Source organism: Emydura macquarii, unplaced genomic scaffold, assembly GCF_026122565.2.
Source record: "Emydura macquarii macquarii isolate MOO-44397 ecotype Brisbane River unplaced genomic scaffold, CSIRO-AGI_Emac_v2 contig_2768, whole genome shotgun sequence".
Lineage (NCBI taxonomy): Eukaryota > Metazoa > Chordata > Testudines > Chelidae > Emydura > Emydura macquarii.
Window position 1 is genome coordinate 41,475,540 of NW_027132905.1, and position 144,179 is coordinate 41,619,718.

The following is a 144,179-nucleotide window of genomic DNA, read 5'->3' on the forward strand; positions in this document are numbered from 1 at the left end:
GCTCACTCGTGGGGGAGGTGCTGCAGCAGTTTGCTCCCTGCATACAGCTCTGACCAGCTGCTGGCTGCAGGATGCTTTAGAACTTTCTTTTTCTATTCAAGCCAAATACTTGCTCAGAAATCAGCTTAACAGCCAGGCCAAGACAAATCTCAGTTACTATGGCAGTGAGCGCAGGGCCTGAAGGGTCAACTGAGGAAAGTTCTTATGCTGGTCTATTCACAGGTTTTATTTGGATGCTCCCACAGCAGTAAGGGATGCATACTCTTACCTCTGTGAGCGTTTACTACCCCTGAGAAACTCACCATCATGTCTGGGTCCTTTAGTGGACTCCTGAAAGATGCAGCCTTTCCAAGCAGTTAGCCCATTCGCTAAAGCTCTGCTTACAATTCATCTAGAGCAGTACTGCTCTTCTGTAAATACTCCCGGGATAGTTAAGACTACACAGGGCACAGATCCATTGGAACCTCACACCTTTGTTCCCAAAGCCCTTTACAAAACAATGCGAAGGGGTTCCCCACACAGTACTTGCTCTGCCTCAGTGGCTTCTTACATGCAGCCCTCAATGGAATCAGACCTTTCCCATAGCCTGCCACTTGCTCTTTGCTCTCATGTCCTGCTGCCGAGCTCTCGAGATTCCTTCCTGGGAGGCAGTGCAGACTTCAAGACTCCTAAGTTTTATTCCTGGCTCTTCCAATGGCTCACCGTGACCCCTCGGACAAGATACTCAGCCTCTCTGACTCTGCATCCCCACTTGCAGAGTAGAGATGATAATACTTCCCTAGTGTTGTCAGGTTTCTTTGAAATCCTGAGATGAAAGGGGTTACACAAGCGCAGAGCGCTGCTGTTATTAATCTACCATTCTGTCCAACATAGATATTAAATTCTCCAGTCTGGGTGCTTGGCTTGGATTACATGCCAGAATCGTCAGTCCAGCTATATTTGGACAGAAAATATTCCTAACAACACTGGCTTGCATCTCAGCACACAGTTATAATGAGTGGAAACACATCACAGTTAAGGGAAGCCATATGGGATGAGGAGGGAGAGAGAATCAACTTAAGTGCATCTGTTAACTATGCAGTGCTCTCCTCCCTGCACTTAGCAGCGCTGACTGGGAAGTGGATCTCATTTCAGGGGGCTGGTTCTTCCCAGCAAACAATCGGGGATGCATTTCCTAAGACCCTTTGTGTGGTTAACATAACATGGGGAAAGCTGCTTCCAAGTGACTTTGACCAAGAGACTGACCTCTTCAGAAGAACTAAAATTGTCACAGAGACCCCAAAACGTCAAGAATTGGGTCACTTGCCTGTGTTTTCTTTGTTAAAGGAGTAAGGTTTCTATATTTGCTCTATTTTTTTCATCCCCAGCTGCTGGTATATTTGTCTTGGAGCATTGCATTGTTCCATATCTAATGCACAGTATATGGCCACATTCCCACGTCCAGCTTTTAGCTCATAAAATAAACACTTGCGTTCATGTGGATTATTGTTTGTATTTCCCTCCTCCCCTGTACTTAGAGCTGTTACGTCGTCATAACATGGCCTCCTTCTGGACAATTTCCAAACAGATCTGCCTTTTAAGGGTTGAATTCACCCCTGTACAACAGGCTAGAACAAGGGTTATGCACCACACCAGTCCCATCTCAGTCCTCAACAGAGGGCTAAGGAACAGTCTCATGTATGTACAGCACCTAACACAATGGGAACCTGATCATGATGGGGGCCTATAAGAGCTAGCGGCCCTCTGCACAGGAGTGAATTACACCCTAAATTGAACAGTGCCATGGGACAGAACAAGAGCCTGGAACTCCTTTTATTTACCTATAGCACAATTACAGCCTGTGCAGTAGCAGGGCAAGCTTCCTCCACCTCACCCCATTTCTGGTCTTCAACTCTGTAGTGGAAGGCCCACCTTGGAGGTGAAAGGATAGGTCAGTTCTTGTCCTCAATTCAAGTCACCTTGGATGGCTCAGGGGATCAGCAGTGGCCTTTCACCTCCAGTACACCGGTCCAAATCCAGCCCAGGATGTTAGCAGCTGAATGGTATTTTCCTTGCATTGGCTGCTTGGTGGCCCAGCTGAAAAGAGTTAGTGGCTCTCAGTGAAGCTCTTAGTCTGCAGATCAAAAGCCACCTTTACATTTGGGTAGCCACGGAGGCATTCCTGCATGGCTACTTCACTGCCTCCGATGGGAATGGCAGAAAGAGCTTCTGTCTTGTAAACTGGCTACACCGTGTTATTAATCTGCTGTAGCACTAGGGAACATCACAGTCCAGTAGGAGAGAGAAAGAATATCTGACACCCCAGAGCTCCATCTCTGTGAACATCACGTTATTCCTCATCAGCTTCAGCTTATTCCTAGAAAAGGAAAAAAAAAAAAAGAGAGAGAGGTCTGCTGTTTAGAAAATGAGCTGAAAACAAGGTCTTCCTCCAGCTGGCAAAGGAGGTGGAATATTTTGCTTAAGGGTTGATTTGGAATGGCAGCTCAGAAGCATCCACTGTGGCCTGGCCCTACTTCACCAAAGGGATGAGGCCTTGATCCATGTCAGAAGCTCAGCAGTTGGTCATAGGCATGGTGTGACCAGCACTATGGGATTGAGAGGAGGCAGCAACATTCACCAGAGCATGAGGGAACCAAGTGTTGAAAAAGGGGCAGAAAACTGCTCGTCTGACTCACCCACTAGGATATAGTATTGCTGCTGTATTTTGGCATGCTACATTAATACTTTATCTGTAATTCTATACATGTACCAATCCAAAGTTACATTCACATGGAGGGAAGCTGCGTGGTCCAGCAAGCACAGAACTGGCAATAAAGGAGACCGGGGTTCTGTTCTGAGCTCTGGCTTTGGATGATTTTGGGCAAGTCACTTGGCCACACTGGACCTCAGCTTTGCTTATCTGTAAAATGGGGAGAATGGGCCAGATTTCCAAGGGGAATGGTTGGCTGTTGAGCACTTTGGAAACGCTGGCCCAATGACACACTGCCACATTTGGGATAGAGCAGCATGAATGGAGGGGAGGAAGGGGATAGAGGAAAATTCCCAACACCTCTAGAACCGCCATGGAATCTCAGAGGTAATGCCATTGAAAGCCCAAAGTTCTCAATGGGAAAGTAAACTATAAACAGACAACAGGCATGAAAATCCCAGTCAGCAACAAATTCCTAGGATTTTCTTGGGTTGTTTCTTTTTGGAGTTGGAAAGGGGAGAGGTAATGTAGGACAATTTGTACCAGAATAAAAATAAACATTCTTTCCCAGATAGTGGAAGATTCTGAAAAGACAGAAGAACAAACATTGCTAATCAGCACTGAAGTTGGAAATTCAGATGGAGAAGAAAAAACACAATGAAGCAGCTGCCCTGAAAAGAGCTACTCCACAATATCATCCTTTCGTTCACAGCATAAAAGCAATGAACAGCTAAGCCATCTGGCTGAGGGGGATGCATAATAGGCTACATAGTGACTTTCAACTCCTGGTCACTGGATAGGGTCAAATCTGGCCAATGTGCAATATCTGTGTATGTTTACTTGTATATTATTCAGCCACTCAGTGTCTGTGTGCCACATAGGCTTCTAGACAGGGTGTCGTCTCTGGTAAACAAGAGACACAAAACTGGAACTCAAGCTCTGTGGCAGACCAATTTGTGTGTTGAGGCCATTTTCTTTAATAAATGCCCCATTTAAGGAGGATGGTGACAAGCATGGGTGGAATCACAAAGAGTCATTTGCCCTCTGATGGCTGGCTCATGGCCTGACATGAGTTTGGTATTTCTTAATTTCAGTTATTACTGGACAAGGGTCCTCATTGTTATATCAGGGGACATGGAATCCAGGGGTTACAGCAATAGACCGGCTTGCAAATCTTTCCATCCTTCACTTTCCCCAGCTGTGAAGTGAAACGTATCTGCTTCACACTGGTGTTATATGGAGCTTATTTTTAAGGTGCAAATTGCTTGGAGATCAGGACTCCCATATCTCTGTGGCGGGTGAAGGGCCAGATCCAAAGCACAACAACGTCAGTGGAAAGACTCACTTTAACCAACTTCAATGAGCTTTGGCCCTGGCCCTCCAGAGGCCTCCAGTTTCCAGGGCTGCTTCTTTCGCCAGCACTGAATTCACGTATTAAAAGCCAAAGGCAGAGCTGAGCTTGAAGAACATGTGCCTGTCACGATATCAGCATGTTCTGATGAGTGGGGCGGGGAGAAAGGTCGAGAAGTAAAGCAGGCTTTATACTCAACTGGAAATAATGATGCTGTTTGAGGAGCTCTTACAGACATTTGTAATCCAGCTGTTAGCCCAGGAGACAGCTGAATCCAAAAGGCATCAGTGGCTGTTCTCATTTAGAGAGATTCCATCCAGTGATTTTTCCTCTACAGGAAGCCAGGGGAAGGGAGGAGATCATGTGCATGAGGGCAGATGGGCAAATGATGTTCAATCACTTCCATTACCACCAGGACTCTTGTACAGAATGGATTGGGTCTGCTGGTTAAAAGACATGAACAAATATAAGGTGGGTAAGGTGACCGGAAGAAGAGCTCTGAGTAAGCTCGAAAACTTGTCTCTCTCACCAACAGAAGTTGGTCCAATAAAAGATATTACTTCACCGACCTTGTCTTTCTAATATCCTGGGATGAACATGGCTACAGCAACAGGGGACAAACAGGAACAAAAGATAAACAAGAGTGTTTGTGGCGATCACACTGCAGTGAAGGAGAGGTGAATTCACAAATGTACCATATTGAGCAGGGCGTTGGCCAAGCTCATGCCTGGTTAGTGTCACCCCTGTTAATTCTTCAAGTAGCTAAATGGCTTCAGCTCAGGCGCTCAGTGTATGTCTACACTTCAATCGGTGCAGCTGCGCCGCTGTAGTGCATCCATGTAGACATTCAGTACAGTGCTCAGAGGGGTTCTATCGGCGTAGATAATCCACTTCCCTGGGAGGTGGTAGCCAAGAAATCTTCCTTCAACCAAGCACTGTCTGCATCCAGAGTCAGGTCAGTATACGGATTTTTCACACCCCCAAGAGACATAGCTATGCCAAAGTCAGTCCCCATTGTAGACCAGTCTTGAGTGTCACTTCTGTCTGGGCTACATGGAATAACTGAGCCTATATATTTGTATTTATTCCTGGTTCAGGTTTGATTAGTTAAATGCATCTTCTAAGTTCTGAGCTGCTTCTAAAACAAAGTCCTTCATGCAAAGGATTAAAGCCGTATAGTATAGACATGCTCAATGGATGCAGCAGGCTGCCTGTGGGAGGACACAGCACTAGTTCCATAAACAACAATCCCACTCTAGCCTCTGCCCATCAGTTCTGAGATGCTGCCTGAAACAGGCATGCCTAGAAATACCTTAACTGGAGAGAGCTCCCTGCACCTCCTTTCCTGAATGAGCTCTGCAGTACCCCCAGAGGGTTTACACAGTCAGGTGCTGGCAGAACAAAGGAGGAGTGCAGATACCAAAGCAGAGGGCTCTTTAGAGAAGACACCCTGCCAGCAGTCCCCTTTGCTTACAAGGGGGGAGCACTCCAGCCAAAGTGCCTTCACTCAAGGCATTTCGGGAGCAGCAACTGCAGTCTGCAGAGTGGCAGTGGGAGGGCTGGCCTACAAGAGGACATTCAGGAAAGTTGAGATGAAATTACCAAATGGTGGGAAGGTAAAGCACATGAAGCCACATATAGGCACTCTCATTCAGAAGGGGCCTTAGTTTGCTGTAGCTTCACCCGATTAATCCTGATTAAGACAGGAGAGCTGCTAGGTGTGCTGGCCAAAATGGGCAATCAAGAAAAAGCATTTAAAAAATACACAGAAGCTTTAAAGGGGTGGGGGGGGAGGGGGGAGAGGACAGATGGGATGGCTTCTGGTCTCCATAACCCCCGGGCAATGGAGTTCACAACTGTGACTAGAGCAGTCACTGTCTGGCATTGGAGGATAGTTGCTGGAGGACTGCTAGGGTTGACGTAGGTCACGCAGGGTCTACACTCGCACTGTGTCAACCAAGTATGTTGGCCATAGCTCAGTGTTGTTCAGGGAGGCGATGTCACTGCATCTGCTTATGTTGGCAGGAGACAAAGTTGAGTGTAGATACATGCACAAATAGGTTGATACAAGATGACTGACATCGACCTAGCTTTGTAGTGCAGACCAGGTCTGAGAGGAGCAGCATGTCAGGCAGCCAGATCCCTTGCAGGATTAAAGAAGAGAAATTACTGTGGGATATAATGGCGTCCCCAAAACCCAGCCATGCAGGGTAAGAGAGACAACCCACAACACAGGCCTTAAAGGGAGCTGCTGGGCTCTCGATTTGCCCCCCGTTTACTGACATTTGCATGCCAGCTCAGAACCACACGGAGACCCTCGATGCCTAGAATCAGGACCCAGTTCCTCAGGACAACGTGAATTTATATCCACACTGATATAGGTCATTACGCCTGACACTCCTGATGCCTTTAATAGGCATCTTTGTGTTGGCTTTTCCCGAGTCTTTGTGGGAAGTTTGTGCCATTGTAGCTAACCCAGTGCAAACCCTCAGTGTAGCTGTGCTGGTGTAAAACAGGGTTTGCTCTGGCACTATCTACCCTGGTGAATTAGCAGTGCAAGCCTCAGTCCTGCTTTATACTGTGGCAGGGGGTCAGTGGTGGGGAATCGCACCGATGTCATTGTAGTCACGTTGGCTTGAGTTCTCTTAGTCTGTTCTTGACAAGTCCCAAGGAGCAGGTATTCCCAGCGTCAGGGTAAGGAAGCCAACTCTATTTTACATGTGCTCCTGCAGGTTTTAATGGTGTTTCCAGAGGAGGAATCTCTTGACCATGCTGCAGGTTTTTCCATTCTATAAAACCGGAATTTCTCACAGTCCCTTTAACAATGCCATGACCATTGCAGAGCACCTCCACTGCCATTAAATGCCCTTCACAGCTGGAAAAGGAAACCAAGGATCTCCTTGTAGGTCTATGAATGTGCTCTTTTTCTCAGCAGACTGCAAACCTCATTATTCATCTTGATAGGATAACACTGGGGCAATTCATTTTAATCCAAAGAGTAGAAAGAAGATAGAGGGGGGACAGAGGAAGATCTAGGTACATTCCTTGCTGTAAAAAGGACAATTTTAAACAATTTCAGAGGATGAGGAGAAGCCTTGTCCCCACTGGGTTTTTTCTCCCAATTTCAGTGGTCAGCACTGAGCTGCGCTAGAGTAAATCTCTCCTGGAGACTGGGTAAGGTAACATCAGTTGCTATTTGCATTGTTTCAGGTTGCCCTGCATTCATGCCAGAGTAAACTCCACCAGTGCAGATTAACTTGCTTGTCTGCACTAGGGCTTTGCTTGGGGGCAGCAACACTGTCTCCAGGGCAGATCCCCCGCGTCGAGAAGGAGAAGGCCCAAGAAGAGGCAGAAGGAATCAGAATGAGTGTGTCCCCCCTTGGCTGTCCAGCATAGAGGCAAGTTTGCAAAAATGACTTTCTGTGCAAGTCCAGATGCACAAAAGCAGCTAACAAAATCAGTTGCCAATTCAAATACCAGGCTCCCAGCTGGATGAGAATAGGATTTGCCAGGAAAAACAGGAGAAAGCACGCACAAAAAACCCTAACTCAGCCACTTTCCTTATGAAGCGCTTCTTGAGGCACTTCCTCTTAGAGCAAGAACTGGGGAGGCTAGATCAACAGCAGGGGCTGTTTTAAGGACTCTTCTGTGGTTTAAAAAGCCCTGCCACGGGGTTCTCAACTCGCTGCTCAGTGGCGCCTCCTTCTGCCAATTCTGAGGATTAGTTCCACCTGGTTCAGCATCCTCTTTCTCCTCTTCCACCGTTGTGGCTCTCCTCCCACTCACTGAGTCGCAGCAGGGCTGCTTTGTGACCGGGCCCTCCAGCCAGGTCACACAGATTCCCCCTTCAGGCTGGAGGGGAATGACAGGGGACTTTTAAAGTCTCTGTGCACCAGCAGTGTCAGGCAGGCCTCATGTCCACTGCCCCTGACCACATCAGCAGCGACAGAGGCCGCCGCCCCATTCACTGCCCCAAGCAATGCCACCAGGAAACCCAGGCCCACCCTCTTCGCAGGATTCCAGTCCTGGGCCTCATTGCAAACAGTTACGGTCTGGGCTTTCATGACCCCTACAGCTTTCTTCACTGGCCTGCCTCCCATCAGCTTCTTTTCCCCCCAGCCTTCCTACTCAGACCCTTCTCTCTCAGGCTTATGAGGTAAACCCTTCCTCATGGGTTCCTCTCCCTTATCTCAGGGTCAGAGACTGCAGGCTTCCTCCTTGTCACTCCTGGCTTTACAGAAGCACAGCCTGTCCCCTCACAGATGAGCTACCTTCTAATTAGTGCCTCCCACACAGCCTACATCTCCTGCTTTGCAGCTGAAATGGCTGATTGGGCCCACCTGGCCTAATTCAGCTGTGTCACTGCCAGGGCCAGCATGGGGAGTATGCCTCATCAGAGCCCTAGCAAAGATTCCTAAAAACAAAGTGAAAACCGAGCATTTCTTCCTCCCACTAAGTCAAACTGACAACGGAGGGAGGCGGTGCTTCCTTCAGCGAGTAGTTGGAAGAAATCAACAGGCAAAACCAACATCAACTTATAAACTGCACCTGAAATTTTCAAGTGACTAGAGATCCTTGGGTGTCCAACTTGGGACACCTTACGAAGGCCCAGTTCTCAAAAGGCAGAGTGTTCTGCACGGTCTGAAAAATCAGGTCCCTTTTAAGAGGTCTCAGGCTTAGCGCCCAGCAACTGAAGTATCCAAAAATCACTAGTTACATCTGACAAGCTTGGCCTGGATTTTGTAAGCCAACATGCTCCTTTACCTGTGGCAGAGAAAGACCCCTTAGATCATTAAAATGGTCCATTTTTAAAATTCCATTATTTCCCCTTCTTTACGCTGTTAGTTTATAGTGGGCATTTCTCTCAGCTTGGGCAAATGAAAATAAAAAAAGAAGTCAGCTTCACTCTGGTTTATAATCATTTTCATGCCCAGGATTTCAGAGCCGTCATATTTGGGTGGCAATTACCGCAGGGGAATGCGTATTCATTAAGGCCACGAACCTGCAAATGGTTAAGAGAAAAGATGGCACTTGGGAGTTCTTGGTTCAGTTCCATATTCTGCCCCAAACTCTCTGTGCCTTAGTTTCCAGTCTTTAAAAAGGGGGTATGAGCATTTCCCCATTGAGGACAAAATTATTAAACATCATGAGATGCACCGATACTACTATGAACAAGGCCATACAAGTAGTTAAGCTTATTCTTAACTTTACACATGTGAGGAGACCCGTTGATTACACTGCGTAACTACTGCAGGATCAAAGGCTTCTACAACATAATTTAAATTCCAATAAAGACACAACATTCATGGGAGCATTTTTACCGGGTTTTGCTTTGATAAGAGCTTGCTTTCACAAACTCTAAATGTTGGGGATAAATTGGAATCAGCAGGGCCACTGTAATGCAACAAAAACATTTGTTTTCTGGACTAGAGACTGGAAACATGACCTGAAATTTTGGTTAAAGGGGATTATGTAAAGCTTACTAGGCTATAGCATTAATCTGTCTCAGCTGCTGTCTCGTATTTTAAGCCTTATATCGTAAAGATCCCAGCAGGGGATGTAATCTTTGCTGCCACTGCTGGAAGGCACAAAACAGCATTTCAAGGGAAGATAGAGTCAACTGCAGAGAAAGCTGGGAACTCTTTAATCCATTCATCAGAGTGCCTGCAGGTCTTGCCTTGAGGCAGATAGACGGTAATAAACAGCATCTAGCCAAGAGTTCGCCAGAATCTGGAGCCTTTGACTGAATAAAAAGCCGGTGTGTATTTTGTGTTTAAAGGAATGCTGTCCTGCTGGCTGAGGCCATTTAACTGGCTCTTCTCAGCCTGTTGCCACTTGTATGACCAGCAGCCAAGTGGAAGATGCAGCTTTGGGCCTAAATTGGCTCGTCAAATCAAGCCCCATCTGAACTGGATGTGGGTGGGGTAGGAGGTTTGAATGCCAATTCCCTGCCTCCCACCCAGCACCCTGTATTCAAATTGGAAAGGCCTGTCTGGTTTCAGCATCTTCTTCAGACGTGGCTCAAGTGGTCTGATGCTTCATGTGATTGATTTAGCACCACTGATCCCACCATGACCTGACCCCAACCTGGGGTTCATCCTCAGACCGGCACCTTGGTGATCTCTAGCTAAACTGAACACAGATCCCAATGGGGGCATCAATCGTGTCTCCTCTCGGCCTAGCAGGAGGGGTTCTCTTTGCATACGGTAGCGCCTGATCCAGCCCCCACTGGACAGCAGGAAGGTTTCCACCGTCTCTCTCACAGGCTGGCTTGGACCCCTAGAAAGGAAATAGTCTTGCAGGCAGCCCAAACGACTCCAACCCGGCAGGTACTCTGGGCCCACACCACCTCCGCATGATGGAGGCCAGCCAGCCTAACCCACCCAGTGACAAGACCAAATAAAATCAACTCACAGCCAAGTCTCCCCCGAGTCAAAAGGGGAGGCAAATCAGTGCTGGATACCCCCTGTCCTCGAGCCACCTGGGGCCTCAGAAACCCACAGGGCCTCCCTGCAAGGGGCAGAGAGATCATGACTCTTACCTGGTTCATCTCTTAGCCTCCTTTCTCCGAGAAGTGCCTCAGTCCTCCAGCTCCAATGGTCACTACTTCTCCCTTTTGTGAAGGAGCCTCACAGGTAGAGCATCTCTTGTCCCTGCTTCTCTTCGGGATAACTTACATTACAGCAGGGCAGGGACTCGACAGCTGCCCTGCTCCTCAGACACAGAGCTGGCCACGGATGCCACCAGCTGATGCAGAGGTCAAAGGGGTCGTCTCCACTTCAGCAGGCTGGGACCATTTGCTGCTCTTTTATGCTGGGTGATGTCTGCCTAAGTGCACCTTCCATACACCTCTGCACGTGCTCGTCGACCATCTCACCAGTGCAACCTCCAGGCTAAGGCAGTGAGCTCAGCAGAAATGCACGATGGCATTCAAAAGGAGTCCTGTGCTCAGGAAATTGATTCTGGGGGGTCGACAGCTCAGACTCTGAGCTGATAAGAAAAACCAGGACAGCAATTCCAAAAAGCAAACCTCCATTTCACTCGCAGCCTGAATTAACCCCCTGCTTGCCAGTGCAGGTGAATGCGAAAGGTTTCTTCTACCAACCCCATGCATGTGAGCATCTGGGGATCTGATATTAATGAGACAATGTAATGATGTTGGTGACACAGGAGGAGGATAGAGGCTCTCTGAGTTAGAGTCAGAAATAGACAATGCTTACCTTTTATGTAGCACTTCAAATCTTCTGAAGTGCTTTATAAGCCTTAATCAATTCTCACAACCCCCATCATGCATTTAGAGATGGGGAAATGGAGGCAAAGAGGTTAAGGGATTTGCCCAAGGGTCTGGAAGGAATCAGCATCAGAGTTAGGAATATACATCTCAGGGATTTCTCAGTTCCAATCCTGTGCTTAGCTTCCTAGGCCCAAACCCTCTTGTCCATCTGAATCAGAATCCTTCCTGCACCAAGAAACATCGCCTAGGGAATCTGCCTTTTCCAAATCAAACCCTGGCCTTTGATAATCAGTCTTTCTTCCTAATGGAATGACAATCTTGGTTTCTGGCAAAATATGAATACATTCATTATTTTTTCTGACTGGCAGGAAAGGTTGGTTTAATTCATTTCCTTAAGCCACTGAGAAGATCTGCCAAGAGGGGGCAATGAGTGAAAGTTGTACTAAATGCTGTCTGGTTCAAACTTTCAATAGAAGCCTACCAAAAGTAGTAAGTAGACTGGAAAGGGGTAAAATCTCAGCTCAGGTTTCTTATTTAAGACTGAACCAATGGCAGGAACAAGGAAATTAATTTTATTGATATCCGGAACTCTCCTATAAAAAGACATCCATAGTTTCAAAGCAGGGGCCATACCAAATTCCCCCTCCAGTCTGGCAACATGCAGGGTTTCAGATCTATGCACAAGATCTGAAGAGCGTGGAAGGAAATTTTCACTGAGAATCAATTAAAATTGAAGGAAAACAAATAAAAAACGAAAAGAGGAAAAAGAAAATCTTTTTATTTGCTGCAAAGCGGAAAGACATTTTCTGCAGCAGCTGTGCACCTTGAAGGTTGAAGACAGTATCCTCACTGCAAACAGGTCCCCATTTTCACAGGCTTAGACGTGATCCAAAATACCTTCATCTAGAGCACAAAGAACTTCTTTAAAAAAACCCAACAAGTCAAACATCTGCTGTATCCTTTTCTGTGCACACTGACTTTCTGTAGTCATAGGTGCTGGAACTAGAGGTGCTGCCGCACCCTGTCTTGAAGCGGTTTCCATCATATACAGCAGGGTTTACAGTTGGGCTCAATGGCTCTCAGCACCCCCACTACAAAACTGCTCCAGCACCCCTCACTGTAGTCCAGTGTTGAAGTGTTCGAGATAAGAATGACAGAAGTTGCATGATATGCTGTCCCCAAAACAGCACAAACATACGTTTGACATACAGGACAGTGCATTGGTTTGTTTTTCTTTTATAAAATGCATTTGTTGTTGTTGCAGCAGAGGCAGACTTCTGAAAATGTCCCTTTTAACGTTTAGTACAATACCGGACTTAAATAGAGTCTGTAAAATAATGGATTTACAGCAGAAAGTAGTAAGTGCATCTGTCACAATACTTGGATTGGAAAGACACAGAGAGTATTGTACTTCGGGGATTGTAAAGCTTATTCTGATTACAAAGGAGATGCCTAGCATTCAATGTGATTTTTTCCCTTCGCTCTTCAGACAGATTTGGGACCAGCATTCTGATTTAGGGCCTGATTCAAAGTCCATTGAAATTAATGGAAAGATTTCTCTTGGCGTTCTTTGGCTTTGGATCAGGCCCTGAAAGGGACAGTGTCAGGTTCAAAGAAATCACATTTTTTTATTTAAAGAAAGACGTTTCTTTGGCCATCTTAATCAGACCGTAGATTATTAAAGAATTTGAAAGTCCAGGGTGGAGTTTTCAAATTTTCTTAGCACTAGACCAACTGTTCCCACTGAACTCCACAGCAGAACTCCCATTGAGCTCAATGGGAACAGAGCTAAGCTCACAGCAAGCCCTTCTGAAAATCCAGCCGGAAATGTACTTTATGCTGTTACATGCTGATTGTTTGCTCGCTGCACTCATCCAAGCCTGGACAATAAAAACAAGGCTCACCAGTGTCTCTCTTCTTTATACTGGAGTCCCATTTGGCCATATTCTGCCACTTTCACCGTGAGCAGCGATTTACTTCAGAAGCACAGCTCCGCTGCACTGAATGGGATTATTTGAGGCATAAAGAACCAATTCGGGGGGGTGGGAGTTTATTTTAAAAATTGTTTTCTTGGGAATTAATTACAATCCTTGAAACCTATGTCTTAGTTTTGTCAAATCTTATTTTTACAAATAATCTACCTTTGGGGGTTAAATGTGATCCAAGATTGTACCTTTGCCTAGGAAAGGTCACCAAAATTGTAATCAACTCAACTGAGAATGCCTTCTGAGAGATCATCCGTAGCAAGTGGGGACCATGATGTAAGAATTTCCTGGACACTAGGGAGTCACTACTAGGCAATACATATTTCTGTAACCACAACACACGTACAAGGATTCAAAACTAATTTAAATCCTTTGCCATCTCTTTTCTGATGAACAAATTTACGAAAGAAACCTGGTGTTTTGGTTGATTTTAAACATTGTTTTCTAGGTGTAACAAAAGATGATACTGGTTTGCAGCGTAACTGTGTAGAACAAAGCTACATACACACACAGATGAGCTCCTCAGGGCGCCACCATTAGAACACAGCCCCAGTTAAGGGTGAGAGTTCATTGGACAATACTTCTTCCCAAATCAATTGGTTGGAAAACACCATCCAGTTGGAACCAAGTTGACTCCAGGATTTACACTATTGTTCGCACATTCGTATCAATGTTCAATGGAATATAAATGTTCTCTTTTAATTCATTTTGCTGCCAAACAAACAGAAAGAGAAAAAATGAATCTTCCCTCCTCCACCTTATTAATCGTATTTTAATTTTATTTTTTTTTACATTTCAGTTGGTATATTTGACACCTGCTTTTGGCGGCATGGGTAAAAAGCTCAAGAGTCTCTCGACATATGGCTGCAGAGAGGAAAAAAAAGGTAGATCGATGGCTGAAGAGTGTCACTTAGAGGTCAAAAATACGTGCTGCAACAATATTTTCTCCAATAAATGTTCACTACTTATCTCTAAGGCACACACTCCGTCTCTCTCTGGGAACACATCAGCTTCAGACTCGTCCTCCCATGCCCAAATCCAAATACCTTGTCAAACCCAAAAAGCTTGGGTCGAAAGCATGTGGTGTAACTAGAGTCCACCACAAGTGACAACCCTTCAGGAGAGCCAAGGGCAGTGCTTGACCCCACTGGATACCTCCTTGCGTAAGGTGCGAAAGTATTGCTTTGCCCCAGCCTGCTGGTGAACGAGGACTGTGCCACAGCGTTTCCTTCCAGAGCAGAGTAAGGCTGCGAATCGGACACTGCAGGAACTAGGCAAGAGTGGGATGTTCTTTGAAATGTCTGCACATGAAAACACTCTGCCCCATCGCTGGTCTCCTAGCCCCGTCTGTCTTCAGCAAGAAGCACAGTGCCGTCCTGTCAGTATTCCGCCCTGTGCCTTCCATGCTGGGAACAGAGCACAGGGCCGGAGGGCTGTTTCCCCCCCAGGCTGGGCAGCTTGCTGTTATGGAGGGAGCATTCCCCCCACCCCCCCCCATGAGTTATGCTTGCGATTCACTTTCCCCCTTTCATGATGGCTTCACAGTTGGACAAACACACTTTCATCGCGATTCTCAACTCAACAGACACAAAGGGGGAGGAGGGAGGAACATAAGAGGGGGATGAAAGGGAGGGGAGAGCGCCTGTCCTCAGACGAAGATCTGAATCCTGTCCCGGATTGTCTGCCTGCAGATGGGGCAGACTGTCAGGGCTGTGCTGCACTCGTGGCAGGAACCATGTCCGCACTGAAAAACCAGTTTGATTTGGTTGTCGATACAGATGGGGCAGGTGATGCGCTCCTCCATCTGGCGGTAGCGGCTCTGCAGCTCCTCCATGAGCTTCCGCTGGTCCGTGGACTCAGCACCGGGGCTGCATTCCACCTCTGTGCTGTCTGCGGGAACAGGAAGCATGTTAGTGGCTGGGTACTCTGCCTATTTCCTCTGCAAGTCCCTCCAAATTCACTCCCTATCCCGCAGAATGCTAATTAGCTCTGTCTAGACTGTTTTTATTGAACCCAATCCAAGAAGTAAGAGATAAGTGTTTTGTTAAAAGGTGGCCGTGCTTCTCTCTCCTCTGGTTTGTTGCTGAGCTGGTAAACGGCAGCAGCCTTGAGGGACGTATAAATCATATTCTCTGGGATGCGCATCCTCCCCCATCATTCCAGAAGAAGCTGCCACTGCATGGAAGTGAAGAAAAGTGCAGTGGTAGCAAAGAGCTGGGGGCGATGCTCCTCAGTAACTGGCTTGCGACTTGTTCTGGCGCTGTTTGCCATTGCTACATTGACTTTAAATTCCTGTCTGCAGTACTGTTCCAGCTCTCTGCTCTAGCTTTTCAGGTTATAGATACAGAGCAGTCAAAGCTGATAGAAAGCATTATGATCTCCTGCACAGCACAAGCCATAGAACTAAAGAGGGTAACTGAACCCTCTTTAAGTGCAAAGTTCAACAGAGAGGAGAACTTGCAGACACTTCGTTCTAATTCAAATGAGATGAAAGAGCTCCATGTACTGGTCACATTCCAGATGGGGTAAATAAATTCCCCCTGAAAACAACACAATTCACATTCTGTTCCTGAACAACAGCTGCTGTGTGCTTTTAAACAGATGCCCGGTTTCACCCCAGAGATGGCTGCATTGCAGTGGTGGGTGAATGTCAATGAAGTTTGTAAGGAATTTTGGGATGAAGTTTGGGATAAATGATGATGGCATGGCCCGGAAGCCAGCTGACATGTCCTGGCACTATGCTCAAAAGCCTGACAGCTTCCATAATCCTCTCTGCTGCAATGGACTGGAATCTTCCGGCAGGGATTCCAACCCGGGGGCAGAATCGTTACATTTTCCTGTATTCTATACGCCTGAAGAGTGCAGCAATAACAGGGCATTCCTAGGGAGGATTTCTGCCCTGGCCAGCTGTGTACATGTATACCACGTGACAGGGGCTTGGCTCCTTTATACTTCCATCTAGGCAGCCTGTTGGCACCTGGCCCATTGGGGCAATCACAGCAGCAGTGTGTTTGCCCTCAACAGCCTCTGCCACAGGGATGGAGAAACACTCACTCCCACTGACCAGCACTGCAGCAGGTGAGGGGGTGAACTCTGTGGCTAGTAGGAGCCTGCTGGCTCCATGGCATGGAACCAGCATTACAGTATTCCCTGTGCGGGAGATTGAGTGATGAGGATGGAAGGCACTCCCTGTATAAAACTGCAGCGATCCAGGCTAAGGCAGGAGAGGAACTCCACCAAAAGCAATCAAACCCAACTGCCCTGGGACAGCTGGCTAACCCCAACCCTGCTCACTTGGCTCCCCCAAGTTGACTTAGGTTAAAATGCCGTCAAAGTACAAGGGCAAAACCAGGCTCCTGCATGTTGCAAGCTTTCGTTGATCACAAGTTTCCACTGTGAAGTCACTGCTGGTGCAAGGGGCTGGAAGGACAGACCCGGAGACAGACATCTGCTGTCAATTCACAGAACAAGCACGGCACAGGCAGTGGCAAGGCAAACACACGCTGCTCTGCCAAAGTGGCCCCTGGGCTGGCTTGTAGCAGCTGCCTCTAAAGACAGTCCACCTGCGGCCTGTCCGCCGAGGCTAGCTGTGTGGTGATCGCTGTGACGAGCACTGGAACGCACTCCTTGTGCTAACCGCACTGAGATCAAGCCGCCAGCTATCGTGATGTAGCCTAAGCAAACATTCAGAGGGACCTTTTCTATTCAAAGCCGTGAACTACGAGAGCAAACATACCTTGCTTGAGTTTTTTGGTTATTGTCACTTGACATTTGATGCACTTCTTCATCCTCCTGGAGCATTCTACCAAGAGTGGGAGAAGGAGAGAGATTTCAGCTAAACCCAGCGGTGCTTGAACAAGCCCAAAAGCGAAAAGAACACACAAGCGCATCCCATTTTTAAACAATCGGAGAATCGCCTGGACTGTAAGAGACTGTCTGCATGAAGCAGAGAAGACTGACTTCTTCCTGAGCTATGTGCTGGTCCTGTCGCTTCATCTGCCCCTTCCCTAGAGCGTCACATGCCACAGTCCTAATGCCTGAACAGCAGCATTACCACAATGCCCATCGCTGCATAGCAGCTGTGAAACAATCCTGTATTCTGACCGGAACGGCGGGGGCTCTTGCACTTCTTCCTAACCAAACTGCAGCCATATGGAGGGACAGTGGTGAGATAAGGGACTTGATTAGACTGTTAATATAATTCAAAGGGAAACAGAAGATGGAAACCAGAGGGGCAGGGAGAGGGGAATCCCTTTGAAGGGGTTTCGTTGGAGAAAGCATCGCTGGTTGGAGCTGGAACGTCCGCCCTTCCTTCTAGACCACACAGGGTAGCTGCCTGGGGTCCCAATCCAGCAGGACAGTGGGAGATTCCACGACCAGACCCGAGGGCGTCCCATCTGAAGGGCCATTTCAGGAATAGCACTGGGGTTGCTCTGGTGAGCACCCAGCAGTCTTGTCCATGATGCTCCCCAGACCAGGGACATGAGGAGGTAGGGCGAGCACCAAAAAAAAACCAGAGGCAACTTACCTTCACACACGATGCTGTGCTGACACGGGATGAAGTGAATGAGCAGTGCCAGCTCAGAACAGACCAGGCACTCGGAAGGGGCTGCCACGCTGGCCACGCTGAGGTTGGTCATGGTGTTGGGGGTGGTGTGAACTCTGCGCAGGCTGCAGGTCACTGTGGAGCTGTCTGAAGAAACCTGTTCTTCCCTGCAACCATCACAGCGAATTAGCGTCCACACGGATTGCAACGGCACCCTGCATGCAGAAGGCAGCTCTCCCACTGCCCTTATCACACCAGGCCAGTTAGGGACGGGTGCAGAGCCAGGCAACGGGCCAGATCTACGGCCGGCGTAAGTCTGTGAAGCGCCCTTGACTTTGACAGAGCTCCCTCTGTTTACGCCAGCTGAGGATCTAGCCCAAATGTATCAGAGTGAGGGGAAGTGAGAGGAAGGTATCTGTGCCGGGCGTAACAGTTCTTCTGGATGAGGACAGTGAGCCCTGGCCAATCCCGTGCAAAGTCAGCAGGCTGGGATGTTTAGAAAAGGCAGCCCTTGGATTGCACTGCCTTCATAAGCGCCCGGGATGGGCCTGAACTCAATGCCTACATCTGAGCCCTGAGCCCAGAGAGTCTGAGTTCTGAGCTGGACCCTGATCTCAACTTCGTGAACCCTGGCGTTCCCAGTACCTTTCGGGAAGTTTGGATTCAACTCCGCCTCCAAACTGCTCAGACCCCCCTAAAGCTTTAGATTCCTGCCTGGAGTCTCATCTCCATTTTGTGGATCCCAGATCAAGATGCCCTTGAACTTTGAGGGAGATCCTGAGGCAAGAATCACCAGTACGGCCACCTCAGCTCTGTGTGGGCAGAGAAAACAAAGGCAAGCTGGTTTCGATAGGGATGAAGCCTGCCCTTAATTAGATCCGCCCCTCCATCATTCTGGAGCAGCTGCCTGCGTATAAAGAACTTGTGTAAATCAGAGGATTTACTGAACTGGTAAACACCATCCATCTTTTTCACATGGCATTATTTAAACTTGACAGGTCTAAGATGGCATCTGTCACATGATGATCCACTGCCAAGCTAAATCCTATTCACGTCCCCAAGCAGAGGATGTCTGCAAATCTCTCCCAGAGCAGAATGGTTCTCTTAACTCCTTGATGTCTGATTCTTTCTGTGCTTTTCCAATAGCCAGCTACCATTCTAGCAGAGACTATAATGGCATAGATGCTCTTTTCTAGTATCGTGTATATCAGCAGTGTTTGAATGGAAGGAGCAAGGGGAGGAACGATCATGTTGCTAACGGAGTCTATCCTTGTCTTGGGATACTGCTAACTCATCCCCTCTGAAGAGGGCTTCCCACCCCACCTTTTGAATACACCAAAATTAAAGAATTTTCATGAGGTGAAATGCTCCCTAACCTCTGACAAGGTTTTTATTGCCCACAAACATGCCTCCTCTGTCCTCCATTTGAGCCAAGTTAATCAAGCCGAAGAAAGAAAGTGGATAACACTAAATCAGAAAACCCAGGAACTTCACAGATTCTTCTAAGGTGATCCCCAAACCCAGAACGTTTACCCACCCCTTGCTCCTCCTGCAGCTGTTGGGGGTGCAGATAAGAGAGAATTCTGATGCCCACCACTTCTGGTTTCAGGTCTGAAGCTCCAAAACCCAAAACAATGAGGCTTTGCAAAACGGGACCCAAAGGCCAAGCCATTTTTGATGCTGTTCTCCCTATGAGCATATCAAATAGAATTGCTCATCTGTTTCACTTATCAATTTAAAGATGGACATTGTCCAGCTATAGGAGCTTCCAGAACCCAACCTTTACATGACATTTGGGGTTCATCTCCTTCTCTACTTTGTTTGAATCCTGCAATGAATAGATTAAGAGCAAAACCAAACCCAGAACTGCACTGCAATATGAAGGTCATCTCCAGGGATTAGATGTTCAAGGACCAATAGGGTGAAATTCACCTCTGAGCAGAGCCCACATAAGCAGTTTATAGGCCCTATTACAGGGCCAAATGACTCCCATCATGCAGTAAGAGGCTGGCCTGCTAACATGCAATCAACTCTTCATTCAGACAGTCAGGCTGCTATGTTTATCCAAGTATCCCTAGTCTGCTACATCATACGCCTCTGTGAGCTGCAGAAGACATCCTGGAACCCAACAAGAAACCAGAAACACATTGCCAGTAGCCCGCTCCACACCGAAGAGGAGGGGCTTAGACTTTGTATACATGGCAAAAGAGTTCTTTTGCTGGTCTTGCTTATGCCAGTTCCCCAAATGAAACAGAACCACACCAACAAAGGGACTTTTTTGCCAGCATAAATGCTTCTATAGCCAGGGCTGTTGGCAGCATAGCTATATGGGTTAGGGACATGACATAGTTATACCAGCGAAACTTTTAAGCATAGACCACGCCTCAGACTGACAACAGGGAGATGTCAAAAGTGGATGGGTCATGAAAGAAACCACCAGCCAGTTCTCTCAGAAGACACTGATTCTGCAAGGCATTCATCAGATGATCACCCATCAGTTCCCACTGAAGTCAATGGCAGCTGAAGGTGTTCCACACCCAGAAGAACAGGCTAAGAGCATCTGGCACGGCTACAGGGCTGGGGGTAGGAAGTGGTCACACTCTGTAGCCTACCTGAATTTCTGGGAGAAGTTCTTAATGATCTGGACTATCCTTCCATCTGCAATGAGGTCCAGGGGAGACTTTCCCCTATGGTTGGCGTAATTAATATCTGCGCCTTCCTGTGCTAGGTAACATGCAATCGCAGCTCCGACATTCAGCTCTACGTTTCCAAGGAAACCTGAAGCCTGTAGCTAAGAGAGGGGGAGAAAGTCTCTGTAAGCCACTCAGAAACCTGGTTATGGGTCAGACCCTAGAAGCCAGCCTCAGTTCTCATGCTTGCAATGTAAGTGAAAGATCTGCAAGTTCCATTTTGCATCCCTTATTTGTGAACACAGTTACTTAGACATCTAAGTCACATACTTATTTTTACTACAGTAGCGCTTAGAGGTATCAGCCAAGATCGGGCCCCATTGTGCCAGGTGCTGCATATTCTTGTAGCAAGAGACAGTCCCTGCTCCAGAGAGTGATCTAAATAGAAAAGGCAGACAAAAGGTGCGAGAAAGGAAGGATTATCATCCTCAGGTTATGGGTGGGGAACTGAGGCACAGAGAGATTATGTGACTCAACTGAGTTCACACAAGGAGTCTGGGAACTGAATCCTGATCTCCTGAGTTCCAGTCCAGTGGGTTAACCACAAAGCCTTCCATTCTCTCACAGTTACCCTGCCAATAACTTACACATGCAATTTTTTCAGGCATAAAAACAGTGACCCATTTAGTGTCAGGCTGAAGAGCAAGGTCTAAACTGTTGGTATTTGCAATGTCCATCACAGTAAAAGAGGAGGGGGAGAGAGTGTGTGCATTACAGGGAGAAAACCACAGCAGATGGATCATTAGTTTGGCAATAGCTTATAAAAACAGACGCACAGCAAGGCACCTTAGATCTGCACTGCTCTAACAAGATGTGAGGTTAAGGGGAGGAAGCAACATGGTCAAATCCATCCATGTCAAGAGGAGAGTAAAAATAGGGATGACAGTGTTGTGGTTAAGGCACAGAACGGAGACTCGGGTTGTTTTCCTGGCTCTGCCACCAGTTTACCTTTTGATCTTGGGAAAGCCCCTTCCCTCACTGGGCCTCACTTTCCCCATCTACAAAATGGGCATAAAAGCGAGTGTGAGAAGGCTCCATTTGTTAGGCTTGTTTAGACGCTGATTGGTTTTAAAAAAAAATAAAACAAACTGCCAATTTCACACCCACCCACCCACATTTTAAACTCTGCTGACACAGCCCGACTTTGCTTGGCCTTTCTACGCTGCACTGAAGTTAAAGTGCTAAATCCAGAGCGTGTCTGAGTGACACCACATTAACCTGGCAGGTTATCTACCCGTTAGTTGAGCTCGAAGGTTCGCTAAAGATGAGGCTGAGGATACAAGCCTGATCTGCTAGACTGAGAGGCTTAAAATACGTAGATGTAATTCAGCTCCGGGGATTCACCGAGGTTTGGCAGTGGACGCCTATCGGAGCAGCCTGATAAGAGAGGGAGACTGTGCTGTATCCCATCCCCTGCCCCACCTCTTCCACTCGACCCTTGCTCTTGTCACCGTTTCTTTTTGTGCTTGGGCTGAGAATGGGGAATATCACTGTTCAGAGTAGGAGGTCCGGACACAGCGAGTCCCAGTGCAAGCAAGCCAGATGTCCCCCTCCCACCCGCTGCTCTGATGGCCATGCTCTCAGCTGCGAGCCTGCTGAGATTAAAATCCTGGCCTCCTGTGAGCAGACACAGGCGGTGGAGCCACATTGCATAGAGGCAGTGCAAACCCATTTCCATTGCCAGGCACGTTCAGGAGACTACGCTAAAGCTTAAGGGATGAATAGTTAGTGGAAGAAGTCCCAAGTGGCAGCTATTTGCAGGGAGGGGGCAGGGAAGGTCCCAGCCTTCTTAGATTATTGGATGCAACGCTGTGTACAATGGGGATATCCCCTGGTTGGCTCATTAGGTCGTGTGGCTGCTGCAGCACGGACTGGGCTATCTGAATCTCCGCACACCTTTGCCTCCAGCTGGTAATGCCATCCGCTGGCCTGCTTGAAATGAATGCAGTGGTCTCAGGCCAGGTCCCAGCAGAAAGGTGTCCACACCAACGAAACCACCCCCGCTATTTGCGCCCTACTTGCCAGTCACAGCACAAAGGCCAGGACTGAATGGGTCACAGAGACTGAATTGTCCCCCATGCCTGGGCGGTGGTTCCCCCTCCACGCTAGAGCGGGGCACATTAATAACTGGGAAGCTTGGCCCCACTGGGAGGTTTGTACCTCTTCTGAGACTAGACAAGGCTGCATATTGGGGTGAGGAGCAATAGCTGGCTTTAAAAAGGAGTGTTATAGGCCTAAACCAGAGCTCATGGAAGTCAATGGAAAAACTCTCTTTAATTTAAAGGGTTTTACACCAGGCCCTACACGATTCAAGTGAGGGAGTTGTACATTTAGGCTGAGACTGGCAAAGCACCTGCAGGAATCTGACGACACAATCCTATTAATAGGAATGGGAACTGGGCATCCAAAGCCCTTAAAGCAGCTTTGAAAACCTCTGCCTGCCGTATTAGCTGCTAGGGTCCATAGCATGACAACCCCAAAAGCTAATCAGTCCCTGTAAAAAGAGCTCAGTGAGTTCCTAAAACCCCACCCCCTGCCGCAGCCACCTTCGCTTAAGTTCCCAGATTGGTAGAGTAAAGAGTGAGAAATGACTGACAGACCGTGCGCGTCTAGCAAATGGTGGCAACGCTGACAAAAGGCACTGATTACAGAACTGGCAGTCAGCCCCTGCCCTGAAAGGGGGATGTATTTGGGCAGCCGGCACCGCCAACTGGAGTCATCTGCTCTTGCAATGCAGGCTGGTGCCGTGGGATACAGCACAATAACAAACGGATGGAAAGAGGTGCAGGGAGGTGGACTTTTCGGAGCAGATCCAGGTAAGGGTGTTTGGTGCGCAGTGTGTAGAGCTGCGCTGTGTTGGTTTTCTAATCGTTTTAAATTACATTTAAGCGTGATGTCAGATTTTTTAATGTGTTAAATTGCCTTTGCCCTGGAACAATTCTCACCTCACCCAGATTGCGTACAACTGGTATTTGCACACGCCACTTACGTTGTAAATTGGCACACGAGTGTAGAGGTACTTAAATAGGTGATGGAACAGTCAGAAGGGCTAATTTTATTTAGAAAGCCTTTGCAGGAGAGCTGGGCTAAGCTTCCAAGGGCTGACAGGCCCTCAATTCTAGGCCTAAGGAACGAGTTTTTCGGAGTACAGATTGAGTGTGAAATTCAGCCCTGGAGTAACTGCAATGAAGTCAGCCATGTTACACCAGGGACAGGTTTGGCCCAGAGAGCGAACCAGCATGCTGAAAAGCAGCTTTGCTGCTGCTTACGTGGCTTCGCAGGTTGGGTTGGTGGGGCCTGCAACATTCCCTTCTAGCAGGTGTTTGTTGTGCAGGAGGGAACTGTCAAGGGGAAGCCTCCAGGCCTTTAGCGCATGTGCTGACAAGACCCATAGCAGGAGGTGGCATGCTGGGAGGCAGTTACTTCAGCCTCAGGCTCCTCCTCACGGAGGAGAAGCGGAGACGGGGGAAGATGTGAAACAGCGACACTCCTCTGCTCAAGATCACTGGGAAATCTGTGACTAGGTGGGAGGCGGGGGAAGGATTCTGGCTCCACTGACAGTGATGAGAGTTTTGCCTGACTGACTTCAACAGGGTCAGGATTTTACCCTTTATAGAGTTCAACCACGACTGATATTCTCATGCCCCTGGGCAGAGCTAAGGTGACAGGCATGAAAACTACCCCTTCCTTGGACATGATGCAGTCCCTGTCACACGCACACAGTGCCTACCCACCTACGTTCACACATGGCTGGTGTAGTGTCCAGATGTTCTTGGTACCATCCAACAGGGAAGGGGAGTCACTGCAGCGCAACCTCTGGACTAAGGCCAGGACTCCTGGCTCTGCTACTGGTTGGATTTGTGACCAAGCCCCGGCCCCTTTCTTTGCCCCCATCTCTAAAATGGAGGGAGTGGTACTGATGCAGCAACTTGGGGCACTGGGGAGGGAGGGGAGTTAGGGAAGGGGTGTTCACATCTGAGAGCCAAGTCTCCCCATACCCATCACTGAATCGTAGGACTTAGAGATAGGAAAAGGCCTCGTAGGTCACATCCAGCTCTCGTAGGTCACATCCCCTTGAGCAAGGCAGGGTCATTCCCTACAAGCACATTTCCGAGGGCTTAGTACATGCTAGTTTTAAATGACTCCACTTAAATGATTTCCCTTTGGAGACTGTCCCCCACCCTAACAGACCATCCATGGATATTCCGCCGCCGTACGGCACACCCCTGGAGCAACCCAGTCCAAGGACATCCCTTTCTCTCCCTCACCTTGGAAAAGAGGGATGATCTGTCCCCCCCTTCCTGTTCCTCCACCATGATTGACATCAACTGCTGCCGTTCCAAGACAATGTGCATGGCCGTGTCTCCATCCTCATCCTCGGCGTTGACATCACTGCCTTCACGTACCAGCAGCTGCACTAAATCCATGTGCCCCTGGGTGACTGCCAGGTGCAGGGGAGTCTGGTTCCGGTTGTTCCTGAGGTTTACATCACAGCGACCCTTAGAGAAGAGAAAAACACGAAGCTGAGAAATAACTGCAGAGTCACAGGAAAGCCCCTGTTGAACACAAGCTGCATATCACAGGGAGAAGACCTGGATTATCAATTCCACCCCCATGTGAGTGCAGTGGGGGGGGGGACCCTAAAGGGGGCAGCAAACTGCTCCTACACTCCACCCTGGCCCCAAGGTCCAGTAGCCTCAACAGTCAGGTGATGCAGTGGTTATTGCAAGCGAACAAGTGCATGGGACCATCCAAAGCTAACTTTCCTCCCGGCTGGTAAGGATTTGCAGGTGACAGCTAGTAAATTACTTGACATCTGCAAACTGAAGGCCTGGAACAAGTCCAGACAGTCACAGACCAGTTCCTGAACTTTACAAAGGAAGACTAGTTCCTTGTTGTGTCTTCTACTTCGGCTTCCCTTGAGCACTCAGACTGCTGAAGGAGTAATAGAAAAACTTCTCTAATGCCAGGAAACAGGATGCAGCAAACACGCGACTAGCCTCTCCTGAAAGGGTTCCCTGTTCCAAGGCCCAACAGTCATTTTGCCAGCACTGAGTCTGCAGACAACCGTGTTGCTGGGCAATTAGAGTGCACTTTAAACTGAAGCTGGGTTAGCATTGGGGATTACACCAGAAACAATAAAGTTATCCTAATACCTTGCATTACACAGTGCCCCCTTAGGGATCTCTCTGGTAACAAGTGTTGATCCATAAGGCCACTGCATCCCTGTGAGGCACAGGTTCCCACCATTGTAGAGGTGGGGAAACAGAGGCACAAGCACAACATGCAACATCAGAGTCTGAAACAAAGCCCAGGAGTCCTGAACTCTAGCCACCACTTTCTCCAAACCTAGAAATAGATGAAATCTTGAAAGCTAGAAATAGGTTGAAATCTTGGCCCCACCAAAGTCAATGGCAAAACTCCAATTACTTCCTGACGTCCAGTCCCCTATATTAACCACTAGAGAATACGGCCCCAAGGGGCAGGAATAGCACTGTGGATTCAAGGCTCCTAGACCCCTTGTCCCAAGCTACAACACCTCACTCCTAGCCAGAACCTGGAGCCATCACACTAGTGATTTCCAGTCCCTCTGCTCTAAGCCCTGGACATGCTCCCTTCCTTTCACACCCAGAGAACCGGTGATGACCTGAAACAAACTCGCCCCTCCTTATGAAAGTTATTTACCTCTTTGATTAAAATTTCTGCTACTTCCATGTGGTTATTGAGGGCAGCAAGATGCAGGGCGGTGAAGCCATCTTCCTTTTTAGCGTCAACCAACTGCCGGGCTCTTGCCAGAATCTTCTTGATGGCTCTGGGAGGTGAAAGAGATTAAAGGAGAGATCAGAGAGTTACTTGTCAGCAGGACAAGAGACAGGCCTGGCTCCTCTGCTGAGCTGTGAGAAATGTTCTGAATGTTATAATGGGCAGTATCATGAGCTGGTGACAGTGATCCAGAGAGCTCCATGCGTCTTGCAGATTAGGAAAGTGAAACAAAGCCCTCGGTTTTCCTTTAATAAAGTGGGATAAACTCAGAGTGTCAATGAAAGTAATGAGCCAGATTCATCCCCAGAGCAGTTTGACTGAGTTAGGTACACAGGGAGGATTTGACCCAGTCTTTTCAATCATTGTTTGCAATGCCCCACCCTTAACAGCTGAAAGGAACAGGCCCAGGATGGGAGCAGACAGTGGCAGAAGATCAATGATAGGAAGACTGGGGGAGAGGGAGTGTCTGAGACTGAGTCGGGAAGGAAGGCAGCTGCTCCAAGTGAAGGCACAATGTGAGGAGAGGGGCAAAGGAAGCAAATCTCCCTCCCACTCCAAATGGAAAACAGAGTTTTTGACAAAACAGGAATTTTCCCAGGAAGCGTTTGTTTCCCACCAACATTTTAGATGTTCCTCAGAAAACCCAAAACATGGAAATCTTCAGCCAAAAAACAAACAAACAAACAAACAAGGCTACATTTTTTTGAAAAAGTGAAAAAATAATAAAAAAAAAATTCCGCTGAAAAATTTCTTCACATTTGTAAAAATTGTCCATGGGGGAAACCCCCAACACTATTTTCTGACCAGCTCTAGGAACCTCAGTGAAAGGGGGGGAGAGAGAGAGAGAGACTCGGGCAAAGTTGAAGAGATATTAGGAAGAAACAAAGGCAGAGATGCCCTTTTAAGGTGTGGCTTGAAGCCCTGGCTGGGATGGTTTAGTTGCTCTGAGCAGGGGGTGGGACTCGATGACCTCCTGAAGCCCCTTCCAACCCTCATCTTCTATGATTCTATGAGAGATGCAGGCCAGGTTGAGGGCAGCAGGACCACAGACAAAGGGAGAGCCACAGGATGAGTCGAGGAAGCTGGAGGCAGTGGGCAATCAGGCTGGGGTAACGGGAGTGAAGGATGATTTTCAGCTGCAGATTTCTGGATGGGCTGGAGAGGGAAGGGGCAGTAGGTCACCATCAGGATTGGCAAGGCGTTCTTGAACCCAGCTGGAAACACATTTGCCTCAAACTTAACGGCTTGTCTACATGGAGAAACTGACCCCAAGAGCTATAGTGGACAGCATTAGATATGATCAACTGGTTATGGAGAAGCACCTAGTTCATACCCAAGGAGAGGGGATTTCCTCTGGGAATTGGCAGAGGTGGTCTGGGGGAGGGGTGTCGCAAGCAGAGGTAGCCAGGAGCAGAGTTCTGTTGGGAGGGGCATTTCTGCTCTGTACATTTCCACATCCTCAGCCTCACTCCCTCTGCCTTGGGAAACCAGCAAGCTCTTTACACGTCCCTTTCACCAACCACAGCCACCGTGTCCAATTCATCACCAGCAGAGCAGGGAATTCACATCTCAGACCCATGCGCCACTCCCTGTCAGGATTACACAGCATCTTCTCAGCCCGTCTCCGGGGGCCACCCGTCCCCTGTGGACTTCCCAGCCACGCGCACCACAGCGTGCTCAATAGAGCGACACGCTAAGCACGCCCCTTTACTTACAGCTTGTTGCCCTTCAGAGCAGCATGGTGAAGCAGGTTGAAGCCCTGGCGATTTTGGACCGTGAAATCTATGTTTGGTACATCGGTGAGGATCTCGATGATGCTTTTCAAGTCGGCGGTGATGGCATAGTGCAGGGGGGTGTCATTAAACGAATCCTACAGGGAGCCACAGCAAAGCACAGGTGACTTCGGAGACTCTCCCCTCAAACCAACCATCCCTGAGGGACTGGCTGAGACAAGGACACAGGGCCTCTGGTTTGAATCCAGCCCTGGCCAAACAAATAGGAGTCATCACCAGCCGATGGCCATTCAGTGGCCTGCGTGAAATGAATTTGCTGGGCCTCAGGCCAGCTTCCAGGAGACAGGCATCTGTGTTACAGAAAGAGCCACCCCGGCCATTGGCCAACCTTGAGACTGGCGCCCTTGACAGCCTCAGCAGGAAAGCCATGGTCTCAATGGACCTGCTGGAGAGCGGTCTCTCCTTTCACGCCAAGGAGGAGTCCTCGCGAGTCAAGATGGAGGCACATTGACAGGGCAGATGGACATTCTTATGTCGCCAGAGCCTAGACCATGGCTGAGCTGGGAACAGACGGAAGCCTTCAGTCTGTAGGGCTGCCAATCCAGCACTAATTTTACACCCCCCCACAAAAAACCCCACCTCATCAGTCTCTAAAGGCTAGTTAGAGACCAGTCCGGTGGCCCTAGAAAAAGGACAGGCCCAGTGACTTCACTGCTGCTCTCCCAAGTTGCTTTATACCAGATTGAAAAATAAAATCTCACCAGCCCTGCTATCAGAAACAGGAAGAGGCATAGTTGGAGTGTTCAAATATCACACAGTTAATGGGTCACCCCTTGCTGGAAGGCAAGTACTGGAATAGCAGAAGGTGCTACTGGACTGGATTAAGGGGCACTGGCAGAGCTGTGGGGAGTGTGTGTATCTGAGGTATGGGGAGGGAGGGAGGGACCCAGGACTGGAACATCAGGGTGGCTGCGAGTTCCAGGAGAAGCCCACGCAGCAACTTGCCTGCACAATGCTCTGAGCAGGCTGACAAGCTTTCAGGATCAGCTCCCCCCCCCAAAAAAAACCCAGTTAGGCAGCAAAAATATCTTCAATGATATGAGGTGTGAAAATAACTTACTGGGAGGCTGACATCACAGTTGTGCTCACAAAGGATCCGCACGATCTCGGTGAATCCTTTGTTGACTGCAACATATAAGGCTGTGCACTTTGCATTGTTCAACAGGTCTGTGTTGGCTCCTTGACTCACAAGCACACGGGCTACCTCAGCTTGATTTCTGGGTTATAAAAATAAAGATTTGACGCCATGAGCTAAGGACGTAGATTCTCTCCCCGTTTACAACTATTAAGAAATGCAACATCATAAGTATCTTGGTTCCTGCATCCCCTTTTCTTTTCACATGAAAAAATCCTTCTAACTGGAGCACCAGACTTTGCTCTCTGTTAGCTCAGTGTAAATCTGGAGTAACCCCTGTTGACTTTGATGGAGTTCCTCTGGATTGACACCAGGGAAATAGAAGGCAGAATTCAGCCTCCTCTATCTCTAGACTGTACACACCCATTTAAAAAAGGGACTCAAATTCAGTCTCCTTCTTCCTTTCACATACCCAAATCATGTTAACCCCCCTTTTCTCCCAAGATGTTTGTACTATGGAAAATTCACCTTCCCGTGGAGATCAGGGCTTCATGAAAACCAATCACTGGAGTTTGAGGGCAACCTCCTTAGCTAGTGTATCAGTGCAGCCCCCATGGTTGGGGGCCTTTCCCCTCTCTGGGGTGCGGTTTCAAATCCAGCTATGCTGATTTGCACCAGCTGAGCATCTGGCCCTTAGCACAGAGCTTCAGTGAAGTCACACTTGTACTTAGAGAGAAAAAAACAGTTCCTACCCAAAAGCAGCATAATGCAGCGCTGCGTCCCCCTCTTCATCCCTCAGGTCGATGCTGGCATTAGCCTGGAGTAAGATCTTCACAACTTCCACCTGGCCTAGGTGGGCAGCAACTTGTAGCGCGGTTCTGCCCTGATTCTTTATATCTACCTGCAGTAATGGAAGGACCCAGGCACACAACTGTTTAGGAAAGGTCTCAATGTGCGCTCAGGCACTGTCCCTGCTCTGTCCATTATACTGGGCATAGGCACGGAGCTGAGAGCATGCGGGGAGGCACCTGGCCCATAGCCCGAGCACTTTTAAGCAGGCAAGGGCAGCTTTAGCTATAGGCAACTTAGGCAGCTGCCTAAGAAGGCACGCTCAAATGTACATGCTTGGCCCCAGCACTTCTACTATAACTGCTGAACTATCACATATAACAACATAGAAACAAATGGAAGAAAGGGGAAGTTGTTAGTAATGAATACAAACCAGAAGTTAGGAATTGCAGAAAATTGATAAGGGAAGCAAAGGAACACAAGGAGAGGACAATAAAGTATTTTAAAAATATATTAGGAAAAAAGCATCCTAACAATGGTATTGGTCCATTACTAAATGGAAATGATAGAATTATCAATAATACACAAAAGATGGAAGTGTTCAATAAATATAGTGTTCTATATCCCGGGGGGGCGGGGCGGAGGGAGGGAGGGGAACAGATAATATAGTCTAATCGTATGGTGATAACACTCTTTCTATTCCATTAGTATTTCTGGAGAATGTTAAACAGAAGCTACTAAAGTTAGATATTTTTAAATCAGCAGGTTCAGATAACTTGCATCCAAGAGTTTTAAAAGAGCTGGCTGAGGAGCTTGCTGGACCATAAATGTAGATTTTCAATACGTTTTGGAGCACTGGGGAAGTTCTAGAAGATTGGAAGAAAGTGAACGTTGTGCCAATTTTTAAAAAGGGTAAATGGGATGACCTGGATAATTATAGGCCTGTCAACTTGACACTGATTCTCGGTGCACAACTCAGTTAATATGAATTAAATCAACATGGGTTTATGGAAAACTGATCCTGTAAAACTAAGTTGGAATCTTTTTTTGATGAGATTACAAGTTTGGCTGATAAAGGTAATAGTGTTGATGTAATATTTGGACTTCTGTAAGGCATTCAAATTGGTACTACATGACATTTTGATTAGAAAATTAGAACACTTTAAAATTAACATGGGGCACATTAAATTAATTAAAAATTGGCTAGCTCATAGGTCCCAAAATGTAATTGTAAACAGAAAATTGTCATCAAGTGGGTATGTTTAAAGTGGGGTCCCACAAGGATCAGTTTTTTGCCCTACACTATTTATCATTTTTATCAATGACCTGGAAAAAACCCCAAAATTATCACTAAAAGTTTGCAGATGAACCAAAAATTGGGGGTGTGGTAAATAATGAAGACAACAGGTCACTGCTACAGAGTGATCTGGAATGCTTGGTCAGCTGGTAGCAAGCAAACAATACACATTTTAATATGGCTAAATATAAACGAATGCCTCAACGAACAAAGAACGTAGGCCATACTTACAGGATGGGGGACTCTACCCTGGGAAGCAGGGACTTTGAAAAAGATTTAGGGGGGGGTCGTGGTGGATAAGTAGCTGAACATAAGCTCCTAGCATGCATGATGCTGTGGCCAAAAGAGCAAATGTGAACCTGGGATGCATAAATGAGGTAATCCCACATAGGAGCAGAGAGGTTATTTCACCTCTGTAGTTGGCACTGGTGCAATTGCTTCTGGAATACAGTAACCAGTTCTGGGGCCCACAATTCAAGAAGGATATTGAAAAATTGAAGAGGATTTGGAGAAGAGCTACAAGAATGATTAAAGGATTAGAAAACATTCCTTATAGTGATAGACTCAAAGAGCTCAATCCATTTAGTCTGTAGGTATCTACATGGGTAACAAATATTTAATAATGGGCTCTTCAGTCTAACAGAGAAAGGTCTATCATGATCCAAGGGCTAGAAGTTGAAGCTAGACAAATTCAGACTGGAAATAAGACATACATTTTTGATAGCGAGGGTAATTAACCATTGGAACAATTTCCCAAGGGTCGTGTAGGTTCTTTACCACTGACAGTTTTTAAATCAAGATTGGAAACAAAGGGTAGGAATAAAAGGTCAGTTTTCAGCATGGAGAGAGGTTAATAGTGGTGTACCCCAGGGCTCTGTACTGGGACCAGTACTGTTCAACATATTCATAAATGAGCTGGAAAAGGGGGTAAACAGTAAGGTGGCAAAATTTGCAGATGATACAAAACTACTCGATATAGTAAGTCCAAAGCAGACTGTGAAGAGTTACAAAAGGATCTCTTAAACTTGGGTGACTGGGCAACAAAATGGCAGATGAAATTCAATGTTGACAAATGCAAAGTAATGCACATTGGAAAACATAATCCCAACTATACATATAAAATGATGGGGTCTAAGTTAGCTGTTACCACACAAGAAAGATCTTGGAGTCATTGTGGATAGTTCTCTGGAAACATCCACTCAATGTGCAGCAGCAGTCAAAAAAGCTAACAATGTTGGGAATCATTAGGAAAGGGGTAGATAATAAAACAGAAAATATAGTATTGCATCATGGTACACCTACATCTTGAATACTGCCTGCAGATCTGGTCACCCCATCTCAAAAAAGATGTATTGGAATTGGAAAAGGTATAGAAAAGGGCAACTAAAACAATTAGGGGTATGGAAAAGCTTCCATATAAGGAGAGATTAATAAGACTGGGACTTTTCAGCTTGGGAAAAAAGATGACTAAGGAGGATAGGATAGAGGTCTATAAAATAATGACTGGTGTGGAGAAAGTAAATAAGGAAAACACAAAAACTAGGGCTCATCAAATTAAATTAATAGTCAGAAGGTTTAAAATGAACAAAAGGAAGTATTTCTTCACACAATGCAGAGTCAAACCTGCAGAATTCCTTGCCAGAGGATGTTGTGAAGGCCAAGACTATAACGGGGTTCAAAAAAGAAGTAGATAAGTTCATGGAGGATAGGTCCATCAATAGCTATTAGCCAGGATGAGCAGGGATGCAAAACCATGCTCTGAAGTGTCCCTAGCATCTGTTTGCCAGAAGCTGGGAATGGGCAAGAGGGGATGGGTCATTTGTTCTATTCATTCCCTCTGAAGCATCTGGCACTGGCCACTGTCAGAAGACGGATACTGGGCTGCATGTACCATTGGTCTGACCCAGTATGGCTGTTCTTACGTTCTTATGGAATGTTTTTCTAAAAGATCTGCTCCAGGAATTATTTTGGCAAGTTCTATGGCCTGTGTCACATTGGAGGTCAGACTAGATGATCTCAATGATCCCTCCTGGCCTTGGAAATCTATGAGTCAGAAGTCTCGCTGAGCCCCCTCAACAGTCTGATTTGCACCCCCCTACCCATTGAGAGAGACTGTTCTAGAGTTTAGGAGGTGTGTGGCACACTGAAGTTTACTGTATGCAGCAAATCTATGCCCCCCTCCCCTCCCTGCACAGGGCACTGCACAGCCCTGGTGCGGGGCTCTGTATAAGCCTAAAATAAAAGGCAATTCCTGCCCTAACCAGCATCTTAACTCAGTCCGGACCCCAACGGAAAAAAAACCAGCACTTCCTGCCAAAGAGGGAGTGGTGTGAGCACAGACCTGGATGCCAAGTCAGGAACTCCTGGGTGTCTAATCCAGATCTCATGCCAACTCCCACTGTGACCAGGGGTGATTCTTAACTTCTCTGCCAATAGCTACAGTAGCTAACAATACCTCCCTCCCTGGCAGGGGTGTGTGAGGAGATCAGTTAATGTTCACACTGGGCTTTCAAGGAAGCGAGCCCTATATAAGAGCGAAATATTCTCAGTCACTTAAGACTTACTTACTGGGCAGCTTGGGGGACTAATCATAGCGCTGACCTGCTGCTGTGAGATTTAAGGATAAAGGAGTTGAAGAACAAAGATCCTGTACAAGGCCAAGACAGGCAGGCAGGGACACTAATGAAATCCACGAACAGTTAAAGGGGAAGAAATGAGGGATCTGGCAAAGCGTTCATAACTTGGCAGGTAACACTGAGTTTTTCTACAGCTGATCCCATGCAATGGCTCAAAGCAGCAGTTTGTGCAGGGTTTTCTTCTTGGGCTCAAACAGGATGGTGTTGCTAGTAACGATGCACTAAAGGCCAATGTGTCCCCCTTACATAAGGGGCGTAACATTGGTATCTGCCCTATTTGGAGTCTCTTGGCAGGCAATTCGTCTCACCCCACTGAGCGAGCCCTTGAATCCACCTGCCTCTCGCTATTTATAACTGTCTAGTAAAAAGAACAAATTCCTCTCAGAGGTCAGGATACAGCGGGACTATTCCTCACTTTATCCTAACACTGGTCCTTTTCCATTTCAGATTAGACCCAGTCATTGGTGCCTAGCTATTTCTTTTAGCCTGTTACAGACCCTCCCTCCCCGCATCTACTAACTTTGCATGTAACGAACTGGAACAATTATCTGGCAGCAATCCATTAAGTCAGACCTTGGATCCCAGCTTCATTATAGTCCTTTCAAGTTGGATCCTGGTCTTTGCTAATGTCCCATCCATCTGCTCCCGCTTGCCACAGGGTCATGGCCTGAAAAGGATTTATGTTCCTTTCCCAGCTGCTTCCAAGGACGCCACGCGAAGGCATTCTGTGCTCTACTTCTCTCGCTTGTGCCGCTCCCCCCTTCGCTAAGGAAGCTGGGACCTCTGCGCTGTGCGCAGGGGCAGGAATGGGGTAGAGGAGACCTTGACAGCTTGGTGTAACAGAATGGTGTGCATTGTTCAGAAACACCCCTCACACGATACCTCCACCCCAATCCAAGCGCATATAGATAGTTCATATACAGCACTGGGGCTCAGCACAGCCTTCCCCCTCCTCCAGCTCTCTACTCCCAGTTCTGGTTTGCACAATCATTGGAGGACAGATGCATTTACTCACTCACAGACCTGCAGCTTTTAAGGCAGACCTTAAGGCTTTTAAGGATCTTGGGCAACCTGCCAGTGTCTGAATAGGTGGCTATAAAGACCACCCAGCCCCCAAAGTCTATGCAAGGCATCCCTATACAATCTCTTTTTTTTTATCATCAATGCACTGGGACGAGGGCCACATTTTCACATGTGCCTAGTACACTGTGGGCCCTGACAGAATGCAAACAGGTACATAGTATGGGTTAACAGTAAGCAAAGCAGGCCCATCACTGAAATACACACTGGTTACCCTTAGAAAGTGGGCAGCCAGGTGGCCTAAGTGAGTTCTCAAGGTTGGAGAGAGGAAAGGAGTGGGTAATATGCAAGCTGGTGAGTCTGTTAGGATCAAGTCTGCATGTACTTCTGTGCATAAGGGAGACTTCCCAGGCTACATCAGTGGGATCTGCTGCCCACACCTAACCCAGGCAAAAGTGCCCTGCTATGACATGGCGATTATATCCTAATACGTTCCTGGGAGAATGCCACTGCCTCAGTGCCTTCCGCTGGAGGAGGATCTCAAAAGCAACTTACACACATCAGCAAATTCAGCCTCCCAACCCTGCTGTGAAGGATCCCCCATTTGGCAGGGGAGGAAATTTAGGCACAGAAAGATGACTAAGATCGCACAGCAACCCAGCTCTTGATTCCTAGTCCCCTGCTCTAACCACGGGACAACACTTCCTCTCCAGCTGCAATGGCACAGGGAAATTCTGCAAGCTGGAGTCACAGCTGTGCAAGGGGAGCAGAGGATCTCTTGATGCAGAGTCAGGCTCTATGGATCCCAAGCCCTTGGCTCCCAGGGAAGCTTTGGGACTCAGCTGCTATGAAGTGGAGTTTTTACTGAGCTGTGGGTTTTACTGAGCCAGGGGGAGAGGGGTGCAGGAGGGGGGAGACAGCCAGCTCTGCAAAACTGTTCTAAGGACTTAACCCCAGCACAGATTTAAAGCCATTAGTTGGAGGCTACAGAAATATGCAAATTTAATCTTCAGTCTTAATGATCAGTTAAAGCAAAAAACAAAAACAAAAACAAAAAAAAACAAAACAAAGTCACCAGCTCTTAATTCCTTGCAGTAGCTTTCAGCTGCCCCCATCTGCTTTACACACTGACAACAAAAGATGCATCGACCTTGGAGGGTTTTTTCCAAGACTTGCCTTGTCTGGGTATTTCTGAACCAGGTCCTGGACTTTAGCAGCATTGCCATGCGCCGCCTCAATGACCAGGCGCCCTGGATGATCCGACTCGGTCTTCTGGGACAGCAGCTTCTCTAGGATGGAGATCAGAGTGCCTGTGTGGGGATGAGAAAAAGCCCCAGGTTACACAGTGGCCATGAGCACCTGTGTGTGTAACCACATTGACTCAGTACGGGCCTTAGTCCCTCTCTAGTGACTGATCCATATAAAGAGCTTTATGAATCAGTTACTTTACTGCCTCCAGCTAACAGGCACAGTCCTTTAGCTGAAACAACAGAAGCCAATACTTCCAAGTCCAGAGATCCCAGGTTCAAGGCCTGCAGAAGACCCATCCTGTGGGTCATTACACATGTACAAGCAACAACATGAATGTGAATTCCCAGCTGTAGGGAAGGAGGGAGTTGGAAGACAATAAAAGGCTCATATCGTGAAGGAGAATGGAAACCAAACCCGAAACCCTGTGATCAGGATTTCCCTCTCATTGCACTTCTCTCTTCCCTGGTGTCTAATGGAGGTTACGTTCGTTATTTTCCATCAGGGAAAGGGCTGAGTTGGAGTTGGGATCCAGACCTGAACTTCCCCCAAAATCCAACAGGATTTAAACCACATTCTTAATGGAGCAAAATCTTTGTTCTCCAGCAGTTTCTCAAAGGTCCTTTTTAATGCTAACTTTGTTTGGGTAAGTGACTTACAGGCAGTCTCTACAGCAAAACAAGCCAATAAACCTTCCCCTTTCCCACCCAACCCTCTTGCTCCCTCAAACATAAGGCCAGGCTACAGAATTTTTTTTAACAGATTCGAAAAACAAAAAAAACAAAGCCAAACTCCAGTTTCATTGCCAGCACAGGCTGAGGAAAGTAATCCTCTGTACCCCTTCCTCCCCTCCCACCCCCGGCACCTTGCATGGAAGGCTCTGATGGCACATTACAAACATTAACAAATTAAACCTTCCCATCCCCTGCAAAGCAGGGAAGCATCACTATACCCATGCTATGGACTGGAAAACTGAGGCACGAGGTTGCGCCATTTACCCACTGTTGAAACTTGAGCTTACGGCAGAGCCAGGAAAGGAACTCAGGAGTCCTAAATCCTAGTCCTGTCACTTAACCTTGAGGGCATGATTGCTCTCCTGATTTGGTTAAAATGGATTTTTGGTACTCTGCTTGGAGAGGGGAGAGGTAGTGATTGACTGGTCAGTTAACGTTCAACGTGTTCTGAAGAAAAATACTATTGTTACACTAGGGAGCTACAACGGTTATTTCTCAACCCTGGCCAGAACTGGATCCCATCTCCCTTCCTGCTCTCTCACTTTTGGATTCCTTGGTGTTTTCCGTTGTCATGAGGTTTGCATCCTCGTCTCTCTGGTAGGCCGTGAGACAAGCTGGGTTAAAGGTCCAGGACTGCCCTCCGACAGACACTCTCAAGTCTCCATCCCCAAACACCTTGATCACTTTGCCGATGTGCCCGAGTGTCTGTAAAGGGAAGAGGATTTTTTTTAAAAAACGAAAGCAACGTATTTCCTGCTTTTCAAAACCAAGGTAATGCTTCTAAAGGTGGATTCCCAGGCAGCATTCCTTCCTAGCATGTGAAGAGAAGCATTTGGTGAGAAACTACAAATGACAACTCCCACTTCAAGGATACTTAAGTGCTCTCAACAGCTTCTTATTGGGTTGTATAGAAAATTCCTCCCTGTTCACATACAAGGGGAAGAAGGTCTCCAAGATGCAATACAAAAGTCTGGAGAGGAAGCCAGTGAAACAACAAAGCATGGTTTACAAAACCCTAAGAGGCAGACAAAGCTGGTGGTTTCCACTGTGCATTTTCTGTTTATGGAGCACGCTATATTCTGCCCTGTAGCCCCATTAGTCTGGTCAGAGAAGAGTTTTCCATTTGCAATGGTTCATCCCTCACCCTTGAGAATTAGGGAAGAAACAGAGGGAGGCATCACCTATGTTTGCTTAAAATGTGTCTTTTGAGCAGAATTTCATTTTAAACTCACATAGCCATCTCCTTCGGCGGGTGCCCCCCACTCACCCTTATCTTCTGAATAATGCTATGGGGCCACGTGACTGATGAGCAGACACATCAAGCAACAATCTTTCTGAAAGCCATTAGCACACCCATGTGCCTCCTTACACTGACCCCAATAGAGGGCGCTGAAAAGCAAGAAAACTGGCAAATTCAGCTGCTAACTTTTTTTTTTTTTTAAATGGATTAGAAATTGCAAGTTACTGGACTGTCTTGGAACTGGAGCGCACTCACAGGTGCCATTTCATCTGTCCACTCCCCATGACCAGCTTGGAATCGCTTCACTGTTTCCATATCATCTATCACACGGACAACATCATCAACCCAAAAGGTGTTGAGCTAAAAAGAAAAAGAAAGTCATATGCTTTTAGGGGATGAAACAAACAAAAACCAAGGCATTAAAAAAAAGAAAGCAAAAAAAAAAAAAAACCCACCCCATAAACAATTCCAAAACGTACTAAACTTTGTAAAAACATCAGTCATGTTATTTAAAAAAAAAGCCATATGCAGGTTTAAGCAGAGCAAATGGTTTGAGGGCAGCACAATTTTCTTTTGCAGCCACTTTTGTGTGTGTGTATGACTATCAGCTGGGATTGCACGGGGAATGCCACAGGTCTTTCCCCTTTCTATACCAGATGCAGCACTCATGGTTCAACAACAGTTAACTCCATTACTGACGTTAAATTTGTTTGCTATTTCCACCAGAAATGGGAAGTCGGAAATTATCCACTTCCTTCCTTTGCCAGACGCTCCTGCTGTGGGAAGCGAGCCGTGTGCCCCACATCCACATTCCAAGACACAGTTCACTTCAGGGAAAGCTGGCACGCTCAACTTTATAAACAGGACCCCAAGACTAGAGTGGTTGGACAAAAAAGACTTGTATCTGTTCAGGCAGAGATGGGGGAGGGAAGCCAGAAGTGACCGAAGAATGCGGCAAGGAAACATGAGAAGCCAATAGAGCAAAAAGAAAGAAAAGGTTAGTCACAGCTTGTCAGGTGATTGAGGATGACAGGTGCTGCATAAGGGCTAAGTATTATTGTTGGAAGCCAGGAAGAGCTAAAGATCAGCAGCACAGACAGGACACAAGGACACAGCAAAGGTGTGGGGAAGAGAGAAGCAGCTGAAGATGACTAGAAAGAACGGTCAAAGATGAGAGAGAGGTTAAAATGCCTTTGGGTCATTCAGATCGGTGCAAGAAAGGAGGAGCCCCATTGTGGCGGACCTGTTCATACAGGTCCTCCCCTGGAGGGTTAGGATCATCAGCTTCGCCTGGGCTCTGTGCGTCTGGCAGGGGCGGGAGGTTCATTTTAATTAAAGAGAAAAACTCCAATAGCTTCCAGAACGGTGATTACTGGGACTTGTCCGCTGAAAGCCACCTCCCTGCATTCAGGCCCGCAAATGGCCCTTGGATTTCCGGCAAGCCGAGTGCTACTTGGGGCAAACACAGAGTTAAGTAACTGCCCCAGGCAGCACCCCCAAAAACGGAGATGCAATTTTAAAGGTGCCTGACCCCTGAGGTTGAAAATTCTTGGTCTGGAGGAATTTATTCTAATGCCTTTTTCCCGTGAGTAAAGCTGCTGTGACACGACGCACAGGCAAAATTGTGGACGAGGCCAGCATGCCATGCCAGCAGCATAGGCCATGGTATGGCCCAGGAAGGGCAACACAGAGATACTTTCCACAGGAACCAGGGAACATGCAAACATTTCGTACTAGATATCAGAATCATTGATTAGTCGCAACTCGTTGGATAAACCATATGGTGATGCTCCTGTTCCCTGACTGGAAGAGCGCAGAAGCAGTACCAGCACAAGCACACAGACAACTATAAAATCTGGTTAGCGCGAATACTCACATGTGTGACTTTGAAACTCACTTCTGGCATCAATCTATGCCTGTAAATCTCAGGCACAAAGAGGCTCAGAGAAAGCGACCCCAAAAGAGGCATCAGTGCAGCGGACGCAAGTCAGTTTTAATAACCTAACATCTGCAGGGAATTTTTTGCACTGCTCAGTCAAATCTCAATTCAAGAAAGCACTTCAGCATGTGATTAACTGCCTTCCTGAATTGGGGCCCCAGATCTCATTATCAGAAATAAGGAACAAACACAGATAGTCCGGTACATCTACACTTTACATATGTCGATAAAGAATATCTACTGGCCCCCAAACCATAGACGCTAATCAGCAGCTTCTGGTACTCTACTAACAAGTATCAGGCATGTCATATCTGGTCTTCCCTGATGCTGTTGGTTTTCCTAGAGTATGGTTTATTTTTGTGAATATGTCTTAACTGAAAGGGCCAGGAGGAAAGACATCCTCTCTTTAAAACGTTAACTGGGCATTGGAGTTAAATATTAACTAACCACAAACCAACAATTGCACCCCCTCACCCCACTCAGGACTTTAAGTATTCTAACTAAAGATTCCCTTACCTTCCCAATGGCTCAGCTTGCACTCTTTCATATCATTTCACTAATTGGCCAGTTGCCAAGGAGTCATCCAAGGGCAAACAAGGCTTGAAATTCTAATGCAGACACAAGCAGCAATAAAACCAGGCAAAAACTCTTCTAGGCCTTTTAAAACAAAAGACATCCCACCATGCTCAAACCCAATTCCCCACCCAGTTTTTGCAGGTCAGCTTTAAGGACAAATCTGAAGGAGCAAAGAGAAGGTGTCTGCCAGATGAGACAGGGAGAGCATTTAATTTCCACGCAGCACACCAACTTTTAACCCGTTAAAGGCCTGGTCTTGCACCAGAGAAGTCAGAAGAAGTTTGGTCATTAGCTCCTGCAGGAGCAGAAGCAGGCCCTAGTTGTTATGAGATTTTGTCTGTCAAAAAATTTTCAGCTTAATTACTGACGCAGCCCAAATTATTTAGGTAAATACAAACCCCACATTATTTTTGCCTTTTACCGACAACCTTTTTGTTGGAGAAATCTGTGCAGGTGGCTCAAAGGGCCACACTGCAAACGAGGGGAAACCACCCCTAACCTGCCTATGCCTCCCCCATTCGTATTAGCATCCTTCTATAAGTGATAGGCATTAAAAATCACACCCTTCTGATTACCAGTTTCCCCTCCTTTTGAACTTCAACCTCTTCTCAGCACATGCTCTCAAGAGCTCCTAGAGTTAGAAATCAAGGATTTAGCCCACTGCACAGTCCCAGTCCCATGGTCTGCAACATTTATTTTTAGCTTTGATGGCTGGAAAGTAATTAAGCCTGTCCCCACTCTCTCTAGTCTTGCGACATTTTCTTTGGCACTTGTCCAAGACGCATTATGTCACATCCTAGGGGACCAGTCATTGTCATTCCCCACACAACTGCTATGATGCCCAGTTTCACACATCAGCACCCACCTTAGTCAGAGCTCCTGGGTGGAAAGTCCAGCGGGTTTCGCTGTTGAATTGAACTCTCACGTCCCCTCTGTCAGTAATTCGGTGCACAGTCCCTGTCTGGCCAATGAACTTTAAATATAAAAAAAGAGAAAGGAATAAATTCCATTGCTTTAGGGTGGGGCAAGCAGGCTCTCCAGGGAATGGAAAACTGCCTAAAATTAGCCAATGCCTCCATCCCAATTCTCAAGCTAACAGTGATTCCAATGCATCTGCAAGGAGATGCAGTCATTTGCTTCTCCATCAAAGAAAGAAAAGTTCCTTTATGAAGTTCCTTTAAATGGAAAAGTAGCGTTTACTTATTGATGGAAGACATGAAAGCACTTCAGGTAGAGAGGGCAGAGACCACCACCATCCTCACAGCCAGCAAGGGTAAGCAGCAAGCACTACGAAGCGTGGCGGTTCAATATCTGAGAGCGGATGTACTGGGAGAGAGAGGGGCAGAACAGGGGAGTTCATACCTGGCACTACCAAGAAGATCTTTTCCATCTCTACGTATCACCATAAAATACAGCACTGCAGAGCCTGTGGCTTAAAGCATTAATCAGACAGCTGATTGCTCTGAGGTAGTTATGCAAACGGACTAAAGCAAACCGGATTTATAATCTGCCAGTTCAACGTATGCAGGGGGACAGCGGGACAAGTGACAAAAGACATCCAACACAGGCAAATTCAGAGAAGTGAAGCAAGTGTTGCTATGTGGCTAACACAGCCCAGCCTACCCTTTCTGGGGCAGAACCTCAGCTGGCATCAATGTCTCAGGGCTCCAGTGACGGAGTGAAGATCATTTACACCAGCCAAGGATCCGCCACTCTCTGTCTAGACTAACTATTATTATTAATAATTATTTGTGTTACCAAAGCACCTAGAAGCCCCTAGTCATGGATCAGAACCGCAGTGCCCCAGTGCTGAACAAACTAAGATACTGTTCGCTAAACAACAGCTCTTGTCGAGTTGCACAGCACTGGCTGAGGCAGTGCCAGGGTCTGGGTTAGCATCTGATGGTGCTCGTTAGAAAAAATTGTTCACCCAGATGTCTTCTGATTTCAAGGTTGCGACTTTTATTTACATACATTAAAAAAAAACAAACAACCCAGACAAAAATACTGTTTCAGACTCAAAACCTTGAATGGAATTGCATCTGCTCTCCTGAGGCTTGCATTTAATGCATGTTACTGACTCAGACTGAGCAGACATTAGACAGACTGCGAATGTGTATGCTTGCAACCGGTTTCATGCTGATTCTCGCCCCTCCCCTAAAGAGCTCTTTTTATTCTGTTTTGTAACAGGTGTATGGATAGAGGGTTCTAGCAGTCAGGACTCCAAGTGAACTTAATTTATGCAGCAGCGGTCACCAAAATGTGTTATGGCCCCACAGCAAATTTACTGCTCAGAGACCTGCATTATCTTCTTTGTGGTTGGATGGTAAATCTACTGAAAGATGACTGCCTATTTTTGGGAACCTCAGCTATATATTAAATCCCAAGTGAATGGATTTGTGGGGGCAGGGAAAAGATGGATCTCTCCGTTACTAAATGACAATTAATTTAGCATTCATCATTTGTGTCAGGGCCTTAAAGTTGAATATTAAAGCTTATAGCTGAATGATCTTTCAGCTCTGTGACTTGTAAATCAGAGCACCTTACACTGGGCACCCAGTCCCACATTCAGACCTTAATGGCTCTATCCAACCTTCACGGAACTCAACAAAAAGACTGTCATTGGCTTTAACGTCTGTAGTGTTGTAGCCAAGTTGGTCCCTAGTTATGAATCTGATAGAACTTTTTCAGAAGTGCTGACCAGCCCACTGAAGTCAATGGAAAATACAGGCACTCAGCGCCTTTGAAGAACATGACAGCTCATTTAAGGTGGCTAGCTTAAGCATGCAGGCTGGAAAATTTTGGTCAGTGATCCAAGCCTCTAAATCCACAATTCAAGTTAATAGTTTTTGCACATTTAGTCACAGTGACTTTGAGACTACCCTGGTGAGAAAGGATTTACTAATGAGAGTTAAGGGTTTGCAAGATCAGGCATCTAAAACCATTTTTTTTTTTAAATGATTGCCCATTCCCCCGGCAATGACATTTCCCATAGCATTTGCTATTTTTTGCAGCTTTCTTGTTCCTTCCACTATGGAGAAAAGTCTCTTGAATTATTCTAATTGTTCCACTCACGGGCCTTATTTACATTTGCATCCCTCTACAGCTTTGGACCTATTGTCTGAACTTCTTTACAACACAACAGATGACAGTAGACTGGCTGCTGCTTCAGAACCAAGATTAAAAGAACCAGCTCAGCTCCAGGAGGAACATATGGACAGGGAAGTCTCAACCACATATAGGGATACTGCTTCACGTGGGGGACTTTGCGTAACTGCCTTTAGCACTAATGCACGTTGCAGCACTGCTGAGAAGGGATGGGAGGCCAAGCCTCAAAGACCTGACCAACACTCACTGCAAATCAACAGGCGTTTTTGCATGGACTTGCAGGGCTTTAGATCAAGCTCTTATAATCTGCAGGACTAGGTATGGCCAAGACCTTACAATACAGATTAATATGCACCTAAAAATAATTATCTGACTCCAGTGTTCTGGCACTAAAGACTATGTGTGTGCTATAATATATATTTAGAACAGAAGGCAATACGTTATACACACACGCAGTTTCAGGTAATTTCTTAGCCAAAATGACCAATAATTTCTCTAAAGGCAGCAGTGAGTGGAGACAAACACCTATTGTACGTACCTCGGCCATTTTAGGGTTCCAGCCACCATGGCCCTCTTGCATCTCTCGTAAGATGTCAATGTCCAGCAGGCATTTCACTTTGTCCCCATGCTGGAAGGGGTGTCTCTCTGTGCTCTCTTTCCTCTGCAGTTCGGCAGGCTTTCCTGAACAGAAGAACGACACCCACCCCACCCCCAGAGTAAAGCATCTTTATTTGTTGCTCCTTTCTCACATCCCAATGAATGATCCCCCCAGTGGGGGGATAGTGGGGCATTAAGGCCAAAACTCCTGCTCACTTTCCTCAGGCGGTCATTGACAGGCACACAATGGGACAGCAGCCTATGGGATTACTTGTGCGAACAAGGTAAGCAGGATTTGACCCTACTGGGATCATCCTACAAGTCAAGAAGTGGGTAGCTCTCGCAAAGGCATTCTGGTCCCTAATGGAAAGGAATCTATTTGAAAGATGCCCCCCTGGTGACACCAAACTCCCATATCTCCCCCACACCTATTCCTTGGCAGATACCTGCTCGTTGTTGAAGACAAGCAAACTCCACAGGCAAGTGCAGATCTTGCTTTATGAAAGGTCTTACTAGTGTTCTCTGCCCAGATGTATTCCCTGCCTAACCTGATCTGCCCAGCCTGTGTGGGCCTGATTTTACCCCCAGCAAAGCCGTGGCAATCCTTCCATCACTTCAAGGGGAGCAGGACTGGGCCCTGAACACCTGGATTAAATATACCTCAGTGGGCCTTGAAGGAAAACCTTGAGGCTTCAGAACTGATGCTCTGTTGATTCCATCATTCACTCCCGGAGAGCCTTGGATGCAGAGATAGTGTTGAACTAGACATCAGTCTATGTATCATCTGTTGCCATGGCTACGTTCTTATCTTTCCAGTTAGGGCAGGTATTTGGGTGCTGAATTCTCAAAACCTCCCTCAAGTCACAGTCCCCCCGAATGCCAGTCCAGCAGGCCTCTGCAGCTGAGACGCTCCAAACACAGAAGCACTGGCTGCCTCATTATATTAGGATGAGAAGCCTTGGGTTAGCAATGCATCCATTGGGCTAAACTCTCTGCCAAGGTAATGGACACTCCCCACGTTCAAGCCAACAACGAATTGGTTTCTACATACCTTTCCTACCAATGGGACTTGCCTGTGGACGTTGGGTTTGGACATCAAATACTCTCATACCACTGGAGGATAAAACCAACTGAGCAAATTTTTTACCTCTAAGGAACACATACCCATAGTCTATCAAGACTGAAGGATGCCTACTACTTCTGGAGGATCAGGCTACCTGACTAACCCCCGTTTTTTTACTCCTGTTATTGTTTAAATAGCATGCATTGCATGGAAACTTTATGCATCCAGCTGTTCAATCTTCTCCACCACATCAGGATGGGCTTTAGTGAGAGATGCTCAGGCCAATGACTGTGTGTTACGACAGTCCCGTATTCTAAAATCAACATGCCACGTACCTAGTCTTGGGAGATGCTCTTTGTAGTAAAAGCCTCCAGGTGCTTCCACAATGCATTTCAGGTCCACCTTCCCCTTGTGCCCAACTCGGTAAACATTTGTGGTGCCATCGGACCACGTGACGCTGGCCACGCTGCGGCCAGTCTCCACATCCCAGCCACGAATATCCACCACTCTTCCTGTTTTACCTTCACCACCTGATTTAAAAGAGAAATAAGAACTAACTAACTTACACTCCCACAGAGCCTTTATACACAGTCATTTGCCCGCCTCTGAGGTGATCATTGTGTGTTGATGGGGTGGGGAAGAACTCAGCTGTGTAACACCAGAGCAACACTGACTAATAATGGTTGGCGTTCCTATGGTCCTCTAGAGATGTTAATTAACTGATTCCCTGTGAAGGACAATAGCTAATATTATCTCTATTTTATGGATAAGGAAAGAGGCAAAGTGCTTCTGTGATCTGCTTATGGCTACAAAGAGAGTCAATTTCACAGCAATAATTAGACATTTCTGGCTCCCAGTCCCATATTCAGACCACATCTCTCCCTACTCAGTAGTTTAGGACAGGAAGGGAAGATGAAACACCATCTAAATCATCCATCACCATGGCATGGAAGCAAATCACAAGAATCTCTTTTGTCTAGCCCACCAAGAATGGACTGGAAGTTAGTACTGGGTTGTCGCTTTTAAAATTTCTATGAAGTGATGTGGCTGAGATGGCTTTTGCATGACAGCTCATCTTAAGAGTGGGTTGTATGTTTAGTTCTAAATCTGTACAGGAATTTATGTCAGTAAAATGTAATTAGCTAGGCCAGAATTTAGCCTGGACATGGGGGTCAAGACCTCTAAATTAGGCAAAGGGCACCATGGGACATTGTTAAATGATTCCAAATGACCAGGGCTTTGGTTTTTAGCTTCATTTTTTTTAAAAAAGAGTAAGTTTTCTGTGGCATTTTAATATTAAATAAATAAATAAGAGAAAAGAAAGTGGGGCCAAAGCAAATGAACACGCTTGTCAGTTCACCAAAAAATACCGCAGAGCAGTGGGCACAAAGCCACCATCTGGGAATGGAAAGGAGGGAGAGACTGTGGCAGGGAGATTTCTTTACGGTCCTTTCTGAAAACCCACAAATTGACTCCACAAAACCAGTGCAAGCATGTACACCTTGCTCACCGGACAGCATGCTGGTTGGGTACAACAGAGTTCCCCAGTCATCTATCCCGTTTGGGGGGTGTGGGGATGTGAGGGGAGGGAAGGAGGAGGGAAAAAGGAAATCAGGAGAATTTGCAATTATCCTACCACCTTATGTTTTTCCATCTTGAGCTTTGCAATCTCATTTCATGCTGCCAAGGACACCATGTGAGTGCAGTTATTTTTAACTAGGGAAACGGAGCTGTTACAGACCTTGCTCTCACCTGACTCAGACAGAATCATTACATAAGGCTCTATGAATGCTGGTCAACCCTTCAGCTTGCAAGCATGGATAGGCAAAAGCCACATCTACAAGAGGATCCTTTAAAAAGCCACTTTCCCTGTCCCCTAGAAATACTATCCAGACAGGCAATGGGGGGTGTGAGGGCACCACACTGTGGCCAGGTAGAAACATGACCATTCTTTCAATTCCTACCCAGTTCTCTAGCTCTCTTCTGTCATTGGTGAGGCAAGCAAACAATGGCAAGCGTTTCAGTGTCTTCTTCCCTATCGGTGTAGATACTGACGCTTATGAACTTCTGAACTCCCGGATTAGGGGAGTATTTCTGGCAGGACAAATGCTGGCTCTGCTTACAGGAAACATCAAGAAGCAGTGTGGTGTAGCGGTTGTAGCAAGGAATGGGGAGTCGTGGTGGTGCCCATGTGCTGGGGTGGGGTGGGGACTGCCCAATGGTATTGTTTGTTGTTCATGAATACAGAACCACAGGTGTGCTTGGCCCCTGAGCAACTGCCAATGTGAATGTGGCAGCAAGTGACAAATAGCATTCAGCATTTCTTAATGTCAGCAGGGATCTAGATAAAACAAAAACAAAAAAATCACCAGCCCTGGTTCCCTCCTGCCATCTGTCTGCAGATCCTTCACTATAAAGCAGGAAGGCAGCAGTGGTCTAGATTTCATTTCAGGGGCATTTAGGCTCAGACTGAGGTAGAAAGAAATACAATCAACAACCGACATAGCTGCCAGAGCCCAGATCAATTCCAAGGAGCTCAGCCGTGCATAAGAGGAGCATTTGGTTACTCAAAGTTCTGTGGCAGTCAATGCTAATTTCCTTAGAGGGTTTCATACAGTGAGGGGCAGAGGGAGGGGAACCACAAAGCAAAATTAAAAGTGAGATCATAACATTAGAAAATTTCACACTTTAGCTGCTAATGTCCTAATAAGACACACTGGGCTGTGAGATTAATTAACCCGGCTCACCAGTGTCCTCCTAGAGTGTTTACAAGATTTATTACCTTTATTTACACTTTTAACCTGCCTTGAACAGCAAAATATGTAGTAGTTGTGGTGTTAGGAAACAAAAAGCAGCAGCTCAGCTGGTATAAATGTGTGCAACTCCATTCAAGATCTGGCCCAGATCTGCTCCCCCATACCCCCCCAAAAAAGTTACAATCAACCAGAATATTTTACAACTGATTCATGCAGAGAAAAACAAGCTGTAAATACTCCAATACGTGCCGGGCTTTGGGATAGGTAGAAATGTTCTCTCCCCCTCCTCCCCTATTTTCAATGCTGCAGTTACAAACTGTATAGAAGGCAGAGACCATTCACTATTGACCATTGTTAGCAGAGGTCTCCATTGCCATGGAGAAGGACTGTAGCACCATAAAGAAGAGAAAGGAATTAACGGAGAAGCTGAAGATTATCAGGGACAAATGGTAACTTCCATTGAGACTGTAAGCTTTTTGGGGCAGAGAGCATGTCTTTACATTCTGTGAAGTGTTGAGTAAATTTGTAGCTTGAAATAAATGCACAAGGGTATCACAGCTTCCCTCTGCTGTAAAACGGGGACAGTAATATCTCCCTACCTCACAGGGAGTTAGGAGTATAAATTTATAGAGTCATAGAATCATAGGGTTAGAAGGGACCGCCAGGGTCTTCTAGTCTAACCCCCTGCCAAGACACAGAATCTGTTGCGTCTAAACCATCCAAGATAGGTGACTATCCAGTCTCCTTTTGACAACCTCCAGTGAAGGAGCTTCCACAACCTCCCTGGGCAGTCTGTTCCATTGTCCCACAGTTCTTACAGTCAGGAAGATTTTCCCTGACATTTAATGTAAATCTGCTATGTTATAGTTTGAACCCACTGCCTCTTGTCCTGCCCCCTCTATGGCCAAAGAAAGAGAATGAATGCCTGAGTGTCACTCAGATAGAATAGAGGTGCCATAGAAATAACTAAATAAGGACAAGCAAACACATACTAAATTAGGGCTATTAATACATTTTTTTTAAAAAGCAGGAGCATCTGAATAGCTCCATTGTATTCCCTGCTGGGGTGTGCGTTTGCCGTTAGCAGCTTGGTAACAATAAATTGTTTTTACAGAAGATTTTATAAAAGGAGGGGTTGTCTGTGGGATGGGGGGAAAAGTGAAACCACAATCCTTACCATCCTGATTACCCCACTCCCAGTCTGGGCCACGGACAACTTTGGCCCCCTGGAAAGTGCCTTTTAACGTGATACGAGGCAAGTTCTGTCGTGGACTCACTGTGACTCTGAAAGATAAAAGCCAGAGAAGATAGACCATTGATTATTATTGGCATTGGGGTAGGACTCAGTTAAGAGCAGGGCCCCAATGCTCTGGGTACTGTACAAAATGGTCAAAGGGCTAGGGGAAAAGGATACAACATACAAGCAAAAGCCTTGATCCTGCAAACTAATTTCCATGGGAAGACCTTTACACTTGTGCAATGCTCAAATTACTGCAGAAGGATGGTCCGGTAGTTAGGGCACTAGCTCAGGAATCAGGATACCTGGGTTTGAGTCCCTGCTCTGCCACAGACTTTCTGTGCAACCTTGGACACGTCACTTAGCCTCTCCATGTCTGTTTCCCATCTGTAAAATGGGGATAACAGGAATGTTGTGAGGATAAATACATGAAGATTGTGAGGTGCATACTGTGGTAATGGGGGCAACAGAAGTATGAATGATAGGCAGACAGCGTTTTCAGTGACATTCTGTGCTGGTGCATAGATCTGCCCAGGTGGATCAGACTGCAGGATCAGGGCCAAAAGAACTCACAGCAAGGAGAGGGGGTGAGTTAATAGAAGAGGAGTAAGACAAGGAAGGAAGGGTTGTGGAGGGCAGACATTGAGGGGAAGGGAAGGACAGGAAGGCTGGCAGCAGTAGGTCTATTTCACATAGCTCTGCACTTTAAAGTCTCTCTGATGACTAAGAAAGAGGAATTCATGTTGATCTAAAGTTACATGCAGTTTCACGCACACCCAGGGACCAGGGCTTTTGCAATACACTCAGTCTTCATGATGTCACTGTGCAGGGAAAACAGCCTTTTTTTTTTTTTTTTTTTTTAAAGAAAGTTTTGGTAAAAAGTGATTGCAAAAAAACACCCCAATAAACTTCCCAGACATTTGCAAACCACGGATCACATCAGGGGAACCACTTTCTTAAGGGTCAGACTTGGATACTTTTAATTCATGTCTAGTAATACCTTATGCTAGGAGAACTCCAACAAATTGCCTATAGAATACAGTGCTATTCCTGGTAACAAAGATGGGCAGAATCTGCCCCTAACTAAGTAATCTCGTTGATCTAACTGTTCACACAATGCTGTGAAAGATCTAATGTTCGAAGCATTATTAAATGGTCTTACACCATATTGTGAGGGGATATTAGTAACGGTACTATATACGCCATTTTTTTCATGTGTCAGAAGCAGAACACCAGAAATCAGCAACTACAGTGCTCAGACGCTGAACAGACGCCTTCAACACAGATCTATGAAAGAGAAGGGAGGGGGAGATCAACGAGAAGGGGGGAGGCAAGGAGGAAGTAATTGCTCCTCCTGCAAACCTGACACCACCGCTCAACCGTACAAAGGCACAGAGCTACTGAGCAGCCCCATAGTCACCCCCTGCTCCCAGAGACTTCTATATAGAGCACAAATCTAGAAAGTACCTACGAATGAGAATGCAACTCAATTGTTCATTACACTAAGAAGTTAATGGTGAAACACAGCTCTCCAATCAATCCAGCATGTCAAACACAGAAAGGTCACATTTAAAGGCGATACCTACATGATGATAAATATGGGGTCTGATGTCCTGTTAAAACAGCTTCCAATTCCCATTGAGGCAGCTTCTGTGCCCTTTCAGAGCTTGCCACTTACGTCTTTGCTCCCCTACAGAAGTCTTCTATTCCACAAAAATTCTCAGCAGCCCAAGTTCTTAAGAATCTGTCTGTTCAACTCAGACTGGGGACGACAAACGTATTATAAAAGTATTGCAATCCATATCTGCAGTAATGGATTCCCTACCTCCTCCTGTCAGACTATTAACAGTGCCAGAATGCAGCTCTAAGGTTGGAAAAACAATAGTGAAACTGCATTGAACTCTGAATGTTTTATTTATTCCTCCTGTAATACCTAGAGACAGAAGGCTGGGACTCAGGAAGATAAACTCCTTATGCTGGAACATGGAATTTGTGTTTACCAACACACCAAAATCCTAAATCTTATGCCTTCCTTAGCCCTTTAATGGATGTTCTATCACTTGCTGAGCATCCTAATGAGTTTATAAAAAGGAGGAGATATTTGCACACATCCTGCTAAGTGGGAGCTTTTCATTATCCAGATGGCAATCTGATGGAGGGAAAATGCAAACACTTTTTACGCCATCAAAGACACGGCAGACCAGACAGCTATCACCTGCATACGTCAGAGCATAATCAGGAAGCAGTGTTGCATAGCTCGGCTAATTAGAAACACCAAGCAGTGATCATTTCATTGCATCATATTATACCCAGACCTTAAAAGATACACCTAATATTTTCCCTCAAAATTAGAGTTTATCTGTGTACTACATACCTGAAATGCATTGTAGCACTGTGTTGTTGTTCTACTGTATTATGCTGAATGCTTTTCTACTGACTCATCAAATCATCTTACAGCCAGAGCATTTGATAAAAAGTTGTGTTTCCTTATTACACAACCTCTCTCACTTTAAAAAAAAGAATAAGGGAGGACAGAGTGCGTTATGGTTCAGACACTCGGCCGCAACTGGACCTGGATTCTGCCATGGACCCCTCCCTGTGTGACTTGGGCAAGTCACTTCACCCCTCTGTCTCTCTCTCTCTCCATTTGTAAAATTGGGATGATGATGATGTTTCCTTCTCCCACCCTGTGTCTTGTCTATTTAGACTATAAACTCTTCAGCGCAAGGACTGTCTCAGTCTGTACAGCACTTAGCACAATAGAGTTTGAATTCAGATTCTAGATGTTACTGTAATACAGGAATGAACAGTAAATTGTCCTTCCTTGTTGAAAGCAAGATCCAGGCAAGATGACCTTTGTGTTCAAACAGCAAGTTAATTCATTCCATGCATGGAGTTCTCACTACAATTTCCCTTTAAGTTTGGTCACCTTACAACAAGCATTTTGCATCTGCTAAGTATTGGATATGCTACTGTCATTTCCAATGGGATTTGTAGGCTGTTAAGCAACAAAGAAGAAAAACAGAGCTGACAAACTCAGCAGGTTTGGTTTTTAAGGCTGCAGACTGGCTTCAGTTAGTCTTATTTATAAATACAAATCCCCCCAAGTCACATTTTACTTGCTCGAGTCTATTTTTAAATTCACAGCAAACACAGTCAAGCCTTAACTATCACTGTGCTGACCTAAGTGCTGGCAATTAAAGGTTCATTTGACTCCAAAGTGCAATTTGCAAGGAGACAGCAGAGACAATCCACTCAAACCATTTGGAGACACAATGAGCAAATGGAGAACAATCATATGGAATGAAAGATGTACTATGCTGTCTGTCTCCATGGTTTTTTTAAATTTCTCTCCCTGCTCTATTTATGCAATCTAGAGTTACTTCTCTTAATCAACAATTCAAGGGTCCATCAAAAAACTAAAAACAAAAAAAAAATCCAAACTCACCCTTCCTGGTAGGAGGAGGTTCTTTAAATCAAAGGTAAAAATTGTACTGGGAGCAATAGAGAGTCATTTAAGACAGCCTGGTGGACTATGGGGAGGTAGGATCCACAATGTGGGTTTTGCTGTACATATGACTAATCATCTCAGCTGCTTCAATCTTGAAACAAATATTTAACCCTTCTCTCCCCCAATGAACTGCTCTCAATTTCTCTAGCTAAATAATCAGTCACAAGGACATTATTTACTTGACCAAATTCAGATATCAATAGAACAGATTTTTTTTCCCTTCAATTTTGTGATGCAGGATCTAAAGCTGGGAGGGGGGAGCGAAACTGATGGTCTTTTTGTTCAGCAAAATGTTGTCTCTTAATCCTTGCATCCTACAAACCCTATGGCTCAGATCTAGACAAGAATAATAGCTCCGAAGCTTGTAAATTGAATCAGTTTGGAAAGAAGTCTCTTTCAGAGCAGCATCACAAGCTTGATGCATCACAGGCATACAAAAACTCAACTCAGTTTCTAATCCACTTATAATAAATAACTTGAAAACCATTTATTTTAATTTTTTTGTCGTCATTTGAGCAAGAACTAAAATAGGCCAGAGAAAATGAAGAGAAATACAAAGTGGTTCTCCAGTAGATAGGCCAGATCCTCAGCTGGTTTAAGATGTCATAGCTCCACTGATAGAGAGCTATGACAACTGAGGCCAGCTGGCTTTATAACTTTTGAAGCATGACAATCAACACTAGCAGGGCAATCCAAGATCCTAAATTAAGATTTTCATGGCTCTCATAACTTCTTTGCAGTTCTAACGTGGCAAACTGCATCTAGTGAATTATTATTCAAATCTTTTCCTTCCATTCACTATTTAAAAAAAAAATTAAACTGAAGGTCAAAGTTCAGTTTACAAAAGATTACGGGGCAATATTTTCAAAGCCAGGTTTCCCAACCTTAAGCTCCTAAATCCAGATTTAGGCACCTAAATAAAAGTGGCCTGATTTTCAAACCTGAACACCTGTAGCTCATTGAAATCAATGGAAGATAGATTTGCTCGATGCCTTTGAAAATGAGGCCACTTTTATTTAGCTGCCTAAATCTGGATTTAGGAGTTAAACATTATTGGGAAACCCAAGCTTTGAAAATTGTGCCCATAATCTATATATAATGCCATTATATAAAACAATAGTGCAGCCTCATCTAAAATAGTGCGCACAGTTCTGGTCATCCCTTCTCAAAAAGGATATCGCAGAATTAGAAAGGGTTCTGAGAAGGAAAACGAGAATTATTAAGGACCTGCAAAACCTCTCATGAAAAAAGAGTGAGACTGTTTACTTTAGAAAGGAGATAAGAGGGCACATGATAAAGGGATATAAAGTAATGCATGGTTTAGACAAGGCAGACCAGGAACTTCGGTCTCTATAATAAACACAAGAGGATATTCAACAAAATTAAAAAGGTGGTAAGTTCAAAACTGATGTGAAAGAAAATACTTTTTCACACAATATATGAGAGACTGTGGAACTCCTTGCCATAGAATGTCATTAAGACCAAGAACTTATCTGCATTCAGAGAAGGTTTTGACACTTATATTGATAACAAGATTCACAGAATTTTGGAAGAGATATAAAACCCTATGCTTCAGGGTTTAAGACAATCTCATTATTAAAGAGTAAAAAGAGAATTTCCTGGGGGGGGGGGGGGAGGGAGGAAGAGGGGAAGAAAGACCACGACGACGGGGGACACGCAAATTATTTTATATCTGTCCACTACAAGATTTTCTTGCACCTTCTGCTGAAGCTTCTGATGTAGGTCACTGTCAGAGACAGGACACTGGTCTAGCTGGACTGTAGATGTGAAGCCATCTGGTAACGTGTACATTCATATGTTCCCATTCAAAGTGATCGAAAACAATGTGAAAAGAAAGGACGTTAATATTTATACATGAAGAACAAAGATAGCAGAATGCTAACTTTATAACAAATACTCCCTGCATGAGCAAATGGAAAAGCACCAAATGTTAGATTTCGAGTGACCTATTCAAGAATAAATAAGAAGATTACTGACTGAAGTGACACTGCACGTAACGAATTACACAACTGATGCTTCTCTGCAGAAATGAACAAATTTAAATTGAGTGTCATTTCCTGCTTAAACTTCGACCTTCAGGTCAGTCACCAAGGTGTGCTAAGGAAAAGGGAACCGCAAAATTCTGTGAGAACATTAACACATCAGGATAGCCCAGAGCTTGCCAACACGGCCATTGAAGACATTATGCCCTAGCCAAAGATGCAATGTATGGTTCAGTTTCACCCTCTGCCCCCCTTTCTTTATAAAGCCCTGTAGGACAGAGTCATTTGCCCCTCTCTGCAACTGACACTAACGAAAAAAGCCCAGCATATTGCCCACGAGTCTTAGTGATGATTTATGGGCAGAACAAACCACTTCAACCTCAGAGAACATGGGAAGGACAGTGATCCTGTCTCTCAGGAGAAGAGCTTTTTGCTTTTTCACTTACTCCTTTAGGACTCAAATGGGTTGTTTGAAGCCCAAACGAGGCAAGATGAGAGCTGTGCCAATAGGACACAGCTAATTCCCATACAGGAAACACTGGCCTTGTCTTCACTGCCAAAAAAGGTGCATTTTTTACCTCAGGGTAACTAACATGCCTGACCTATCATGAGGTAAAAATAACTGAAAACGAGGCACTTTAGTTTTAGTCTGAGGTAAACTCACCGAGGTCATTCCGTGGAGGGGGCTTAGGGCTGTTTACCTCATGCTAAACTAGTATGTCTTGCTTTCAGAGGCTTTGTAACCTCAGGATAGCTTACGTAATTTAGCTCTCCTGAGGTAAAAAACTGCACATTTCTAGCAGTGAAGACAAGGCCACTTGGAGGCACAAGCTTCACAAAGTAACATATGAAGCTGATGGAAACCCGATTCATCTCCTGCCTTTGGAGGAACGGGTCACTCTTCCAAATCAATATTTAAAATACAGACATTAAAATTTGATTTGTCTCAGTTTCCTCCAGTGCCCATCCCCCACAGATGGGTCGGTCCAGTAAGGTGCTGAGCACCCTCAACACTCTCTGATGTCCAGGTATTCAGCACGTTGGAAACAGTCAGACCCTGAATCTTGGCCCCAAAGTTCTGGTTTCCCCCTTCCATCCTGGGATCAATATTTTGCACTGTTGCTTATCTCCTTACCCACACAGCACAGAGAGGGAGAGGAGGAGGAGGATTTTGGCATGAAGGCACTGGACTGGGACTCAATTCCCAGATCTGCCACAGACTTCCTGGATGACTTAAGGCAAGTCATTTCATCCTCTGTGCCCTAGTTTCTCATCTTTCAAAAGGGCCTTTCTTTTTTTCCCACCCTCTAGGTAGACTGTGAGCTCTATGGGGCAGGGCCTATTTCTTACTGTATACCTGTACAGGGCCTAGCACAATAGGAGCCTAATCTCAGGGAGGGTGTCTAGGTGGTACCGTAATACAAATAATACTGACACACTTCCCTTTTGGGGAAGAGGATGAAGATCCAGTTCTGTTTAAACTTGTGGAGGTCACCCACTCTGAACACCCCTTCTCCCGGCCTCACACAATTGATGACCTTGCCTGGAACTGTGTGGCCTTCAGAGCAGGCTGCTGCCCAGCCATACAGATGAATGATGCAAGGGCCTGATGTCCTGAGCTAGTACATCTTGGTTTGCGATCTAATTCGAGGTGTTTTGCTCCAAATACCAGATAGAAACCAAGGTTATGAGAGAGCGGTGCAAAAATACCCTGGGGATAAATTTAATCACTTCAGTATTGCCTTTCATAACAATTTTAATTAAGACAGCCATTTGCAGCGTGAGCCCATTTCTGCCCTAGAAATTCCAGTGGTATTAGATTTCTATGAGGGCCCCCCTGGACAGCATTTAGGAGCATATCACTGTACATAAATGAAGCTATTCTTTTACAACCAATATGCTGGGACACAGAGTGCGGAGGATGTTTATACTAAGCTAATCTATCGAGGTATTTACATGGCTCTCCCCATCTGTGTGCCACACTGATGTTAATGGATTTACCCTGAACACCCCTGAAAGATAGGGAAGTAACATTGTTCATACTTTACAGATGGGGGAACTGAGGCACAAGACGATTACGACTCACCCAGGCTCAGACAGGTGCTGTTATATTACAGTAGCGACCAGAGACCTCAACTGAGGGTCCATGGCTCCAGCATTGTACATACACCTAGTGAGAGACAGCCCTATCACAAAGAGCTTGCAAACTTAAAAAACAAAAACAAAAAAACACCAGACGCCCAGAGAAGGGAAGTGTCACGGCCAAAGTCACACAGCAGAACGGGACAGAATCAAGAACCTGAACTCCTAGTAGCATCCCACTAGACAATGCTGTCTTTGCTGCAGAGCTGGGAACTGAACCTAGATCTCAAGTCACTACAATATGTTAACTACAAGACCATCCTTCCCCTAAAGAGACTTTGTAATCTAAAAGGCGATAAAATTTGCTTCTGACAAACAAAATAAGTACAGAGAAAAAAAAAAGACCCCGAAGAACAAGAATCCTGCAGGGGAAATTCCGAGCGATCTGAATCTCAGTGCATAATTACACAACAAGTTCTGGATTAACTTCACCCTCACAGGAAAGCATTAATTGGGCCATTCCCAGCAGAAGGATAAAGGAAATTCCAACAGGTGGCAGAGGAACAGACAGATGCTCTCTAGTCACATACAAGGCTTAGTTGGATGACACTAGTAAGCAAGGGATCAGGACTCACATAAACCTATTTTAGGAACAATCCTACCAAGAACTTCAGCTAATCAGTCTGCCACTTCCCAACTGGGATGCAGCATAGTGTTGCCTCCTTCCCATACCCAGACAAGGGCTCATGGATGCTTCGGTTTTAGAGGTTACAAAATGTTCATGAAGCACAAGAGCCATGGCTAGGAAGCCACTGTGGGGCAAGTTCCCTAACTCAGGTACCTAAATTGCAACCACAAAATATACAAGCTGATGTGCCAATGATGCATCAAAATGGGCACTAAGTAAAAACCTAGAGAACATTTTTAAAGTGTGCATTAAACTTTGGACCTGCCAATCTCACCTGCATGCACTAGTCTATCCTAAAGAATTTATAAACTCCACTCTTCTATCGTTCCCACTCCTTTGCTCCTCTGCTTGGGGATGACAATGCTTTTTTAATAAGTCAAAGGGGAATTTTACTGGCAGGGATGAGTTTAAAACGTACACATGTAAATGCAACTGGCATCACCAAAGACAGCAAAAAACTGGTCTACACAAATGTTGTTTCGTTGGTTGTATTTAGATTTACATTACAAGGGACTGTATTTTTAAAAGAAATGGAGGAAGCCCAATGAATGAGGTAAGAAATGTGTGGTTAGGAGCATGCACTCTCTTCTGGGGAGCTGGAGAAGGTAAATCATGGCATGTTTACTCAAGAAGTCTTTGCTAGGATTTCTTCCAACATTGGGTCTGGGGATTATTTTGTTGCCTTTTCAATGGCCATATCCCAATACAAACACTAAACACAGAAGGTGAAATCCTGATCCCGCTGCAGTTAATGAAAGGTTTGGCACTGACCTGGTTCTCTCTGCTCAGGCTACCAACAGGAGAGCAATTAGCGATGTATATGGCGATGGGCTCTGTGATGTGGACTTTAGTTCATTAGGAACTGAACTGGGAGCAATTCATTTCACATAGGCCACCCAGACACCCTTCACTACTGAACCAGCAACCTAGAGACAAAAGGATCTATATCCAGTTACCAATCTAAGACACCCAGGCCTCACATTTTAGTTATTAAATATAGCCTTTTGCATGACTCTTGCTAGTGCTCAATAGTTCTGAATCATCAGTGGTTGTAGACAGAATTAGTGATGGAAATGGCTGTGCATTAGAATCTGAGCACTGCTGAGAGAATGTCACCCAAAAAAAGGTCACATGGATTTGAAGTCTGTTCCAATAGATTGGTATAACCTGACAACAATGTTTCTGGGAACTGCAGTCACAGATGGAAGAAAACCCAACCTGAGTGGTGGTGCCTGAGTGCACATGTGCAAATATGAGATCAAAGATGCTGCTCCGTCTCATCAAGGATGCTCTAGAATATTTTGAGCATCACAAATGAAAATAAACGTATTCCTGAAGAGCAGTATTGGTCTGGGCCAAAATGGGATTAGCTTCAACTCAGAAACTGCCTGCGCATTAGAATCAAAACAACAGCCTGACTGACACACAAACCCATTAAAAGGAATACAGATTTTTTATACAGAATAGGAAAGACAAGGGAATGCTGAGAAAGAGGCTGCCACAGTACGGTGGGACCAGGCACTGCCGCTCAACAGATGGGACCATGAACATGAAACAGACACAAGAAAGTATCTGAAGATTGTATTCAAAGGCCTAAAATTAGATTGCAGGAGGAGCCTGGCCCTTCCCCCTTCCACAGAGGGCCATGTGTCAGCTCTGAGCAGAAGCAGCTTTTATACTTAATTGCTGCTCACATGGGAAACAATCACATTATAGTGCCGAGTCATTTAGTCCAGCCTCATGCAAGCCAATGAAAGACTGCACCCTACATGACTTTCTAGTACTTTAGCCATTTCCCTTGAAAGTGAAATCTGTTAAGGGAATTTCTCTGCCAAGAGCCTGTTCCTGATATTTAGCCTCAATTTTCCCTAGCTTATTTTCATGCTGCTATTCCTAGGAAAGTGAAATTCACACACCTGCTAACAGCTTCTCCAGTGCCTTGAATGCTGTCTTAGTGCAGAATCTATGAGACAGATTTTCCAGGCAGTGTCACAACATACAACATTACTAAGTTCTATCAGAGCATTTGCACTGACAGCAGTTATTGGGGCTGAAAGCTCTGAACCTCCTGGGCGCTTCTGATCCAAGTCTTAGCAAGTCAGACTTTCAGAAAGGGAAATTTTGGTTTTTAATTTCCATTACCTTTTGCTTAGGCTCCTCCTTTCTATAATTGAGGGCTTTTGAAAGTGACTGTCACATTAAAGCAGGAAGCAGGAAGAAATCTCTTGGCTTATTTTAGAAAAAGAGGAAACAATTCAGGAGATGAGAATTGCAGACTCCAAATTCAGTTACAAATGTATTAAAACCCAAATTACATTTTATTTTTTCCTCTCTCTCGAGACAGATCATAATTTCAAAAGATAAAGTTAGGTCACAAGAGAAAATGAGGCTGAGGATTTCTCCCATGCCAGTGACTGAGACAGCCATATAAAAACCCCACAGGTTCAGCCTAGTTCCAATGGTATAAACGCAAGACGAATGGGATGGGAATAGGGCAGGGGTTTGGTGCTCGAAATTAAGATACGATATAGCTGAATGAAAGAAGGTTGCAGAGGACCTAGCTCCAGGTACAGGTATTGATCTTTCGTCTCCTGGAACATCCAATTTATACTAGAAGTATACCAGACAACACCTCCTTGAAAAAGATAACTCTCAGGCATATATTGATAGGACTCTCCATACAACATAGAATGTATTCAGCAGACAGAAATAAAGCATAAAGGACTACATCACACTGGGCATCAGACTTCTTCAGATTTTCTACTATATCTTTATGTACAGCCTCAGAGTTACAAACTAACTGGTCAACCACATGCCACATTTGGAACCAGATGGACCCAATCAGGCAGCAGCAGAGACAAAAAACACTAATACAGTACAGTGCTGTGTTAAATTACTAAAAAAGGGAAAGTTTAAAAAAGATTCGATAAAGAAACAGTTTCCTTACCTTATTACATTTAAATTAAGATGGTTAAAAGCAACATTTTTTTACTGCACAATAAAGTTTCGAAGCTTTATTAAGTCAATGTTCAGTTGTAAACTTTTGAAAGAACAACCATAACGTTTTGTTCAGAGTTAAGAACACTCTCCATTCCTGAGGTGTTTGTAACTCGGGGGTTCTACTGTAATATTATTCACACAACCATGTACACCACACACAGTCTTGTTTAAGGGTACAGAGACCTAGATGGCCTTCCATTTCTCTTTTTCAAAATGAGGGATGCAGAACAGCCATTAACCTCAATCATTTAATCATGCAGCAAGAGACCAGATAGCTTTTCCTATGGTTGACTCATAGCAAATCACCAGGATTTTGATAAACACATTTCATTCAGAGCTGCCATGTTTCAGCCAGAGGGAGACTTGGAAGAGATTAATCAATACAATCAATTTTACAGCATGCAACAGCACCACAATAGCCATACACCATCAGCACTCCAGGATTTCTGTCCATTTTACACACACACTCACTCACACTCACACACACACACACACACACCCTATATCTTGTAATAACACTTACCCCTTGCCTACCACTTTTCATCACTGTACAAAGGGGTCTGTATCACCACCACCACTTTTACAGACAGGGAAACTGACACATGGAAGGGGGAAGTGATTTGCTCAAGGTCATCCACCAGGCCAGCGGCAGAACTTGGAATAGAAACCCAGTCTCGTGCCACAGGTGGATGCTCCGTTCATTAGGCCACACTACGTCCCTCACTCTTGTTAGTCTCACCCTCCTTCCCACTGTGTTTGCTGAATGGATTTCCTTGTGTTTAAGTTTGTTTTCTGACCCACAGCCTCAATTTATCATGGACAGAAGGGAGGGCAGAGGGGAAGAATGGGCGTGACACATGCCATCTCTGTGGCTTCCTGCCATGAACTGGATACATCTGTGACAGTCCTGGGCTAGCAGTTTGGGCCTGGGAAGTCTGCGATAAATCATATTGGGCCATCTGAGCAGCTTCATCAACATCCTGCTTTGCCTTTTTTTTTTTTTTTTTTTTTTTTAAAAAGAATAAATTAAAAGGAAGACCCTTGCGACAGCTGGATTCATCCCAATTCTGAGCTCTGAATGGGGGAGGAATTCAAGGGAGCATCCTAATAATCAGGATATTTAGCACTTTCCTTCTTCTCAGTGCCTGAGAAGCCTCATTCAGCATGTGGGAAATGACTGCAGTTTTTCCACTGAAAGGATCTGAGCCTGAAACAGCATTTCCTAAAATACTTGGGGGAGGGGGCAGTGAGGAGGAGAAGGTGGTGGCTCTGTGTGTGTTTTTAAATCAAGTAAGACTAGCTATTCTGGTTATTAAGAAACCCCCTAAAACATGAAGCATGCATAACCAATCCAGATGCATCTGCGTCATTTTGCAGATCCTCTGAAACAATATCTCAGAGGTGAGACTTGCCCTATTAATTTCACTGAGCACTAAATCCAAAAGGCAGGTGAGACAGCTGATACGTTGGCTACCCAGAGAGATGGAACCTGGGATCTCCACAGCTAAAAGCATGGGTCTGTATAGCTTTAGTTAAAGAGCCAGACGCTAGATTGGGCTGTAACAGACTCACATCCTCTGTGGATCAGACATGTGACACACAGAGTAGGCTGAGGTTACACAGTTAGGATACTTTAAAATGTCAACATCGTCAACTATGTCACAGCTCATTGAAGGCAAGCAAGAAAGGAGAGAAAAAGTCAGATTATGAAGATCAATACCAGCCTTTTCCAAACAGTGCATATGGGAAATGCAATGGACTGGCAGCATCAGGGTGGGATGTATGCGCGAAGATGTGAGGGCATTTAACGTATGCGGCAGGTTTGAGAGGTTCCAGGGGAGTGACGGATTTCACTTTTCTGAAGAGAGGGCTCAGCTGTCAATAGCTTGGAAAATGCTTCACCAAAACTTTACAAGACTTCTGTTAAGATTAGCTAAGTGAAAGGAGACGACTTGGGGCATGCCAACAGCCTAGAAAAGGTGTATATTTGGTTTAGAAACAATATTTTTTTTTTTTATTTATTTTTTTAAATAGCAGAAGTTGCACCACAAAAAGGGTGGATTTAGATCTGAATTTAGCCAGAGTTCAGGGGTTTTAATCACATCATAAACATGTTCATATATGCAAACTCAAGGAAATGTGTCTTTGGATTGCCCTGGCTAGGTAAAGATTACCTCTTGCAAAATATTGTAGCAGTTGGCAAACAACTTTAAGAGCGTAATTTATGCCTTTTAGTTTCCCTCAAATTAAATGTCTCTCTCAGACAGGAAACAGTTATTGACTGTTGGTGGAAAAATCATTTTACATTCAACCAATGTCATGGAACAAACCCCCAAAACCACACTTGCCTCTGAATGAAAATTAAGTTCAATTTCTAGAAGGTTCAGGGACATTACTGAGTGCCCATTTCTGATCTCAGTGTGATGTCAGTATCAGGATATTGACAGCCTGACATGCAGTAAGTCAGACAGGCAGGGAGGAAAGAGGAGATATATCAGAACACTTCAAAACTTGAAAAATGGTGCACTCTAAGTTTAGTTCTGGAAACAGGCAACTGCTCAGAGGGTTATTTTATCTGAATTGGTTTTCTAAGCCAGAAAACACACCTTCCATTGGGTCTCAAAAAAAATCAAATCACTCACTCACTCAAACATTGGAAGTGCATTTGAGTATTCTATAGGCCTCCCAATGATGTTCATAAAAAGCCTTTTTTTAAATGGTAGATGATTATGCTGGGAATGATAAAGGCCCTGGGAGAATGCCATGTGACATATTTGTCACTCATCCTTTAATATTATCATTAGCTCAAAACATAGGCTAAGGAATTCTTTGAGCCGTTCTTACTGGCAGTTTGCTCACATAGCTCCAAAAAGACAGAGATAGATCAAATTACACAAATGAAAAAGAATTTTAAGGAAAAGAATAGAGTTTAAGAAAGTTTTGGACAGACATAATAGGGAACAACAACAAAACCCAAACCCCAATTAATCTGATGGTGTAGGCTTGAAAGAACCAAGTATTTCAACAATTGAAAGATGTGATTAGAATTAGTTGGAAAAAGTTAGAAAAAAAATATCACACTGCAAACAATAGCCCACATGCCTTCCTATTGGTCTAGGGGGTGACCAGCTAGTAAGTGGGGGTGGGGGCAATAGGGCGCCTATATAAGAAAAAGCCCCAAATATCAGGACTGTCCCTATAAAATCGGGAGGTCTGGTCACCCTATATTGGTCCCATGCACTCCTCCTTTCACTCCTGCATCACATTTAATCCTTTCTTTCCTAGCCAACAAAAATTTGTCAGCCAAATATAAAACCAAGAGATGGCGACAACTGAAAAATAGAGGTATTTTGTTCGGATATATCCTACTGCTTTGCAATCTACATAGTTCTTGAATGGGCAGCACTGTTTGACACTTTAGGCCCCAAATCCAGGTTGGTTTCATTTTATTATTTTTATAAAAGCAAAAAATAAATTCTGGCAGTAATTTTAATGTATTTTTGTTGTTATTGCAATGCAGATATAGTTGTGTTGTGTTAATGCAGCAGAATCAGAAAAGTGTTAGCTATATATGGATTTTTTGGACCAGTAATTCCCAACAGGTGTCACTCTACTACTAGCAACTCCGCTGGGAGCTGTAGCAAAGAGAGGACTTGAGAGGGCCCAGGTATTTTCATCTCTATGCTGCCTGATGTAAAAAAATCCAAACCCTGTCTACACTGTAGCTTCCTATTGCACATAAAACTGCACCAGTAGGCAATTACAGATCAGATATCTTACTGTAGCCAAGACCACAGTGTCGCTATCCAGTCTATTTTAATGTCCAAGCTGAGGGGAAAGCAAAAAAAGGCCTAATTCTGCACCACCTTAAGTCAATGGGAGTTTTCCCATTGAGTTCAATAGGAGCAGTCTCTGACCAATGTAAACAAAAAATTCATAGTGAAAGGTAAAATGGATTACAAAAACCTTTCCCTTTTATAAATTGGAAATGCTATTTGTGAAACAGGGACGGAATGCATTTTTAAAACATCTGGATCCAAGTTGAGCTCTGGTGTAAGTAGATACAACTCCGGTGAGACAGGCTCGCTCATACCAGAGTTAACTCTGCCCTACTTTTTTCTTTCTTTGATCATGTTTTTAAAATATGTATTTGTTCTGCAATTTAGGGCTGCATTCTCCATTGTTTGCACGATCTCTTACAGAAAATCAGTAGAGAGCTGGGTGAAAGCTATATGTTCCTCATGACAAAAATGAAAAGGTTGACAACAAAGATGTAAAGAGGGGAAAGGGGAAAAAAAATCAGGATGTGAAACTGGGAAATACATGCACAGACTCTGAAGTTTGCCTGAAATGCTCCTTGCTGTAGTTTTCAGCCCATCAGCTCAAAGCTGCTATAGTGTAATGTGGTACAGAAGTTGCTATGGCAAATAAGTATGCCTCCCTCTTACTGAATAGCAAGTAATTAGATGTAAAAGCTGTCACTCTGCTTCTGTCTTACAGCTGGCCTACACTGTAACCACTCACAGACCATGGGCCTGATCATGAAAACAGCCTGGAGTTGTCCTCTTACGTGCAAGCAATAAATTGTGTGAGCAAATTCCATTATTCAGATGTCCAAAGACCTGGTTTGGGGACCCAATCGGGTATCTAGATGGCTACATGGTGAGAACTATACCTGCAGTTAACTACAGACTAAAACTGCAGCCTCAAATTCGTCCCCAGTTAAAAAAGGAGACTAGCTCAATAGATACAATATATTACATCACTTCTGATGCTAGATTATTTGAAACCATTCTCAAATGCTCTGCCCTTATCTTTCCTCTATCATTCTCCAATCCAAGCTATAACATTTGTTTCTAAAAGTATGTAAATTGTAGGCCAATGAAGACTAGAAGATAGTCTTCATAAAACCCCACTTCATGTACTTGGGCTGTCTGTGCTAGTTTGTACTGGTGACTGAAATGCTGGCAGATACAGAATGTTGGTATTTTCCATTATAAGATAGCATCGTCCTTTTGATGCAAATTTTAGGATTATTCTAGAGCGGATTATTTGAGAAAGTCATGGGGGAGTGCCACTTCCTTTCCAGCTGTAACCCACAGGGGAATTCATTCATGTTGCAAAGTCAAGAAGTACTTTGCCACTGGGAGGAAGGGTGAGTTTAAGGTAAAGCTACTAGACTGACTCAGGAGACCGGGGTTCAGTTCCCGGCTCAGCCACAGCCTTACTGTGTGACTTTGAGAAAGTTGTTTCACCTCTCTTTGCCTTGCTTCCCCATGTGCAACTGTCTGTCCTTTGCCCAACTTATTTATTTAGGCTCTTTGGGCAAGGACTGTTCGCTATTTATGGACAGTGCTCAGCATTATGGAGCTCTTACCTCAGCGAGGGGCTCTAATCTACTGTAATACAAATAAATAACGTTATGCAGGTGTCACCAGCTGGCCCATTCACACAGTCTTCCAAGTGTATTTCTTGGCATGTGACCAGGTGCTCAGTCTTAGGCAGATGTGTTGGATTGTTAGTTGTGTTACACAAAGTGATTTGTAGAAGGAGCTGTGCAAGCAGCAGGAGAGTTCGTTTTCTGCCTTGAGTTTCCTATGACAGTCAATGCTTGAGGCCGAGACACCCTCTGGGACCTGGGCACTAGTGTGAGGCTTACATTCCTGAAAGAAGGGATTGACTGCATGCTGTTTATTTCAGATCTGTGTTTCAGATCTGATGCGTGTGTGTAAATAAAACCAGTTACATTTGAAGATCCTCCGACTCCATGTCATTGATCTGTCCTCCACTGGGAAGCTGACCTGCAAGGCCCCAGAAATCTGCTACTATTAGGGAGAGGAGCAACGATAATTAAATAACGACCAGTGGATGAAAGAAAAAAGATATATAATCTAAGCAGAAATACGGTAAACTAGGACTTCCCCCAGATGCGAATTTCTATTAATTATTCTTTGAAAGAAATCTAGATGCTCTCCATATCCCTGGATGTTGGGAATAACTTCTATTTACAAACCTTAAAAAAAGTTTTATCTACTATCTTCAGACAGGAAACATATCAAGCACATAAGGGAACGTCACGGCCATGTTGACTTTCATCAATTCCACACTGTTTATGAAAGATAAAGGAGTTGGTATCATCTCACAATACCACCAATTTTCTTACTGAGAAACCAGATGAGAGCTAAAAACCTCCAGCTAGCCTGCATTTTAACCCCCAGATAAGCCATTAATGACTGTGAACAGAAAGAGCTGCTGGTTACGTTGTATTGACAGCCTGGAGGCAAGACTACCTCCAGTTAATTTTGAATTCAGCAAAATCCCCAGAGTTCTCTCAGTCAAATCCAGGAGGAACGTACTTGAGTGGATTTTTTAACAGAAGCATATCTGCAGAAATACAGAGCTCCCTGCACACATTCTTGCAATATGTGGATCGCTAAAGTTCAAGGGAGAGATTGAAGAGCAGTTAGGAGAGGGAGTTTCTTGTCTATTACCCCCTTAGTTCATGGACATTAAGCTATCTTTGAAGACAAGGGAAGCAAAGTTGTGTGTGTGTTTGCAGAATGAGGCCCCAAACTGGGTCTGTGTCAGAGAGAGAGAGGGCAGCTGTTAGATTCATAACCTAGATCATCAGTGCTGTTTCGTTGTTTTAAGGTTAGTACTAGTCAGGTATCTTGCTTGAATTTTACCAAGCTGCTATAGGAAAATCTCCCACAAAAAAATCTTTGATCAAACAAAACAGAACTCCCTCCCCAGAATATAGAAAATAAAGCCATGTTCCCGCATACACAGATGCATAACTACTTGTATAATCCCACTGACAATCGTACAGAACATAAGAACAGCCATACTGGGTCAGATTGATGGCCCATCTAGCCCAGTATCCTATCTTCCGACAGTGGCCAAATGCTTCAAAGGGAACGTACAGAACAGGGCAATCATCAATTGATCCATCCCCTGCTGTTCAGTCCCAGCATCTGACAATCAGAGGCTTAGGCCACATCTACTCTAGAAAGTTGTGTTGATGGTAGTTATACCGGTGATAAAAAAAGCACTATAATTATAGCGCTCGCGCCCATCCACACAGCACTCATTTTATCTCAAAAGAGCATCCAACACTTGGCATTTCATTATCGGAGTGAGAGCAGTGCATTGGGGGCAGCTATCTCACCATGCAACTCGTCAGCTTCTGTCACAAGGAATTCTAGGATGCGGGAGAGGAGTGCAGAGCACCTTGGCTGCTGGCTCAATGTCCCATGGTGCAATGCGTTTCTGTGCAGTCATTCATTGTGTTGCCTGTAGTGACTCGCACCCTTTTTTCAATGGCTCCCTGCCGTTTCCTGTGCGCCCGCCCTCTGAATCTGAAAAGCTAGATCCCGCACTACTCTCCACTGTTGCTTTCAGCGTTCCGAACACATTGCGGCTAGTCGCGCAGGATATCATGAGCTCCGAATCGGAACAGAAATTTGAGGAGTCTGACCTGCTGAGTGACATGCAGACAAACAGCACCGCATTACTGTTGTCATTCCCGGAGCATCTGCACATGGTGAAACCCCACTCCTGGGCGCGTGAGACAAGCACTGAGTGGTGGGATCGCACCATTCTGCAGGTCCGGGATGACGAGCAGTGGCTACAGAACTTTCAAATGCGTAAAGCCACCTTCATGGAACTCTGGGCGGAGCTGGCCCCTGCCCTGTGATGCAAGGACACCAGAATGAGAGCGGCCCTCGCGGTGGAGAAGCACGTGGCGATCGCTGTGTGGAAGCTGGCAACTCCAGACTGCTACCAACCAGTCAGTCACTAGTCAGTTTGGAGTCGCAAGTCCACCATTGGAGCTGTGTTATCACAAGCGTGCAGGGCCATTAATTACATTCTGCTGCGATGGACTGTGACTCGGGGCAATGCGCATGAAACAGTGAACAGATTCACAGCGATGGGATTCCCTAACTGTGGCGGGGCAATAGATGGCATGCATATCCCGATTTTGGCTCCAGAACATCTCACGACTAAGTACATCAGTGGGAAGGGGTACTTCTCTATGGTACTGCAGGTGCTTGTGGATCACCAGGGACGTTTCACTAATATCAACGCAGGTTGGTTGGGAAAGGTGCATGATGCTTGTATCTTCAGGAACACAAGGCTGTACTGGAAGCTACAAGCAAGGACCTTTTTCCCCCAACGAAAGGTTCCAATAGGGGATGTTGAGATGCCCTTCGTGATCCTGCGGAGACCCAGCTTACATTGATGCCATGGCTCATGAAGCCTTACACAGGCAACCTGGATAGCAGCAAGGAGCACTTCAATAACTGTTGTGCTAAATGACTGCTGAATGTGCTTTTGGAAGGTTAAAGGCTAACTGGAGATGCCCTTATGGCAGGCTGGACTTAAATGAGGACAACATTCCTGTGGTTATGGCCGCCTGCTGTGTGCTCCACAATTTATGTGAAGCTATGGGGCCTTAGAAGGGCTCAGCATCTGGCTGCTCACGTTCAGATGCAAGGTAATCTGCCTCAGCAGTCCACCCAGGGGCAAACTTCCCTTAGCTTCTTTGTAGAATCGGCAGCTCATTGGCTCCGGACCAGAGCGGCGGTTGGCTCCCTGGCCTCCTGGTAGCTCTGCCGCAGCTCCTTGATTTTAGCTCGGCACTGCAGGGTGTCCTGCTTATAGCCCTCATCCGCCATGGCACAAGAAATCTGGCCGTAGGTATCAAAGTTCCTTTGGCTAGAGCGAAGCTGGGACTGCACGGCAGACTCCCCCCAAATAGTGATCAGGTCTAGCAGCTCTGGTGTGCTCCAAGCGGGAGAGCGTTTGCTGCGTGGAGCCACAGTGGTCACCTGGGAAGATGAGATGCAAGCTCTCCACGCCGAACAAGCAGGAAGTGGAACAAAAATTTCAAAACTTCCCACAATTGTAAAGAGGGAGGGGTGGGTGGCTGCAGAGCAGCAGAGTGTAAATGGATATCCAGAGTGATCAGGATTGGCATTGTGGGACATTTCCGGAGACCATTTAACACAACATAAACATACAGCAGTGTCTACACTGCTACTTTTGTGACAGAACGTTGGCGACCGAGGATCTATGCCTCTTGTCTAGGTGGTTTGTTTTGTTCACAAAACAGGGCTGTTTTGTCGACAAAAGCTGACGTTTGTCGACAAAACTTGCTAGTGTAGACAAGGCATTAGCGACATGGGGTTGAACCCTGACCACCTTGGCTAATAGCCCAGGTTAATAGACCACCCTTCCCTTCCTTGAGGAAGCTTCATGATTAGAAACTGAAGTCTGACGACAGATCAATAGAATATCTTTATGTGCTCATGGATTTGGCTTCGGTTTTTAGGATCAAGATTGCGACTCACAGGACACACAGACTTGACAGCAAAGTTGAGCATAAGGTTGACACCCACAGCCCTTTGCTATTTTTATATAGAGTCTTGTCTCCATTTGCCCTAATCAGCTTTTCTAGGTAGTTTTCTTTTGCATGGGAAATTCTTTCCTGGAGGTGTGGCAGAAAGGAGAGTGCCAGAAGCAGTGAGAAAGTAGCGCTGACAAGGTGGGGGAAGGGAGACAGCTGGAAGGTGGCTCTAAAATATCTGCTAGAAACAACTAATCCTATTTACAGCGTATATAAAGGAGATGCTCTGAAAGCCAGATTGTGCCAGCATTTCATAGGCAAGGACACGATAACATGATTGGAGCTTCCTATAAAACAGGGGGGAGAGGGGAGGAGGAGTCAAATAACTGAGCTAACACCCAAGCCATTTTGAAATGTTTGGGAAGGGGGGAGACATTAAAAGCCTATCACCCCCTCCCAAATTTTAAAAACAAAATTAAAATGAGAATTGCTTGAGTTAAGCTCAAGATTTCCTTGTGTCCTGGGCATGGTGTTCTTTTTACGTGCAATTGGTTTTCCTAGGGTTTTTCATATCCCTATTAAGCATGAATTAGCACTGGGCCACACTCAGTTTTTGTACTGCTAAAATACAACAGAAGACCTTGCAGACACTAGAAAAGTGTTATTGGCATAGCTATACTGGCTAACCCTCCTACTGTAGGTGCACGCACGCACGCACACACACCCTTTACCTGGCATAGCTATGTTGGTATATGTTTTGCGTATAGACCAGGATGAAGTAAATGCACAGGAATAAAGTTATACCAGTACAAGCACTTTTATACCAATAACTGGGTCCACAGTGGATTTTCACTGCTTTTACTGTGTGTGTTCCTAAATTAATGCATTGCAGTGGTACAAAAACTGTGTATTGACAAGACCCATTTATTGCTGGTCTCTAGAATCTAAAATTCAAGGTCAGAAATAAAATCTAGGTTCATTAATTAAGAAGAGCAGAATTCAGTGCTGTGCCCATGCCACAAAGTTCAGGTAACAATTACAAACCTGCAGACCCACGTCAGGGAGGTTCAGAATAGGGGGTTTTGTGTACTTCGTTGTATCAGGTGGGAGCTTTGAAATCTGGATCTGGATGCAGCTTTAAAGAGTCCCAAACCATCTCCTGTTGCTCCTGTACAAAGGTGTCAGGCCCTTCACTAAGAAACAGGTACTATTTTAGCTATCTAGGTCAAAAAGATGAGGGGTGACCATGCTTTGTGGCTCGAGATAGGAGAAATTGGAGTGAAATTAACAGAGAGGTGGTATGAGCCCAGAGAAACCATGCAGAATGCAATCAACAAGATAGACAGATGCTGACCGGAAGCCAACACAGAACATGTTAGGCAAGAGCTCCCGTTCTCAAAATACTTTAAACAACTAGTTGTGATAGAGGGGACAGGTAGAAGCTTGGGGAGGGCTGGAAGCAGAATTCCTCCCATCTTGTTGTTAAAAGCACCAGCCGAACTCCCTGTACTGTCCTAGACTGGGAATCTGACACCGCTCTAGCTACACCAATGGAGCTGCCCTAGTGCAACCCCTCAGCAAGAGACTGCTCAACTGGGGTAAGAAGTCCCACTCGTGCAAATCACTTTTTACATCAGTGCCAAGTCCCTGATGGAGAAGGCCTTGGTCTAGCCATTCCACAAGCTTTCTGAGGGATGCTGCATGGGCAAAGCACACTGACACGTCCTGCGCTGAAATGCTGAACTCCAAGAGCCTGGCTGGAGGCACAGGAGCTAGCAAACTCTAGCTTCATTTTTAAAATGACCTGTTGCACCTTCCGAGAGCAGCTAGTGACCAGTCCCAGGCAGCACATATAATATCAAGCCACCACGAGAGCCAGGTTACAATGGTAAAAATCAGAATTGCCTGGTGCCAGTGGGTTAAACTAAGGTCCACTGGGGACTTTAAAGGACCTTCAGGTGAATATGTATTTAGGGGCTATTTCCAAAGCTGAGTTGGGACCCTGTGTGTGCTCACCAGTGCTTAGGGCCTTTTTAAATCCTGGGATCACTGAGCCATCACACACACTCATGTGCCTGTCTCGTCTCAGTTTAGCCACGGAAGTGATACACTTGGAGTCCAGTGAGGGAGGGAAAGCTGATGGCCATTCATTGCATGAGCGCACTCCACTGTTTATGGAGCACTATTCATCTGCAAAGTCATAGACAAGCCATAACGATGGCAACGTCCCGGGGCAGAATAGCTCATCAGCACGCAGGACACATGGTGGTGTCCTAGCACATAGAGCTAACAGAGTCAGGGTGGGAAGAGACCCGGAAAGCTGACTACTGGTCCCTAGGAAGAGGGATGTCCCGTGTCAAATTAATCTTCTCCCCTTGAAAGCATATGCAGTTCCATAGAGGGGATTGCATTCTGTTGTCATACAAAATGCCAACATTCAAATCCATCCCAGAGGACCACTAATCCTGGGGAAGAGGAGAAAGCGGTGGAGATGCTGAAACAGAGCTAGCCGTTTCTGGAAATGGCTCCATGATCTCGGTTCAGTGTGATTCTGCAAACTCTGGCGGTTCTCCGCGCTGCAGCTTCCTTATTCTAAGTGTTCAAGTGGGCTCAGTGCAGTAGGCTGCTGCCCAAGGCTTGAAAACAAAGTGCTGCCATGCTAGGGGCTGTTCGTTTCCTAATCCTAAATAATCAAAAGATCCCCAAATCCACCAGGAGAAAGGAGATCAGAGTCTTTTAATCTTTAGAGAGAGACCAATTCAGTCTGTCGTAGCCTATTGCAAAAAAAACAAACCCTACCACCTACACACCCACCCACCATAAAGCAGTTACAATCTCTTTCTAATATGCAAGCTTTACAGGTCTCTGGAGAGTCGCCAAGGGTTCCCTCTTCTACTTTACAAAGGAAAAAAGATTAAAATGAATGATACACGCAGCATTCTCTTTGCAGCTGTCCCACCAGCATGGTTCACAGCTTAGTGACTCATAAGTAGGCCAAGTTTGTTCTTGGGAAAGGCTGCCCCCTCACCTAGGGCAAGGGCCTTTGCAGTCCAAATATCAGAGGCACTTAAAAATTAAAACAGGCAGCATCCATTGGGGGGGGGGAAGGGGGTGTCTCTTTTTGGTTAATTTGTTCCACTTTTTAATTTTTTTATTTATTTATTTTTTTTAAGATCAGGGCTTTTATTCCATTCTTAACTTGGAACAAACTATGGGAGTTAAGACATAAGTCATGGAATTCCCCTTGCATCAAAACAAAGCTGTACCCAGTCTCTCCTGCTCCCAAATTGCAAAGCATTTCTTTGAAAAGTTGTTTCATATAGTTGGGCAATTCCCTATGTGAAGGTTGTTGCAAAAAATGTGGCCATAGCAGTTATATTACAGTATCCTGTATGGTAACTCAATCAAAATAAATAAAGCAACAAACCAAAAGCACCCTGCCTCCCTTTTGAGCCCAGTGGTTTGAGGAGTCACAATATGTATTTCTGATTCATTTTTAAAATTGCAGCCTTCCGCAACTGGAAGCTCCCACCCTATATTTTTTGGATCTATAATTTCTCTCTGACCCACACAGAGATACCAAATGTAGCAAACAGCATGAAAAATGACGTGTGCAACCTAGTTACAGTCATTGTGCTTCCTTCCCCCCCATTTAGACTCAAGAAAGCTCTCTCACATCGCCTGCAGGTTCGGGCTGGGTCCCTTTTTGTCATCCATTCCACACCCGGAGGGACATTGCTCACACTAACGCATGCTCAATTTATTTGGGATTACTGTGGGTTTAAACATAAAGTGAGGCACAGATCACAGCCATGCCCACACCTCCTACTGTGGGTAAAATCTGTCATTCAATCAGTGCCATGCTCTCCACCCCAAATCCACAGTGGAAAGGAAATGAACTGAAATACGGGGCCTCTCCTACTGGGCTGACCAAAACTCATTCACTCTAAAAATGCAAAATGTACAGCAGGTGCCACAGACCCTCAAGGTCTGCCTGGGGGTGATGATTGGATTTGCTCCCCTGCATCTTCAGAGGCAACAGGTTCATGATAATGGGGCCAATGGGGACTTTTCCTTCAACAAAAGCCCTCTAAGCCCAGCTGTCCGTGGAACTCAAGAGGTGCACAGGCCCCATGCCCAGGGTGAACTTCACCCACATTGAGCCAATAAGGGCTGCACAAACTTGCCATTAATCTGATTATGCCCTGACCCGCACTCATCTGTCAAGTCACATCACCTTCGGTCCAGATCCCGCAGTGGGGCCCACCCACGTGTTTATTGTAGGATTGGTGCCTTAGACTGCAGGCTCTTTGAGGGAGGGACTGGGCTGTCGTACGTGTTTGTACAGCACCTAGCACGAGGGTGGGCGGGAGGTCTCCATCCAGGCTGGGTTTTTGGGAGCGACCGGAACAGAAAGAAAATAAAATAGAGACTCAGAGCTGCAGCCTAGGATCCAAGCCAGAATCTTTTTCAAAGTCCAGGTACAAAGAAGTTTATTGAATAATGTTTCAAAGGCTTTTCTCCCCTCTGTCACTTCGGTTACTGAAGTCCCCTCTGGAAGCTAGAGACTGGAATTGCTGCCCTTGCCATAGCACAGCATGCTGTTGTGAGAGGGTGGTGCCAAGTTTTAAAAAGCGAAACAACGGACGCGTTCTTGGTGAACGATGAAAAACAAAACACCCCCACCCCAGGTCCCTGGGCTGTCTGCAAAGGGAGCTGTCCATGGATACTCCTATTCTGGAGTAAGAGTGACTTGTTCTTGTTCAGCTTAATGCACTTCCAATGTGGGTTAAGATAAACAGGAAGGAATCGCTCTTGGTGTGTCTGCATTGCACTGCATACCCGGGGTCTGACATAGATTTGTGTCCACACACACACAACACCCTCTATCATGCACCTTCCAGCAGGATCTGGGCTGGGTAGCTCTCTCCAGGGTACAGGTATGAGCTAGCGTTCTGTTTTAGCATTTGACCATGCTGGCTCCCTTTGCACTGAGCATGCAGCTGAAGCTTATGTTGCCAGGTTCATGTCTGGATAGTCCACTAAGGCTACCCCACAATCCACTAGGCCTGTTTGTTCTGGCCCTTCTATCTCCCACCTTCCCACCACCACATTCACCCACTCAGCATTTAACCCTTAATTTCCACATGAACTGCTGGATTTTAAAGACAGCTAAGCCAACTTGGTGAAGAACTGAGAAGACGCCCACCCCCTGGCATGCTTCTAGCTGACCAAAGGAACGCACCAGGATTTTGGTTAACATGTGGTGTGAGGACAGCAAGAGTTATGAATTTAGCAAGAATACAAGAAACATGCATTTATATGGGGTGTTCCCCGGCTGCCTGCCTGGAATGCCCCAGCTAGATGCGTTGGCTGGCAAGGAGTGTTTCCAGTCAAGTGCCACGAGATGGACAGGCAAGTTGGGAGAAAAAAAAATTAATGCTAGGGACTGCATTCACCAGCAAACATCCCATGGTATTCTTAAGTGCTCATGAGTTAGAGGAAGCTGCCGGCAGAATTAAAATACAATGGGCCACTCTCACTCCACAATAGGACTTATGTGAAACCAGGGAATTACACTAGCTCCATACCCTGTTGCAAAGCTATTCTGAAAAAAGTTGTATGAATGACAATTGCAGGGAAAAGTTTAAAAAACAAACAAAAAAGACTCTCTCATCTCAAGCATGAGAAAGTTCTGAGACTTCCTGGGGAGGAAGATGGTCTCAGTACGGTGCAAAGAAAGGACCCATGTGCCCAGTCCAATGTGATAGTTAGAGTTGGCTCAGGTAATTCTCCATGCACTATACTGCAAAAAATGACCCCGGTAAATCCAGGCAGGAACAGATCCTAGTGGCCCAGCTCTCAGCAGCTTGCTTCATATTGACAGCATGTGCACCGCTGCCCAATTCCACCAGCAGCTCTGGAGTGCACATTGCACAGAGCCCATAAGAGGACAAATTGATCCCTCTGTCTCCTTCCCTATGTAGCACCCTCAGAAAAGGCCACGAGTTCTGTATACATCACAGACAGGGAGAAAGCTGCCCAGCAGCTGCCTGGATAATTAAAGGGGTTATTCTTGGCTCTTCCTGATCAGGGTCAGAAAGGACGGCACAGCGGGCATTGCAAGGAAAGCATGGTATATACAGCAGTGTCCTATGCAATCATTGCAAGTCCATGGGAAGTGGAATGCTGAAACTGAGGCGTGTCCCAGCCACTTACAGTAATTGTTTTTGGATTGGGGACAACGTAACTTAACGGCTAAGCTCTAAAACGCGCCGCTGAGTGGGATGAATGATTACGTCTACAAAGCACTACAAGAGGCTAATTATTAGAACGTTGACAGAGCGCATTTCAGGAATCCTAAAGCTCATTTCGCAACGTTATCTGGTTGGATTGTTATATTAATGCAACCCCGTTCTAATCTTAACAGCTAACACATGCCTCAGGCTCAGAGACAGTTTTCTTTGAGAGAAAGAATACCAAATGACGTGCATCGTTTTGCTAAAGCTCCAAATATTGACCATGCTGATTCAATCTCGCATGCAGATCTTCCTTGGACTTTAGTGGGAGTCACTCTCACGCAAAGGCAGGGGGTATAGTAAGTTATCTATGTCTCTACTGTGCAAAATACCAGGAGATGTTAATCTTTAAAACATGCCCAATGCAAATGTTTGCACAGACATGAAGGAGAAAGATTATGTAAATGTGGTTTTAATGGGGGTGAGGGCAACTGACTCGCCAGGGGAAATACGCATTCCTAAAGCCAAAAAGGATTATGGAGTTCAACTGCAGGTCAGACTGCTAGCACCTATCCGCTATGCTACGGGCAGCCAGCCTCAGGTCTTGTGCTCATCACAGCTCTGCAGTCAGAGACGAAGGATGGTTGGGCTAGCTTACCATGTGGGAGACTTGGGTTCAAGTCCCTACTCCATCTCAGGCTTTCCCTGATGCCACAGTTAAGTCATTTCATCTCTCAGTTCCCCATCTGTATGAGGGAGATACCAGCCCAAGCCTGCCTTGCCCCCCAGGGCTGTTGTGAGGATAAATATGTTCAAGGCTGAGAGGAACTCAGATGCGAGTGTAAATCAAGGCCACATGGTAATACTTTAGATTGCACTGATACAAATAAGAAATCATCATAACCCATCCCTAGCGTATTAGCATAGTGCCTAGAGAAGGAAATCTCCTGCACCCTTCATCTCTGTAGTGCACCCAGGATCTGGCCCCTTTGCATTCCTTTGATGTTACTTCCCCAATTCTTTCCCTCACTAAACAAACGATTCATACACCAGAGACCAGATTTTCCATTTCCCTGCACCTTGTTTAACCATTTACACCACTGCAAAGTCTGTGTAGAAGGCTACCAGCTCAGGAGAGTAACTGCTTAAACCAATTTAGCCCTGGTGTAGACGGACCTACCAGATAATGTCTGGGTCAAACTGGAAGGATCCATGTACACTCAGAGTTATGCCTGAAACTCCATGCTTAGCAGACCTATCCCAAGTGCTGGATGGTTCATGAACAAGCAAGACAGCAGGAAGGAGAGGTTAAAGTTTGGAGAAATACCGAGGTGGGGCAGGATTGTTGGGAACAATTGCTTTTCCTCCTATTCCAAAACTCCTAAAGGAACAGTTTTTATAAACACTGTATGCCATATTGTAGATAGTAAGTGAAGAGGAACTGCATAGGCAATGAGATCTAATGGTTAGAAAGAAGGGGTGTTAGAGACAGAGGGGACAAGAGACAGAAAGCCAGGATTCCGGAGTTGTTCTTCCTAATCTGGCCCTGGCTGGGTACCCATACATCTCTGGGCAAATCATCCAAGACTCTCCAAACATTAAAGACTCAAAACAACCCCTGTACAGCAATAGGACAGTATTAAAATCCCCTTTTCATAGATGGGTAATGGGGGTGCAGAGAGGTTAAGTAACACTTCCAAGGTGGCATAGAGAGTCTGTGACAGAGGGCGAAGTCTGTTCCCCATGACAGCATATATCCACCAGTTGGCCCTAGCATTTTGCACCTGCTACAGGTCATAGCAACAGCCATTGGGGACATCAATGAGAACAGCCTGGTATGCCTCTGGATGCTTGATAACATAATTGTGAGCATTTCTCCATAGACACAAACAACAGCCGTCTCTGGATACGCTAATACAACGGCTCCTGCGCACAGCATAATCCAGGGTCCCTTTGCTGTTAAGCAGCCAGTACAGAGAGTGAGTGATTCGGGGACTCCTGCAGGCAACAGTCCCATCAGGCTTGCCATGGACTCTCAGCTGTCAGACGACGGTACAGTGCCAGAACCCAACTGCGGAGCTGGTTGAAATTTTACCTATTTCAAGTTTGACTTCTTAGGCCAAAACAAATCAAATTTTTGGCTGAAAGACCAAACATGTTTCCCTGACTTTAAAAAAACAAACAAAAAACAACAGAATCCAGAAAAGGTTTCAATAAATTCCAGCTATTTTAAAAAAAAAAAAAAAAAAAAAAAAAAAAAACAGGGGTTTTCAGCCCCTCTACTGACAAGAGTACAGGCGCAAGCCTCACACTCTCCTGCCAAGCGCCCCACAACTCAACAGTGTTAAACTTTCATCATCTGGCAAGCAGTCGATGACTTACGGTCGCGAGTGTGCGGTCTCGTAGCGCTCAAAGGCGTGCGAGGTGTCATGCTTGTTGTTCATGTAACACTGCGTGCACAAGTCGTAATCGAAGCACACCTTGCACTTCCACCGCATGCCTCTGATCCCGTGCTTCTTGCAACAATCGCAGATGATGTTGGGGTGGCGCACACCTAAAAAAGCCCAAACACACACACACACACCTCAGAGAAGCCGTTTCAGAGCTGAATGCGTTGGACAAAGCTCAGCTGGCGTTACTTTAGAGCAGTGTTTCTCAACCTGGGGGTTTAGAGGGGTCGCAAGTGCAGAGCTGGTATTGGGGGTGGCAAGAAAGGCAATTGCCTGGAGCCACAGGGGCGCCATGAAACTAAGTTACATGCCTCCGCCCCGTGGGGGTGGGACTCAGGCTTCAGGGGTACAGTAGTTTGGAAAGGTTAAGAACCACTGGTTTAGAGGGTACTCAGCGCTGTACTGTTGTGAACCACTTTCAGTAGGTTCACAGGTGCAAGAGAATCTGAGATTATTAAGGGAGCTTCCCATTTCACCTTCCTACACACACGCCACACAAAGAATAATCTGGATAGTTTTAAACTAAATGCATTAAGAGGAGGAGGGGAGCATGAGAGCAGAAATGTGGTTACTTAAATTCTGATAAAAAGCATCCTCTTCTGGCTCTATTTATAGGAAACCCAAGGGGATGATGTCTTGTTTTCCTCAGACAATTGACTATCAGTAGCTAGGCCAGAGCAGGCATACTGGTACCCTAGGCAAAGAATCTTTTGGTTCCCTCTGCCCTTTCATCGGAGGCACAGAGCAGCTATCCATCTCTTCCCTTTCCCAAGTCTCCTCCGTCTTTCTCCTTTCTCCCTGCCTCCTTCTCAGTCTTTCACCCTCTCTCCGCTAGCATTCAAGACAGATTCCTGGACCGCTGGCTTTTTCTTCCAGCCTATGTTCCAGGGGGTGGCTTGGGAAGTAGAAAGCTCTTGCAGCATGGTGCTCCCCACCCTTGAAAGCCAGACTGGGATTTCCAGCTGCACTCAAGGGAGTTAAGCACTCCAATGCCACTGAAACTCAATGAGGCTTGAGGATCTCTCTCTTTTGCAAGCCCTAGCCGTAGTGCCCTCGGTGGCTGCCTATCCAGCTTATGCTTAGAGCTGCTCTCAAGAACAAACAAAACATCACTTCCTCTGCAGGGGCTTGCCTGACCCAACCTGGCTATGCCTCGCCAGCCAGTGCAGGAGAGGATTAGGCTATAGGCTCAGCCTGGGGAATGAAGCAGAACCCTTCTCATATCAGAGAGCTCCCCGAGAGAATACATTATCCTTCACGCAGCCATTGGGAACTGCAGTGCTCACATCACACACCGAGCACCACTACAGTGAATGAGATTTGCTTGGGAAGATTTAATATTGAACAGGGTTTGCTTGCTAGCCCTTCTGATGTTGAACACATCTGTCACGCAGAATTTGAAATGGAACCAAAAAAAAAAAAAGCAGAGCGCACAGTACCGGGGAGCTTGTTCTGCATTAATGGGGATAAGAACTTTGAAAATGAAGTTTTAATAATGGTTTAAGATACAAAGCCTCAACAAGAAAAGGGGCTGGGGAAGCTGAGTGAGCATCTGTATGTGAGCGCATCTCATTTATTCTGGATTAGTGGGTAATGGCTGCTTTCAGAGTCTTTTTCATGCTCTTGCGATAGAAGAATAAAGCAAGCGAACTCAAATGCTTCATTAAAATGATGTTACATGGGAGCAGCTTTTGATTTTCTTCTAAGCAGTTTTTTCTGCTCGCCAATGAAAATCTTTATTAAATATACCAATTGCTGTATCAAAATGTATTTCCCTTTATTCTGCTATCAGAGACACGCAAAAACCAGGTGCCATACATTAAAACTGGAAGACTCCATCTCCCCACACCAATCTCATCTCAGATTTCATTAAATTTAAATCAGGGACACAAAGCAGTCACACACGAATCCCTCCCAAACATCTTTCTGATCACTGGCCCAAGAATATTGCTTGAAAGAGTTTACATAACCCAAATACATTTGTAAAACTATGCCAAAATGTTCAGCTCTGGCTGCTTAGAGTGAGTCTCCTAAACAGAAGAGGCTTGATTCTCAAAGGACATTGGTAGCTCCCATGGGATTAGGTGTTTCATAGCAACTTTGAAAATCAGAACACTTTTCTATTGGTGCCTCGGGCACCCATATTTGAAAATTTTGTTTCCACGGTCCTTTGCAATAGTTTCCTCCATATTTTCAGCATCTTTCTAACTGCTTGAATTTGAGATTCAGGGAGGGAGGGAGGGAGGGAGAGGGGGGAAAATCAACTTCTCCCCTCAGCTCTCCTGCTGCAAGCCCAAAGCAACTCCAACTTTGATTAATACGTTCTAGATTTACACTGGAGGCAGAATTTGACCCAAATATTTTATATGGCCTCTGAAAGCAGCCTTGAGTCTCTGCTTCCCCAATAGCATAAAGCATTGATTTCTGGCTTCAGGGGTTTTCAAGACAGTAGGTGCTAAAAGTCATATCAAAATTCAACTGCAAATCAGAATAATCAATGCAATTTTGGGCTGATACCATTTGAATGCCAGGGCATCAAGCATCCATGTCTAGCCCTTGAAACTTACAAGGTATCAGACTTTCAAGCCTCGTCGTGGTACCTTGGGGCTAGCAGTAAGTTCTGTAGGCATTTTGCCAGTCCTAGTGCAATTTTCAAGCTGTGGGAGTCAAACAGGAAGGTGATGGGAATTAATCTACTTTTCTGTAGAGTTGGTTCTAAACGGTGAAGTTTGAGTCTGAGTTAGGCAGAGGGCAGCTTTAGCATGGCTTCAACAGCACCCTCAGAAAGCAAAAACAAGGGTGCAAAGACGGGGGATATTTTTATATTCCACTGATAGAGCCACAGCGGTAGAGAGCCTATGTGCCAGGTCGCAACACCCAGAGCAGGGAACCGGGTCCAGCCCAACGGGACACGAGCCACTGCTGCTGGGTGAGTGCAGGGCAGACTGTCTCCTACTCCCCTCCACACAGGGCCAGGACTAAGGTTGCTAAGGCAGGGGGTGATCAGCATCCCACTCAGTGGGGCAAGGAGGCGTAAAATGACGATGCTGGCCTGTGTGTTTTAGGCCACCTTTCTCCATGAATTTACACTAGACAGGGCACCCATTGGGTCAAGAGACTACATCTGCTGTAGGGTCAGAACTTTCCCAAAGTCCAGGGGCTGTTTGGTTGTGGGTTGGCTTCAGACCAATCTCTGCTTTTTACGTAGATGAGATTTAATTTCCCCCGCCCCCCATTTAAAAAACCACAAAACCAAATGTTATTTAGGTGAAATCTCTGGTAGTATTGTTCTGTCATTTTAAGCGTGACAATATTTAAAGGAGCAAAAAAGAGAATGAGTCAAGAGCAGGGGAGAGAATGTTTGAAGCCGAACCAGTTGCCTTGTTGGGCACAGGACGACTGCTACCATGGCAGTCTAATTCACATGCTCTCTCTGACAAGATCACGTAATCTTCCATGACATGCTGGTGTGATACCAGTACCCTGCTCAGCACTCAGAAAATAGGAAGTGCTAACATTAACAAAATACATTCAAAGTAGTATTTGCAAAATGGATCAATAGACCCCAAGGTTTAACTATTCCCCCTCTCCCAGTGTCACAGAGCAGGGCTTCGAATACAGGAATTCTTGGCTCCCAATTTACGCCCACACTGAGTCTCCCAAGCAGCTGAGAGATATTGGGATGTAGAGAATGGCTATCATTTGAGCCAGACATGGTGTACGTTAAAAGACAAGGTTGCACTGCATTACACGGCTGCACCTCTTGTCAATGTCAGGCTAATACTTCCCTGGCCTTACCTATTTGTGCATTATCATAGAGAAGAAGATCATAGGCTCCTTGAAATCCAGTCCGATAATTGGTTCTGGTCCCTTGATCCCACTGGACCACCACAGTCCTATCCGGTGTTGTTGGGCTGCCCTGCCGGCCAATCTCAACCACGGTCCCAACGTTCCCTTCACCGTTGTCCTGGTTGCCCCATTTCCAGTCGATTCCGCGGACTACCCGCATCCCAACCTGCATGCTTGCATATGGGTCCAAGTCCATTGCCCCTCACAGCACTCACCGGCAGGGGACCTCAAAGCAATGGAGGGACAAGTGTGTCCAACACACCTAGTAAGAAAGCACAATTAAGACATGTTGTACAGCAAGTCACAAAAATGACCTTCAGAGCAAGGAGTGTGTGTGTGTGTAAATAATTTTGGTTAATTAAACTAGGCCTACAAGGGGACACTGAGTTAATGTTATCTGCATGTTTCTCTAGATTCTGCATTTTCTGAACAAGTAACAAACCCAACAGGTCATTGTTGGTCAAATCCAACTCCCACTTCCTCTCTCCTGCCCGCACCAAAATTGTTGAGAGCTATTTTGGGTAGCAAGGGTTTTCTGCTACAGAAAAACATCCTGGAACTTCAAATAAAATTCGCTCCCTTGCAGACAGGGTGTGAAATCCCAGCTCCATTGACGCTAATGGCAAAAAACTCCCATTGACTTCAACGGGCCGGGATTTCACTCCAGCTAACAACAAATTTTAGTCTCCGTCCCCACCTCTCCTGGAATCTGGGCCTGCAATAGCAGCAATGAGCCCAGTTTCGAGTGTATAATAAAATGCAGAAATTCAGAGGCGTTTCCCCTTTGGAAGCATGTCTTACAGCTCTGGTGACTACAGGGTTATGAACCATGCCAGGGTCCGATGGTCACGGTTGTCTCCTCCGTTCCAGACATCATGATCTGGTGTAGCATCTACACATCCACTAGTATTTCATTACAGGAGCTGGAGGATCATTTTCATCTCCCTTTATTGTGCAGATATCCCAGATCTGGTTGGTATTGTATCCAATTTGCAGCCAGCTAAGATTTTATGGTTATAAGTATGCTGCATACCATGCCCACTTGGAACTTCCTGCTTTTCATCATGAACAGAGCACAGATCATCTTCCTCCAAAAAGCACTGGCCCCTGCCATGGGCCAACATTTTCAGTGCTGTAGGTCGGAAGCTAGCCATGGGGAACCTCTGCAGTGCATCTAGAGAAATCCATGCAGTACAAAAATGGTGTCCTCCCACTGGTGTGACCTCACACATACACTGTATGTGCAAGGTCATGCCGCATGGAGGATGCCATTTTGTACAGCAGGTGTGCTGGGGGGAGAAGGGGAGCGGATGTGTTCAGGGGTTGAATGGAATTGTCCCATGGCTGGATCCAACCTGTGGGCCGCCAGTAGGACCACCCAGCCTCCTTAAATTGCTAGCAGTATAGGGCCTATGACATATAGTTTAGCAATCCTGATTTCAGCACTAGAGGGCAGCAGTGCCCACACATTAACCAGTTCATTTCAATATTACAGCGGTTTCAAATACCACCAAAAGGTGTTCAAACTATTTATCTTCACTATGGTTACAAACTAATAATCGCCTTTCAAAGTCTAACCTCCACTGTTAGAGAATTCAGCCATTTACATATAAGACATCTTCAGAAGACCAGAAAGTGAACTGCAATTCTGTAGACTACAGAAGCACCACAGGAGACTGTATCAAAAGTTTCTGTCAAAACATTGCAAAACATATTGAAAAGGAAGACTAGAACCTATTGCAAGGATTCGTGGTGGCTTTTATTCCTACTACTTATGCAGAAAATCAATCCCAAAACAAAGAGCGCAGGGCAGATTTATAATCTAATAAAGGGGAGATGTGTCAGAATAGCCACTGCACGTGTTAAACAGTCCAATTCACAGAGCTCCAATCTCAACATGATCAGAGAGTCGTGATCAAATTAGAAACCAGGCACAGAATCATCCCCTCTACTGGTAACAGTTTAAAGAGGGAACATACACACAAATCGTACCATTGTCATGCACTAAATCAGAGTCACTCTTTTGGTTAACAGGTCTAAGATTAGACCCAGATACCTAAAAATAGTTTGTTTTACAACATGGTGGGGGAAAAAGACAACACAAAGCATTAGCCATTTAAAAAAAAGTCACAGGCAGCAAGGTTTAAAAAAGTAAGCTTCGTCTTTGATGGATGAGCCATCAGCAAGTCAGGGCAGCATGGAGGGAAAGTATGTTACAGAGAGCTGGTTGCTTGCCATAGCAGAAAAAAACGCTGAGGTCACAATTTATTTTAACAACATGCAGTAAGTTATAGGGGAGGGAGGTCATGCTGTCTGGAGCAAAGTTATTTTCAGGCTGCCACCAAGGTCACCAATTAGTTTCAACAGCTATGGTTGTTTTTGCAAAGACGCCTGTCCATTGGGAACAGAACTGAGATTAACTAAACCTGTTTCACACAGGTTGAACAGCCATCAGATGGTGGTAACCTCCTGCTGCTACGGATGCTGGCTAGATTTGAACTGATGATCTAGAGGTGGAGGAATCTATATCCTACCCCCAAATCCCTAGAACAATCTAGGTTCTTCCTATTCCTGGTCTCCTCCAGCCATTCAGTATCCTAGCGCTCATTCATGCCCAACTACTATTTTAATATATTATTCACCAATCTTTTGCACATACAGGATCCATGAAGCCTCTCGTTTTCTTTAAGACACTCGCTGTGTTCATTTGTCTGTGCTAGAGATGGATGAAAATGAGAAAAATAATATTCACCCAGAGAGAAAGATTTTAACAGAAGCTTATTCACGCTAACATGGCTATTTTGGTTTTCAGCTATAGGACAATGAGGGATTTAGTTTGCAATTACATCCCTGTCCCATTCAGTTACTTCAAACTTTAGTCACTTCAGTAGCTTGATTAAGCAATAACCTTTCTTCTGAAACAAGAGTAAAAAGCCTGGCCTTAAAAAGGGATTATGTTTGTCCCTCTTGGTTAAATGATTAATGAACCGTCTTTCATCAGAAAAGTCAGGAAGAAAAAACAAACAAACCACACACACACACCCACCCAGCTCCTATCTCTGTGATTTGAAGAAATACTTTCATTTAAAATGTAGGATAAAGTTTTCAAAAAGGACCTCAATGACTTAGGAGACTAAGTCCCATAGAAAGTCAATGAAACTTAGTCACTTTTGAAAACGGGACTTGGGAGCCTTAGGAGTTAAGTCATTGAGGTGCTGTTTGAAAATTTTATTCTTTGTCTCCTCCTAAAGATCTTGTATTTCTGAATAAAGTACTCAGGACTGCTAAATTCTGCTTTCAGATGCCACTGAAACAGCTCCCATTTGGTCCTAAATGTTCGTAAATTACATTTAATTTTCACTTGAAACTAAGCCACTTTTTAGAGGCAAGCGGTTAGAGATACACTGCAAAACGAGAAGGCCAGAATAAAAACTGCTGCAAAGACAGGATACATTTTTGCATTACAATTTATGTGAATGAAAAATATGGATTAAAATAGATTCTGCGTATTATTTCTGATACTAAAGAGGACTGTGTGATTAACATGTTACCATACGGCATATCACACAGACATTCAGCCATTTAGCCATCTTGTTCCTTGAAACTTCTGCTAGTTAACATTTGTGAACGGTGATACTTTGCCATTTGCACACACATTTTGCTCTGCATGTAGTTCTCCTGATTTTTATTCATTTGTAAAACACCATAGGGGAGTGCCCAGGTGCCCTCCGTCATGGGTCAAGGCCCCATTGTGCTTGACACTGTTCGAATTGGTATCCAAACAACTTAAGTCAACAGGACTTCTCCAGATGAGTGAACATTTGGGATCATATACAAAACGTTCTCTCCATACCAGCCTCTTATAGCAGGACATAACACAACACTGACTAGTGAAATTATACTGCCGGTCACCTCCATTGCAACACAGGTCATAATTCAACAACAAAGATGGAGACAATGATGAAAAGCTGGTCAACGGGGAGAAGCTGGGAACACAGACAGGCAGACCCCACCAAGGAAGGCAAAGCCACCCGCTCCTTGCAAAACGTGTACTCTCTTCAGGGGCTGCAGAGTACTATCAAAGGGATGGAGTCAAAGATTTGCCCTGCCCCTCTGCTTGACTCTCCTATTTCTCTCTCATGATCCCCTACACCTAACCTTCCCCAGAAGTTCAGAACTCGAGGGAGCCCCCCATTATTCCCTCCTTGGAGCCCCTGCCTCGCCCATCCTGCCACTTCTTTCACTCTTCCTTGCCGATGAACCTCAGCCTCATGTGACAAGCCCGTCCCACTTGGTTTCAGCTGCTGGCTGGTGAGAGCTGGGCACGCCACACGTAGAGAGCAGCATCCAGCCATGATGTGCACAGCCACTAGTTACAGGATGGCCGCATATGCAGTCACATGCATGCATGGTGAAAAACCAGGCACGTACCTGCTTAAAAGTGGTCAGGCCACAGCCCAGAGGGCTACCCGACTTGCTTTACGGAGATCCGTTCCATCGCAAGCGGCCAGCACGCCTTTCAGAAGGACTGAACTCAGCAGAGCTCTGCTACAACGGCACCAGCCACTGGAGAGCTTCCTGCCATCACGTCGCCAACCCAGGGAATGTCACCATGGATTCAGTGAAGCACAAGCCGATGAAGTGACCGTAAAGTATTTGCTACAGGTAGCAGACAGCGCGTTCCAGTGACATCCCCGCAAGAACCAAAAATAACAGGTCCTTTGTAGAGTAAGAGCTAAATAATGTCAAGTGCCAGACCACAGAAGAAATTCTCTGTTTTTCCACGACAGTCCACAATTTAAAGGAAACAAACACAGAGTGCAGCTGCAGTGGGAAGAATGGTCTTGCGACTGAAGAGCAGCGTTTAATACATCCCTCATCAGTGCTGCATTACAGTGCCCACACAGCATGCCTATGAGGTGAGGCTGTGCTACTATCCTCATTTCACAGATGGGGAACCGAGGCACAAAGAGGTTAAGTGACTTTATCAAGGTCACACAGGAAGTCTGTGGCAGGGCAGAAATTGAACTTGGATCTCCTAAGACCCAGGCTAGTGCCCTAGCCACTGGGCCATCCTCCCTCTCACACTCAGAGATTGTGTTCCTAGCTTTGCCAGCTATTCACTGTGTGACGTTGGATGAGTCATAGAGCCACCCTATGCCTAAGTTTCACCATCCGTTATATGGGGATAACTATCTACTTCACAGGGGCTGTTGGGCAGCTATACTCATTCATGCCTGTAAAGTGCTTTGAGGTCTTGAATAGAAAGTGCCAGACAATGAAATAATGGTAATTTCTCTTGGTTCCAGACAAAGAATTGAGCTCTGAAAATTTTATACTGAAACCTGAAAACAGATAAAACCTCCCCAGTTCCAGGTTTTACTACAAACCCAAAACCTGGGGTCAGTTTCAGAAAAATGAGAACTTCAGCAAACCTGGCTTAGAGCTGAATTGTACTTTATGGTTCAAGTTTCCAAGAACTGAAGAGGTGGAAACCAAGGGAAATGGAACTAAGCAACCCGCCCTCGCCAGCTGCACATAAGGGAATTGCTTAGGAAATTCAAAATATTTATAAGATGCATTAAGCCACCTCTATTGTAAAATGCCACTCATGCCCTGTGACTGCCATTTCATCAATTTTTAAGCTCTTACTTTTGTTCTCCTGTCCCAAAACACAAACAAGATACTGAGAGGGTTTCAATACCCTATGGTTAAATTCTAGAGGCTGGATGTCTGAATAGACATGATTTACAATTACACTATGGACAAAGTCAGCCAACACTTAGATATTCCAACACTCAGTAGCTCAAGACAACTTTGGTTTCCTCTTACATCACAGAATCCTCTTTAAAAGGAAGGGGGCCCATTTGCTCTTACGATAAGCCTGAACATAATACAAAGACATGGAACCTTGCTTGATATTAACTAAGGCCCAGGACCATTATACTCCTCCACATTAGGAGAGTTTCAGGACAACAGAGCACGATTTTCTTTCGGCATGACAAACCAATTTCCTCCAAGCATCAGAAAGGACTGATGGTTAAATTCTGTACATAGGTGGCACTTTTCCTCGTTATCATTAATGAATAACAGCACCAGGGAGGCTGCTGGAAATTACATGTCAGAGGAGTAGTTAAGCCCACACTGACTGCTTGCAGCAAGCATGGATAGCCCAGCTGTGCCGGCCAAATTGACTAACTATATTTTTGCTTCTTTTCGAGTTTCCCCTGTGGTTTTTAAGTTAGCAAAGTCACAAAGCATTTGGGGATTCATGGGTAGGAAAGGTGCTACATAAGCATATTATTTAGTTACAAATATCGCTGATACTTGTTTGCAGAATATCTAAAACTTAGCAAGTGCAGGTTTTTTCCCCAATGTAAGTCACAAGAACTCAAGATTAGAATGGTGAGAGAGAGAAGGGGGGGGGGGGGATTTTTTGCTGCTGAAAGGATATTAATACCTTGGGGAGGGGACAGATTCAAATCTAAGAGGTACAGGGTTCATGTATTACAGCGGCGCCTACCTGGCCTGGCAATGAGCCGGCAGTTGCCTCTGCTTTCCCTCACTCAGGCTGGAACTCTAAACCGTCCTGCCTAGTTGGATTTCTGCAGTGGCTTAGATCCCCCGGATAGGGGGGACTTTTCTTTTATAAGCTTAGCCAGAGGGCCAAGTCCAAACTACACACAAGACACTCTCAAGCTGGACACACCTTCTTCCTGTCTTCTCTTCAGACATCCTTCCATCCACCCTCTGGGCTCTGCTTTCCTGCCATAGCCTCTCCAGAGCTCCTTTGAGTCTCTCTCCACTAAGCACCGACTTCCAGGGCTTCCTACCTGCAGACCTCCCACTGTCTGGCTTCTGTCTTATCTCCACCCCAGGAGCCAAAGCCCTGCGACCTGCCTTTAATTCATTTTCTCCACCTTGGGAGGTGAGCCAAGTGTGTCACAGCTGGGCCTGGATCTATCTGCCCGTGACAGCATTTCATCTAGGTCAGCGGTTCTCAAACTGCGGGTCGCGACCACAAAATGGGTTTCGACCCCGTTTTAATGGGATCACCAGGGCTGGTGTTAGACTTGCTGGAGCCTGGGGGGGAGGGAGGTGAAGCCAAAGCCTGAGGGCTTCAACCCCGAGCACCAGGGCTTGGGCTTCGATCCCCCTTCCCAGGGTTGTGTAGTAATATTTGTTGTCAGAAGGGGGTCACAGTGCAAAGAAGTTTGAGAACCGCCGATCTAGGTGACCAATACTGCAAGGTGCTGAGCGTCTGATTTCATCTTGTGGAATGACGCCCCAACCCTGATTGCAAAAGTGCAGCAACAGACTTGGAAGGCAACACATTCTGCCACTGATCGCCACCCCTCAGCATTCAGGTTTATTTTTGTCCTATGTGGTAGAAATAAAGAGATGGGGCTGGAATAAACAGGGTCATACACTAAGCCAGACAACCAGAGGGTCTAACCTGCATTTCAAGATTCAAGACAGCTTCTCTGCATACTGTTTTTGGCACTAGACCAAAAATTTTCCTGATCATTTCTTTCACAAATGTCTGAGGAAGGAGGTTCAGGTGATAGAGACAAAAACAAATCAATGTTGAAGCTGTTAAGCTGAACCTAAAGGATATGCTCAGAGAAGCAGGAACCACCATGACCCAGCAATACAGACCCACCCCTGAGCACCTGCACTCCGTCTAGCCCTCCCCCGGTGGAGATTACCAGCCTACCTGTTTATATAACTCTGTCCTGACATTGGAGAGAGGCCAACATCATTTCCAGCATTTTGTAAATAAAAGTCTGGTAAGGAAATATTCAGACCTGCTAGCTCGCAGGGCTATTAAAGGGTGAATGCGGCAACATGAGCATTCATTCACGTACACTCCAGCTACCCGCTGGTTTCACACACTTGCACAGAGATGGGGTTTATGAGTGCTTTGCTGCTCAGTAGCACTTCCAAAGCAAGGATCTCAATGTGCTTTACAGACATTAATGAATTAATCTGTGGGGGAGCCAGCTCAATATTGTCATCCCCTTCCCATATTACAGATGGAGAACCAGAGGAGATAAATGACTGGCCCATAATGACACACATTGAATCAGTTGCAGAGCAGAGTGTTAACCTCAGACGTAGCCACTAGCTCGCACTCCTTACCATACAATGATTTACGGCTGGATATTTTTAAACATTTCTTTGCTCTGTACTGTCTGTTGGTTCTGTTCAGCCACTCAAGATTATTCCATAATTGGGTAGGAAGCATGAACTCAGCTAACTCATGAAGCAGGAGCACACCAAAATGACAAGCTATTTGTTATTTATGAGAGGGGACCCGTTGGCCAGGCCAGATCTTAATTCCAATTTAGAATTCAACCTTTGGGAGGAGGAAGTGTTTTCTCCCCTTCGCTAAATATTGTGCTAGCACAGTTCAAAGAGCAGGTTCTTTGCAGCCATTTTGTATCCCAAAGCACTAACAATCCCAAAACACACACACAGCACTCATTTCGTTCCCCTCCCCCCATCTCAGATAAACAGCCACCTCTGGATCCCAGCCCCACTCTCGCTTTGTAACCTAGGGGGCCAAGAGGGCAATGCAAACAAATTTCCCCTGGGAGCTGCTGAGCCTTAGTCTCATATTTGTTTTGATTGGGGAGAAACAGACAGGTAGATGCCTTAGTTCTTGCTTCCTCATGTTTAGTAGGATGTAAGAATGTGTGCACGCGATGGGGACAGGGGAGCTAGGGCGGAGGGCGTGTGCGCACGTGCGTGTATATAAAAAGATCACTTGAGATTAAGTTTTAATTTTTGCAAAACTCCCCTTTTCAGAGACCAGTTTCAATGATTCCATTATTTATTTATTTATTTTAAACAAAGTACACACAGGCGTATCCTGCACAAGCTTTGATTTCTCTGCCTAGCCCTTGTGAAGGAACTCTGCTAAGGAACTCCGGACTCTCCAACTTGGCAATACTAACAATCATCACTTAATCAACTCTGAAATCAAGCCGGTTTTGGACATTCTGAAGGGAGAGGATTTGGTTTAAGAAGTAAAATATATATGGAGCATCTTATGCGATCACTGTGAACAGTCAGAGTCCCTAACCCATCAGCTACCTTGGCATTAGTGTCCGAATTTACCCTTCCCTGGAGCTTGAGACGTACCGATAACTGAAAAATAGGAACCGTCCTAAGCATCTTCCCCCAAATCGGCAGTTTCTAGGATTCTCCTCCAAGACTTTCTCTGGCCCAGAAACATCCCACACCCTTTCTCCACCGGCTGAAGCCAATTAAACCCACAGACCTTCATAACTCAGCAGTAATTACCCCCAATCTTAATGCAAGGTTTCAGTACCTGAATGGAGGGTGACTCTACACTAGAGCCATGCATGACTAGAAGAAGGGAGGGAGAGCAGTGATTTCATGGGGAGCCCTTCCAGGTCATCTAGGCCATTCCCTCCTCCTAAGAGCCATTCTGGATTCATTCCCTCTGATATAGTTTACTAAGATCCCAAAAGCATGATCCGGCTAGAAGTCTGGGGCAGGTCAGCCAGGACCAGACCCTAGTAGTTAGATACATTTCTAGCATCCATCCATCTTGTGGCTCAGAAATTTGCAGATGGCAGAGAATGCTTACAGTTCCATTTGACACAGAGTTTAAATGTCTATCTACCTAATCTAACCCACAGCTTAATCCACACCTCTATTGCTAGCCTTTAAAATGAAATCGGAACTGGAGGAGGTTTGGAAAAATCCCTATTGTCAGCTGCTTGGCTGGTGGGAGATGGACTTGTGGGAAGGGAATAGTCGCTTTCCCTTCAGAGCATGGACAAATGAGTTGCACGATCTACCACTAGCAGCAGCCTCCCAACTCCACCGCTGTAAGAGAGGAGATGGAGACCACACAAAAGGGAATTTTGGTGCTGAATCTGTGGCTTTTCAGTTGTCTTTGGTCTGGGGGTGGCAGGGCTCCCCAAATATGCCAAAAATCTACACTGTTGCCCTGCTTGCTAATCACCAATGCAATTCCCCATGTTACCAAACACACAGTAGCAGCCGAACGAACCCCTCAGGCTCTCTGTACTATCGACAGCCGCTTTAGGCTTCTGTCTGCCACATTATGAGTTCTTTCCCTCCTCCCCCCCAACTCTTTTCCCTAGGTCAAATCCTTTGCAAACCAAAACAGGGCCTTCTGTTTTTTCCATCAAGTTACACAAATTGTCTGCACGCTGCCCCAAGCCGGACCATTTCAAAACCATGTTGAATGATTCAGTAGTTGCTCTGTTTAAACACGCAGAGCTAATTCAGTTAACATCTAGCACAATCATAACAGACCTGAGGTTTGAAAACATGAACCTGGAAACATACAAACAAGCAGTTCAAGCGGCTGCAGCATCGCTTCCTGGTTTCAGATAGACAACAGCATTCCCATCGGGTTCTCATTTGAGCTATTCCATTCCACTTTGTTTGTTTCTATGCCTGATTTGCCCTCTACCCTCCCCCCCCCTTAGACAACATAGGCGTCACAGCCGCCTGGCAAGTCCTGTGGAAAATTCTCTCTCTTCTCAGCAAATAGGTTCCAAGGCCAGCAGGGACAGCTGTAGTCCTCAAACCGGACGTCCTGAACAGCACAGGCCATAGAACTTCCTCGAAATAGTTCCTGGAAGTTACAGCCTGGATCCCTGTACGAGCACCGTGTTGGCACTTATGAGGAGCTCATTGCAGGAGGGAGATCTGTAGCAGCAGGGAAGGGGACATATCAGTTCACATGGAACTAACTGTCCATCACCTTTCAAAGGGGTTTGTCTACACTCCAAAAAAAAAAAAAAAAAGTGACTCACAGCCGCGAGCCTCAGAGCCCAGGTCAGCTACTTTGGCTCCTGGGGCTTGCGCTGCAGGACTAAAAATACGAGTGTAGAGTTCAGGCCCAGACTGGAGCCAAGGCCCTGAACCCCAGCAAGAGGGGACGGGCTCAGAGCCCAGGCTCCAGCCCATGCTTGAATGTCAACATTGCTATTTCCAGCCCTGGAGTCCGGGCCCCACAAGTCTGAGTCAGCCGTCTCAGGGTCCGAGACTCACGGTCGTGGGGTTTTTGTTTGTACTGTGCACATATAGCCCCCTCCTCTGTCACCCTGTTAGTCTCCTTCCCCCATTCACGTCTCTCCCCGACCCATCCACTTTGGATACTATCACCTAGCCATGTTCCCATCCCCCTTCCTGCACTCGAGACCCTCCGACAAACTCCTGCAATGCCCAAAGTAGGTACACACGAGAGAAAAGACGGGAGTCCTGTACCACCTTAAAGACTAACAAAAGTCTGCGGGCATAAGCTTTTGTGGGCATGCATCTGATGAAGTGGGTTGCAGCCCACGAAAGCTTATGCCCGCAGAAATTTGTTAGTCTTTAAGGTGCTACAGGTCTTTCGTTGTTTTTGCTGTATACAGACTAACACGGCGACCCCCCTGGAACAAGAAAGAAAGGCCTTGATTTATTGGAGTGAGCCCACAGAGAATGGAGCATCTCCACACTAAAACTGTGTTCTTTGTGAGGACAATCTTTGCAGCCAGAGTCCCATACAATCCATCACAGCACAAACGCATGCAGAAGAGGATGTATTACATTACAGACTGCAGGCCATGGAACTTTCATGCCATATTAGCCATGACCCACTCCCATGCTTATCCCCAGAGAGGCAATTTAGAGGTGGTTTATTTTTCCTCTCCCTGTTCCTCCCCAGAAGAGTATGACAAGTGCACATCTTATTAACCCAGTGTGAGTGCAAACCCAAAAGAAAAGGAAATGATGGCACTATGGCAGCCACCCCACGTACAGTGCACTTAGCCCCACGCTCCAGAATGCCCTTTGTATTATTGGTCAATGGATGGGGTGGGAAAAGAGGCCATGAAAAATCCTTTTTAATACAGGCAAAATTAAGGAAACAGATGTCTCCATGTGCAGAACCACTCAAATGTTTTGAAATCCTATTTCAGAAAAAAAATGACTGGTAAACCTGCTACAGAGCCATATAAGCAGGGAAAAAGTAATTTTAATAAACAGGCCTTTAAACAAGACAACCCCATCAGCATTGTCATTGGTTCCTGCATGTGCTGTATCATTAGAGGGAATGCGGCTGGAAAAAATATTGCAAAGCTCTTCTTTTATTTAGATTAAATCTTAATTACAGCCCAGCTGGTGCATTTAAAGTGACAGCTGCCTTTAGCAAGCAAATTGAGAGCCTCTTTTCTGCACAGAGACAGAGGCAATTCCAGATCCACCCTGACCAAAAAAAAATATTATGTATAATAAAATAATAAAGCAGGCCTAGATTTTTTCATGTTGCTTCCATTCTGACAGACCTCGGCTATGAAGTCAGCCTGGCAAACTGAATAGACTGTTTTTTATTCAATGCAGCGGCCCCACCCCCATGCTTTAGAACAGATGGGCAGGACATGCAAGCTAGCCAGAACATTTCCAATGCACAGTTACAGCTGCATAAAAACCCTGAAGGCTTCCCTTGTATGCACAGCTCGGAGGTAAGATTTCAGAGGGGTAGACAGGAAATTAGGTGCATAACTCCCATTATCTCCTCTTGATGTCAAACCAGAGGATATTTGGAACTGCCACCAAAGGCAGGTGATGGCAACCTTTTTTTTTTTTTGCACTCAATTAAATTGGAAGACAGGGCTGGGAAAACAATGCAGCCACCTTGGCTTTTGTGCTTCAACCAGCTGCTTAACAAAGCCGCTTATAAGCCCCCGTGTATGTTTTTAAAAGGCTCTACTCACCAGTGGGGGGGAAAAAGGGGAGGTGAATCATTTATGGCTGGGTGATATTAGTAACAAAGCAAGCCAGGTATTGCTATATTGGAGAGTGTCTATTGGGATGAACCCCACATTCCTGAGCCGAGTCACCTGGAGCTGCCCAAGTTTCGCTTATGCAGGGAAGTTAGCTTGGGGCTGATGCCGGGAGATGCAGAATTTCGAACATGCTTGGAAAAGAAGAGCCGATTCACTGGCAGGCAATATCCTCCCCTTAGTATAAAAAATAGTGCATCTCCCTCTGGCGCAGCTCTACAGACATTAGCAACAGCAGGAGTACCAATGTGGAGCGGCTACACCTGTTCCAAAAACCCTGTTGTCTAGGGTGTGCCCAGCGGATGGTCTGTGTGTCTGCTCCCACTACTGACAGGAGAAAATACAGCTGCCGGTGTAGACACAGCCCATTCATGACTTTTGAATAAATAATAAAAAAAGATTACAAGCCTGTCCCAACCTGGGTATACAGATGTCCTTACATAGGCACTGGGGTAGGTTGCCAAAGGCACAAGTGGCAATTAGGTTCCCCCAGAGACTTTCAATGGGAGTTAAGATTTAATTGCTATTTACGTCTTTGAAAAATCTATCCCAGCATCCTGTCATGCTAGTGCATCCACTGGCTCCCCCGATCCCACTGTAACGGTCCTCAGCCCCTGAAGAAGAGCTCTGTGTAACTCAAGAGCTTGTCTCTCACCAACAGAAGTTGGTCCAATAAAAAGAGATCAACGCACCTACCTTGTCCTCTAATATCCTGGCACCAAACACAGCTACACCACCACTGCACTCAGCCCCTGTGACATTCTACAAACAAGCAGTACAAGACAGGAAGGTGCAAATATGCACAAATAACAAAGAACACAACATCCCGTTGCAAATGCAGGACACGGGGCCAGTTTCAGCCAGGCCACTGGGCACCTCTCTTCCAGGGGAAAACTGAAAGGCAAGTGTGATGCCTACTGCTCACAGAGTGGCGTAAGAGTGGCTTGGTATCACGTGGGCAGCACTGTGGTGTTTAAAAATACCATCCAACGATGACACAGCAGAATTAGTAAGACCTAAAAATAAACTCCTCCTCTGATCACGTACCCTCTTCAAAATCCATTGAGGAATATAGTACAACCGGTTTGGCAAATAAATATGGTGAGATTTCAGTTCAGTCTTTGCAGGGTTACAACAAAACTTCTCATAACCTTGCCTCCTATGATGCTGTTTTCCAGTTCTCTCTCTTTCGCAGGTGAGGGAGGAAGGGGAAATGAGCATATGCAATCACATTTCCATCCAACAATTTATAATGCAGCACTCATGCTTTTATTATGGCACCCAATGGACTTAAATCAGCCCATGTATAACGTAGGTAGACATTCCAAGGAAGGTCTGATTTATTTATTTTTAAGTCTTTTTCAGTGGGGAACACAAAAAACAACAACAGTATTTCAAATGACCAGAATAGAGAAGCGTGGCCTGAAAACACAGGACTCCCTCTGATTCACTGCATGAACCCAGCCAACTCACCCAATCCCTCTGCCTCAATTTGCCCCTCCATAAAATGGGGGTATTGAGTACTTCCTTCCTTACAAAGGTCTTAGAAAGGATTCCCTTTTTGTGACATGGCTTTACAGTGGCAGTATTAATACCCTCTGTTGGTCTCAGTTTCTTAGGATTTTCTCCTGCCGCCCATCCCCTTAGCATCGGAACACTTTCCACACCCAAATAAATAAATAAATAAATAAATAAATAGCAACAGGTGTCCCTGTTGGGCTTGACAGCATCTTGGGAACCTCGCAGAGTCAAAACTGTGCTTCAGATTGGGGGGTTAGTTTTTTTTTTAAATTTAGATTAGAGAGAAAAAGTCAATTAATTTGTATTTAGGAATAGAACGGGGGAATCTGTGCTAAGTGTGTCAGTCTATGCCAGTCTCCTGGTGGAAAGGCTTTTTTTAAGTGGAAGGTTTTGCAACATTTGCTTCCAAAACACAATCAGGGTCTGGAATCGCCTGATCGCCTCTTATTCCTGATCACAGTTCCATAAATGGGCTCCTCTTGTATTATTTTGAGCCAAGGGCAAAACTAATTCACTAGGGACCCACTATCAGCTACTCTGATGGGGAAACCCAGGGGAGAAGAACAAGATAGGGGACCTTAATGCAGAGGCGTAGCCAGAACTGATTTTTTGGCAGGACCTGTGGTTGACAGGAGTGGGCACAAGTCTTGTGTCAAAAGCAAAAGAGCTGCCTTTACAGAGGCTGATAAAAACGTGGGACAAATTGCTTAAAATCTGATTGCGTGGGCCTGCTTTCAAAGTGGGTGGCCCACCCGTAGCTATGCCACTGCAGCTAACATGGAGTTGCCCACCCAGCTTCCCCTGGGGAAAGTCTTGCTCTCACACTGGAGTGGGTTGAGGCATGGTGTACAAGAGGGAAAGGAATCTGACTTACAAAGGGCGGGAGAGGCCTGGAATTAGAGCAGTATGTGTCCCATGGAATTGTGTCCCCAACTCCAAGGAGCTGAATGCTATCCCATGCCCCCAGGACAGGAGCGAGCTGTGTAGATAGGGCTCCAGCCTGTTTGGTATTTAAAGGGAATTACTGCTTTTTAAAGTAACCAACAGGTTGCATCTCAAACCTACTCAAGGAAAGTCACTGCGATGCCTTGCTGCCTAGTCACAGCAGAGCCGGCTAGAGAGGGGCTACTCAAGTCACAGATGGATTGACCCAACCATACCTGTTGCAAAATGGGCACAGCAAGGTGGGCCAATAGCAGAGTGCCAGCCTCTGTCCTGCAGGGCCTGGGTTATGTCACTCTGCACCCTGAGTGCAGCTGGAGCATCTCTTTCTCCATGCAGCCATCAACTGCTTCTCCTCACAGCATTCCTCCTCGCACTACAGTTTCGCAACAGACCTTATGCACGGTTGCCATTAGGACATCCTCACCTGCACTGGGGCATTCTGGGGAAAAGTGACACCACCGCATCACTGGTTTTAGACCAAACCTTGGTTTATGAGTCAGCACTGACCATCGAACAGCAGAGCTACCAGAGGTCTGCGTTGATACCGACGGGACCTGGAACAAGTACTTTTAACAAGCTGCAAAAACCCAAGGAATCCAAACAGCGGATGTAACAGATACGACTCCAAAGTCAACAGATACCCCACACTTTACTGTCCCCACCAGGTACCAAGCCTGGCCTTGCAGGTCTGTCCAGCCGCTGTGAATAAGGCTCATAAGAAGAGGCAAAAGGGACCAACCCAACCCTCTCTATGACTCTGCTCTGACAATCTGTAGTGAGTCATTTTCCAGGCTGCTTCGTATTTCGTTGTACCCTCGAGATGCCAATGAAGTTATCTGCGTGGCAGTGACCTTCACAGGCAGTCCCTTGATTACTGACCCAGAAGGTTGCCTTTTTGCCATGCACCTTCCACACACATGCAAGCAGGCATCAAGCAATCTGCAGCGAGAGAGCTGTACGTGTTGCAACACAGTAGGAGTAAGACGAGGATCAAAACCTTCTTTGTTTGCAACCCAGATGTCTACAGCAGTTGCAACATACACAGTCTGACAAGCAAGCAGCAGAAGGGATTCTGACTTTTACTCCTAAAGAACTGCTCATTAAAACAAAGAACGTCACCCATCCCAAGATGTTTAGTCACATAGTTCTGGGGAACAAGGAGCAGGGATGCCAGGATGATTGAGGGGAAAATGTCACCTTCCGTTGCCACAAGCATGGGGTTTAAAATAACCTGAGAGACAGGAGAGCATCCATGAATCCTGATCCTAACAGGTTTCATGCAAATCAAGAGCATTCAGATTATACTCCACTGAGCTTCAGTCTCCTGTGATGCAGAGGAGAAGGAGCTAGGTCTGACCTTTCAATCCTGTTTTAGAAAGCTAGGGAAAAATATTTTGGCTAAAGGAATAGAGCAACACTGCCCACCCCCTCTGCATAGCTCTTCCATCAAACAATCCTTAGAACATCAGCCTGGAACACTGCACCTCCATTGCTGTTTGCTCACCCCTGCAGCAGCTTCTACCATCTAGTCCATGTGGTGCAGATGCTCCTGTGGCACAGTACAGCAAGCTGTACTCAACAGGCGAAACCAACGGACTTGCTGGTGCCCAACTTCTGCACTGTGGAGGGGGACAGGAGGAGGAACCAGAAAGGACCAAATGGGGCCGTTTTAGCACCACCACGAATAGCTTTTTTAAAAACGATGCTGTATTTTCCAGAGGAGGTTGTCTCCTCAGACTAAATGCACCCCAAGAGCAGCGCAATATCTGCCTTAAAGATGCCCACTTGAAGGCCTTCGTTGTGTCACAAATGCAGACAGCCTTCTTCCCCCTCCGCCCCAAGCAAAGCAATGTTTGCATTACGGAGACCAAATATGTTCCCCTGGACCACGCAGTCTCCTATGAATCCTTACTCCCCCCCCCCCCCCGGTTATCTGAAATGAAATTGTGGTTTCTAGAACGTACTAGGCCAAGCACTTGGGTTTTTCTGATTGTTGCTAAATTGTAGAGAGGGGGAAAAAAAAAAAAAAAACACAACCACCTATATTTCCAGTTGTGATCTTGTATCTTTAATACACAAGACTTCTGGGGGAAAAAATTCCACTCTCTCAAAGTCAGCCTGCTTTTCTGTCCCTTTTGTTCTCTCCAGCCCCCAGAAAGGCTTTTATTTCTGTAATTTGTCAATGAACCATCCTGTAACTATGCAGGATTCATCACTATGGAGACCTGCAGTGTCTAACATTCATCCAGCAGGTCAGAGTGCCTGCTGCTCATTTTCATTGTGTGCATGTGGATGGATGGGGGGGGGTGCATGTGTAAGAGAGAAAGAAGGGGGTGGAAAGATACACAGGCTGAGAAATCCTTACAACTGCCTGGTCTTTTAAACTTACTGCATGTAATGGACGGGGCAATTCTCCCACAGACTAAGTTGTCAATGGAACTATGCTGGTGCAAGTCAGAATGAGGCCCACTATCTTGTTTAATATTATCTGAGTCACAAATTTCAAGTGCCAACGCTTCCCTATTCTAAAGTTATATAGATTTCAAAATAAAACCCACCTGAATCCAAGAGGGAAAATCTGCATTAAGGTCTCTAGGGGTCAATGCAAAACTGAGGCAAGCATTCAATAAGTAATCCTGCAAAGAAGCAAGACCATCTCCTCTATTTAAACGTGTGCCCCAGCTGTTGCCAAAGACGTGCACCTGATACTCTGAGGTGCATTTCTTACGAACACCACCACTGCGGTGAGGACAGGGGTGGCAGAATCAGACTCTCCTAAGCTATCCAAACAGAGAGCTTGTCTCGGCACAGAGAGCACCGAAAGCAACTCAGTTTTGGAAAAACCGTTACCTGTTAGCAGCAAAGCAGGTGCATCTTCGCAGCCGTGCTGAGGTTTAGACAGTTTCTCTGGAGCAGAGCAGCCAAAGGTCTGCCTGGAACATCCAAAGGCTTCCTTGCCACCCAGCAACATGCGTTTGAACAGGCAGCTGGGGGTTAAGATTCATGCTTCATCCTTCCACTCCCCCTCCAACAACATATATTCCCACCCCCTCCAAAGGCTACCGCTGGCACATCCAAAAAGGCAGCTATTAAAATAGATCAAGAGCTGCTACAGGAGAAACAGAGTATCTGGAGAGCCCAGGCTTGGTGGGGAAAGGAAAAAGGGTTTGAATTCCCAGAAAGATTCAACTCAACATGGAGAGGGTGAACGAAGCATTGAGGATCACAGGTTCTTCTCTTTGCTGCTATTTTAGTGCACTGGAAGTCTGCAGTCTGCCTCCTCTCTGTACCGGCAGAGTCAAGAAGCTGAAGGGTGTGGGGGGGGGGAGGAGAGCAAAGAGGCTCCCACAGAGAGAAGCAGCCGCTGTGGTTTCGTTTCAGTTCTCAGAATGGGATTGTTCTGGGCACATGGTGCCGAACTGGGAACCAGCAGCACCCCCGTCCCCGATACATCAGCATAAAAAAGCCCCTTCCCAGTTTCCAAGAAAAGAGAGAAACTGACCCACTTCGTTAAATGAAAGCAGGCGGCCAGCTTCCCTAAACGTCCCTGCGCTCACAGACAGGAATGCAGGAGACTTAACCCCGGTCCAGGCTCCCCATGGCCAGAGCAGCAAACTCTTTTGGGGTTTCTCCTGTCACGAATCCGCTGGCTGAGCTGCTCAGCCTGGAGGTTGGGTGCAGAAGGAAGCAAAACCCGAGCGGTGATCACAGAGAAATCCCTGCTCTTCATTCACCCTCAGCAAGGCTTAAATACAGCACAAAGCCCCCCTCTTCCCTGGCTGTCATTTGGCACAGCCCCCGAGAGCTGTGACTTGCACTTAAAGTGACAGCTCTTCCTAGCCCAGCCTGGAGGCACATGCCATCCATTTACCACTATCTGTACTGGGTGCAGCATTCAAGACTGCCAAGTGCAAAGCATTAGACTAGGGACCAAAGCCTGCTGGCCACGCTTACATGGGTATTATTGACATCACCCAACGGTGTGCGAGAAACTTCGCTGGTGCATAATGGCAGACAGGGCTCAAGAGCCTTGTGTTCTACTCCCACTGGCTTGCCAGGCCTCTAGAACAAGCCACTTAACTCTCCTGTGCCTCAGTTTCTCTGCAGAATGGGGTTAATGATCCTCTCCCACCTTTAGGAAGAGCTTCTAAATCTATGAGTGAAGAACACCAAGTGCCACATATTCTCCTAGGAACACAAAATAAGATCCCTGCCACGAAGACTGAGCTTGATAAGTTTACGGAAGGGATGGTATGATGAGACAGCCTCGTTTGGAAACTGACTGATCTTAGACTACTAGTGGTAAATATGCCCAGTAGCCTGTGAAGGGATGTTAGATGGGGGGTTCTGAGGTACTACAGAGAATTCTTTCTTGGGTGTCTGGCTGGTGAGTCTTGCCCACGTGTTCAGGGTTTAACTGATCGCCACATTTGGGATCGGGAAGGAATTTCCCCCCAGGGCAGATTGGCATAGGCCCTGGGGGGGTTTTGCCTTCCTCTGCAGCATGGGGCACAGATCACTTGCTGGTGGAGAGTCTGTACCTCCAAGTCTTTAAATTATTATCTGAGGACTTCAATAACCTCAGTCATAGGTTAAGGATCTATTATAGGAGTGGGTGGGTGAAGTTCTGTGGCCTGCATTGTGCAGGAGGTCAGACTAGATGATCATAATGGTCCCTTCTGACCTTATAGTCTATGAAGAGTTTACAATCTAAAGAGATGATGTGGAAACCAAGGCTGGGGAATAGGATGCAGCAAGAAGCAGAGAGAGATCAGGGAAGTTTAGCACATATCTTCCTAGCGCCAGTTTTTGGTCAGAAGTTTGCTTGGTTTTTTTTTTGTTTTTTGTTTTTTTTTAAAAAGGAATTTTCTATCAGACCATTGCAGAGCCTAAGACTGAAATGGGAATAAAATGAGCAGGATTTTGGGCCCACGGACTTCCACCACAGGTTGAAATCCTGGCCCCACTGAAGTCAGTGAGAATTTGGACACCATCTAAGGATTTCACCCATAATCTATAAAAGTCCTACCAGTGGAATTAAAATATCAAGACTACAAGAGGATGAAAACATTTATGGGAAGAAACGTAATACTTGTAATACAGTAATGCCTAGAGGCTTCAACTCCTGGACACCCTTTGTGCTAGGCACTGTGTAAACAGCTGTTAAGGGAGTTCCAGCCCAGAAGAGCTCACCATTTAAAAAGATAGAGGATGTACTGTTATCTCCACGTTACAGATGGGGAACTGAGGCACTGAGATTAAGCCAGAGAACTCTCGTTTTTGAGATTAAGCAGTTTGCCCAAGTCACACAGGGAGTCTGTGACAGAGCTAGGAACGAAAAACTCAGATCTCCTGGAGTCCCAGTCCAGTGCCATAAGCACAAGAGCATCCTTCTTCTCTATACTCAGTGTTGGGAATGACTTAGCAACCACACTCCTACTGAAAGGAGAAAGCGCCCTGTCATGGATAGGACAAGAGAATGAAGCCAGGATTCAGTTCTATTCCTGGCTCTACTACAGAGGCAGTGTGACAGTCGCACTTTGTCACTTCACCCTTGTGCCTCAGTTTCCCCATCTGTAATATAAAGGTAATACAGACCTGCCCCACAAGGTCGTTTTGAGTCAAAGGCACTAGACTTTACACAAATATGAAGTGCCTCTGACGGGAGGGGTTAGGACCTCTTCTGAGTCCCCCCACAGGACTTTATATTTTCTTCTAAGCACCAGCACAATTAAGACAAACCATCATCAACATTTGCTCATAAGGAGTGTCCACTCTGCAGCTGGAAGACATGAAACAGAAATGCACTAGCTCTCCTTCAGCTAGCACCCTGGCTGTTCAAGCAGGCTTGTACTCAGGAGACTAGCCTGCTTGGACACCCTGAATACATACTCCAATGGCTAGCCCAAGCCGCCAACCATGCTACCCTCAGCTACGTAGCTATTTTCAGAACACAAGCACATCTGCCTACTCACATTGGGATGCGTGCTCCCACCTGCAGCGAGATGCATCTTTAGGAAATGACAAGGCTGAGTTTTGCTCAATAAACACAACAAACAAACACCTTTTGGTCCAAAATGTTTAAAGCCTCAGCATTGCTTTAGCTGGGAGTTACTAATGATATTCTCTCAATAGCATTGTGTTGTTCTATCGGAGGATCTTAAGGCATGTGTATGTGAGAAAGAAAATTAAAGGTTAACATCCTCAGCATCGCTGCAAAGTGAGTAAAAATTATTCTTCAACTTTTTTACAGAAGTGTCTTGAAGCCGCCACTGGAACTGCAGCCCCATTTTGCTAGCTCCTGTACAAATACAGTGAGAGACTCACCCCCACTACATAAACAGGGAAACAGGCACGCAGCAGTTACACAATTGCTGAGCTCACAAAGCAAATCAGTGGCAGAGTTAGGATGTAAATCTCAATCTTACCAGCATCAGTCCTGTATCATAGACCATGCTCCCTCCCAGTTACACAGTAGGAAGGTAAAAGGAGTGGCAGTCAGAATTCAAGCCAATGCAGCTGTGATTGCTCCTCATTGATGAGGAGCAGACAGCTTTGCAAGGATTTTGAGAATTAAGTGTGAATAATGGCCCTATAAAAATAAATATTTGCAAGCAGCTGTAATCTCATGAACTGAATGCAGCTATCCAAAGGGATCACTGAAATGGACAATGATCCCTTTGGATCAGAGATAAGTGCTTAACAGGCAGAACAGAGAGGTGCGTTCTCGAGCTGGGCATTTTGGTAGCAGATAAGGAAAGAGGATTTGCGCTTCATGTGGGTCGTCAGCTCATCTCTGTTCATGCAACACTCTCACATCACCACCACTCAAGCCCTGTGGTCAGAGAGATGCTGTTCAGCTGACATAAAATGACTACAGGCCAATTAGACAAATACCACTCGCTTTGTCCTTTCCTGCTGTTGCAGCAGCTCAGACAAATTCACAAGTGTTTACTAGTTTTCAGTACACAAACATGCAGCACTGAAAGCCAAGAACACAGTAGCTGGCTGCTCGGATTTCCAGATCTGGGACACAATTCTGACCTCATATAGGTCAGCGCAAATTCAGAGGAACTTAACCCCACTGGAGGCATCGGAGTTATCTTGATTCACACCAGTGATGTCCAAATCTAGCTGCTCATCCTTCGGGAACTGCAGTAGAGTAGCAAGCCAAACCACTAAAAACTATAGCATGTGAATTCGAGAAGGGGAGGACAAAAGGGCTAGGGCTCAGGCTGGTGGTGTCCCATTGACTTCAGTCGGATTCTGCACGGGAACAAGAACACAATATTGATTTCCAAATCCCAGTCACTGTAACGGATGTAAATATAGGCATTTCAGGCATTTAGGATCTGTTCCTTGGGTTTCTCTGCCACTCTCTCACCAATAAGCCTCTGATTGATCCCATTCGCCTTTAAATATATTTAACTTTAGCCAAAAAAACTCAAAACAAAACCACCCTTTTAAATGCTACCTTCTAAGTTTGTTTTGGGGGGGCTAAGTAACTTTTAAAAAAAAAAAAATCAGGCCATTAAACTGATAATATAATCACTACGGTGAAGTGACACCCATTTGTCTACCACTGTTCCTGGTTCTATTGCTCTGGATGCAAGCAGAAGCCGGAGATCCTTCGGATGGACAGCTGTCCTCCATTGGTCAATCTGATTTCTTTAAGAGCTTTCTCTGCAGCTATGTGGGTGGCCTCCGGATGTCGTGCTGTTAAGAGCCTACCCTGACCCTTCAGCACGCTACTTTCTAGTTATCCCACTTTGTGCATTGAGGAGTTGGCAAGGCTTATCCCTCCTCTGACAAGTGGGGCCTGCACAACCCTGCACTATGGAACTAAGCCTTGTCATGGGACTTGACAAGCATGGCTCTCCATTTTTATACCAGTGGGTCACGGGAGCTTCAGGGCTGCCTATTTCTTCAAGCTTGTCCAAACTGGGATCAGACTTTTCTTTAAACTAGGGTGGGTCTAGCACCTTTAGGTCACCAATTCGACTCCAGCCTATAGCCCAGTGAACAAAACACAGCATTGCCAGCCCTGCAGCATTAAAGTAACCAGTTACGTGCCTCCAGAATTGACACTTTTGAAAAATAATACACGTTGGGCTCTTTTTGGACCCTTTAGGAGGCATTCAAGTCACATTTTCAAGCCCTTCCCCATAAACCTGAGGGATAGAAACTTCTGCATCTGAATCTTTCCCATGCCGTCAAACATTACTATGGGCATGAATAAGATGCCACTCTGCCTGTCTATCATGAGCTGCTCTTTGCGCGTCCTCTGTGTTGTTAAGTCCCACAGGCTTTTCCCTTTCCAAGTAGTATTCGATGGAGAGATGCTTTCGGTTGGCTCCTTTTGGTGTTTTTTCCATTGCCCGACGGTACACCTGGCTTTTATCCACTTCTTGTATCCCTGCACTGGTTCCTCATTTTGGGCATACCGTCTGGTCTTCTCATTCCCTCCAAAACTTTACACCATTCCTTGGCTTGGCTTTCATCTCTTCCACACTCCCCCAGGCTTCCTGCTTTCCATCCAAACTTCTGTTCTTTCTGGGTTTCATACCTATTCCTACTGAAAGGCGGGTCAGTACATGGGTCCAGGACTGGACCTTTTATCATCTCCCCACTCCTGATCTTGTGCCCCCACTTGCTTTGACCCAAAGCCAACCTCTGTCCCTCTCCTTCTCCAGCATAGCTCTTCTGTCATATCTATTGGGAGCAAATGCTTTCAGGCTGCTGTTATCTGCTTCATACCAGTGTTCAGGGCTTAGTGTGGCCTGTTGTAAAACCCCTTTGCACATCTATGGTGCCAAAAAATAATCATTAGACCTACACAGAACAGAACCATTCATTGCGATTAGGATGTGTTTACTGTGGGTGGGAGGAGGGAGTCTAATTAACAGGTCAATCGTTTGCCACGCAATAATTTGCAAATTATACTCGGCATAATCTAAAAATCCTCTTGATTACGATCAGCCACACAACCACCGATTTTGCAGGGACTCCTCTTGCTTGTATCCAAAGGCAGCCCTGGCACAGCCTTGCGGCTCACTGTCTCTTTTACCCTAGGGACAAGAGGCACTCATGAAAAATATGAACCAGCATCTGAACAAGAGCCATTATGGGCAAAAGCTGGTGTTACGTCTTGACTGTATTTGGGATTCAGCAGCAAGAATCCTAACCTTTCCCATGAATCAAATCCACAGGCGCTGCACTTTGCTAAACTAAACCCAGGTGTTGATATGACTCTCTACTGAATACAATTTCGCCACAGCCTTGGTTTGGGCTAGATCAAATCTACAGAGCATCAGGACATACCACAAGCCCTGTGCATTTGTTCAGGGGGATGTGCAGGGCAGAATGAGACTCGGGGTGGGTGAAAGGCAGGGACACGATATTCTTTTGTGACAGGCTATATTTTGTTTCAACACGGGATGAGAACTGCTGCTGATCTTCGGATGAATTGTATTTTTAAATTGTCAAAAATGCCTTGTGCCCAAAGTAGGTGCTTTAATAGCTAAATAAAAATCCAAGCAGGTTACCATGCAAAATGCTCGCACAATGGGCCTGCAGAGGAAGTCAGATAGTCACAAACACAGTTAACCAAGAAGTGAAAGGTTTCATATCTCATTGCCAAGCCATCAACCCCCACACCACCTACCTCTGGTCTGAAGCAGACAATTCATTTATGCTTTGTACCACATCAATGACAGGGATAATTTTCCCTATACTGTTAGAATTTGTGTGGCCTAAATTTTGCAAATTGGCATTCACCAGAAAATTGCAAAAGCTCAATTCTGGCACAGAACAAATGAAAGAGAGAGAGGGGATGATGTTTCTGTAGGTTAAACATCAGAGTCAGCTTGGAAGAAAGCCAAGTCTCCGATGACAGACTATACCCAGCAGCAAACTTTTAAACACTACAGCTGCCACCCTTTTCAAAAAAAAAAAAAAAGGAACAAGGACAAACCTTTTCCATGTCACTTGTAAGCACTTTGGCTTGTTCATATGCCCTATACCTCATTTGCTCTTAGACAGACCATATTTAACTATGAACAACAAAGATGGTATGTATTAATATGCCTTTGCCCAAGGATTAGTGTCTCACCATTTCATTACACAGAATGTTTTGTATAAAGCAGCAACATGCCATCTTGAAATAGCCGCACATTCAATGAGAAACCACTAAAAAAATAACTCAGCAAGCGCTATGCATAAAGACAGCACATGGTGAATGCAGCTCACTGTTGTGATCAATGCTTGTCCTTGACAAATGCCATCCCATTGATCCTTTTTGTCTAAATTGAATTTTACATCCATCTTACGCTGGCTTTATTCTAGTCTGGAACTGCTATATGCAGGCAAGACCTTGCCTGACCCTTCCAATGTATGGAAGAAGAGCAGCAACGACGACAATCTCTTAACATCCTTCCCTTTACCTTGATAAAGACAGTGCTCCGGATTATCCCAGTGGTATCAGATTTACTACTATGCAGTAACCTTATCATGCAAGCCTCTCTCAGAAACGTGACCCCTGCTTCAAAGTTTCCCCCGAACCAGCAAATACTCTCTGAGCAAGTCCCAAAAGTGGGAGAAGTTGGCAAAATTAAGACACGAACTGAATTTTTAAAAGCCGGTATTTACGTGTGTTATGTAGTGCCCAGATGCTCCAACCGAGTTCAGAGCCCGTTGTGCCAGGTGCTGTACAAACACATAGTAAGAGAGAGTCCTTGCCCCGAACAGCTTTCAATCTAATCAGACAAAAGGGTACGTCTACACTGCAGTCAGGATGTGTGATTGCAACACGTGTAGATGAGCTAACTTTAATCTACCTAGTTTATGGACTGACAGCAGCAAAGCCATGTGTCCATACCTGTGCTACCATTGCTTAACTTCTGGCTCAGTCCAGACCAGTCTGATGAACAAGTTCTACAGCCTCTGAAAACAGACCTTTATCATGGAAATGCTGCCAAAACATTAAGTGGAGCACTACTCCACTGTGCACTACATTGCCTATCTGGAGCAAAGAGTACTTTTAGCAAGTCTGCTCAATACTGAACAACTGATTAAAAAAAAGTTGCATAATAGTTAGTCATGACAAACCTCTATTTATCCCAGCCAATGTTCATGCTACCCTCCTGTTACACATATCCCAGACCTGTCAAAAACTCCTCTTTTACCCCGGTCAACCAAAAATAAGCAGCTCTGGTTTCCCATTATAAACACGCCTTTCCCTGCCCCGAATAGAGGCGAACACAGCCCCAGTCAAGGTCTGCTTGAAATTGAGGTTTACAAGACACCAACAGCCTAATCCTGTAGAGCAGTGTTTCTCAACCTTTTAAGTAGCAAGTACCTCCTAACTTCTGAACAGTTTAATAAGTCCCCCAACACTCAATTTTCCACGGGATTTTATATTTACAGACTAATGTGAGACATATGTTGGAACAAGGGCTGACTATATAAGGCCGTGATATGACAGATGTCAGATCTAGTGTGGGCAGGGTTACCACCTTTACACCAGGGGTGCGCAACTCAAGTATGAACCTGGGCTAGAGGTGATGTTGGCCAAAGCTAGAGCAGTGAAATTGACAAGTTTTCTGGGCACTGGTTTTGAGCCAGGGAGGGGGCTGCCACCCAATCTGAGCTGGGGCAGAGGAGGCTTCTGCACTGGCTGGGACCCAGGGATGTAGGCAGGCGGCTGCTGCCTGTCTTCAAGCCGGGGCACTTGAGGCTGTCCCTCGGCTTGCAGCCAGGGAACGGGTGGCTGCCACCCAACTGTGAACCCAGCTTATGAGATGCAGGAGGCTGCCAGTGGGCTCTCACCTGGGACCCAGCGGGAAGTGGGAGGCTGCTGCTGCCCATCTCCCCCCAGAAGCTAGCAACTGTCACCTGCCTCCCAGCTGGGAGCTGTGACCAGGCGGGAAGCAGATGGCTGGAGCTTGGCTTTCCCAGAAGCCGGGGGCTGCCACACACCTCCCATCTGGGAGCTGGGACTGAATGGGAAGTGGGCAGCTGCCACCCGCCTCCTCTTCACTCTGTTTTTCCCCAGGTACCCCCTGCCTGTGTCTCACGTACCCCTAGGTTGAGAAACTATGCTGTAGAGCAATTAATCCTACTGGCTTCTGCTGGATGCATGAACTTTCTGGCTGCAAATTGGTGAGGGGCCAGTATTCAACTGCCCTCTGAAGAATTAAGGAGGATTAGAAGCAGAAGTCCAGGCTGGGCATTTCATGGACCTATCCTTTATTACATTACCCCTCTCCCCCAAGACAATTACTCACAAGCATGCTGAATTTCCTTCCAGCCCTTGGTGCACCGTCTCCCCTTCAAGCACAAGGAAACCATACTGTCTGTTCCAGCAATTTGCTGTAATGACATCTGATAATTTGCAGATTGCAGCCTAGAACCTTGAAAGGCTCAGTCAATGAAGCTGATCAAACCCAGCTCTTTGTCCATATGGTATTTCAGAGCCAGATCTTGATCAGATTTCAGTGCCAGAAAAAACAAATCTCCAGGAGTGGTTGCTTTAAAGGCAAGTCATTGTCTGGCACGACCTGAAAGGATTAGGATGATTTTTCATGTGGTATACAGTGGTCTCGTGCTGGGATGACGTTCAATTTCTCCCATTCCAGACCCCCACAGCATAAAGACAACACCTGACAGTTTGCCAGGTAGAGTGGAAGGGAGTAGATGTAAGCACTAAGAGACCCCTGACCTGATTCTTCATCACTCTGCTCTTAGCATAGCAATTTACCATAATACAAAATGGGTGCAGACCGCCACGGGCTCTGAACAATAGTCAAGCACCTGCTCTTTATCGGTGTGAACGGCTACACAAGGCATAGCAGAACAGAGAATCAGACCCCTAATGTTCTGCAGACATTTGGCACGCAGGTACTCTGTAGGGGCTGGGTTGTGCTGACAGCAGGCTGTTGGATAGCTTAGTTTCATTGTACTTTTAATTATCCAGTAGGGTACCCACAGCATTGGATAGCAGGTCTTTTCACATCTATATAGCATGCTGAAAAAGTAAACACAAAATATTCCAGGTTAGGAAAGAAGCCATGAATATGACCTGGAAGACACTGGAGCATACAGAGATGAGCAGTGGATTCCAACATCTAAGGGTGTGTTTTCACTGCACAGTTAACTCAGGCTCTGACCAGGGTGTTGCCCTAACCCAGCTCCCATCTACACAAAAACCCCCCTGACCAGTGGTGTTTTTGCCACAGGCTAGCTGGCGGCGGCGGGGAGGGGGGCGGGGGGGGCATGGGAGGGGGGAATTATAGGCTAAAGCCCAAGTGCTGCTCACTTGGGCTGGCAACCAGCCCACTTTGCAGTGAGGATGCAGGCTAATAAATAAATAAATCACTCAAAGGCTGATAGTCCTCCAATTCCTTCCGCAGTTCCCGCCATGTGCCAAGGACAGCCAAGTTCTCCCACAATTCACTGGGAATCAGAGCGCCTCAGTTTCCTGCAGCACAAAGAATTGTGGGACGTGCCCCCAGAGGTCCCAGCAACACAGAAGTGCAGTATTAGTAGCACACAGTAACCTGAGCCTGGCTTTTCGGTGTGGCTGCTCAAAGCTGGGTGCAGATCCCCTGCCTTAATTCTGCACAGAAGACATGCCCCAACAGAACCACAGTAGGAATAATGGACAGTAATAGCTGCACCTAGGCGAGCGGCACTTCTTCCGGATGACAAAACAAGAAGCTGATACCACAGGCTCTGTGGCACAGATCAAGGCAGGAGTAAGATCTCAGATGAATCTTATTGCCTGCCCTGCCAAGTTTCAGATTCCCCTTCAAGCAGAAGGTCAGCACTGAACCCCTGTCGATTTTCAGCACAGGCCTTGCCCTTTCTCTGTTGGGAGAACAGATCAAGCCATTTAAGTCTAATCTGTCCTGATGCCTGGGGCCAGAGAGGCACTAGCTGCTCAAGAAGAGAAGGAATTGTGTAGTTGCTTTCTCTTTTGACATTTAAAATAGGTTTTAGGGATCAGGTTTGTTAACGTCAGCTGATTTACTAGCTGGAAACCTGCTTTAGAATACTACTTCCCATCCTTCCTCCCTTGAGCTAAGCACTTTAGGAAGAGCGGGAGAACACTCTGCACACAGGGGGACAGAGAGGTGAACAACTTGCCCAAGATTCACAGTGAACTGGTGGCAGAACTAGGAATGGTTCCCAAATCTCCTGATTCCCTATCCAATGCCCTGGCCACAGACCATGCCTGCCATAACCTCTAATCCATCTCTCCATATTCATGCACAGCTACCACTGACAAAGACAGTTCCCTGGGGGAAGGAGAAGATGTAACCAGTTGTCCAAACCGCATTTCAGCATTCACAGGGCACACGGGAAGCCCCACTGATGCTAGGTTAGAGTAGGACAGACACCTAAAAGGGGTCCAGACAGCGGCTTAACCCAGAAGTTTGATTTTGCCACCCTACTGGCATTCCCGTGTATTTAACCCTTCCAAACCTTCTCTCTTTGCTGCCACTTTCAAGACTCTGCAGGACCTAAATCCTATGAGTAGCTCTCTGAAGGATAAGGAGTCAGGCCCTGATCCTGAGCGGTGTTGAGCACCTACAGCTCTCATTGAGTGGGGGGCTGGAGCCTCAAAATCCCCTCTGATCCAGAGAAAAAGTGACAGCTGTCTGTCTTTCCTCCCTCTCCCCCCTTTTAAAAGGAATTGATGGTTATTCAAATGGCATTTACTCCACAGGGCAAGAAGAATTCTAAGGGGCCAGGACTGTATCCACAGTGTTTATGGCTAACCAAGTGTTAAGACTCATCCAAGTCCCTTGTGGCCAAGATCTTACTCTCCCCACACTTGAGAGTGATCACTCATCAGATGCACCGAGACTCTCTGCTTGATGAGATCCCCCCACCCCCCATTGCCTGGGTGCTGTAGTTCCACTAAGAGCCTAGGACAGCAACAAGACAGAGGGAGGGGTTTTTGTTTTTTTACAGTATTTAGTAACAGCCACACCAGGAGAGACATCAGAAGCCCAAAAGAAGAGAAAGCCTAGCAGAGACTAGGCAAGCATGCTCTTGAGCACCCAGGCAAGATCAACAGGATAGAGAGACCTGTTTCTCCAAGGGTGTTGAGCACCCAATAGCCATAATGATGTCAGTGGGAAGTGTGGGTGCTCCGCACCTCTGGAAACAAGGCCATGCTATCTAACTGGCATGTTGTAAAGCCTGCCCACCTGGCAAACCAGCCCACTTGTTCAAGCCCTGCTGGTGCTGGATAAGCCTGTGTAGCAGAAGCAGGGATAATGAGGTTTTCCATCTTGGAGAGGCTGCTGTTGATCAAGAAGGGTTCCTCCCTTGAATCCTGAAGGAACAGCGCAACCCGCCTGAATCTAGCAAAACAGAGGCCTGTGGAAAGATGTTCTTCGTTGAGAATAGCAAACTCCATTATTCTGACCTCTTTAGAGGAGTATGGTAATTGGCGCTTTACTAAGGTAGAGGGGAATCAACAGGAGCAGATAAGGAGATTCTGTCTGATCACATCTGAACTGATAGAGGGAGGGAGGAGAGAAATAAAACTGGAATCAAGCAAGTCTTCCAGGTCATTCAATCAGAGCTTGCAAAAGGACTGAGATGAATCACACAGCATGCTCTTCTCCCCCGCCTCCTTAAGTGTGTTATGACAACAGTCTGGCCCCCCAATAAGCACCCCCTGGGGAGCTACAAATCAGAGTGCAAGAAAAAAAGAACAAAGTTGCAAGCTGTCCACTGGCAGAACTTTGCATTCCATTCCAGCAGCCCCTGCTTCTCTGAAAACAAGGGCTCAAAGAAAAGCCTACAAGGTCTGGGGCATATTCATAGATCTGAGAAGAGGAGCAAAACAAACCAGATGAAATAGGAGCAGGCAGGCAAGGGCAACATGATGACCCAGTCGTTGCTGACTTATCAAGCTGCAGAATGCCTTTCAATGACCACTCCAGCAAGCCACATCAACCATTCCATAGGCAAGCGTGGCTGCCTCCTACATGTGACTGGAATGGAGGTCATCAATGGTAGGAAACTGGCACCATTCAGTAATAAGAGAGCGCTGCCATCTCAGAACAGCCCATGGAGGTCGGTTACTTCCAGGCTCACTGATCAAGATGGGTCAGACCCCCGTGAATCTCCCCCTCTCTCCAAACAGAGTGAAAGGAGCCGGCTGCAGTCACTGTGACTGTACACATGCCACTCCCTCAGGCTCTGCGACTTCTGGGGCATCCGCTGAAGCTCAGAGAGAGATGTGACCTCACCAGTGCTTCCTCTACCATATGCAGAGTGTCAGCAAAGAGCATCCAGCAAACAGAACAGCTCCTGGGGAATTAGTAGTGAATGAGGATCGGGGAGGGAGGGGCCACCATGCTACCAAGCGCCACAAACGGAGCATAAAAGGTGATTGCAGGCTGAACAAGGACAGTAGGACATGGCAGGGGCTTGGACTAGATGACCCTTGTGGTCTCCTCTTAACCCTATGGTTCTATGATTTTTATTCTGCGAGCTCTCCATGTGGTAGCAGCAGCAAGAAGTGGGTGCCAAAATTGGAGGTGCAAAGGATTCAATGTTCCCTGTGCAGCTGATGCAAATGAGCAATAGAAACCCACCCAGTTATGAAAAATTCTCCAAAGCACGATTTAAATCAAATATTTCCCCCACCCTCCTCCAAAAACATCACGTGAAAACACATAGGCAACACTGACCGCCCCAAATCAAACACACATTCATGTAAACAGCTCTACACAGGTATTCCGCAGACCACGATTCTGAGGACGACACACTGGGAAGGAGTCTAGATTCGGAAAGGGATCGGGGGTTCTGCATCAAAATTGAAATAAAACCATTACCCTGAGAAACAACAGTGATGGTATCAAATGACAAAGCAGGAAAGTTATTACTTATGTGTATTGCAGCAGCACTGACAGGCCCCTGATATATAAAACAGTCCCTGCTACGATTGAAACAGGCAAGAAACAGTAGGATGACAAAGAGCAGTGACATGACTCACCCAAGGTGGGTAACTCAGCAGGTCCATGGCACAGCCTGGAATAGAATCAGGTCACCTGACTCCCATGCCCTATCCACAGGGCCATGCTGCTTCAAGAAAAAGAGCTTTGGCCGTGAAGGGACACGACTCCTCCACCTCCCGATTCAAAGTAACGGACTCAGAAACACAGAGCCATGAGCAATGCAGACTGGAACAAGGGGGCAGCGATTCTGCTAGGTTATTCAAACATGGCCTTTCTGACTCCAGTCAACACGCGAAGCACGCCAATCATACCACCACAGAATATTTACTGTAAAGCAAATCTCAGGAATCTGGGAATCCGCTCCTGACCCCTCATTCACCCACCAACAACCTGAAGCCACAGACAAGTGATTTAGCTACCACAGTAATTTGTTGCTTGGCATTTGGGGGTGGGGGGTTATTAACCCCTGTCCCCCCATCCTGTCTTCATTGTCTTTCATCAGAGTAGTACATGTTAGAAGACCAAAAAGCTGGTAATAGATAACTAACAAAGGTGCCCAGTTTGAGCCAAACAAATCCCTTCACCAGTGATGGAGAGACACAAAGGATCTAGTGAGATCTAGTGATAGCTCCTAGCCAGAAGGGGGAGTGTTGAGTAACGGGATCAAATCCAGCTTGGGTTCAACTCTACTAAAGTCACTGGAATTGAATCTGCTTGTGTCAAGTCTGAACTTGGCTCTTAAAATCACATACATTCAAGATGGGAAGCACCTATTGCATCAGCTAGTCTGTCCCTTGCTGGGCAGGTCCTGCATGCCACACTGTATTTTGACTTTGTCTGGACTAGAGTGTCTCCAGGGACAGGAAGATGCTTCTACCGCTTCACTGGGTCAGGCACCCAGTGACATTCAGAGCAGCGTAAGTGCAAGCGGACTACTGTTTTTAGGCCAAATGCAGATCTGGTGCTGTGCCTTTGATGGAGTTGCAGATGCTCACACCAGGTCTGAATTTGGGCCTCTCCCTACCACCAACAGGGTATATTCCTCTACCCCCTCCCAGTTTTGGGCAGCTTGTAAGTGTGCCAGTTGCAGAAAGCAGCATGTGTCATTTGTGAACCATTTCCAGTACAGAGCAGGTGCTTTACTGAGTGAGGAATCTATTTGGAAGCTCTGACAGCTTTTCAGAGCACTTGCCCATCTGTAATATACGTTTAATTAACAGCAAAGTACATACCTTCACCTCCTATGGGGAGGACTGAAAGCCACCCACCAAGAATAAAGCCAGAGAGATGAGAAACAAAAAGCAAACAACTGACTCCAGCAGCCTTAGACACTTGGGAAATGGCCTAGAGGAGCAAACGCCACAGATGGGCATGCATCAAGTAGGCAAGACCTACCATGTAGCCATTCCACCCCATGGAAAGGGAGTGAAATCTACACACCTTGCTGTGGCTGCATTCAGACCCTCTGTCCTTCACCCTATGGAACTGGGACTGAAAGGAAGGGAGATTGGACTGGGTGCAACACCCAGTCAATCATTTAGGGATCATGACACTTAACTAAAAAGCTGGATATATTTTTCCCTCTTCTGGCTCAGGCTTTAAGAGAGAATCATCTTGGGCTGGTCTACGGACTGAGCAGAAGGCCTCAGAAGAAGCTCAGATACACATCCCCACCTAGCTTCCAGCCAGTCATTAATTTCTTACACAAACTGCGTGTCTTGCAATCAGGAGGACTTAGAGCAGTAGATTAACGTACTGTACAGGCCAATTCATTCCCCCTCAAGTCACTGAAATGTCAGGGCTGATCGGAAACAAATCCAAGGGGTGACCTGATCATCAGCCACGGAAACATTGTGAATGCCACAAGAGGACCAATGGGACGCCGCCATTTCTCACAACACGGAGCAGCAGCAAGATACCCAGCATTTTGCTGGGCCTGCTTCTGCTCTGGCACCAAGTGGGGCAGCGGTTTCGTTCCAATGGGGTCGCTCTGGGTCTACATCAAGGCGAGAGCTGAACCTGTCCCACCACTGTTGAAGTGTTCCCGTGCTCCATGTACTGTAACCACCCTCTACACACCCCGTGGCACCTCTATCCCACCATCCATCCCTGCCCATCAGTCAACGATGAGCAGTACCAAGCCTTTCTAACTCCTGGGATCCGCTTTCAGGTCTGCCACATTGGTTATCATAGCGTGACTGGCTCGATCTAGAAGTGAGAGGGAGAGGAGCGGCAAAGTTTCTTCATTGGCTCTTATCAGGCACTCACCGGCCTAGCAAGCTTTGGTAAGCTCAGCACAGGCGGAAAGGCCCACCAGTGCTATTTCTCCCAAGCCCACAGCTCAGAACGAACACCACGTACCTGATCGTACCCCAAAGATACACCGCTGGCGGCGGCAGGAGTTCTACAGACACCAGCACAGCCTTGGCACAGGACGCAGCCAGGAGCCAGGGTCTGGTGGGGCAGAAGCAGCAGCCCGGGAGGTCAGGGAAAGCAGAAGATGGAGCCTGGCCCCACACACTCCTCTTTTAACAGCCAGAAACTCTCCCCACCCCGGCCCCCTCCTGCAGGCAGGATGGAGGAGTCAGAAAAGCCAGTCGCACAATTATTCCTCCCCCCTGCACCTTGACCCAACCCCCTCCCCCGTCTGTTTCCAAAGGGCTCTCCAGCAAGCGTGAGGCAATGGCACCGTCGGTGGAAACAGTCAGTCGGTCGGTCGGTCTCTCCCCCCCGCCGCCCCAACACACAGCCGCCCCAGAGAGGCAGAACACAGCTGTGCCCTGATGGAGGAAGGAACCTGGATCCAGACACTGGCATGAACGAGTTGCCAAGCTCCCTCCTTTGCCGCCCCTGCCCCCGGCCCCCCGTCCCCGGGGGAGCGCTCCCAGCCCCCCGCTGACCTGGCCAAACTTGCTACAAAGTTTCTGCCGAGAGGAAGCGCCTCTGCCTCCTCTGCTGCTGCCGCTCAGCCCCGCTCGCTCGCGGCGTCTCCTTGGCCGGGCTTTCAGTTTCTACTAACAGGCAGCCCGGCCGGGCACAAAGGATCGTGGGAATCGTAGTCCTCGCCTCTCCCCCGTCCCTCGCACGGGGCCTGCCGGCAGGCTAGGAGTGCAGACCCCACGCGGCCTTCTGCCCTTTCCACCCGTGCTGGGAGAGCGGGGCGCGGCGGGGCGGGGCGACCCAGCGCTTCGCTTCCAGTCCTGCAGCTCCAGCTGCTGCTTGTTTGGGTGCCAAGGACGCAAAGTGGGCGGTAGGCGCCACCTCACGGCTCTTCACCGGGAAGATGCAGGCGGGTGCAGTAAATGCTCGTGCCAGGCTGGCTGCAGCCGCCTGCAGTAAAGTGCCCTGAACTTTGGGGGTAAAGGAAGGTGGGGGTTGGGTTTCTCCTTGCTGGGCCCGAGCTGCCAAGTTTCGATCGGGGGCAGGTCCAGCCCTGCCAGGGGAAGGCTCAGAGATGCACCTCTTCTGCATTCACTCTTAGGCAGCTTTTGCTTAGTTTTCCATTGCATCGTCTTCTTCCTCACCAAGGGCTTTTGCAGCCCCCCCAACACAGCGATTTTGCACATTCCCTCCCTTTCTGGGAGGCCTTACACAGCATCACAGCTCTAAGGCTCAGTTGTTTGCTTTCATCTCTGTGTCTGTGGTTGAGTTCATGTAGTTGGGGCTATTTCTGAGTTACTTGACTGTTTAATTGGGGACTCGTGTTTGGGGTCACTTCCTGCTTTCCTGGCACCATCAAATACTCACCGAAAGCCGCAGGAGTTTGCAGCATGAAAAGAACACAGGCTCTGTCTCTGGGTTCATTGTTAAGAGATTAGAATGACAGTCAGGAGAGCAGCAGTTTTGTTGTTCCATCAGTTGAGGGTAGCTTGTTTAAGCTGTATTTTGGTGGGGACAATAGAATTAAGTGCAGCCTACTGCCGTGTCAATTCTAAAGGCCCACAGAGCTACCCAGAACTCTTTGCAGCATTAGGGTTCAATTTATTAATGCTGCTGCTTGGGTAATCTGGGGGGGGGGGGGGGGGGGGTTGGATCCAGGGCTGTTAGATCTAAAAGCACCAGCTGTTACTACTTGAGCTAAATAGCCAGCTCCTGTAGCTTGAAGGTAGTAGCAGACTCATGAATCATAAATTGCTTCCATGGTCCAGCTGCTAGAGACAGTCAAAGTCATGATGTATTAGCCTGGGTTACCCATAAGTGCAAAGGGTCAAACTATGCTTTCATTTGCCCCTCTGTGAATTTTACTGGCACTTTTCGTATGAGATTGCTTCAGTGATCTTTGTTCTCTGTCCTCCTGTTACTGTGTGGCATGTTGTGCACCGATCACTTAAAGCAGTACTGACTCCTGTGAAGTTGAATTAATGCATTTCATGTGGTCTATGTAGGGGTTTGTTTTTTTTAAAATGACAATAGTCTCTGTTATACATGTATGGGTGCTCTCTTGGTAATCTGTTCACTGGAATGTTAAACTGAAACATGTGGTGGTGGTGGTGGTGCTGCCGCCCTGCAGAGCTATGGAGAGAATACTGCTGCCACATAAAGCCTTGTCCAGTTACCCTTTGTGATGGGGTGTGGATCACTGATGCACTAGCAAAATGTAATATTTCTCTTGAAAGGCTGGGCCTGGTCAATGCATTTTATTGTATGTTTTTCTTGACTGACAGATTTATGGTTTTGTGCTTCATCTAAAAAGCAGTCTGTGTCTGTCTGATAAACCTAGATGCTGCATCTGCAATCAAGGAATTAATTCAGAGACCATGCTCTTTTAAAATGAGGTGTCCAAAAGTCCTGGAAATAGGGGTGAGGGTGCATCTTAGGTCCTGTCTGGAGCCTCTTACCTCTGAAGCGGGGCAGTAGACTGGCTTCCATATTCTATGCTGTATTTACTAGACACAAGAGGCCTGAATCTATTACCAGCATAAATCAGGAGTAACTGCATTTGGGTCGATAGGGTGTCAGGGTGATTAGAATTAGGCTCCATGCATGCTGATGAAGGATAGGGAGATGGGTGTACCTTGTAACATGCTGCTGCCCCTCCTCTACTCATCATCCTTAATCAAGCTCCTCTCTCTTTCTCTGAGCCCTCTGTTATGTTTTTGCAGTTGAAAATGTGGTGGGCTGATGCCAGTGATGTTCCTAGGCTTTCTGCTTCCAACGGCGCCTGGCATTTTAGTGACATGTTGGTGAGTGACTAGGACTATATGGCATATTAGCCTTACGGATGGCAAAAAAATGAAGCCTCATCAAGGTGAAACCCTGCCAATAGCACAACACATCCTCTGTGTGAGAAATGAAGGTAAGATAGGAATGCATATTATGTGCTTCTGAGAAACTCCGTTCCGGCGGTAGGCTATGGGAGTTGAAACGCAGGCCCAAGCAAAGAGTGTAAAGCGTGCAATAAGAACAAGCCTTGGCCTTAGGGTTAATAAGAATTTGCCCCACTGCCGGTGTAACAAACCTGTTCCCCATGCAGTGAATCCATGTGCTGTCAACAAGAGACACAGTTGCTAGGTAAATCACACCCAGGCATGTGAGAAGAAGGGAACTAGAATGCTGGGCCATATGCTCCAAGAACACAGGTCTCCTGCACCCAAGGTAAAGGAGGTTAACTTTGCTAGGTAGTTGTAGCAGGTCTTTCATGAGCTCTAAAGGCACAAGTCTGCTTAGAGCCCGCTCAACATCCATTGGCCTCAAGGGCTACCGGACCAGCACCCACAGAAGTATTATTATAGGTACTTTGCTAGTGTGAAGGGGGCTTCTGATTAGATGATGTAATTGGAACTAGGGATCCTGGTTTCTATTTCCAGCTCTCATACTGACCTTCTGTGTAACCTTGGGCAAGCAACATAACCGCACTGTGCCTGTTTCCGCCTCTTAAACTGAGGATAATATGGCCAGAGTTTTCAGATCTGGATACATAAAGTTAGTTCTTAAATCTAACTCCATATTTAGGCATCTGAATAAAAAATTAACGAGGTGCTGAGCGCACCCAAATCCCACTGAAAATTTTCATTTAATTTGAAAATTTCTGGGTTTTTTCAACCAAATACCCCTAGTTTGAGGTTTTTTGTTTTTGTTTTTAAACAAACAAAAAATTATTTCAGTTTCACTTTCATTGAAAAATCAAAAAATTTTAAGAGGAATAAAAAAAAAAAATCCCCCTAAGTCTACTACAACACCAACTGGCATTTTCCAACCAGCTCCGATTAATGTGTGAATCTCGTTGGAATCTTTGACCGAAAGGTGCTCTCAAGGGTGGAACTGTTGTTGCTGTAGTATAGTCTAAAAGTACCTAGGGGTGGGTGACTGCAGCAAAAACCAATTTGTCAGTAAATATTCACATTTTGATATGAATTAGCATCTCTGATGTTCTCTTTCGATGAATATCTATCTGTAGGACTAGGTTTCATGATCACCAATGCTTCTCAGAAAACTCACTCTACACTCCTGTTTTCATACTCAGCTCCCTAGAGTAAGTCTTGCTTTTGCCTTCTGATATTGCTTTTTAAAGGGTCCATGTTGTAAATAAATTAGATTAGGATCAAGGATCCTGTGTCTCCAACAACTCATTTTCTCTACCAATGAAGAAATCAACTACAGGTGGAACCCATATTCTCCTGCCCCCTCAGAAGTTGTGATACGATTATTCTTATTGAGAGTTCAGGTTTAGTTGTGTCAAGCAGCTTTGAGAAAATGATCCTGCCCTCCTCACCACAGTACCCTGAAGAGATGTGACTGACATCTGTCACGTGTAGTTCATTCTCTCTTTCTCCCCAGCGAGAGAATTGTGCATGCAGGGAGTGTTTTTGTGGTGGTGGGTTTGTTTTTTTTAAATGTCCCCGCTGCTCTATGCTCGTGTTAGCAAAGGAGGTTGGACAATTGTGTCTGGCACTTGGAGAAGAAAATGGTGCGGTTTGTGATGGCCCCAAGTTCCTGCGGGAATTTATTCCACCATCTCAGACCGGCTCCTGAGCAAGCTGTGTCTTCCCAGACGAGCTTTGCCCTTATGATAGAAAGTTCCATTGTGCCTGCGGAGTGGAGCTGTCGACCTTCATCCCAGTATTTTAGGCTCTGTTAGATACTCCCGGCCCAGGGCAGTGAGCTCCTTAACAATAAGGACCGAGACCTTGAACTTGATTCTCTATTCTGTGGGAGGCTGGTGCAGATAGCGCAGGTCGGGTCTGATGTGCTCACCAGAGCCTGTGTGGTTGAGGAGACGTGCTGCGGCGTTCTGCACTAGCTGGAGTTTCCCAGTGATGAAGACTTCCTGGCCAGGTATATTGCATTGCTGTAGCCCAGATGGGAAGTGAAGAAGGTGTGTATAACTGAAGCTGGTCATCATCCACCAGCGTGGAATGGAGTCTCCTAGCCAAGCGGAGATAGCAGCACCCAAGAGTATCACTGTCTAGTATGTACGAGCGTAGCGTAGGTAAAGAATCCCAGAGCACTCAGGCTGTTATGGGTGCGCCGCTTCAACCAAAGGAGAACTCAATACTTGGTTCAACTCCAGTTTGCAGCGTGCCCCTGAGGAAAGCCAAAATGTGCAAAAGTGGCCACTGATTTTTGGGTGTCTCGATTTTGTGTGCCCAGCTTCAGACACCTTAGGCTCAAGTGTTAGATGTATTATCATCATCTGTACTGCAGTAGCACCTACTGCTCCACTAGGGGAGCAGGGTATATTGTGCTAGGCGCTGTACGTACTGTAAAGGTACTGAGCGCACACAGCTCCCCTTGACTTCAGCGGGAGTTGCAAATGTCTGAAAATCAGGGCTCTGTGGTATTTCGGATTGGGGGCACCCAAAATTTGGGCCAGTCAGAATCAGCGACCCGTACTGGAAAATGTTGGCCTTAGCCTTTCTGTGATGGAATTTCCCCTTCTGTAAAATACTATTTATAGGCTATGTATCGGGATGGTAGAAGGAGTCATTGGTAAAAATTTGTAAAACCTTTTTGAAAATGTAGGGCTGGCTAGCAGTAAGAGAGAAGGGAAAGATATCTGCCATGCCTCTCAGTTCCTTCCAAAACAAAGGCTTCAGGACAACGGTAGGTATTACGTGGAATGAATTTATAAGAAATGCGGAGATTCATCAGCGAATTCAACAACCCCTTTCTCTCCAAAGTTATCCAGAAAAGAAGATGGAAATATCAGGGACGTGTGTTAAGAATTAAACAAGAGTGTTTGATCTTGGACAGCTGGAGGAACATGCAAATGGGGCCAATCAAAGAATCCCTCCAAACAATTTTCAGAGAGGGGGGAAAAAGTATGGGACTTAACGACACAGAGGACAGGCAAAGAACGGCCCAGGATGAACAGAGATGGCAGAGCCTTGTTCAAGCTCAGAGCAATGATGATCGTGCAAGAAGTATTCAGATTCAGATGCACTCAGAGCTAACGAAGAGATGGGCAATCTAGTTGCTAAGCATGCTAGCCTGGGATTCATAGTCAAACCTTTGCTCTGCCACCGAGGTTCCTGTGGGACCTTGGGCAAGTCATATAGTCTTTATGCCTCAGTTCCCCTCCTATAAAATGGGGATAATAACACTTCCCTACCTCACAGGGGGTGTGGTGAGAGTAAACACTTTAAAAGATTGGATTCTGTGATAACAGGGGCCATATCAGTACCTGAGAGAGAAGTGATCAGTTCAACTCAAATTTGCTCTTCTGATCTGATTTCTGTTGCTCACAGAGACAATGAGAGCCCTATTTGTGTGAAGAACAGGGCAGTTATTCAAAACCTTGGGGCGGAGGAAATATTGGGTCAGGTTCTGATTCTCCATTATCTTTGGTGGCAATCACCCACCTTGGCCACTGGATGTCACCATTACACAGAAATAATGCTCATAGACAATTAGAGGCCAATTTCTGCCGTCTGTTCCATAGGCATGCCTGCTATTTGTGCATGGAAGGGCACTGACTTCAGAGTCAATGAAGCCAAATGGGAGTAACTGTAAACAGAATTTAGCAATGTAAGACAACTTTTTAAAACAGGCTGCAACCCAGCCTCAGCATTCATAGCTGTAGTTTTTATGTCCTGCATGTTTGCCCATGCAACCGGTAATTGTGTGCACTAAGCCAAGTGGCTAGATGTCCAACTCTCCAGTCAGCATGTGGAAATATTTGTGGGCAGAAAACTGGAAGCACAAATTTGGAGGCTTTGTTTGAAGATGTGGCCCATTGCCCTTTCAGAAATCTTCAAGATCTGGGCTTGGGGAAGCCAGTGAGAGATTGCCACAGTATGTGGGCTTGTGATTTTATACCCAGCTGCATGTTTGCATGTGCAATGACCCAGCTGTGCCCACAAATGCACATTTTGCGTGTTTAACATGGGAGATTATATTTGAAAACCTGGTTCCTAGGAATCCTCTCCCTTGCAAACAGCTAAGCTCGCAAATGGCAGCTTTGTATGTTTCAACCATTTCAAAGATGTATAAGTGTTGTGAACAGAATTGAGATTGCTGCTTTCCTAGTCAGTGACCTGGCTATAACCTTCGGCTTGGTTAGTTTGGCAGAAAGGGTGAGTGGGTGCATTGGATCACCAGTCTGCCTGGATTAAAAACTGTACAGTATTTCTAAGTGGGCCCACTTTTAAGTTACAGGAGAACACGACAGAAAATAGTTTGTTCCGTAGTCAAAACTAATGTGACTTGCCCAATTCCACCCAGTGGCAGATCCAGGAATAAACCCCTGAGCCCTACTAGTCCAGTGCTCCGTTCACTAGTCCGCACTGTTTCTCTGATTTCCGGTTTTTCCTTTGGCACAGAGGAAGGTGACAGGTTTGCATGATTTTTGGCACAAAACCCGGTGAAACTCAGCAGGTGGGAGTGGATTTCACCGAGGTTTCTGCTTCATTGGGGATGAGATAATGGAAGAGTACCCATGGGGCTCAAAAGCGAAGAAAATGTGTGCGCAAATCCTAAGAAGCAGACCCAATGAGTCTGGTGCTACTCTAAAAAACTACAAGCTATATCCCCAGCTGCTATAAATCGGCATAGTTTAATTAAACTCAATAGAGCTGTGCTGCTCTATCCTGGCTGAGTATCTGGCTCATAAAATAATTTGAGTGCTAATTAGAAATTTCTATCTGTTCTTTTACTTATATATTTTCAAGTGTCAATACACAGCAGCTGCTATTTCTTTGCCAACCTGCTGATATATTTGGGCCCATGATAGGAGCTGGTGGGGAAGCATTTGCTGATTGACTTAGCTGGAGACAGTGTAATCAGCAACCTGGCAGCAAACTGTGATGGCTGCTGAGCCATCCATCCTGCTGGAACTTCCTTGACTGCAACTGAGTGACATCCAGAGGGATTTCTGCCACCGGATGCTAGGGACAAGTTCCTTCCTGGTGTAAATCCAGTGACGTCTCTTGAATTACATCAGCAGGGAATCTGGACCATTTTACCCCCATTTGTATTTACCCTGGCTGAGTTGCACCCCTATTCTATTTGCTGTCATGTGCGTCTGAGGCTTGCTTTGCCTTAAAATGAATGAGTGCCCCAGATGTAGTCGAGTAGTGGACTATCCCCTTCTTCTCCCCTGTATTCTGGGCTGTGTTCCCCTTGTGTATGTTTCTTAAGTGATGCTGGTTAAATCGATTTGCCTCACTGTGTCCTACTTTTCTCCTCAATAAAATGGGGCTAATAAGAGTGACCCACCTTGGAAGGCTTAACTTGTTGATGTTTGTGGTGTGCTTTGAGATCCTGAGCTGAAAGGCGCCAGAGAAAGGCAAAGATTATTATCATTATTTATTTATTATTGTGTAGTGCATCCAACCCATTTTATTAAGAGCAAGGATGAGTATGCATTGAGAGGATACAGCACGGTCTGTGCCAAACTCATTGGTCTGCGGGTTTTTTCTCTCTCTTCTCCAGACTTTAGACTGCTATGGTTCAACTAATAGAAAGACGAGCTTAGTTCAAGACAGGTGGGTATGAGTAGAAAGGTCATCCAGCCTTCTGTTGGGGGGGGGGGGGGGGGACTGATATTTCCGGATCCTCTGGAGATGTGATAACACAATCCACCCTAGTCAAAGCACAGAACTAGAATGAAAAGGCAAACTTTCCTCCGTCTAGCTCTGAGCATTGCTCTCCTGGATGCATCAGGATGGTCCCAGGCTTCTTATTTTGCCTGCAGACTCATCCAGAAGCGTCCCATTGGTTGCGCTAGTCTGTGTCAGTCTCTATAACCCAGCTGTGGTCTATCCCCACGGGTATCTCAGGCATTGAATTTGGACCAAAGGGCACCAGCCTTTTTGGTGGGAGGGTGGCACGGATCATGTGAAAAGCTGCTGGCCTGGTGAAATACCTGAAGAGGCTTGATCCCAAAGGTCACAGGGTACCTAGCTATCAGCAGTGTACCTGATTATCCCCCCCACCCCACCTCTTCAAAGCCTCATCTGGTTGCATGAAAATGTACTTTTCTAGGGATAACAGGCAAATGTCCAGTGCTTTAAAGGCGTGTTTTGTTAAAGTTGTATCAGAGATTTTAGCCATTCACATCACTGGTCGTCTAAGAAGAATCCATTTCCAGGCTGCTTTTTCTTCCCCTTCAGTGGGCTGAAAAACTGTTCGGCAGCAGATTGGGCAAGAATAATTTCAAATGAGCTCCACATTATGGCCACGCTGCTAAAAGAGGATGCTATACTAGCAGTGGGATGTCTTCCTGCTAGCAAGAGGATGCGTGGGTTCGAGGGTTTGTCTCTCGGGCTGAGTTCCATTGTGTTCCTGTGTTTTTGCAGGTTTTATTTTAAATGCACGGGAGCAGGATCCTGAGAGAGCTTTTCTCCTTGTGGTAATAGTCATGGCTGCCATCTTGGCCAATAGCTCAGGGATTGACCAGGGGACCACACCAGCTAAAGTCTTGACTTGTTGCATTAAAGAGCCAGGCTCTGTAGCATGGGGCTGTATTAAATCACGTCCTCTGTAAGTCAGCTGCAGAGGACGACTCGTAACACACACTCAGCAGGACGGTGGAAATACATCAAGGAGACCAGGCCTTGTATTCTCTCAGTCCTGTAAATAGATCCCTCTAGTCAAAGGAAACACAAATACCAGGGCCCTCGGGATCTTGTGGAAGCCAGATGTGCCTTCCTGTCCTTCCCCCCCCACTCCTCTCCTGATTTCTTGCTCAGGAAAGGGCTGGTAACAGAAAGGAATGGGATGAAATTGATCCAGATAAAAACGCAGGGTGAATACCCTTGCCATGCAATCTAGTCTCCTGCAGGACATGGCAGAACTTGCATTGCTTGGGACATTTAAGACTCACTGACTGAGGCAAATGCTTCTGCGTTGGCAGAGGGGGGTGGATTGGATGGGGTAACCCAGGCAAAAGGGCTCTTTCGAGTCCAGCCTCCGTCGCTTCACTGATCCATTTTCCTTTGCCTCTGCCGAAGGGAATGGGAAAAAAATGTGGATACAGTTTTCTCTGTATAATTAGAACTGAAAACTACTAAACGGGACATTAAGCATTATGTGTTCCAGGCCACGAGTTTCCTATGGCGCTGATGAGCTCTCCACAAAAAGCCAAGTCAGCATTCCTCCAGCTTCCCCTGCCGGTTTTTTTTTTTTAAATAAAATTCACTTGACAAAATCTGTTTCCTTTTCCCCCTAAGTGTGTGGTGGGAAGGAAGGCCAATTGTCCTGGGGCCTCATCCAAAACCCAGTGAGAGCCAGGGAAAGACTCCCATTGATTCCATCAAGCTTTGGATCAGGCTGGGATTTTCAAGCCATGTCCAGGCCCCATTGAAATGCAGTGAGTTAGGTGAGCCAGCGGCTTGCGGGTGTGTTGGAGACAGAATGAGGGGTGGGGGGGTCTGCTGGTCCCATGGAGGTCAGTGGGAATTTTGCTGCTAACTTCAATGTTAGTAGGTTCAGTGCCCTACAAACAGGGAGACACACTGGGGCTGATTATCTGATTCACGTATGTGAACCGCTGCCCAGATGGTTCACACACACACACAACACTCACTTTGCACAAGGCTGGATGCACTCAGCTATGGCAGTTGTTCATTTAAAGTAAGTCAGAGATTGTGGTTTGGCAGGAAACTCTGTTGTTAAATGGTCTGTAGTAACTCAGCTGCCGCCACCAAGGTCAGCAATGTCAGGAAGGGTCCTGCTCAAACAGCCTCCCAGCCCTTTCTCACCATTCTAATTTTTAAACAAACCCTGGAAAGAACCAGTTGTTGCTATTTTGAAATCCTCCTCCTTCCCCCAACCTGGCCAACTTTTCTGTTGAACTGTGCCCAGATTTGCAGCTGGGCCGTTAAAGGATACACAGAGACAGCAGAAGCTGAGTAAGGCAGTTTTGCAGCAAAAATGCTTTTCCTTTGTTAAGCAAGGGACTCTTCTTTGGACTAAATGTTGTGACCAGGATGACAATTTGGACTCACATGTTGGACAGTTACACAGCTTTATTTTTTTAAACAGATAAATAAAACATATAGCGTGGAAATGAGTCAGAATTTGTGTAAAACAAATGCTGAATTCCACTGAAATAAACACACTGCCACCACCATCTAGGTTTTCTATGGCAGCACCCTCTAGACACCAACTGAGATCAGGGCCCCATTGTGCTAGGTGCTGCACACATAATGTAATAAGAGACAGTTGTTGCTCCAAAGAGCTTACGGTCTATGTAGACAAGACAAAGGAGTATGATTATCCCCATTTTACAAACTGAGTATGGTGGCACAGTCATGCAAGGAGTCTGTATGAGAGCCAGGAATTGAATCCAGAACTCCTGAGCCCCAGTCCAGGGCCTTCACCCCAAGACCACCCAGCTCAGCAGCTAACATTGCTCTAATAGTAATTATTCCTAATCTATGTGTCTTACAAAGACTGGGCCAAATCCTGAAATCCTCACTCAGGCAAGCAGGCTGCTGGCCTTTATAAGAAGTTTGCACGGGTAAAGAAGAGGGAGCTTTTATGGTTCTGAATCCAGCAGTTACAGTTGCTCCTGGGAGGGGTGCCCAGCTCCCTGTGTCCCTGTTGCATCCATGCCCAGAACCCTCTTAGCGCACACAGATCATTCTCCGGAGCTGCCTGCGCAGCTGGCGGTGCCCTGCCACGATTACCAGGGGGCTCACCCCCAAAGACAGCGAGGTGCAGAAATTAGCAACCTTAAGCAGGAGGGGTGCAGCAGGTGGGCTGGTGAAGCTGTGGTAGCTGGCTGCCAGCATGTTGGTCCCCCAGCAGGCCACAAACAGAACCACCAAGGCCAGTATGACCTCAGCAGCTCTCCGCTCTGAGGCAAACCTGGCCACCCCGTTCTCAGCCCCCATGGCTTTCACGTGTCCCCTCAGTCTGTGCAAGGTGCAAACGTTGGCGCCCAGCATCAGGACTAGGGACAGGGTTTCGTGGATGTCTAAGGAAGCTGTGGCATAGGCCAACCCGCTCTGCTGGGAAGGGAAAGCCCATATGCAACCCAGCAAAGACCTGGTCGTATTGTCACTAGCATAGAGGGAAAAGAGCTATTCCCAGCTGGGTGGCTGGAGTACACCAAGGCAGGAAGAGAGTCCAACACATTCACCATCCAGAGGGCAGATACAGCTATGGCTGCACCCCTGATCCCTCTGGCTTCCCTAGCCCCTAGGGGATGGTGCTTGTGGTATGGCAATGGGAGATGCTGAGGCAGGAAGTGGCCCAGGTGCTCATAGCTCTCAAGAGCACCCAGGTGAGCATGAAGACCCTGCAGCAAGCGGCCGACAAGGAGCACTTCAGCCCCAGGTCAGCTGTGAAGATCAGAGTGTTCTGCAGCGCTGTGAGAAGGAGGTTGATGACGGAGAGGTTGGCCAGGAGACGGTCCGAGGCAGCTGTGGCGCCATGCTTCGCAGTCTTGGCCAGGACCGCTAGGAGAACCAGGCTGTTGCCCAGCAGGCAGAGAAGGACCAGAGCACCATACAGAGTCACCAGCACCACGTTGCCCTGGGATAGTGCATCCAATGTCATTGCTCTGGCGTGCCCCAAAAGCCCAGTGAAAGCAGCATGAGGCAGGCCCGTTGTAGTCAAGTGCACACATCAGCAGTGCCCGTGCCAGCCCAGGGAAACCCACCTCCTCTCTCGTTCCCCAGAACAGAGGGACCTTGGGCAGTGGCCAGGCTGAGATTACCCCGTCACTGTGCCTGCAATCTGCTCTCCGCCTCTGGGATCAAGACACGGGCTTCACCTTCCACCCACGTTACCTGAGACTCCTGGCAAGGGACCGGCTGCATTGAGGTTTTTTTGATGTGGATACTATTTCTGGGAAATAGCCTGAGACACACATGGCCAAACTCATCACGCCTGGGCCACTGAAAAACCACGGCAAGGCAACAGCTTTTGGCCAGGACTGTCCTAGAGCAGATCCAGGACCGTGACCTAGATGTGAAAGGCTCTGATACCCTCCCACCAAGCCCATCTGCCAACCAGCCCCTCTCTGGGAGAGATTATGTGGGATTTAAGGAGCATCTCTTTGCTGTGTGGGAAATATATCTTCCTTCTCATTTATACAGAGAGCTAAATGCATCCCCAATGTAAGCTCTACGGAGGCTAGTTACACTGTGCGTAAATACCGGATATAACATACATGGCATATGTATACCCTGTATGATTTTAAGTGCGTTTCTCCTTCTAGGTTTCTGCCTGTATCCACAGCTAGGGACTATAGGGGTAACAAATGCATGTAGTTAAATCTGTCTAGAAGTCCCACAGTGAGAGGTTTACCTTCTCCCAGACTAAAATGAAGCACCATCCTCTCCCAGGCACAGGATGAGAACATCTGGTTTCTTCCACAGGAACAGGTGTTCCAGAGACTGTTTATGAATCACTTCTATTTAAGTTCACAAGCCATATTTCACTTCTGTTCACACACAGTGTACACAGACTCACTTAGCTGATGGTGCTTCGCTGTTTTGTTTTTGCAGCCCAGCGAGGGTGATAACAGACACTAGAGACAGCTTGGATCTTCACAGAGGCATTAGGTCAATTTGAATTCTCAGGAGGAGAAATGGAGAAGGAATTTAAATGCTCGCCAACAAATCTATGTGCAGAAGATGCTGGAGCAGAGACAGACATTGATCGGGTGAAGGAATCCAATAGGCGTGTGCCACCGGGTGATGGCTCGACCACCGGGGTGCAGATGCAGAGCTGTGCTTCTGCCTGGATTGTGGTTCAGTCAAGCTCATTCCTTCACTTTTAATTTCGTCTGGTGTCCTGTAGCAGTCAGAGGGCGCACTCTGGGTAAATCAGGTTGTTGGGCCGAGTCTCCCTGACCCGGCACCTGACATCGGTACAAAGTGAGCGTGACACACTTGGAATGGTAACAGTTTACATGCACTCGGCACTGGTGTAAGGGACTGTGTAAGAAGCAGGGCAATGGAGCATTATGTCCTGAGCATCGCCTATTTTACACAAAGGGCTGCGAGGCCTGGTTCATTAACGGTTACAAAGTGATTTGAGATGCTGAAATGGAAGGGCTGGAGAAAATACAGTGGGTGGTGGCTAACTTACGTGTCTCTGAGTGGGCAGACACGGCCAGTCAAATCTGAGGCTGGAGCCATCACCTGCCCCTCTGGGATGAGTTCCCACCCATTTGTTAACAGGCTCAGCGTCCCAGTAAAGTCTCTGTCTGGCAGCCTCCAAAGACATCACCTCCCCAAAGAGCGAAGTCGGGCCCTGCTCTCAATCCTGTTGCTGGCTCAGTAGAACTTGCTGTCGGGAGCTGGGGGACGCCATCACGTCCATCTGTGCCTGAGCCAGCAAGGAAGGAGGGGGCCAATGAGTCGCTGCTATGTACAAGCTGGCGTGTGGAGGAGTCAGGCTGGGGGCATGGAGTGGTAGCTCCGAGATGAACAGACCACAGGACAAGTTACAACCCAAATCAGGCTTGCCATGCTGAGCATTAGCTGCTGTAAGGTGCTGCCAAAGGTGTTTCCTACCCACATCTCCTTTCCCCACCCCTTTCTGTGCCTGCCAGCATGCGTCACAGCTTACACAGACACGGAAGTGAGAGAACAGCTGAGCAGGAGACAGGGCCCCATGTGGCCCCTTGAAGAAGTCACTGGATGGTCAGATTAGCACATGGGGACCAGGGCTGGGGTTCTCAAGCAGCCCATGGGAGTCCGATGTTCAACTCCCAAGGTGATCCGGCCAACTGGCTCCCTTAGGATGTGTCTACACTACAGCAGCGTAGCGACTGTAGCCCATGTAGTGTAGACACTTCCTCTAGTGACGGGGGGCGTTTCTCTCATCGCTGTGGTAAGTCTGCCCCCTCATGAGGCGGTAGCTAGGTTGATGGAAAAATTCTTCCTGTGAACTAGCACTGTCTTCACCAGGGCATAGACTGGCTTAACGTCTCTCAGGGGTGTGAAAAAATTCACACACCCCTTAGCAACACAGCTAGCTCAGCCTGAGTTTTATGTGTCGCCCCCGCTTCCGTCTCCATTCACAATCCTGGCCTCAATGCATCCAGGACCTGCTCCTGCATCTCTTCCTCACATGAGAAACCCCCGACCGCCCCCAGCCCTGGGTGAATTTCTCCAGGCTGTGCTGTGCAGGAGGTCAGACAAGATGGCCACATCTTGGTCCCTTCCGGCTTATCACCTGTGACTACTGAGGATCACCCGACCCCCCAGACAGGAGCCTTCGGGCTAGCCACCCAAGCTCAGGCCCTGGGTGTGTGCAGGTGAGCTCCAGAGCCAGAGCTGCCCACCAAGCCACAACATCCACGCGGCTATGTTTAATGCGCTAGCATGGTGAATCCATCTAGTGTGGGTCTGTCTGCCCAGGCCTGGAGACTCACTCCCAGCGACTCTGTAGACAAACCTTACAAGTCTCTGCCCATATGTCCTGGCTGAAAGTGCCTCCCTAGCCCCGTGAAGCGGCGGTCACTGGAATTCTTTGCATGGCAGCATTGGTACGCTCCAGGTACCAATGATGTCCAATTTTTTCCTCAAATCCCAGGAATGTAGATTCCACATAGATAACGGGCCTAAGTGACTTAGATAATGGGCCTTAGTGACAGATCATTATTGGCTACCTCGGATCCACTCACCTGCGTGATAGGGCGCTGGAGCCTCCAAAGAAAAGCAAAGGCGCCCCTGGTTCAATATTCACCATCCTTCCGTCCAGTTCCTCCCTTCCCTGGTCTGCTCGCTTGTTTGTGTTCATTAGAGCTTTTGCTGACTCTGCTAGTTTTCCGCTCATTTCAGCTGCTCATCAGATGCTTAGCAACTAAACAAGCATTTATACAACCCACTGATTCCCAGAATGGCGACAGTGGGGCCTTTAAAGGCCTGTGAATCCAGATTGGCCCTCCTGCCGTGCTAGAATGAGACCGAGCAGACCTGCAAAGAATTGCGTTGTGTTTCTGTAGCACCGGGAGGAGGCTATCAAAAGCCAAGAGGCTGGCGACAATCCTGCTGGGAAGCGTTGGCCTGTTCCTGCCGAGCAGGGGCCTGTGAGACGTCGATGCATCAATTCCCACCTGTCTCTGGGTATCCGAGGTGCCCGTCTAATATGCTTTGCACCTCTCCGCTGGTGATCTTGGAGAAGTTATAATCCCGCAATCCCTCCCCTGAAGCAGACCTGGGTATTGCACCTCCTTTACCCCTGGATAGGTGCGGAGGCACAGAGAGGGGCAGCAATGCAGTACATCTGGAACAACAGAGGGCAAAACCAGGGCTGGAACCCAAGCATTTTGGCTCCCGTTGCCCTGTTTTAAAGGCTAGCTCATGCTGCTGACTCATGAATGTTGGCATGGGAAGTGGAGTCTTGTCTCACTAGGGCACTGCTCTGACCCCCAGTGCTCACAGCCTTGTCTTTGCAAGAGGGATTTGCTTCTGAGGCATTTCAGCAGCCTGCTTTATGCACATTTATCCTGACGGCAAGCCCCCCCTTTGAAGACCAGACCGCGGTATAGATCCCTGATTCCAGGCCTTTTGTTCTCCCCTTCATCTCAATGTGGCGTGGTGGGATGACAGGCTGAGGAAGGTTTAGGGAAGATCATGTTTATTCTGCAATGTCAGTGTGATGTCATAATGCTTTTGCCCTGCAGCAATGGAGAGGACAGCTGACTGGACCACACTATTACCATCTGTCCAGCCTTAAAGATGATCTGCACAAGAAAAAGAAACTGGGCTTATGCCCCTTTTTGGCTTCTCTTTGATAGAGAGAGATTGGCTGAAAGGATTTTTCCTAATCGTTCTTACATTAGGAATATTAGGTCTCATTTCTGCACTTCTTGCTGGAGGACTCCACGGAGGACTGGAGAACTAGTAGGCTTATGACACGGCAAGAAGTGAGAGGCTGAAACCTGAGCAGTTCTTGTAGAATATTGGATATTCTAGTTCTTCTAGGATATTGGGGTCTAGCACAGTCTGTTAGGCCAGGATATGTCAAAAGAAGGAGTGTCCTTACCTGGATTAGTAGCTTGAATGCAACCCTATGCTCCCCTGGAGTTCAAAGCCAAGTTGCCATGTCTTCACTTCTAGTTTAAGCTGAGTTAGGTCATTTTAGTGAAGAGCACACCTGTTTGTTCATGTATGAAGACATACTCGTAGCTTCATTGATGTTTTTGCTGACTCTCTAGCCCTCCAGCATCCTCTGCATCTTTGCCCCTCGCATCATTGTGTCCGTCAGGGGGAATTTTCAAGCATTCCAGCTCATTCTGCTAATGGCCTGAGCTCCGACTGCCAATCACCAAATCCACTCCTTGCGATTCAGCGCCGCTCTGAGTAAAACGGCTCAGGCTCCACTTATTTCTGAAGGCAGACAGTTGAATGACAGCTTGGCTAGTGCAAAGGCTGATGTGGGTGTGGGGTTGCCCCCTCCGTGAGTTACACTTGACCTTACCAAAGCCCTGCTACTTAGCACAGCTTTACTGCAGCCATGCGAACACTTCTCTCGCTAATGGCTTCGTTTGTGTTAGCAAAGCGGTAAGGCCATGTTAGCTGGCTTCATGGACGGTAGCTCTTGGTAATCACACGGCTTACGCAAGCATCAGCCATGAATTATACCAGGACTTACCCTCCCTCTTCGCTTTCCCCAAAAGTCAGCACGATCCCCTTGCTTGCAAAGGATCATGGGATCATCCTGCTGGGCCTGATGCAAACTGGGTTGTGTTACCATATGCTGCTGTCACCCTGCTACCCAGTGGCTCTCAGCTCTGGCATCAAACTGAGACAAAGCCTTGTTGTTGAACCATGGACGAAGTCACCGGCACAGGTCCGATTCTGGAGGTTTTGTGACTAAATCGTGGACATATCACAGGTGTGGGCCCGGTCCTACAGTCAGTGCCGGGGGTTTGCAGAGCCTGAGAGGCTGGCAACAATCCTGCTGGGAAGCGTTGGCCTGTTCCTGCCGAGCAGGGGCCTGTGAGACGTCGGTGCATCGATTCCCACCTGTCTCTGGGTATCCGAGGTGCTCAGAGGACGCGGGGAGCAGAACTGAGGGTGGCGCTGTGGTGGGAGCCTGCTTTTCCCCACCCAGCCAGGATCTCTCGGGGAAACGTCTGCTCCCCTCAGAAGGGCACATGAGGAACCACGGCGCAGCCTGCTTCCCTGCAGGTGGATTTTTAATGTGGGGTAGATGCTATGTCAGGGCTGTGTTTCCCCTTGTTTTTCTTGGTCCCGATGAGATCTGCTTGGCTCGGCCTCTCTGCGCGCCTCTGCAGGGGGAACATAGAGACAACGGGGCTTGTGTGTGTGCTTGTTGACAGGCAAACAGCGCCTGCTCCTCTGAGACCTCTGAAATCACTTTGTGCCTTTAGATGGCCCAAGCTGCTCCGAGAGAACCTGCTGCCAGCTCTAAGGCCAGCTGTGCCGCTCAGACAAAACCAAACATCTCTCCAGGGCTGCTTGTGAGTGGCTTGCTGTGTTATACACCAGTTCTTCCAAAACCCTGGCACTGGGATCTGGGGCTTGCCTGTCTTGTGACCTCTGCTCCATCCCAGCGGCAGGGCTCAGCACTGCACCAGTGACGCCTTTTTATTCATTTCACTGGCTCCCTCTTTTTGGCGGCAAAGCCCTTGAAGCAGAACGAGCTTTTCATTTTCCAAAACAGGCAGTGACCGTTTTGAGTAGGATTCTGGCCCCTGAATGCTGCTTCACTGGCATATAGGGGCGGTAAAGGCATTTCAACAGCCCTGGGGAGAATTCCCATAGCATAGAACCAGCACACATGGCCCTATGCTGCCCCCACTCCCACTAGACCTAGTGATTTGCTCTCTGGATATTCTGGGCTGGAGCGCAACTCATAGACAGCCAAGGGGAGGCTGCCACATGTTAGGGCAACTTTGGGGGGGCGGTTTTCTGGAGTCCATTTTGGGGACAGCAGCATCTGGGAGGCACAAAGGGGGTTTAAAGCCACCCTTTCAATCCCTGCTTCTGAGCTGTGGCTTCTGCACCTGCCTCCTGAGAGGAGCAGTGTGGGATGTGACTTGGATTGTCCTGGCTTTGATGTGGTCATGGGCCACTGGAGAGAGCTGACACCCGGCGGGAACATTCAAATCAGTGCTTTCGACAAAGATGTCAGGAAACATTTCTGTTCCTCTCGGGCGCGCCCTCAGCTCCTGACGGGCATCTCCTGAATTCAAGCAGAGCCAGCTAGGGTTTGTGATTCTCTCTCTCTTGTGCGTTGGCATGTTGACAAAAGTGAATGGTTGCCCCTAGGTTAAGTTGGTTAAGAAGGTGATGGGCACAGTGGTTTATGCTGAACTAATGTGGTTGGTTATTCAGAGCTTTCTCTGTCTCTCTCTTGTCACACAAATGATCCTGAGCTGGCCCTCCCTGAAGGCAGTGGGAATTTTGTCATCCTCTGCTGGCAAAGGGACAAGGACACACATGGAACAGGCACTCAGCTCGACACACTTCTTCCCTTTAGCTCTGAATAATAATGATACCTAGTTTTATCTAGCACTTTTCATCAGCAGATCTCAAAGCATTTTACAAAGAAGGTCGGTATCTTTATCCCCATTTTACAGATGGGGAAACTGAGGTACAGAGTGGTGAAGTGACTTGCCCAAGATCACCCAGCAGGCCACGGAATAGAACCCAGGTCTCCTGAATCTGGGTCAAAAAGCTTTTTTCAGTAGGCCACACTGCCTCCATGTGTCACCTTTCATGTGTCACCACTAGAGGACTGGCTTAGGGCAACAGGTCCATTGGCATAGATCTGATCCACCAGCCACCAGCTTTGTAAGAGCTGGATTACCCAACTCTTTCATCCAAGCTGTCTTGGTGCCATTTAAATCCCCAAAGCATGAATCCAGCCACTTGTCACCTTCGTTCATGTCCCTGCGTATGGAGGAAACGTGACAGACTTTTAATAATTGATGGTCTTTGTTAGCTAGCTGTTTCTCACACATACAAACTAGCCTATATTTATTTTTCTCCTCCAGTTTAGGGTTGCCTTGTTTCATTCTGCGCTGGCTGGAGAGAAGAGCTGCTGTTACACAGAGATACATTTGTTAAAAGCAATGATTATGTTTGCACAGGTAACAACTAAACTAGTGCCTCACTGTCCTGTGTGTCTCAAACAGCTAATTAATCAGGCCAATATTAGCAGCCACTTTTTATTTGTGAGCAGCCAGCCCTGTGATCAGCACAGCCAAATATATGGTGTTGCAAAAGGCTGGAGTTGACTGAGCCCTAAATAATTGATAATGCTAGAAATCATGTCTGTGGGTGAGAATGACAAGCGCATATTAGCTGGCTCCCTTTCTGAATGGAAATGGGCTGCAGTTACGTACCCGGAAGCTGAGATGTAGGGGTCAGCTCGGAGCTAAACCCGAGGAATTCTGTTCAGTGAAACCATGAAGAAGTAACGTCTGCCATTGTTTGCAACAACTGGATCTTAGAAACACGGGGTAACGGAGTGCTTGGGATACTTGAATATCCTTGCGAGATTATTTTTTGTTCTGTATTGCTGGGGGCTGAGGTTCTGCGAGGCCCCATCCTGCAAGCCACAGAGGACCCGATTCTGTTCCCCTGTCCCGTGCATGTCCGCACTTATACCAGTGCAAAGAGGGTATCAAATTATTATAGCACCCAGACACCTCAGCAGAGCTCACGGTCCCATTCTGTTGGGAGCTGTGCATGCGGTGCCTTTCCCAGGGATGACTGCATCTTAAACAGACAGCGGGAAGGTGGCGAGACAGCGGCACATGGACGAGAAGCCACTTTCCAATCTCACATGGCAAGTCTGTTGTCCAGTCAGGACAGGAGCGGTTTACACTCACTTTGCACAGGTATGAATAACACCAGAAGCCAGGCAATGCAGAATCCAACGCAGACCATGCTGGGGGCCCTCACCTCCCAGCGACTCCAGTGGAGACTCCGGTTGTTTAGCACCTTGATCAGTGGTCTTCACCAGCTAGAGATGCAGCGGCCGGGCAGGCTGTGGCCCAAATCCCCCATTGCTTCCTTCTTTCCTTCCCCACCAGCCACCACCTGCACGTTCCACTTCCACTTTGAAACCTGCCAAACTTCCCTGCTGGCAGGTGAAGGGTGACTGGGGAGTTGAGGAGCTGAAAAGGACGGGAGATGGGAGGAGAGGATGCACCCAGGATGTCATTTTGCTAAGTGCCTATTTGTCCAGCCCCAGCACTGGGGCACTGAGATTGCTAGAGCCCTACTTTGGGGGGCTGTTAATTAAAAGTTAAAATAAACTGCTGAGGGAGCCTAGGCTTGACGTTGACCGCTAAAGCGAGGTGAAAGGTGTTCCTATGCATCTCCCCCAGGGGAATATCCTTGGTCAGGTCGGGGTTAACGTCAACCTCTTTTTCCTAATCAGGATAAACCTACAGAATCCTCTTCTGGGGAGATGTTAACAGGTCTCCCCAGAGCTCTGAATTTTGGCATCAACATATCACTGATGTGAACAGGGCAGTTCACCGCTCTCCGAGCTATCGTTTCAGGCTCTCTGAAGACTCAGGCAGGCAGCACTGCATAAATCAGTCAATTCCTATCTTTAGAGTTCCCTCCCCACGACCGTGAGAGCTAGAATCTTAATTTTTCTTTGGAACAAACGCTGAGCTTCTGACACATTAACATCTCCAGCAGCTGGCACCCAAAGCACAGGTGTATGGTGTCGATGCCTTCACGTGACCCTGCACGTCAGGGCTGCTCTCTGGGTAGGAAAAGGCTGAAAAATGCACCCTTTGGGATGAAAGACTTAGTAGCAAAATACAAGTGTTTTGCTGGGTAGGTCGCTCTATGGACGTCGCCCTGGGATACAGAACAAAGTGTCGGGAGCCTGCTATCCAGTTTGCACTCAGAGTAGTTTACACGGCTGGTTTCAGCCCTGCTTAGTGTGCAACGATGGCCTCCCTCCAAGGCACCGTTGCAGGTAGTTGATCTGTCCATCTCAAGTCCCTCTGGGAGGGTAAGACAGCCCTGGGAGAGGACACAATACCAGGTGGCCTTCTTTCTTTCACTGGAACAGCTGTGGATAATCCCACCAATACTGTAGCGTCTGGCTAGCAAATGGACAGAAACGCCTGCCTGCCAGCTGTACTGCTGTGTCTCCCTGTGCAGAAAACACAACATAGCACTTGTTGAGGGACTCATCCTTTGGAGATTGCTCACAGCGCAGGAGAGCAGCAGCCTTTTCTTGTCCTGGGCTCCTCCCATTCCTTTTCCTTCTAAGCATCTGCGCGGGTGGGGAGGGGGGGGGGGGAGGAAGGTGTCAGGAGGCTGGGGCTCAGACACTCCTTTCTACTGCTGCCATGGAGGTGAATGAGGAGCCAATACACTGCCCCACTCCAGCATCCCTTCTTTGAGCACCATGCTCCTGAGCCAGACTTTCCCAACTGCTGCAGATTGCTCCGCGCTGCCTCCAAAGGTCCAGAAGATTGGTTGTTCTTTCAGCCCTGTGCTCATTTTCTGTCCCTGGCCAGCTTTTCCTGCTTTAGGGGCTATTCCACTTCTTCAGGAAGGTGCCATTTTCTTGCTTCCTGCGCTAACAGCTGTTCTTGTTTTCCGTGTATTTAGAGCAGCATCGATAGTATCAAAGCCAGGTTCTCCACACCCCTGAGCATCTTTCTTGAATCCTGCCTTGAGTGCAGGAGACTGGACTAGATGACCTATTGAGGTCCCTTCCAGTCCTATGATACTGTGATTCTGACCTGGCGGGACCATTTCAACGAGTGAGAGACCAGTTTAATCTCGGTGGCTTTTTCAGTCCTTATCCCCTCACTACTGGTAGTTCCATTAGGTCGCCAGTCGTCATAGTGACAGAGGAGGATGCTGATATAGTTAATGCACAGGACTGGGACTCAGCAGATTGGCATTCAATTCCCAGCTCTGCCACAGATCCCCTGTGGGATCTTAGTCAATGTGCATAGGGCCAAATTCAGCAACCCAGAACTGGGGGAAGCTTTTCACAAGAGCTCAGCACCCAGCAGCTCACGTTATGATAGCAGCTGGCAGATTTGTCTACAAGACTCTGCACCCAATGCTCTGAACTCTGAAAAATTTCCCCTTCATCGCTCTGCACCCTCCCCTCCCAAGTAAAATGGGAGATAACATTAATGTTTCCGGGGACAGATGCAAGGCTAGATTCCTTCATGTGAACAAGGTGCTCAGATTTCCCATGGGGTGGGCCACATAGGTAGAGTTTGTGATGTGGGCAGCTGCCAATTGGGAAGTGACTGAGATCTGCCAAACTCATTTCACCCACTAGATCTGCTATTTTAAAAGGAAAGGGCGAGGCAACACGGTGGCTGGGTAAGTGTACCAGACAATATGAAGAGAAGCCCAGTGGCAGAAGTAATGATCTGTTCTATTTCTCTGGCGGCAAAGTACCTGTGAGTCGATTTATCTGGCTGTAAAAGCTGTGACTTATTGCTTTAATATTTTACCAGTGTTGCTGCATATTTAAGGCCTCTGGATGGAGGAGCCTGATGATGTTCCTTTCCAGAATGTTTTAAAGGCATCTGCAGCAATATCCACAACAACAGTGAGACTTGGCAGTGGAGTGGTGCCGGGGAACTCTAGGGGAGTGGCAATGCATCTCTAGCATCACAACAGGCACAACAAGGTGGGGTCAATGGGTTTGTTTCTATTCCCCTGGGACTCTGGGAAAAGAGCATGGACTACCCAGCAAGCCATTCTTCCCTTCCTTGCAGATCACTTTTAATACACTCGTGGGATTAGCAGCCATCATTCATCTTCTGCTCAAAAAGGACCAAGTCCTGCCTCCCTTACTTGGAGGATTAGTACTACTTCGGAGAACAGTTTCTATCATGAGCAAATTGAGCAGGGCTATCCATTTGTGTAGGGTGCAATGATTACAAGGGTCTGGGGGCAGGGACCATCTCTGTATTCTGTTTGTACAGCACCTAACACCATGGGGTCCTGGTCTGTGCCTAGTGCTCTCAGATACATCTTCAATAAAAGTAATAAATAATAAAATTCTTCTCTGCAGAGGATCGGCTCCACCCATCCAGCCAGCTACGAGGTGACCATCACCATGGTATCTGTCCCCCAGAGATTCACAGATGACCATGCTTTCTTCACCTGCCCGGCGTTGGGTGTTCTGTAGGGAATGACTGTGGGAATGAGCATGGGAGGTGGCTTTCACGGGTAGCTCTGAGGCTAGTGATTGTTCTCACTTCTTCCAGCCTGTGTTCCTGGTCTAGCTCCTATGAAGGTTCAGTCTCCTGCCTGTTGGTTGACAGTAGCCTTGTTCCAGTGGAACACAGCTGTCACTGGAATTTTGGTCACGGAGGCTATCTTAGGACTTGAGGAGGAGTTAAATGGCCTTGTGCTGGCCCTTCACAGGGTGAGTTTTACCTCTTGGCTTGGTTTTGGGGTGTCCTTTCCTCTGTGGATGTGGGAGGAGGACTCTGCTCTACCATTGTGTTACTCCGACTTTATGCCAGTGGAAGTTCCCAGAAAACAATGGAGTTGCACTGATGTTAAACTGGAATTCCACTGACTTTCCTGGAGGTGAATTAGTCTTGCAGTAACGTTGTCCGTTTGCTGAGATTTCATTCATGTGTGCGCTGTGCTCCCTTAGAGTTCCCCGCACCGATTGCACTCCTCTGAGAAGTGTCAGTGTTGTGGCCGTTCAGTGGATATGCTGATAGAGATTTGGGGTTGGTTTGTTTAATCGGCACATTTTTTTATCAATCTAAACAAATATCACACCCAGAAATAGTACATTGAATGAACATTACTGAGGTTGTAATGTCAAGCACTCAAAAGTTAGGAAATGCCAGAGCTAAGGTCCTCCGTGCGATCTTAATTCAGCTCTCATGTGTATGTGCATTTTGTTACAATCTCTAATTACATGATCACATATTATTTTTCCCCCTCCCTCATTCAGTGCACAGGATGGAACTGCTCTGGGCATGATTTTTCAAAGGCTTATAACTTGGCCAAATGTGGGCAGATTTCACAAGTATGGCAAAAAATACATGTCTGCCAAATGTCAAGTCCCTGCTCCAAAGCAAAGAGGCTCTTGAACTTTTTAAAGAAAAGGGCACCAGAATTTTTAAACACGAGCAAACAAAAATATTTTCCCCTGGCCTCATTTTTGGAAATGGCTGAACTATTTGGGTGAAGTTTTCAAAAAAACTTTAGCCTGAAGGAGACACTTGGCATGGAACACAGCCCAAATGGTTAAAATCTGGCAAAGGTATAAGCAATTGAAATCAGGGTTTTATATTGGGAAGTGTTGGTCAACCTTAACAACTGGCAGTATACCAGGCCAATCCATAATATAATATGGATGGTGCTATAGGTGTTCAGGAATAGAAAGGATTATGTTTTTTTCAAAAGCAGTCAGGCAAATAACCCCCTGCCCATAATTAATTAGCTGCATACAGAAATATTTGCATAGCTTTCGGAGAAAGTCACCAAATCAATGACATTTGCAATTTGTTTTGCGTGCCCCTGTCATATTCCTGTCCTGTGCAGCCCTAAAATGTGTCTAAATGATATACTTGGTCTGAATGTGTCCTTCCAGATGAAATAGCCTGGAAGAATTAGATGATGTGAAACCACACTTCCTCATTGGAACTCATCAACATATTTGTTCTGTCTACTGCCGTGTATAAAACATCGGCTGTGCTTGGCAGAAACTGCTCAAGACCCATTAAAGATGGAAAATTGACACAGGGATTTAAAAAAAAAAGTAAATAAACATCAAGCATTTCTGCCCCAATTGCAAATGAATTAGTTTGAACTAGAAGCTAGACATGCAAACGTGTAATACAAGCAGAGATAAGGTATGACAGAGAAAGCATAAGATGAAGGCAAGAAAGGCTAATTGCTGGACATTTCATATAACATAAAACACAAGGATAGAGACCACTGTGTCAAAGTACTGAATGACATTCTGGCAGCAGAATTAGAATAGAGGGCGTATATACTGGATGTGTATGTACACAAACACACTAGTACTAGAATACTAGTTTATACCACCCACTTTATGATTCTTTATCGATTTATGCTGGATCTTTGCAAATGTCAGAGTGTTCACCAAATATTTATGCTGTGACAGTGAAAACCAAAGGAATAATAACAAACGATTCACTATTTGTAACCCCTACTGTTTTCAAAGAGGTGCTCCATGGACTTAGCATAATCCTAATAATAAATAACAAGGAACGTGTTGCATGTACGTTAAGCATAGAATATCAGGACTGCAAAGCACTTTAGAAAGGTGGGAAAAGTTATCACCCCTATTTTACAGATAAAAAAACCGAGGCACAGGGTGGTTAAGGTGAATGCCTTCTAGCCTGAAACTAAAGCACCTGTCTCCATATTTCGGCACCAAAATAAGTGGTCTGATTTGGTTCAGAGCCAGCATACTCAGCACCTCTGCTACCATCACCCCCTACCCTAACCCAGCCCTGGCACAGAGGTCAGGTAGAGGGTATGGCCAACACATGCTGAACGTCAGCTGTTCCCAGCTGGTGTAAATCCCTTACAGACTGCATGTCAGATGGTAGATGTTAGAGAAGTTCCTAAGATGCTCTAGTCTGCATTGAGGTATGTGCAGATTCACCTTTTCGGCTCTTAGAAATGCAACTGCAGAGCAATAGGTAGCTGCAATTTGTGACCAGGGTGTCTCTTTAATCGACTTGGAAGGGACTTATGGTTGTCTAACAAGAAAGTGTTCTCAGTGAAGAATGTCTGAGTGATTTGATCTGTTCTCCTGTCCCTGGAATTTGGAAAACGGAAGAGATAAGGAACAAATCTGTATTTAAATATATGTGAAACATTTCTAGCAGCAGGGGTTATATTTCTGAGGCCTTGCAAGAAATGGCTTCCCAGCCTTTTCCTTTGACATATTTTATCAACCTAAATGAGTCTTGCACATGAAATTCTGCAAGGTAACGCTGTCCGCCCAGGTGTAATTAGCTAGCAGGGTGTGCAG

General features: G+C 46.5%; 2 protein-coding genes across 13 annotated transcripts in view; both read right to left on the minus strand.

Annotated features, from left to right (window-relative positions):
- Positions 1–308, minus strand: part of MMP23B (matrix metallopeptidase 23B) — a 21,962-nt gene extending 21,654 nt beyond the window's left edge. The window contains exon 1 of the mRNA XM_067566654.1: positions 303–308. Coding sequence (XP_067422755.1) covers positions 303–308 — 6 coding nt within the window. The remainder of the gene's footprint in view (positions 1–302) is intronic.
- Positions 309–13,932: 13,624 nt separating this feature from the next.
- MIB2 (MIB E3 ubiquitin protein ligase 2) lies at positions 13,933–118,681 on the minus strand. Of its 12 annotated transcripts, XM_067567211.1 has the most exons (20): positions 117,719–118,681; positions 117,180–117,272; positions 82,487–82,799; positions 78,621–78,792; positions 49,307–49,413; positions 45,709–45,903; positions 44,252–44,394; positions 41,471–41,578; positions 38,346–38,450; positions 37,393–37,555; positions 36,045–36,178; positions 29,879–30,027; positions 29,112–29,268; positions 27,974–28,128; positions 26,181–26,307; positions 24,764–24,994; positions 20,418–20,596; positions 17,788–17,972; positions 16,996–17,061; positions 13,933–15,149 (listed from the first exon to the last, which is right to left on the minus strand). In XM_067567211.1, exons 3-20 carry the CDS (start codon positions 82,731–82,733, stop codon positions 14,908–14,910), a joined length of 2,865 nt encoding a protein of 954 aa, XP_067423312.1. In that variant the 5' UTR covers positions 82,734–82,799; positions 117,180–117,272; positions 117,719–118,681; the 3' UTR covers positions 13,933–14,907. The 12 variants fall into 12 exon arrangements, with proteins under 12 accessions (XP_067423312.1, XP_067423311.1, XP_067423316.1 ...); XM_067567210.1 differs by lacking the exon at positions 117,180–117,272; XM_067567215.1 differs by lacking the exons at positions 117,180–117,272; positions 117,719–118,681 and adding an exon at positions 110,124–110,747.
- Between the last annotated feature and the right edge of the window lie 25,498 nt (positions 118,682–144,179).

What these genes read in the sequence shown, in the direction of transcription:
- MIB2 (XM_067567210.1), bottom strand. Translation starts at nt 82,733, where the DNA reads ATGGACTTGGACCCATATGCAAGCATGCAGGTTGGGATGCGGGTAGTC. An exon ending in AACTTCTCCCAGAAATTCAG is followed by an intron (nt 17,973 to 20,417) that starts GTAGGCTACAGA and finishes TGATGGTTGCAG; the next exon opens with GGAAGAACAGGTTTCTTCAG. An exon ending in AACCAAAAAACTCAAGCAAG is followed by an intron (nt 15,150 to 16,995) that starts GTATGTTTGCTC and finishes CTGTTCCCGCAG; the next exon opens with ACAGCACAGAGGTGGAATGC.